Source organism: Bacillus rossius, chromosome 13 (assembly GCF_032445375.1).
Source record: "Bacillus rossius redtenbacheri isolate Brsri chromosome 13, Brsri_v3, whole genome shotgun sequence".
NCBI lineage: Eukaryota > Metazoa > Arthropoda > Insecta > Phasmatodea > Bacillidae > Bacillus > Bacillus rossius.
The window spans coordinates 27226514-27370692 of record NC_086340.1 but is presented as its reverse complement, the minus strand read 5'-3'; the positions used below and the strand labels follow the sequence as shown (position 1 = coordinate 27370692).

Below are 144179 nucleotides of genomic sequence, written 5' to 3'. Positions count from 1 at the left end.
CGATAGGATATTCACGGCGCAAATTTACTGCGAACTCCGTGTTAAATTGCGACTGCCCACAACCTCTGAGCCATTACTTACACAGGCGCAAGAAATAAAGTGCGCAATCAAAAAAATGAAGCCGCGAAAAGCTCCCGGGAATGACGGCATACAGGCTGTTGTTCTCAAACAACTCCCGAACGAAACACTCGAATATCTAGCCGAGTGCATAAATGCAATGTTTCGGTTAAATATTTTTCCCTCACAGTGGAAAGAGGCTAGAGTTATAGTCTTCCACAAGCCAGGTAAAAATAAAACAGTGCCACAGAATTACAGACCTATCAGTCTGCTAAGTACTGTGTCTAAAGTCGTGGAGAGTATTATACTACACAGACTTAATGTACACATTCACGAGAATAACATACTGCCGAATGAACAATTTGGCTTTCGCAGTACACACTCGACAGTACATCAGCTCGTACGCCTGACTGAAGAAATCACAAGCGCATTTAACGTACAGGATTACGTAGTCGCCACGTTTATAGATGTAGAGAAAGCCTTCGACAGAGTATTCCATGCGGGGCTAATCTACAAACTCTACCAAACAGGATTTCCAGACTGTTATATTAAACTAGTCGCATCCTATTTAGCAGACAGAACCTTTAGAGTAGCTACTGAAGGAGCTCTATCAGACATAAAACAAATAAGAGCAGGTGTACCGCAGGGAAGCATCTTAGGCCCTGTACTCTTTAATATATATGTCAGTGACATGCCACGCCCCGCACACCGACTAGTAAAGCTGGGCTGTTATGCAGATGACACAGTGCTGTATAGCAGGTCCCACAACCTCCAGCTAGCTACCAACAGACTGCAAGTCGCGCTCACTGAGTTCGAACAATGGTGCACGACTTGGCGTATAAAAGTAAATACAACGAAATCAGAGGTTATTGTATTTACTCGTAAAAATCTCCCGCCTGTAGACACAGGCCGCAAATACGTTTGTTTGACGAACAAATACCGCATAAGGATGTAGTGAAATATCTAGGTGTTCACATGGATAGGAAACTACTCTGGCGCAATCACATTGACACTAGGCGAGCGCAAGCGCAGGCTAGGATCAGTGCACTCTACCCAGTAATGAGTAGACGATGCGGCAGCAAGGTTAAAACCGGCCTACTGCTGTACAATGCTCTAATACGCCCAATAATTATGTATGCAGCCCCAGTCTGGGCAAGAGCTGCCCCCACACACCTAATAAAACTGCAGCGGATTCAGAATAGGTGCATTCGAATCGCCACAGACGCCCCACGATACTGCCCTGTAGAAGCATTGCATCGTGAAACCGAGTCGGAGACTTTGCAAGACTTTTACACTCGTACAACACAAACTTTTTACGATAAATGCGTAAATAGTTTAAATCCGCATATTTCCTCACTCGGAAATTATGATCCCGACGAAACACAAAAATACAAACGCCCGAAATCCATCCTGGCGCACCGACCACCGTAGTGGCCCGTGATTGGCTGGAAGCTCCGGCCAATCACAGCGCACCTGCGCTCAGCCGAGGCCCGACCCCAACAGCGTGGTTGCGGACTGGCGAGAAAATTCTGCTTAAGAATCGCGCAGTTTTTACACTCGTATTTCTGGCAGCTCCAGACTTAGTATTAAGTATTTTATTTTTTAAGACATAACTTTAAGTCCTAATATTAGCATTAAGTAATAGAATTCTGTACATGTGCCTGACCATGTCCTGCAGTGCAAATACGCAACATTGGACTAGCCAATGATTGACATGCTCAGGCTGGCAGCACATTGTGATGGAATTAAATTCTCCCGCACCACCCAGACACACCAGCAATTTGGCCCAGCGGGGCTCTAATGAATTTTTGGCCCAGCGGGGCTCTAATTAACTTTTGGCCCAGCGGGGCTCTAATAAATACACCAACACACAAATTCCCCATTCTTATAGGAATGTTTATTTCTCAATTATTAAGTGAGCAGACTCACTATCGATGAATAGGTGTCCGACCATGTGCCTGACCACGTCTTGCGGTGCAAATAATCAACATTGGACTAGCCAATGATTGACATGCCCAGGCTGGCAGCACAATGTGTCGGGCATACATGGCCGTGGTAACTGGGGCAACCTGGGTGCTGCGGCCATATAACTTATAGTTGTAAGATGTACCTTTTCTTTTCTTTCAGCTCACCTGGCTGGCTGGCAGCCTGGCGGGAAACGACGAAAGTCGCCCCCTAAAAACCAGTCATGCCCAAACCCCCAAATGCGGACAAAAATGTCCAAGTGCCCGCCCTTGCTTAGTAGATATTTTCTACTCTTCCAACTCTTCTTCCTGAGCCATCCTTCTATTCCCGTAGCCAACCCGCATGTAATTAATGCATGAAATTTTGCATCCCGCATGTAAGTGCCCAGGGTTTTCCCTGTGTCTATGCAGGTTTTACCTGGGCCCAAATTATCTAGTTTTAGTCTAGAATAGTCAGTGAAGGGAGTTAGTCATGGCGCCAATCGCTGCCATGGCTGGCCAATCCCCTCCTAGCACACGATGCATGCACCCTCTCCCGCATGGCTAACCCCTGCATGATTAGAGCGTATAGGCTTCGGCCTGAGATGCACTTAGAGTCTGTCCCTAATCCAGACCCCTCCCAAACACACTTAGTTTTAATTTAGGTTAGGAAAAAAAATCGTTTTAGTATGATAGGTTAAAATATGAGTGATTGATGTTCTAATTTTAATAGGAAGGTTGAGGCCACTTGCTGTTCTTCAGTCTTCCTGCCGTTTAGAGGTGGGTTGATCCAACCTAATGCTGATGCAGTCATGTACCTAATTAAAAGTCTCTGATACTTTTGTATCAGAGCTAGAGGTGGGTTTAGGGATGGGCAGTACGGTTCATTCCAGTGAGTGGTTCGTAACTAATTCGTTCTTCAAAGTGAACCAGTTCTTTTAAATGGTTCAGTGGTTCATTAATAAAAGTCTCGTACAACTCGAAGGAATCGCTCGTTTTCTCTTGATATTCGGCTTCGGCACTCGCCTCACCGAGTCGGTTCTTTCTAATGCTCAACGCTGAAGTCTTTCTTTTCTCATATTCCTCTGTACTATACTGACTCATCGATTCCGGCTGTTGTTTGAAAATTGAAATGACTGTCGTTATGGTTTGAATTAGTAAAATTAATTTTAATTTTATGCAAAAAACATTGCTTTCAACAGCATGGAGAAAAAGTTCACTATTTCATAAGCGAAAGATTGAGGAACGGTTTCAGAAACGTTAAAAAAAACCAAAGACTTACAACATATCGTAAGCACAGTAATTAAAAATATATATATTAGAACCATTTAAATTTAAAATGAAACTCTGAAAAAAAATTGTTGATATCAATTCTGCAGTGTTAAAATTAATTAACATTATAACTGAAATTCGCATTTGCAAAAATCATTTTGGCAATATTCATTAATTGAAACAAATTACCATAACAGTAAAATTTATAAAAATTATATTAATGTATAAGTATGTACTTAACCAGAGGAAAGCGTATTAATTATACATTACTTTGATCTGTAACACAATGCACTGAAACATGCTGAAGAAATAATACTAACGACAGAGTTATTTATCTCCACGCTCTTATGTAAAGTTGGTCACAGTTATCGCTCGAGTTGATTAATCGGTATACATCACGAGCGAGAGTCGAGAGAAGTGTAAGCAGATATCTGGGGGAAACAGAGAGAGAGAGAGAGAGAGAGAGAGAGAGAGAGAGAGAGAGAGAGAGAGAGAGAGAGAGAGAGAGAGAGAGAGAGATAGCTAAAAACAGTGAAACAGTATCCTGGCTCCTCCGTGGAGTGGGGAGGGGGGGGGGGCGGGCAAAGAATCGTGGGGAGCGAATCAGCGTCCAGCGATGACAAGAAGAAAGAAGGATGAACCAAGAACCACGAGTCCGCGCCGAACGCGATAGCCGAGAGTTGTGGAGGAGAAGGAACAAAGAACCACTAGCGAACCAGCGAACCTCTCCTTCAGTGTTCTTCCCACTGTCCGCGATTGCTGAGCTGGTGAACCACGGTTCTTTTTCTAGGAACTAGTTCCTGAGTGTTCTTGGACACGAACCGATTCATTTGAATGGTTCGTGAACCATCGGCCCATCTCTAGGTGGGTTGTTACAGCAATTTTCGGTATCTGTTCCTACCTGGTACTGATACAGTAATGAACCTAGTTACAAGTCTCTGATACTTTTGAATCAGAGCAGTAGCGGTCACAGGAAGCGACAAGGTATCAGCATTCTCGTTACAGGGTACACATACTCCGTGCCGTCATCACCAGCGTTAAAAGGTATCGGTGTTTCTGATACATTATTCATCACGCCCGGTAATTCTCTACCTCTGTTACTCTCATGCCCGCCTGATACAGCCAGTATCAATCAGTTCAACATTCACTGCAGTTTGTCCTGGCCGTGTATTAATTACCACCATGTACATTGTTGCGGGCTGTCATGCTTTGTAGTTAGTATCTTTATAGTGAAATAAGGAATGGATAAGTGCAGGAAAAAGACTTCATTTGTGTGGAATTTTTTTACGGAAAATAATGAGTTTGCTAATTGTAATTTGTGTAAACAAAAACTGAGTTATAAATCATCATCGACTAATCTGAAGAAACATTTGAAACGTAAACATTGATATAGTATGCTCACTAATGTACGTATCTGTTTTTTTTATTTTTAATTTTTGATAAAATCGTAATCTTTTAATGTATGAAAACACTAGTTACTAATTGTTTTCGAAAAAAAAAGTCCATATGTTGATTACATCTGTTATTAGTGTCAACTGAGGATTTATTTGCATTTTCATAGCTGTTAGGTGCACAAATATAAATATTATATCTTGTATTAATGTACTTTTTAATATTAAAATTTCATTAGTTTTATTATTGAACGAGACTGTGCACGCACTGCGCACTGAGCGTACTTTGATGTGGGACAATAACCAAACGACTAGTAACAATTTCGCTTTGCGCCTCTCCTTCAACGCCTTCCCCTGCGCTTCCTCCCCTACATTATTTCCCTTCTTTATCCCTTATTCGTCGTTCCTGCTCCCTCCCCTTTCACAAGCTCCGCCCAAGTGACCGTCATCTGCGATCGGGTTCTGCGCACATTCGCCGTGGTGTTGTTCCAGGCGAATTCTGACCTGATACTAAAGTACTTGATACTTTTCAAGTGTACTCGTTTGCCGTTCCTGATACAGGCGCGTATCAGTGACAAAGTATTAGGATGATACTTTTCGACCCACCTCTACTGCCTTTAGACCATTTCTTTAAAAAATAACATTTTTTATAACATATTGTTCTAATATTTGTCTTCTTATCTAAGCTGGTCATAATACATTTATATTATATTTTAGTTTTTGTATGAGTCAGTTTCTTTTATACTCTAATATGCAATATACAGGGGTGCCCACAAGGGGGTGTAACGACGCAGACTGCGTCATTAAAATTTCAGGGGAGGGGGGGTGGTCAAAAGACGAGAAAAATGTATATATTATTTACATAATTATAGCTTATAATGTGAAAATACGTTTCTGGTGCTTTGATAATTGAAAGGATCTTGTAAATCAAATTGGCAACCGCACTTTCCTCAACAAAAGCAGTTTGGCATCTGTCGGTTCAGGATGGAAATATTACCTGATATGACCAAAATTATTATTAGAAAATCAGTTTTAATTAATGCAAAATGTGATAAAATATAATCCTAAAAAAGTATAATATTATAAAATAATTGAGTAAATCATTGAGAAAATTGCATAAAAAATTTCGGGGGGGGGGGGGGGCATCATTAGGTTAGGGGGGGTGAGTCATAGTGTTTGGGGGGGTGGGTACCTCTGCAATATAAGGTATTTAACAGTACGCTTCATATGGAGGTTAATAATAAATAGAATATATAATATAAAAAAATAATACCTTCACAGAGATTATAAATTATAGACGTAGGTAAAAAATAAGTGAGTATCAAAAATGTTATACCAAAAGACCTAGTTACAAGCGTAGATAAAATACATAAGTCCTTTCAGAAGCAGAAATTATTGATACAATCATTGAAAACATGTGTCTTATTAATTAATTACATATTTTACGTAATAGAGTCTATAGTTTTTTAACATATACGTTTTTCTGAGAGACACAAACAATCAGCTGATTTCCTGTCCTATACCACAATACAACTAGGTCAAAAGCAGTGGCGTCTCGTCAGGGCAAGCAAGGCAAGCAGTGCTTGCCCAGGCAGTTTGCAGACAATGTATTTTTTAAATAAATATTTTATTCAGAATAGTATTTTACTTTGGCTCGTGCAGTTAGGTGTATGTATTTTTTACATTATCTTCTTGGGACCCAATACTGTGCGCTGTGCGCTATAAGAAAAGAACTCGTCGACACACAAAACATGCTGTTTTAGAAGCGTAGCTAGGTTTAGAAGCGCTGGTAGGACCGCTTTCAGCAGGAAGGCTGCCGCAGTAGTTTCCTTTCGGAAGGGGGGTGGCATGGTACAAAGGTTCGAGGAGGGGATTGGCTGTAAAAACACGTGGTAGAAGCTACGAAGGTAACGCTTTCTTGCCGAACTCAAGCGAACATGGCCGAAGCAGACGGTGGAATTCTTCCGCCGACTGCTTCGGCTATGTCCGCTACAGTTCGGCAGGGCAGGTGGCGAGGTGGCATTTCAGTCGGTGGTCGTCTCTCGGGGCGCGCGCATCTCTCTCGCGGGCTGTTGGCTGGGAGTTCCCTGCGCCCTATTGGGTAACCAAAGACTGGCAGTGCGTGGGGGATTTGTGGGCGTACGGGAGGCGGCCTAGCAGTGCCAACTGCTACCGACCGCGTCCCGCGGGTGGCAGATACGGGATCCCAGCTCGAGAGTTACAATCTCGCTGGAGTGACTGTGCATAACCACGTACCAGTTAACAGAGTTTCTGAATACGTATGAATATAGTTTCTTTCGTGTTGGTACAAAAAATACCAAAATTTAATTTTTACTATTCTAGTACATTTTTATGAGCTTCTCTTTATTTTAAGTACTTACTTTGCTATGTGTTGTCTGTTTATATATTTTGTACCAGATATCGATGATACTACACTCCCACTTAGTATATAAATAATGTAGAGTAGGTATTTTATTATCAGAATAATGTATGCCAAACATTATTATTTTTCAAAAATAGTTTATAATTTAAAAAAAATGTCAATTTTTCTACCTGTGGAATAGTCAATTTTCAGTTAAGAAAACTACTTAAATAGCACCCTTTTGTACCTTGAAATCAATATTTTCCCGGGGGAGGGCCCCCGGACCCCCCCCCCCCCCCTTCTGTTTTGTGGTGAACGGAGTTCTTTCCCTCATGTAAACCTCACGCCTCGCCACTGGTCAAAAGCGTCCGAGTATGCTAGACGAGCCACTGCGTAAACTTACAAGTTCATACATGCCAGCTCAGCAAAATCCATTATCCTCAGGGCTTAGCTATCACATTGTTTCTGGGTTCCTAAATAAAAGTCATATAACGAGGGGAACGTAGGCCTATTCATTGCACCTTAACGGGACGTACCACACATGTCTTCTAGTCAAATACATATATTCGTGCACGAATGTTTAAGTCTCCAAATTTGTGAATTTCAGTCAAATCCCAATTGTGTAACACTGTGGGTGGGGGCCAAATGCAAATCTACTAGTCGCCTCTTTACCTTGCCGGTGCCATCGATCCATAGTATAATCACTCCCGTTTGTCCTCAACAAACGTAGTGCTCAATGTCCCAGCACAAGTAGTGGCAGGCCGCCTCTCCATCTCCGCAGGCATTCGGTTCGCCCACCTGGCGAGACCTCGCGCGTCCACGCGGAGCCGTCCCATGACGTGTCTTCCAGCCCCGCCGGCAGTAGACCCTCCATTCTTTCGTCCAACAATCATGATGTCAGGTAGCCACCGATGACACCGCGTGCAGTGGCCGCCCGAGGAAACAGTTTCGATATTGCGTATTAGCATATAAAAGAAACTGACTTACACCAAAACAAAAAATAATATAAAAGAACTACACACATATTTAATAAAGTATGACTGGCTTAAATAAGAAGAAAAATATCAGAACAATATTTAAAACACAAAAAATAAAATATGAAAGAAATGATATAAAAAGGTGCAGGAAGACTGAAGCCCAGCAAGTGGCCTCATACAATATGTAAAGTTTTAACACGAACAAATGTAGAAAAGAATTGTATAAATATCCGGGCTAAGAAGTCTATTAAGTAAGCTGACTGCTCTGCCTAGAGGTTCATTACCTCTGACAGCATGGGAGGTGCGAGAACCATTTTGTGTACATAGCGAGCACTGAGAGGCAGCGACTAACTACAATCGAGCGCGTCCTGTCGGTGGCGAATACAGGGGTCCAGCTGTGATGAGCAGCTGGATTTGTTGGAAATATATAAATATCAACTCGTGGACCATCTGGCAGGAGGGGCAGTTGCTTTCGTGGCTTGCCGAGGACCAAGTGACAGCGGAACTTCAAGTTGTACGGCGTGCTGGGCCTGGATTGTCGGCACTGCCGGCTATGCAGTATAAAATCGACGAGGGGGGCATTACTACATACCTCAAAAGCTGCACATCGTCCGTAGGAGGGGAAGAGGAGTAGTGACTCTCGGAACCTCGCGCTGTGCATGAAAGGTTCCGGTTGCGTCGGCTGATGGAAAGAGAAACCTGAACGAGATAATCGACGAGTCACTGGAGCAACAGTCAGTTTCGGGGGCGGTGCGGTCGCGCGGGGCACTGGCAGTCTGCAGAAGCGGGCTAACAGAATCCCGCGCTGTCGCCTGCTTACTAACCTCTTTCCCACAGCGGAACTCTACACTCTTCACGATTATATGCTTCCTTGGCGACTGGCCGGGCTCATACCTGGCAAGGGGTCACTGTGCTGTCGTGTGCGGCCTTGGAGCTTAACATTACACTTACACGACGAGATAACTAGGCCACGTTTGACGCAATACTTTACAAGCCTCTAAATACAGACATCACGATGGTGAAAGGGTGACCTCCCCCCGCCTGACATCTACACTAAATAAATTAAAGCCAAGCACCATAGCGACAGCTACTTTACTATACTGTACCGAGAGCCACCATTAATTTTAAAATCGCACACTTCGCGCCCCGCTGTCGTTTCTAATGATTCGAACAAAGTGACGGTGTCGCAATCTTATATTGACTTCCATATAGCGAGTTATGGGAACATAATAGTTCCTGGTATCGCTGTCACACGCTCCCGGCCTAGCATATGAAGAAACAGTGGCATAAGTCCGACTTAGGTGCACGTAACTTGCATAGCATTACACAACCTACCAGCGCACACACGGGCCCGTGTGTCAAACCTATCCTACAAGACATGCACCCCCGCCATCGATTCAAATGATTCTTCACCAGTGTGGGGTGCACCTGAATTACTATGCACTTAGCGAGTTATAGAAACTTCGGTTTCTGGCCTCGCCCACGCTTACTGCCTAAGATGGCACTATGATGAATCGGCGGTCTAGTAAGTTACATTGAACTAGCAAATGATTAACATACCCAGGCTGGCAGCACAATGTGTTGGACATACATGGATGCGGCAGCTGGGGTAACCTGGGTGCTGTGGTCATATAATTATATTCTTTCAATTGACTTGGCTGGCTGGCAGCCTGGCGGGAAACTACGATAGTCGCCCCCTAATAACAAGTAATGCCCTAAACCACAATGCGGACAAAAATGTCCAAATGCCCGCCCTTGCTTAGTAGATGTTTTATACTCTGTCCAACTCTTCTTCTGGAACAATCCTTCTGTTTCCTGTAATGAACCTGCTTGTCAATAATGCACGAAATTTTGCATCCCGCATGTAAGTGCCCAGGGTTTTACCTGTGTCGATGCTGGTTTTACCTGGGCCCAACTTATCTAGTTTATAGTCTAGAATAGTCAATGAGGGGAGTTAGTCGTGGCGCCAATTGCTACCATGGCTGGCCAATCCCCCTCCTAGCACATGATGCATGCTCCCTCTCCTTCATGGCTTATACACTGCATGATTAGAGCATATAGGCTTCGGCCTGAGACACACTTCGAGTCTATCCCTAACCCAGACCCCTCCCAAATACACTTAGATTAGGCAGCTCTCCTCTCTCCCAGCCAATCTGGGAGAATAAATACCAATACGATATATAGCGGTATTATTGGCTTACTTCTCTCTCTCTTTCTCCTTCTCTGCTAGCAACTCCTAGTGAGAACGCGGCTTCCCTTCTCTCTCTCCCTCTCTCTTGTACCCATCTGCTAGCGACTCTTTGTGAGACCGCGGGCAATCCTTCGCTAGCGACTCTTCGTGAGACCGCGGGCATCCCTCTCTCCTACCTTCCGCTAGTGACTCCTGGTGAGACCACAGGCACCTTCCTCCTTCTACCTCCCGTGAGGTTGATGAGGAAATGTTCCAGCTGGCGCCGCACCCGGCGGAAGGCAACTCTACTCGTCGAGGTACCCACATCAGGCCCAACCCAGCCTGCTTGGGAGCCTCAGGCAGCATACCTGCGGGGATACTTCATGGCAGCAACAGGCCAGGGGGAGCCAAGCCCGGCCTACAGTCCCCTCCATTCCTACTAGTTTTCCTCTGTCCCCTACTCCCCAGATCGCCTCCCGACTGCCGAGCAACTCTTCCCTCACACCCCTGAGCCAACCTCCCTTATCAAGGCAACCTACCCCTGCCTCATTCCCCTCACCCTACCCTCGCCCCCCACCCCCCACGAAAGCCACTGACGACCTGCACCACAGGGAACCAGCTGCAGGATCCATGGCCGCAACCCATCTCTGCCCGACTGGCAGCACGCCTGCAGGAGCTCGTCGGCAGTGACGCCTAGGTGCACTGTTACCTGGGGGTTTTTCACCCCCACGTATACACTCTTAATCCAGGGCGACACCGAGCGGTGTGAGCAACCATCGTCCCCAAAGGCCCGTTCTGCGCAAGCACGTCCTCGGTCAGCTGCATTGGGCCGAACGGTCCACTCCCGCCTCAGAGTGTGAGGCTGCTCTACCCAAGAGCTGGCGCCGGGCAAACACCACGACTACCGAACGACTGAGCGACGTCCATCCCGTCTCCACATCTTCATCAGAAACGAGGCAGCGACAAGTTAACAGGGTATAAAATGTATAATCAATTGCAGAGTAAAAACATTCTTTCATATACAAAATTGAATACTCTATTTGTTTTACCATGCAAATTGTTGTGTATTTTTATTTATAAACTAAAATGATTACATGATGATTTTGTCAAAAAAAACAAACATTTATATGCATACATACTTAAAATTAGAAATAAAAACCGATCCGCTACTTGTATTTATTACACCACTATCTCAAGCATATGTTGGCATAGTACACCGATACAGAAATTGTAGTTATTATCGTCAGTAGCAAGATTTAGTTAAAGTTACTTCATATTTTCTTTCGGTAACAAGAATCCCAAATAATGGTTACGTTGATGTAGAGTGAATATAGATAGATTGCACAGAGGGCTATTTACAAAACCATTCCAAAGTATACATTGTCGTCCCCAGGCCGTGGCTCCTTCCCGATCCCCGATGTGCGACTAAGAATTTAGGTTGTAATTATTTCGGCCGACTAACTCAGTGAGAGGTGGGGGTTCGTGCCTACTGTGGCCGGGACCGGGAGCTGGGGAGATGGGGAGGTGATGAACAGGGCAGGAGTATGGGAGTGGATATCGAACCAGGAAACGTCTGCTGTTAGTCTACAAGATGTTTTATTTAATCCTTTTCCCTGAGCGCGCCTGACCCACAACGATGTTACGGGACACGTCCCCCGCCGCGCCGTGAACGAACGCAAATTGCAGGTCGTCCACGAAGGTGCACTACTCCGCGACTGAAGATGTCGAACGTGGGAGCTAACCGAAACGACGGTAGCGACGCTAGCAACGCGCGTGGCAGAGGGCCTACTGACTCGCGGAGCGCAGCGATACAGAACCTCCCTCAACGGCAGCCAAGCGGCGACTCCCGACCAGGGTCTCCACAAGGAAAAAATATTCCGTACCAACTTAGGCGAGAAAAAAGTACTAGATTAGAAAAAAAGTACTAAATTATAATTTGTTATGGTTTTTAACAATTTAGGAAGTTATTATGACATTGCAATGCTCAAACTTAAATATCACACCACACACACATACATTCCATAGTTTTTTTTAAAATAATTACGCTTAATAATAAAACATATTGGAGTTACAATAATATTATTATATTAAAGAAAAATGTACTAGATCTGTACTTGACCGCTAATAAAGTTATAAAAGTACTAGATCTAGTACGAAAGTACTAACTGTGGAGACCCTGCTCCCGACTCCCCGCCCCGCGCGGCCATAGCGCCGCGCGAGTGGTGGGGGGGGGGGGGGGGAAGGGGGGAAAGCGGCACGGAGGGTCGCGTGTCCACTGCGGGCCAGGCGCGGCCCCTGTAAAAAGCTACACGATTCAAACAAAACACATAACTACCCTATTTGAATACACAATTACAAGTTAAGTTATATTTACAAATAATTATACAAAGATGTCCGTCCTTGAGCGGTCCAGAAGCGAAGTTAGGGCGCACGCGGGTACGTCCCTAGCACGGAGCACTCACTGCACTGCACAGTGGGGTTAGGGGGGAATAGCCCCCCTCAGGTACCCGGCGGTGGGCATAAACGGCCTCTAAGTCTATGAGGGCACGACGACTGTCGTCAATATTACTATCAGATACATTTTATTGCTTTTTCGCTTGTAGGTATAATTTTTGGGGACAGATTATGAAATTGAACTTGAAGTCGTCCGACCGAAGGCCACCCTAAAGCCCGACCTGCAACCACCAGTATTCAACCCCGCTAACGGAACGCGCCCCTAGCCATGGCCCACCCGAGACAGGCGAGCCACCGGCAGACAAGGTAGAACCAGGCCCCATAATAAACAGACCGACATTACAGTCAATCACTTTGATAAAACATACACAGAATATAAACAACATTATGTATAAGTTAAACGTTCGCTTAATGAAAATGCGACGTAGGAGTGCCCGGGCACTCACATGTGAAAATGTGTCGATACGTGTGTGAGTGTTCCCCTGGCGGCCTTCTGCCTAGATTAGTTAAGTATTTCATGTGACATAAATATTACCCCCCTGTGTTTCGTTATTACCCCCCACCGGAGCAGTCTGGCAAGAGATGAACAGTCTCTGGTGTGACGTATAGTTTAAAAAACATAATTCGTAAACATACTAAATCTAAATTGTAGAAGGGATGAGTAATGTTAATTTAGCCTTAATAATTAATGTAGGAATTTAGCGCCCTTAAAATCTCTTGTTAACTTGTTAAATTGGAAAATAACGTAATGAGGTCAACCCTGGCGCGAGGGACACCGAGTCTCGGCCGGACGCCATGACACGACGGCAGTACAGCGCGACTCGCGGACCGGGGCGGACGCACGTCCCACGGAGAGACATCATCTATTGTCTGCAATGAACTCACTTCTGGTAATTATGGTCACTTCCCCGAAACCTTTTTTTATTAATCTCTCCGTGCGTACCCGGTCCAAATTTTCGGTCCAGGACTTAATCCGGCCGTGTAACTTTTAAAAACCCCTGCACCACACTTGGTCCGCGGGGTAGTTTTTCAGTATACGGCACGGGCCGCCTCCCGAATCACAGAACTTGAATTAAAACCAGTTGCCCCGGCGCTGACAACACCCCGTAAGGGAACTTGGACGAATTTAGCTGCGGTCCGCGCTCCACTACAGTGGACGCGAACACCGCCTCGAGACATAGATATACGGGATTGGCCGCCTCCAATCGTCCTCACCCCCCTTTTGTGTAGCCATGCTCAGAACCGCCTAGAGCCACGCTAATACGTAACATTTTAGTAATTTTGTGCGACGCCTTGAACCTGGAACATTCTTGAGTAAACTTGTGCAACGCGCCAACACGTAACATTTTAGTAAACTTGTGCCACGCCTTCATTACGTAACTTTCCAGAATAACTTTGTGTAATTGTGTAACTTATGTATTGTGTGACGTCACGTTCTGTACGACGTGGTGTGTAATCCACGGTATTACACCAAGCCCACAGTCGCATGAATAAACGATGTACGTCATTTGCCGCATTAATTCAGCGCCTAATCAATTAACCATACAACTCCCAACCACCACCAAGTAGGGAATCCTTCATATCCCGCACAACACCGCCGACGGTCCTAGTGGGCCACGCAGGGCAACCGACCCCACGACCCACCTATCGACTAGAAACAGAGCTAGTCTGGCGCCCACCCAGAAACACGACATCGACAATAGCCATTCCCGCTAGGAGCCGCACCGGGACTCGAGCCCGAGACCCCGGACGGCAAACTGACTAATTAAAATACTTCTTAAAGTTCTCCCTATAATTGTTTATTTTTAAATGTTCGTTTCTTACCATTGTATAATTTCGGAACAGATGATTAGTAAAAGAAACATACGTTTTTTTTTATATATAGCCACACTAAAGGAGAGCCATATAAATTAAGTACCCTGAAGCTTTTCCCACACTTGCTACCTCTATATTCACTCTACATTAAAAGCCTGGCGACAATAAAAAACATCTAAACATAAAGTAAAAGTTAGTGTAATGTCAAAAAAGTAGAGCACGAGTGTGACAACGAATTTGTATATTCAATATGATACATGCTTCCTAACAGGGATAGCCATGCATACATTACTAAATGAATAATGTGTGTAGCTACTTTTTATACAGCAAATAGTCTGTGTCATATTTGTCGGGCACCCAAAAAGAGCTGTAAAAATTCCTATATCACAATCATAAACCATTCCACTACTACCTACTATACATAGTTACATATACATATACATATACATATACATATACAACTAATTCTTAATCCATAATTCTTAGTGTTCAATCGTAAACCCAGCTTTAAAGCAAGTAATTGTTGGAAGATTACGTGAAATAGCATCTGCCCTCTTCAGTGGGCCACATCGGATTGCCAGACTGCTAGCATAGACTGCAAGACTTTGAGGAAGCGGAAGTGGCGTCAAAAATAGAACATATGTAAATGCGAGATGCAGCCACAGTGTATTTGGATGGTTGTAAAAGAATAAATAAATTAGGTACATTTGAAATAATAATAATAATGTCACCTATCTTTAAAAGTCTTAAACAATATGTTTAGGGGCATACAGATTTCGCGAAAAGATGAAAGTTAAAACACTGTATCATCGTCTGTGTTTCGTGATTGGGCGAGTTTCTCCCAGGTACATATCGATTGTAACAACACCAATCACAGTGATTCAGTGCGGAAGCAAATGCATCCTGAGTGGCTCGGTCAAATAAGGCAACAACATCTCTCACAGACGGCCGCCAATCACAAGGAAGAAACCACAGGTGCGGGTATACCTTGTTGCAGTCTAATAGGCACTCGGATCTTTTCGCGAAAAATGCCTGCCCCTAAATATGTTTAAAATGCAACACAGAGCATCCAGCTGTGATGTCACAGGGTGTGCTCCTACAGTGGCAGATTATACTGGGATCAGGGCTTCGTATACTGTCCAGAGCAGTACCATGTCAGACACTCCCATCCTCTGGACAAGCTTAGATTAAGGCCATCCTCACACTTACTCTGGGCAACAGGATCAATGTTCCCTCTCTTGTGGTGGTCGCGCAAGCTATATGTCCATCTCTTTTTTTCAGGAACACCAAGTGTGGAAGTGTCACACATGCATCTTACCTCCTGGCGCTACACAGCTGCACCTGCTTTGTAGTCTGCCAGGTGGCATGGAGCATACAGCCGGCTCTAGTGCCGCCGTGTTGCATCATCTGGCTCCTCCACCTGCAATCTGCAAACATATTGCTACCGCCTGGAATGCACAGTGGCCTCAGCTGCCCTGTTAGGGTAGGCGAAGTGGGAAGGGGGGGGGGGGCCTTCCACTGCCTCTGGCTTATCTGGCACCAACACCAGTGGGAGAACCTATGTCGACACATCCCTGTCATGTCCTTGATCTGTGTAATCACAGGTGTTACATTTCTATTTCGTCAATCACCAACTAGAGTTACATTTGATCAAGCTATGTGGCCATCTTTTTCCAACTGTCCTCAAGTCTCCAATGCGGCCAATGTTACAGACTTAAATATCCCACACTCCTCCCCCACATAACCATTTGGAAGAAGAATAGGTATATAAACCAATACTAAAAAGAAAGTACAAATACACTAGAGAACACAAACCAGTCACTCACGCCTACATTACAAAGAGTACAACAAACAAATACATCGTTGCCAACAAATGTCCTACACTGCAGATAACACACTATACTTCAGTAACCTTCTTTGGTACTCTGTCTCTCATCGGGTACCTACGATCCTTAACAGTGCTGTTGCCGAGTGAAGATGCCTCTACAGGAAATCTTTTGAATTGCTCGTCCTCCATTCTGCCTGCATATGACGTTCTGCTGTTTCCTAAAACCTGTTGGTCCGTACCGCTGTCACTGTCAAGCACACTCTTCCCCCTTCCTATTTCACGACTCTCACTGACCATTGTAGCTGGACTGAACCGCTTGAAGAAGGCACTACCATTCACACCAGTAACCATCCCTGGTGTAACACGCTTTACTTTCCCAAAAGTATCACGGACCTTGGCAGTGACTGACTCTGAGGGAGTTCTCGCACCTTGAGGCGCTACTGCAGCCCAAGTACTCGTGTCACTGTCTACGCCGTGCTGGTCGAAGGGTGGCACAAATGTCTGAAATGGGGAAAATAATCTGATCTGATCAAGATGACAATGGAAAACACCTCCTCCAATACCATTTACCCTGTAAGTGAGCGGACCCAGTTGGTCAACTATGATGCCTCGGTCCCACTTGTTCTCTCCGCGCCCATAGACTCGAAAAGTCACTGCACTGCCAGGCGCAAAAGTGTCCGACCTGCACCGAGGTGAAGAAGCAGGAGGTGGTTGGTGGGTAGCAACAGTGGCTGCTACGGAAGGCGTAACCAGGGAGAGTCTATTTCGCAATACCCTGCCAAACATCAAACTGCTGGGACACTCTCCAGTAACAGCATGAGGTGTCGTCCGGTAGCTCAGAAGGAACCTAGGTAGTGCCACCTCCATTGGCACCCCAGAGTGGAGAATGGCTTTGATCTTCTGCTTGAATGTCTTGATCATGTTCTTAGCTTGCCCGTTGGTTGCTGGGTGGTATGGTGGGGAAAATGTGTGTCTTATGGCATTCTGACGGCAGAAATGTTGATACTCTTCCGATGCAAACTGGGGGCCATTATCCGATACAAGCCGCTCCGGGAGGCTATGCGTTGCAAACCACCCATGCAATTTGTTGATAACGGCTGTGCTGCTAGTACTTGTGAGTTCACACACTTCAGGCCACTTAGAGTAGCTGTCCACTAACACCAAGAAGTTCTTTCCCAGAAAGGGACCTGCAATGTCCACATGTACTCTATGCCATGGCTTGCCAGGCCATACCCATGGCAGAAGGATAGACTTATCAGGCATAGACTTCTCCCGCAAGCATGACTCACACGATGTTGTGACCTTTTACAATGTATCATTTAACTTCGGCCACCAAACGTAAGACCGTGCTAGAGCTTTCATTTTACACACACAAAAATGGCTGGAATGCAATTCCTGCAAAATTTTACTCTGTAGAGACAACGGCACGGCCACTCTGTGGCCCACATCAGCACTCCCTGCTCAAGCGTCAATTCCAGCCTTCTTGTGTAAAATGGTTTCAAAGCCTCTTCAACCTCTGATGGCCAGCCATCACGAACGCACAACAATACTTTGCTCAAAACCTGGTCACGCTCTGTAGCAATCCTAATGGCTTGTGCCATCACTGGTAAAAACTCAGCCTTTGCAACGTGCAGATATGAAAACTCTTCTGAAACCTCTACCCGATGCAACGGCAGCCTGGAAAGGGCATCTGCATTGGAGTTTGCTGAACCTCTCACATACTGTACCTCATAGTCAAATCCTTGCAACAAAACAGCCCAGCGCTGTAGGCGATTTGCAGCCAATTGAGGAATGCCGCAATGGTTGCCAAATATGTGCGTTAGGGGCTGGTGATCGGTAACCAGGCAGAACTTCCGCCCATACACATACTGGAAGAATTTCTTGATGCCAAAAACAATTGCCAAGGCTTCCCTATCTAACTGCGAATAGTTCTTCCCGGCTTCTGACAATGTACGAGAAGCAAATGCGATTGGCTTCTCCGAGCCATCCAGATACACATGACTGATCACCGCCCCGAGGCCATATGGGGAAGCATCACACGCCATCTTGATAGGCAACTCAGGGTCATAGTGGGCCAGTACAGTAGATGAAACAATTAAATCCTTGAGCTGCTTGAAGGCAATGTCGCACTGCGAGGTCCAACTCCAACGACATCCTTTCTTCAAAAGCCCATGCAAGGGTGCGAGGATTGTAGAGAGGTTAGGTAAGAACCGAGCATAATAGTCAGTGGCGTCTCGTCAGGGCAAGCAAGGCAAGCAGTGCTTGCCCAGGGAGTTTCCAGACATTGTATTTTTTGAAATAAATATTTTATTCAGAATAGTATTTTACTTTGGCTCGTGCCGGTAGGTGAATGTATTTTTTACACTATCTTCTTGGGACCCAGTACTGTGCGCTGTACGCTATAAGAAAATAACTCGTTGACACACAAAACATGCTGTTTTAGAAGCGTTGCTAGGTTTAGAAGTGCTGGTAGGACCGCTTTCAGCAGGAAGGCTGCCGCAGTAGTTTCCTTTCGGAAGGGGGGGGTGGCATGGTACAAAGGTTCAGGGAGGGGATTGGCTGTAAAAACACGTGGTAGAAGCTACGAAGGTAGCGCTTTCTTGCCGAACAGAAGCGAACATGGCCGAAGCAGACGGTGGAATTCTTCCGCCGACTGCTTCGGCTATGTCCGCCACAGTTCGGCAGGGCAGGTGGCGAGGTCGCGTTTCAGTCGGCGGTCGTCTCTCGGGGCGCGCGCATCTCTCTCGCGGCCTGTTGGCTGGCAGTGCGTGGGGGATTTGTGGGTGTACGGGAGACGGCCTAGCAGTGCCAACTGCTACCGACCGCGTTCCGCGGGTGGCGGATACGGGAGCCCAGCTCGAGAGTTGCAATCTCGCTGGGGTGACTGTGAATAACCAATAGCAGTCCGCGGACCAATGGCCGGCCTGTGGAGTCGTTATCACGGCTATCGGGGTGAAAGGTAGCCTGAATGCAGCTCGGCGCGTGGCAGAAAGCAGTTTCGTCGGCGAAGGCACCGCAGGGGAGCTCGATGTGCCCTAGATGCGAAGTGTAGACGAACTGCGGGCTGAAAATTGCGGAGCTGTGAACTGCCGCGCGCACAATGGAACTGAACAGCATCGTAACTCTGAAGGAAGAGATGGCGGCGCCTTTAAGTTGGGGCCCTGTTGGAGCCAGTGGTAGACTGGGCGACGCGACCTTCAACCGTCCCGGGATTTTGGAGGACAAGAGGGTCCGACTCGCAAGATACTTAATTCGCTTGAACGACTTACCCCCACCCTGGCTTGAAAGGTCGTTGGCTTTTGACTGGAAGAAGGCAGATGAAGATGGCGCAATGTCAGGCTGCTTTTTTCCCCGTGCGCCCGCAGTTCGAGCTGGTTTACTGGCTCGTCTGCCCACATCTGGTTTAACTGTGGCTGCCTGGGCAGCTGGGCTGGGCTGACGAGTGAAGTCGCCCGCCCCTGGGGGCGCATGTGCCCCTGGTTAGTAATAACCCAGGAGTACCCAACATTTAAATGCGGGCCGCAAGGCCCAAGCACCCAACTCCAGCATGGTTGATTATTCAGCCCCTCCAACTCTTCTTACCTGGACCCTTCTTCCCTCTTGTACAGTAGTTACCTGCTTGCTTAATGCATGTTAATTGTTCCCCGCATGACCCGGCCCAGGGTTTTCCCTGTGTCTATGCAGGTTTTACCTGGGTCACATTAGCTAGCTTTTAAGCTAGGCGACCAATGGGGCGTCAGTCATGGCGCCAATCGCAGCCATGGCTGGCCAGTAAACCCCAATAGCACACGATGCACGCGCCCTTGTCCCGCATGGTTAAAACCCCCATGGTAGAGTGTATAGGCTTCGGCATGAGACACACTTAGGTCCTCCCCTAACCTGGACCCTCGCCTTACACACTTATAATAATTAAGGCTAGGAAAAAAATCGTGGCGTTTCAGGAATGATTGACGTGCCAGTTTCTTGGTACACGTACCAGTTAACAGAGTTTCTGATCACGTATGAAGATAATTTCTTTTGTGTTTGGTACGAAAAATACCAAGATTTAATTTTTACTATTCTAGTACATTTTTATGAGGTTCTTCTCTTTATTTTAAGTACTTACTTTGCCATGTGTTGTCTGTTTATATATTTTGTACCAGATATCGATGATACTAAACTCCCACTAAGTATATAAGTAATGTAGAGTAGGTATTTTACTATCAGAATAATGTAAGTCAAACATTATTTTTCAAAAATAATTTATTTAAAAAAATGTCAATTTTTCTACCTGTTGAATAGTCAATGTTCAGTTAAGAAAACTACTTAAATAGCACCATTTTGTACCTTGAAATCCATATTTTCCCGGGGGAGGGCCCCCGGACCCCCCCCCCCCCAATCATGTTTTGATGTGAACGGAGTTGTTGCTTCCCCTCATGTCAACCTCACGCTTCGCCACTGATAATAGTTTACCAACCCCAGCCATGCACGCAGCTGCTTAAGGTCTTGAGGAACTGGTGCACCCACAACTGCACTGACCTTATCGCTGCAAGTATGTAGCCCCTCTTTGTCAATAGTGTGACCCAAAAATGTTACTGAAGGCTGAAGGATTTTACACTTCTTCGTATTTACCTTGAGACCATATTTGTCTAGACGCTGGAATACTGTACCCAGATTTTTCCAGTGCTGCTCCCTTGTCGGACCAGTCACCAGAACGTCATCTTGAAAGAAAACCACTCCGTCTAGGCCCTAAAGGACCTGCTCCATTGTATGCTGGAAAATGGCCGGACAGGACATTATTCCGAATGGTAGTCTGCTGTATCTGAAAAGACCCCTGTGTGTATTGATTGTGCACAATTCTTGAGATGCCTCATCTAACTTTAACTGCTGGAATGCCTGAGACAAATCCACTGTAGAAAATTCCTCACCACCCTTCAACTTTGCAAACAGCTCTTCCACCCTGGGTAGTGGGTAATACTCTGCTACTAATCCAGGATTTACAGTTATTTTAAAATCAGCACATATGCATACACTGCCATCACTTTTTGCCAATGGCACAATCGGTGTAGCCCATTTACTGAATGTTACGGGGTGCAGAATGTGCAGCCCTAACAGTCTGTCTAGCTCCGTGTCCACCTTGCTTTTTAGTGCGAACGCAAGGGTCCTGGCAGGCAAAAACACAGGAGGGACATTTTCCTTTAGTCGTAAGGAGAACTGCCCACCAGTAAATGTTCCCAGGCCCTCATCAAAAACCAGTGGATATCGCCTTACCAAGCTGTTAAACAACTCCCACTTTTGCTTCTCTGATGTCTCGATATGATACAAGTGCGGTCGTGGTAAATGTAAAGCATCATACCAGTCTCTCCCTAGCAAGGGTGGACCACCATTTGGTACTATAAAAAGATCTAATTCTGCAGTCTCAGGCTGTCCCTTTACTTTCACGGGCATCCTCAACGTACCACACGGACTCATCACCTCATTTGTATAAGACTTCAATCTGACATTGGTAGGCCTCAAGGGATGGGTTGCAAACATTTGTTTGTAGGTATGTTCTGATATGGCGGATATAGCAGCACCGCTGTCCACTTCCATGTCTAATTGTACTTCCCCAACCAAAACAGGTATTACCCATGGCTTTGGTTTTGTTCCAGTTGATATACAAAACACTGATGTGAACTCACTTTCCCACCGATCTACGAGGCCAACTTGGTTCTCTGCACCATCATGTACCACAAAGTTGTGTGCTCTCGACTCACCCTTCTTTGACATCACTTGATTTGGACACATGCGCTGCAAATGACCCAGCTGTTTACAATTGTTGCACCTATAACTCTTAAATTTACAGTCTTTCACCATATGGTTAGCCCTACCACAGCAAAAGCATTTCACTGTTCCTAACCCTTTTTCATCTACCTTCCTGGGCCTAAACTTGACTACATTTCCGGCCTCGGTCACTGGAGGCGTCTGACAAGGTACCTCACTAACCTTCAAATCTGCCACACCTAAAGATGCATTATCCATAGCCGCTTCATACGCAGCTGCAAGTGCTACGGCATTCTCAAACGTGATGTCTTCTGGTTCCAAGTATAACCTATGTGTTATATGTTTATCTCTTACCCCGACCACAAATTGGTCACGCAAAGCCGAGTCTAAAAATGTCCCAAAATTACAATACCTGGTTAATTTCCGTAACCCAACCACAAAGTCAGAAATTGTTTCGCCATCTTGTTGCACACGCTTGTGGAAATTGTGCCGTTCAGCTATGACCGATGGCTTGGGAGAATAATGATCACTCACCAACTTCAAAAGTTCCCTGTAACTCACGTCCTGAGGTTTCTTTGGTTCGCACAAATTCCGTAAGACTTTGTATGTTTCTTTGCCTAATGATGATATCAAAACTGCGCGCCGCTTCGCTTGGTCCTCTTCTTTATTACTGACGCCATTGGCAATAAAACACTGTTCCAGCCGCTCAGCGTACGATTCCCACGAATCCTCGCTGCAAACAAAATTTTCCATTTTGAAACCTCCCATTTTAACAACGCTGAATAAACGGATTATTCTTTCCGGCACAACATCCCATCCTCGTCGCCACGTGTTACATTTCTATTTCGTCAATCACCAACTAGAGTTAGATTTGATCAAGCTATGTGGCCATCTTTTTCCAACTGTCCTCAAGTCTCCAATGCGGCCAATGTTACAGACTTAAATATCCCACAACAGGGCCTCCACAATGCTAGCGCTTGAAATTGGTGGTGGCAGAACTGCTCGTCGCATCCAGCATTATATGTGTCTGAAGCTAGGGGCGTAATTTCGTTTTTAGTGCCATACCCGTATCGTTCTCTGGTATTCTTTCTATTGTTGCCTCTTGTGAGACTGTTTCTTCATTGTTCGTCATGTTCAGATGGTGCGTCTTTGCTAGCCCTCCATGTCTGAGCCTTAAGAGGCCACTCCAGTGTTTCAGGGGCACTACGCAACCCGCGTTAACCTCATAAGATTTAATGCTATTTTCATTTTGCTTATAACTAATTACCTAATATAGATTTCGAAATGATGCTTGCTTTATATGTAAGACAACGATGCTCTTATCAAAGCCCCTTTCTTCAAAAACGTGCATAAATTATGGTTCAAACCTAGACAGTACACTTATTCATATTAGTAAAGATTAGCATAAAACAATAATTTATGCACGTTTTTGAAGAAAGGGGCTTTGATAAGAGCATCGTTGTCTTACATATCAAGCAAGCATCATTTCGAAATCTATATTAGTTAATTATTTATAAGCAAAATGAAAACAGCATTGAATCTTATGAGGTTAACGCGGGTTGCGTAGTGCCCCTGAAACACTGGAGTGGCCTCTTAAAGCCATTGCTGCCTATCTGTCAGCCATATGCTGAAGTTGTGTCAGCATCCTGAACTGGTAGTTGCCTCGAACAAGTTGCACATGGCTTGCGTTGACACAGCCATCTCATCTCCCAGTGGTGTACTGCCATCCTGTCTAATATTATCAAGGTTGATTTTATGCACCTGGCAGCCACCCATCGTAACAATGCAAGTACTGCGACTCAGCCGACACAAAATGACATAAGATCCTATTCACAGTGGGCTCAATCCAGCACAGCAATTTTGTTGCATGCTGGAGAGGTGGTGTGTTCTTACGCACAATTGTTTGCCAGGTTGCAGCATGATTTGTTGTGCATGTTCTCGCCGATAGTAGCGAGTAAAATCCTTGTCATCACTGTGTTAGACCTTATCTGCCTTTCCTCCAGTTCCTCATCCTCATCTGTGTGCTATCCACTCACTCGGCAAGGACAAGTGTAACCCCAAACCCTCTTCGCCAGGGTCAGGCTGGTGAGAGCATTCGTCCCATCACAGGGCCTCGGCCAGCTGTTCGTCCATTTCATTTGATGGCCTCCGAGTTGGAGTAGCATTTGGGCCTTCAGTTCTTGATTTCGACATTCCATCGGGTTAGCCCGGGAGTGGTAGGCCGGCATTGCCGGGGTTCAATGTGCCAGACCACGAACGCTCCTGTCATCTTCCCCGATGAACTGACCAGCATTGTTTGTTAAAATGTCCTGTGAGTACTCCCACCTAGGGAAGAATGTTGGAGCACATTGATGATGGTACTGGTGATGGGGTAGGTCTCCCCCAGATGTGTGTACAAGTCTGTGGAACTCGGGTAGTACCAGGTGTCTCATCCCGGCAGCATGCGCTACCTGTTTAGAGGGACACGTCCCAGTTCACGAGGCCCGGTGACAACAGCTTCCAGTCTGGCAGGATGCAGTTGCCAGCACTGTTTGTACATTCGTCACATTTCCTCTCCCTTGGGTCACGCCAATCGTCGAGATCGGGAAGTCACTCCGGTTTTGTCCAGTTACAGTTTGTGTTGCTTTGTGTTGCAAGCCACGTCACCTCACGCATCGTCAGTTCAAAGTTGACATCGTACGGCCGAAGGCCACCCCGAAGCCCGACCTGCACCCGCCAGTACTCGGCTCCGCTAACAGAAAGCACCCCTAGCAATGGCCAACCTGAGTCAAGTGAGCGGACCGCAGCCCAAGGTAGAGAATAGCGAACCATTTTTAATTATGCATGCAACGCAATCCCTGTGCCTACAAAACCCCCCACATAATAATATAGTAAGCAGAAACAAACAAAAACCCCTAATTAATAGAGTGCGACGTAGGAGTGCCCGGGTCACTCACGTGTAGCTTGCTACTAAAACAGCTGTGAGTGCAACCCTTGCGGCCTTCAGCCTAATTTCATTGGTGAAACGTGTGACGTGATTCAAACTACCCCAAATTAGCATTAGCATTCGCCACTGGAGTAGTTTTCAAGAAACAGACAGTCTCCAGCTTGACTCTAACATTCAAACTTATTTTAAGCAAACTTATTAAATGTCAATTCTAAAATATATATAGATATTAAGTTAATCATTAAGTTTTATTGTATGAATTTAGAGCATCTTGTTTTTTATTAGTAATGTAATTTTTCACGAATAACGGAACTTTAAAAACTCTGGTGCGACAGGGAGCTCACTCCTCCCCTCGCGCCAGGGCCATGTGTCAGTACAGCGCGACTCGCGGCCCGGGACGGACGCACGTCCCACGGGGAGCCAGCTTTCCTTTGTTTCACCGAACTTCCATCTGGTAATTATAGTCACAACCAAAACCTCTTTTTAAATACTCCCCGTGTGCGCCCGGTCCTTTTCCGGTGTAGGGCCTAACCCAGCTGCGTCAATTTTAACACGCCCCACACAAAGCATTACGTGGGGCCGTGCATTATACGGTACGGGCCGTCTCCCGCTACCACAGAACTTTAGTTAATTCGCCCAGTGCACAGGCACCGGCTACATACAAACTTTAATCGTGTTCTTAATTTAGTAGCGAGCCGCGGTCCACACAGGTGGGCCCGCGCGTCGCAATTCACCGCTAACGAGATTAGCCGAAGCTAATTAAACAATCTCCCTCCACTGCTACTGGCGTGAGGACTTAAGTAAACACACGTAGAGGCACGCAGGTGTCCCTCTTAGATAACGTGTGGAGTGTAATCGTGTACGTAAGAGCACCACAGGGTGTCGTTTTTTCAAGGGTAATAGTAATAACAGTGTAATCAAAACTTCTACGTGTTCCGACGCCTCATTGGCAGTTATGTACCGCCGAGTAACACTCGCGCCAATTGTAATAACCCAGTGTGAATCGTGAGCAATAAAACGTCCACCCCGCACCTCCCGTGCGTGACGTGCGACCCGTAGAACAACCAGAACAGTGTATGTAAATTAACCTAAACAACCCCACCTAATCAGAAATCAAATTCCATCACCGCCGACGGTTCTAGCGGGACACGCTGGGGCAACGAACCCACGAACACCACACGGTTAGACACCGAGCTAGCCTGGCGCCCTCCCGGAACAGAAATCGCTAAAAAAGCCAGCCACCCCGCTAGGACCTGCGCCCGACCTCGAACACGAGACCGCGGTGACGGCAAATGGCGCTCCCTGCGTGTGGCTAAATTTTGAACAAAATACGTGAAAACCGAAAAAACTGCAAGAAAACGGCCATTTTGGACGCGCGAGGGGTAGACAGGCTGACGCGCCAGAAGCAGCGGACAAAGGATCCCTCTCACCCCCTACTCCAGCGCACGACATTCCAGCAGAACGCGCGACGCAGGCGAGCGACGTCACAGCCTAGCGGACACCCCCAACCCCTCTTCACTTCCTCACCCTCCTGCTTTCTCTTTCGCGTGACGAGCCAAACACCCCCCCCCCACCGACCTCCCCATCTCTCCACCCCCTAGCAACTCTCCGCTTCGCGCGGTCATCTGAACAGCTTCCCCCTCCTTCAATCCTCCACCCGTCCGCTTTGTGCGGCTGTCCGGGCGCTCTCGGCCGTCGCCTCGCACGCCCATCCGCACCCCCGACCGCGTGGCGGCCATTCTCGGCCTCTGTTGTGTGCGGCTGTCCGGGCACCTGCCCAGCCGGCGAGCGCGATCCCGCGCGCAGACTGACCGGCGCGCACAAATGCCACGAATGAAAAGACGAATAGACACAACGGAACACGCACGATAACAGGAGCACCAAGTGCGCAGAGATGTATGCGGACGAATGCATCGGGTGTTACCACCCTTACCCATGTTGGTACTTAAACGGCAGGGTCACCGCGGGTACGAGTGTGGCTATTGCCAAGAGTATCGCCTATATGGAATGACGATGTGTGGAAACCTGTCGTGTCCCGGAGGAAGTAGCATGGGCTACCACTGCGACCAGTGTGCCGGCCTATGGCATCGTGACTGTACCAACGAGAGTGAAGGGACTTGGCGGCGCGAGTCCTTCACCTTCACATGCGCGCGATGTACCGCAGAACGAGCCACCCAGGTGCAGTATTCAGCAGCCACGCTACCGATTCTTCCCCTACGATACGCCGCGACGATTCACGACATCGAGACACCACTCACGCCGATGCATGACGTATCACGAACGCATTTCCCGACGACATTCGCACCGTCACGTACAATGTTCCCGACGCCGACGACCGTCATCCTGCCGCCAGCATTCCCACTCCCGTCGCCTCCTGTCCTGGAGCCACCAACCTCGGCATCCCTCGTAGACCTGACGCCTCCCGACCCAAGTCCGGAAACACCGTCACCAGCGAGACCACGCTTCATCAACCTGACGCCACTCACGCCGACGCACTACGTCTCACCAAGGACGCCTTCCGTCCCGACGCCGACGCTCGTCACCCTCTCGCCGCCAATCCTGCTCCCTCCGCCTCCGGGCCCAAAGCCACCAGCCTCAACAACCCTCGCAGACCTGACGCCACTCAACATGACTGTGACGACGCTTGACCCGCCGAAGCCGACCGAACGACGCACGACGCCGACCGTTCCACTGCAGTCTGTCACGATGTCCCGAACCCGCCTCGTGTCGGAGACACCTCACGACGCCGGGATGGCCTCGCCACCGCACCTGACCACTGTCACAGTGCCGCGAAGGACCATTCCGACGCAACCCGCGTCGTCTCCGACACACGCCTCATCCGGGACGCCACCAGACTCGACAACGACACGTCGCGCCACACCGTCGCCACCGCCTAGCTTCAACGTCATGCAGCCGTCGTCACACCCACATGAGTACGCGGTCTCAAAAGGGATGCTAGACAACGCAACGCCCAGGGCCACGACGCCGAGACGCCTGTGCGAGGCCCCGCCGCTGGGATTCGCCCCGCGGTGCCCGCCTGGCTTCGAGGCTCAGTTGATTCAACCTGCCAGAACGAAACTGACGTGCACGACGCCGACGCCGTTTTCGTCACCACCAGAGGCGACATCAGGAACGCCCGAAGCGCCACGACGCCACCCCTTGGCCAGCCTGCCACAGCAGCCGCCGAGGCGACGCGCACTCAAGCCGCCACAGGCGCCACGACGCCACCCCTCGGCCAGCCTGCCACAGCAGCCGCCGAGGCGACGCGCACTCAAGCCGCCACAGGCGCCACGACGCCACCCCTCGGCCAGCCTGCCACAGCAGCCGCCGAGGAGACGCGCACTCTGGCCCCCAAAGCCACCGCGCCACCACACCATGGCGTCACCGCGGCTACTGGGTCGCCTGAGCTCCCTGCATCTGCCTGACGCAATGCAGGTCGACGCCACGGCACCTGGACGGCCGACCGACCCACCATTGCACGTGACCGGCACTCAGACGATGACACCTGTCATCCGTCTGGCACGACAGGCCGCGAAACGCCCGCATGTCGGCGAGGCTGAGCCGGGCCGTGCCGAGTGCCGCCCGCGCTTGCTGCCCGCCTGCCGAGAGCCACCTGACCTTGGTCGCCGCAGCCCCTGCCAGCTGGCACCCTGGCCACCACCGCACTGCCGCACACTGCGAGACACCGCAGCCACACTCGGAACAACTGTCACTCCCCGAGAATGAGTCCGGGGAGGTGCTTAGGGCACAACCGCACAACGACCACGCCGACACCACCCTCATGGTGATGGAACTAACTGGACGACGGGGACGAGGAGGCCTCTACTCCAAACCCGCCCGGCATACCGGAACGGGAGAGGAGGCTGTACCCATCCACGCCGTACCAGGCGCCGAGGGACGACGTCAACAGGCCAGCACCCGGACGGTCGACGTGGGACGACCTGGGCCCAGGACGCAGAGCCTACCAGTTGCGGCCATCACGGACACCGCTGAAGCGGTAGGTACTGTTGCCGAAGCTAGGGGCGCCCTCACGTGGCGGAGCCACTCGCGGCGCAAGTTCGGGCTTCTCGAGGGGGAGGCGTTTGACATCGTACGGCCGAAGGCCACCCCAAAGCCCGACCTGCACCCGCCAGTACTCGGCTCCGCTAACAGAAAGCACCCCTAGCCATGGCCCACCTGAGTCAAGTGAGCGGACCGCAGCCCAAGGTAGAGAATAGCGAACCATTTTTAATTACGCATGCAACGCAATCCCCGTGCCTACAAAATCCCCCACATAATAATACAGTAAGCAGAAACAAACAAAAACCCCTAATTAATAGAGTGCGACGTAGGAGTGCCCGGGTCACTCACGTGTAGCTTGCTACTAAAACAGCTGTGAGTGCAACCCTTGCGGCCTTCAGCCTAATTTCATTGGTGAAACGTGCAGGGTGGCCACTCTTCTGGGATAATAAAATTCCTGGTTTTTTCCAGGTTTTTTCAAGGGTGGTTTTTATCAATATTTGCATACAATTTGCATTTTTGTTACACAAAGCACACACAATATGATGTTTTATTGCCGTTAAACAATAGACAACTTAACTATAGGCTTAAAAATTAAATCAATGAACTTGCTTAAAACAAAACCTACCACCAACAAAAAATTTATAATCTCACGTCACAAAAATTACTTGACACCAAACGCACGTGTTTTGCCCCTCTTGCGTGGCTGGCTAATGCTGTTCTTCCCATCCATGCTACCGATATAGATTTTAAGATTACAGAAATTGCAAATAGCGTTCGTCCCGCACTTTGGATCTTTCTCCACCCATTCAAACTCTTCCGTACATTTGTCATTGTATGTGGTGACCGAACTCGTTGACATTTTGATAGTCTGCGCCAATTACATGTTAGATTAAAAGATTCAAAACAACGTCCCGCACAACTAAACTTTTAAAAAAAACTCGAGAAAAGTATCTGTGATACCGTGACGCAACAACATGAGCGCAAAGTAAAAACAAATATACATACAAAACTAGTGCTACCAACATGCCGTGCGAGAAATTACTACCATCCTACAACGAAATTTTCAGCCAAAATGCTGTTGCTTTTGAATACAGAAACATAATAAGTATGGAAGTCTGAATTGTTAACGGTTTCTTACGTACTACAAAAGTTTTTAAATGCAATATGAACAAATTAACTTTCACAAAATATAGCACACGAGCACACTGTCGTGCTTCGACGGGTGGTGAACGTGCTCATTTAACAGCCGTATGTTATTGTGATCGTTACTTCATAAAAAAAATTCCCGGTTCTAATAAAAATTCCTGGTTGATTCCAGGTATTCCTGGTTTTTTTAAGAAATCCTGGCTATTTCCCGTATTTCCCGATTTCCCGGTTGGCTGGCCACCCTGAACGTGTGACGTAATTCAAACTACCCCAAATTAGCATTAGCATTCGCCACTGGAGTAGTTTTCAAGAAACAGACAGTCTCCAGCTTGACTCTAACATTCAAACTTATTTTAAGCAAACTTATTAAATGTCAATTCTAAAAAATATATATATATTAAGTTAATCATTAAGTTTTATTGTATGAATTTAGAGCCACTTGTTTTTTATTAGTAATGTAATTTTTCACGAATAACGGAACTTTAGAAACTCTGGCGCGACAGGGAGCTCACTCCTCCCCTCGCGCCAGGGCCATGCGTCAGTACAGCGCGACTCGCGGCATAGATAAGGGAGGGGATAGATGGATATCTTCCATAGAGCAAACATTGACAGTGCTTACAGCGCTCCTGGTGGCTGGACCTCGAACTAAACCAAAAAAACTACTGTGGCGGGCAGTTCAAAATGCACTATTGAGACTTGCATTCGAACTCCATAAATGAATTTATTTAACTGTAAGAGCCAATGAGTAATTAAATTTTACAAACAATAAATTCCATTTACAGAGTATACACCATAAATGAATGTCCTGTTTGCAAATTTTAATAAACATTGACATACATTGTTAGAAGGAAAGCAAAAAAAAAAATTATGAGTTGAATTTCAAGCCCTAACAGTGCATTTTGAACTGCCCACCACATGTGTGCATGTAAATTGTTAGTTGAGATAAAATATTGTAATAACTTTATTAAAACAAAAATAGGTAGGTATATATGATACTGGTGACTACAAAAACAAGCATTAAGATTGTACATTTGAAACAGCATAGAGCAAACATATTGCCAAATGTATAAAGCAGCAACTAGACAACTGTATACAATATAATTTATTTATTGGAATGTACATATAACTGGCAAAAAATTATTCACCATTTATTGACATTGCAGAATAGTAAAACAGTTAGTACCTACACTATAAATGATATGATGTACTGTGCCATAAAAGCACAAATTCTATCAAGAAACAGTGATTGTACTGAATTTTAATGTTTGATTTGTTATTTGGATATTGTTGCGCAAATAATTAGTAAAAAAAAATACACGAGTTCTTACTGTTCATCCTTTGTCCCAGTTTGTCAGGTCAGGTCAGTTACATTATAAATACTTTAAAACTAAACAACCATTAAAATTAATTCATATTATTTTTAATGTCCGCTTAGTTTGAAAGTATTTATAATGTAACTGACCTGACCTGACCTAATCGACCATTTTAATTAATTAGGCATTCACAAACACTCGGCAAAATAAAAAATGTCGACGGTCGAATGATTGGACAGGTCTTGTATTACAAAATAAGAACGGCAATATCTCCTAAAGTATTTAGAATTTCTTATCTCCGCCGGGTTTAATGAAAAGAGGAAGTTAAAGAGCATATAATAACATTATTTTCGGATATTTTAAATTTTATTTTCACAAATACCGCTTAACTACATATTTACTGGGAGGGTTTTCGAAAAACAGAAAAATTGCAATAACTCCCATAATATGATGAATATCACATCCGATGGAACATATAATAAATTGTTGTGAAAACACAATTCTTTTTGTCCAAACTAATTTTATTATACAACCAACCATGATTGCTAGGGGTAGAAAAACAGGGTTTCCTGGACCAAAAAAAATCATAACTCCCTCATTAGGCAACCTATCAAAACCATTCAATTTTTTGATTATTCTTATAATTTTTATCTGAAACTTTTATCAAAAACAATTTTTGATAATTATAAACATTGCAGAAAGGGGTTTAAAAAACTGGGTTTGAATATAAATAAAAATTCGTAGTTCAGAACTATGCAAGATTTTAAATACAATCTTATTTATTGTTAAACATTGAATTATTGTGTACAACTTTCGTCTGAAACAGTTTTTTTATACGACCAAATTTATTGCAAAGGGAGAAAAAAACAGGGGTTCAAAAACAAAAAAATTCATAACTCCCTCATTAGGCACACTATAAAAACCGTTCGAATTGTTTATAAATCTTATAATTTGTATCTAAAACTGTTACATGAAACAATTTTTTATAATACGAACAATTGCTGAAAGGGGTTGAAAAAACATGCCGACATGAACGAATACATTTGTAGTAATAGAAACAGATAATACTAGGGCATAAATTGATATTACGAACTTGGCAATAGGAGAGTTGGTACATAATTAACAAACTGCACTGAAGTGACTGTTGCATATCCTGTACTTTGTAAATATGCTTGTCGTCGTCCAGGCTATTCCCCGGGAAAGGTGCAGCTGCCTGACTGCTCGAGGTAGAGGGGGGTTCCGGCCTCGTGGCCCCCGGGGAAAGCTAACCTGGTGCTTATCCTCGCTGGGAAATAAACCGCGACCTCTCCACTCCCGTGACCGACCGGGCCCGTGACTCGCTCGCGACTGCCGCGTGCCGCCGTCCGCGCGGCGCTACCCCTCCTGACACGTCTCTTCCCCCCCCCCCACCTTAGCTACACTGCACCACACACGCATAACTGGCAGGAGGGGCGTTGCCACGTCATAACGGCCTGTAGGGAGCTAGGTAGGCACTTGGTTCGACGTCAAATGCCCCCCCTCCCACGAGGCCGTTATGCGCGGCATCGTCTCTCAGTTAGGCACCACTCGACGCACTTGGAGACAAGTCGAACACTGTGTGGTCAAATCTGGGGGGCCAACCTCGCGCTGCTCCCAGGAGGGTAACAGGCTCATCACGCTGCACCTGGGTCTGGGCACGTCGCGGCGCACTGGCATGGTCAGGGTGGGGCACACGTAGTCGTTCAGATACTCAGGGGCCCTGCGGGTCCTGGATGGGCGAATTGGGGTAGCGGGTTCGCTCACCACGAGTGCCGTGGGGTCTGCCTGAGGGGGGGCAGCTATGGGCGGACTCGCCTTAGGTGTGGATGCCGCCTGTGGGAATATGTCGAATAGTGTGGGGGTTGGGTCGTCCGAACAGCACTCACTCCCGGTCAACCACCTCTGTTGGCGCGGGCAGCACTCCTCCTCGTCCCCTGTGTCCGCCTCGACATCAGACCCAAGACACTCAGAGATGTTGCAACCAACCGCAGAGATCTGGCGGGGAAGGCCCTGCTCCTCACTGACCTCCCCTTCATCCTCCGAATCCGGTTCCGTGACGATTTCCCGTGACCCGTCCGCCCCCGCCCTGGGGCTCCCAGGTCGAAGAGGCGCTTGAGCTACCCGCCCCTTCTGACCCTCCCACTTCCTGTCGTTGGGCACTGCCACTGACTGCTCCCGGTACACCTGCCGTCCCGTGTCCATGGCGGGCAACCCCTTCCATCCCCTCTCCAGAGAGTCCAATGTTGTCTCCAAATACTGCCACAGCTCCCGGCTATAAGGCCACTGCTCTGCCTCCTCCCATTCGGCCCTGCCTGGTGTTCTGTCTCCCACAGCCGCGGGAGTCACGTCTTTTGCTGCGTCACCCCGGGGTGCCACGTCCTCTGTCGCGTCTGTCAGCCTCGTGTCTGTTATGTCCATGGACGTTGGTGCTGGAGTAACTTCTGTAGGTGTAGCGTCTGACACATTGCCCCTTGCTTCCCCTGGGGCCTGTGGGCGTACTGGACCACGTGGCTCTGACGTCCGGGATGCTCCTGGGGGCGTAGTCGCCGGATATGCTGGCGGCCCATCTCGACTCCTGTGCTGCCCTGTGTCCGTCTCCACGTCCGTTGCACGTCTGAGGTCATCCCTGTGAATTTTGGCTAGTCCTCCATTGGGCGTCTGTACTATGTAAGACGTTGGTCCAGCCTGATGCAGAATTAGCCGGGGCCCTGCCCATTTCGGCGCTAGCCCAGCGCAGAACTTCTTGGCTCCGGATGACAGGTGATGTTGGCGCACAAACACCTGCTCTCCGGGTGCCAGCGGCGGTCTGTCCGTCTGTGGCGTGTGCTTGCGGAGGTAGGTTTCTTGATGTTGCCTGGCCTGCTCCCGCTTCTCTGATAACTCCGCCCGCAGCGACTCGCCCCACTCACCCGCCGTAGCGGCCACCACCACGCGACACTCGCCTGGCAGCGCCAAGTTCTGCCCCTGGACTAGTTCTGCTGGTGTGTACCCCGTCACCGCGCTTGTCCTTCGTCTCAGACTGTACAGGAGGGCCGGAATATGCATGTCCCACTTGCTATGGTCCTCGCCCAACCGGAGACGGAGCTGCGCCTTGATTTCCTGGTTCCGTCTCTCGGTTGGGTTGCCTTGGGTGGTATGTGGGGGTAGTATGATGGTCCACCCCCCACCTCCGACACGCCTGCTTCCACCTGGCCCCCGTGAACTGGCATCCATTATCACTTAAGACCACTGCCGGGTATCCAAATCGGGGAAAAACCTCCCCGTCCAACAGGGCGACTAGTGTACCCGCACGGACATTGGAGACAGGGTAGGCCTCCACCCACCTGGTGAACAGGTCCGTTACTACCACGAGAAACCTTTTCCCCCTGCTGCTCCGGGGATAAGGGCCCATGATGTCCAGCGCTATGGTGTGGAAAGGGTACTGGGGCCGCCTGGGTCGCTGCTGCTCCTCGCCATCTGCCCTCCTCGCCTTGCAGTGTTGACAGCGGAGACAACTCCTCACATATTCCTGGACGTCCCTGGTCACCCCCGGCCAGTGAAATGTGGTGCGCAGCGCCTCCGCCGTCTGCTCTGCGCCGGGGTGGCCCGCGAGCTGGTGGTCATGGAAGTAGGCGAGGATGGCGGCTCGAGCTCCCTCCGGGGCGTAGATTCGCCATGAAGCCATATCCCCAGGTGCCCTACCCTGCAGGACTCCATCTACCACCCTCTGGTACGGTGTTACCTGGGTGCCACAGGCCTCAACAACAGCCCTGGTGGCGGCGTCTCCCAGCTGTACCTGCTTGACAGCACTGATGAGGTCGGCTAGAGTGTCTACCGACTCGGGACTGGTGCTCTGGGGCTGGTGGGTCACAGTGTACAGGGCGGCACGCCTGGATGACTCCCCTATGGCAGAGGAGTGGCCTTGTGGAGGAACCAGGTCCTCCCAGGATCCTCCGTCCTCGTAGACGTTTGTCGGGTCAGGGTGCCAGGAAATCTCGTCCGCGAGCTGGTTCACCTTCCCCTGCACATGCTCGACTTGGAAGGCATAGTTCTGGAGCGTCATGGCCCACCTGGTAAACTTAGACTTGCGGCCCTACATCGTGTTTAGCCATTTGAGGCATTGACTATCTGTCCTCAGGGTGAATTCTTTGCCCTCAAGGTAGTGCCGGTAGCGACTGACCGCCCACACTACCGCCAAGCACTCCTGCTCATTTACGTCATAGTTCCTCGCGGCTGGCCCGAATTTGGAGCTAGCATACTCCAACACTCTCCGCTCGCCGTCAGGGCCGACTTGGTATAGCACCGCCCCCATACCCACCTTGCTGGCATCCGTCTGGAGGTACAGAGGCTCCCCTGGTGCCATGCGGGCGAGAACATGACTTCTCCGGAACAGGCGCTTGACGGCAGCCAGGGCGCCGTCTGCCTCGGCTGTCCACCTATACTTCGTCTTGGGCGAGAGCAAGTCTGTGATAGGAGCAGTCACCGTCGCGAAATCCGGGATGAAGGAGCGTAACCAATTCAAGAGGCCCATTAGGCGCTGCAACTCCTTCCTCGTGCGTGGTGCTGGCTTGGTTTCAATCAAGTCTAAGTGCTTTGGCAGCGGTCGGCAGCCCTCGGCATCAACAATATGCCCCAGGTATTCGAGCTCCGCCGCCCCGATGTGACACTTACGTGGCGCACATGTGAGGCCGTGCCTGGCCACCCGTTCGAGGACCAAGGCAAGGTGTTGTGCATGGTCCTCCCACGACCTGGACCAGACGATCACGTCGTCCAGATAGGCCGTGACGAATTCGCCCACGATCCCATCCAGGACGCGGACCATCATTGTCTGAAACGTCGTGGGGGCGTCCATCAGCCCGAACGGCATGGCGCAGAACTGGAATCGGCGGCCATCCGGGGCGGTGAAGGCTGTCTTGGGGCGGTCCTCAGGTTTAACAGGGACCTGCCAGTACCCGCTCTTTAGGTATAGTGATGTGAATATAGTGGCGTCCCCCAGCCCTGCGAGGGAATCTGCAATGTTTATGAGGGGTGGGGGTGCAGGGATTGTTACTGAGTTCACCGGCTTAAAATTCACACAAAAACGAAGAGACCCATCCTTCTTGGTTGCCATAACCACTTGGCTGTTGTAAGGGGACTCGCTTGGCTCGATCACCCCGTCCCTGAGCATCTCTGTAATCTGCTCCTGTATGGCCACCCACTCGACTGGTCCAAAACCATGGGGCTTTACAAAAATGGGTTGGTGGGGCCGGGTAGGTATAGAATGCTCCGCCATTGTCGTGCGTCTTAGCATGTCTGTGGCTGCGAAGACTTGAGGGTGCTGTGACAACACGTCCTCGAACAGGGTGACATACTCAGGGGGCACGTCATTGGTAATGTCCGCCAGTCGGACTGGGTTGGCTGGAGGGGCGGGAACTGCTCGACCCACGCCGTACACCGTGCGACGGCCCCGTTGACCCACGTGCAGCCTACCTTGTCTGATGTCGATGGTGGCGTCCTCCTGGACCAACCAGGGTAGGCCCAGGATCAGGTCATCTCGGAGTCCTTGGACGACCAGGGCGCTCGTCTGACTAGACTGGTCACGTATGCCGATGGTTACCTGGGCGCGCCCACAGGTGGGCGCGCTGGTCCCCTCGGTGGCCAGTAGGACGGTCCCCTCATACTGCTCCAGGTCCCCCTCTGGCACCAGGTGGGCAGCGACGTACGAGTGGCTCGCCGCCGTGTCCACCAGAGCATGGACGGGGTGCCCATTCAGGAGCACCGGGACTCGGAGCAGAGTAGCCTCGTCGTCCCCCAGCCGTCCTAGGCAGGCAGGTGCGGCCCAGCCCGCTGCAGGGGCTGCCGGTGCGCCTGACGGCCGGGTGGGTTCGGCCGTGCTGGCCAGTGACGTGATGCCGGCGGCTGCTGGTACCGGTACGTCGCTGACGTCCTCTGGTGGTGCCAGCTGTGCTGGTACACCCTGATGTGCTGCGGATGACGTCGCGACCTCTGATGACGTTTGCCCGTTTGTCCTGTTCCCCGTGAATCTGGCTGAAGATTCCTGTCGGCGACACCTCTCTCTGTCCGCCGGCAGTGACTGATTCGTGATCGTCGGGCGGGTGCGTTGGGGACAGTGGCCGACTAAATCGCTGCCCCCTACTGGAAGTTTCCCGGCCGGCGTCCCTCGGCCTCCATCTTCCGCCACACTTGTTCCCGTGTCGGACAGTCCACGTGCCAGTGGTATTGCTCAGAGGTGCAATATTGACACCGCGGTGGCCTGCTGTCACTCGCCCTTCTGTCCGCATACCGCCCTTCCCGCCTGGCTGCTTGTTTCGGTCTAGCCTCGAGTTGCGGTCTTGAGTGACGTGGGGGAGGCTGGGCCCCATAGGGCACCAAGGCCATAGCGTCCCCTGGCGCCACCTGTCCCTGAACACGAGTCTCGCGCCTCGGGCGCAACGGCGTCCTCTCCTCCCGGTTGGCACGCAAGTCGCCTTCCACCTCCCTTGCCCGCTCGACAAACTCGGACAGCTCCAAATCGGTTGCGCCCCGCATGAATGGTCTCAAGTCCGGTGACAGCTGCTCGCAGATGAGTGGGAGGATCTCGCTCGTCGGCCTCCCAGTGTCCAAACGGCGATAGAGTCGCATTTTCATGTGCAAAAATGCCTCGACGCTTTCACTGTCCGCCTGCGTCGTGCAGTATAGCTGCCGATGACAGCTGGCCCGCGCCTGTGGCCCGTTGAAGCGCCTCTCGAATGTCCGCACAAACTCCTCCCATCCTGTGAGGTAATCGCCGGTGTCCGTCCACCAGGTTCGTGCACGGCCCCGTAGCTGCCTGCTGACCTTGGGCACCCAACTGTCCCTCGGCACACTCGCCAATCTGTCCCGGCATGCGGCTAGGAAGGCCCGCGGACATTCGTGTAATTCTCCCGAAAACTCCGGCAACACGACGGCGACCTCTGTCACTCGCATCACTATAGGTGAATGTCCGTGATTCTGTCCGTCACTCTCCCGCGTCACTCCCGGATTCCCTGTCTTGTTCCACGGACAGGTGCACACTTCACTGTCCTCCGTTTTTACGCCGCCCAGTTTCGCGGTAAAAACTAGCCCGCACCACGCGCACCTATCTCCCCCTTCCATCTTTGTTGCGTCGGAGTCCATGCCGCCACTGCGTCCCTCCGACCCGGCTGAACCGGCAGGCCCGTCCATTACCGCTCGCACGATAAGCTTTGTAAGCGAATACGCGCCGACACTCAACACCGCCGTGCGACACTATACTCGCAGCTCGCTATCTCGCCGCGCGATCTGATCCCGGCGTGAGACGCGACGTGCTTTCGCCCGCTGTCGCACCGCACTGGCGCGCCTGCTTCCGCTCCCCGTGTCTCTTGCTTCCCTGCGTACTTTCACGGCCCGTCCTACGACTCTGCACGTCACTGAAATTACTCACTACTGTTCGTTGCCCTGTGTAAAGTTCGTAGCCACACAAGTTGAGCGCCACTTGTCGTCGTCCAGGCTATTCCCCGGGAAAGGTGCAGCTGCCCGACTGCTCGAGGTAGAGGGGGGTTCCGGCCTCGTGGCCTCCGGGGAAAGCTAACCTGGTGCTTATCCTCGCTGGGAAATAAACCGCGACCTCTCCACTCCCGTATCCGACCGGGCCCGTGACTCGCTCGCGACTGCCGCGTGCCGCCGTCCGCGCGCGCGGCGCTACCCCTCCTGACACGTCTCCCCCCCCCCCCCCACCTTAGCTACACTGCACCACACACGCATAACTGGCAGGAGGGGCGTTGCCACGTCATAACGGCCTGTAGGGAGCTAGGTAGGCACTTGGTTCGACGTCATGCTCATTACTAATGAGAGCTAATTTCGGCGAAGGAATCACACGTTTCCAGTGCTGAAATATTTCCACGTCACAAACACGAGGAAATCTGCGACGGATTTCAGTCCTGTTATGACAACCTGGCACACAACAGTTTTTAGTGTAGTACATATTGACATAACGAAAGTACGACAAAAACACTAAATATAAATTACACGATCAACAGGAATAAGCTAACCTAAACTGTGCACAGTTCATAAGCATTTAAGCGGGAAAAAATGTCAGTCAACATAAACAAAACAGACTACTAGCGCTCAAATGCACTCACGTGGGTGTACCTCGAACTAATTACACTGTAAGCGGTTTTCCCATAAAAGATAGCCCGCCATGAATCGCGGACCGGGACGGACGCACATCCCACGGGGAGCCAGCATTCCTTTGTTTCACCGAACTTCCATCTGGTAATTATAGTCACAACCAAAACCTCTTTTTAAATACTCCCCGTGTGCGCCCGGTCCTTTTCCGGTGTATGGCCTAACCCAGCCGCGTCAATTTTAACACGCCCCACACAAAGCATTACGTGGGGCCGTGCATTATACGGTACGGGCCGTCTCCCGCTACCACAGAACTTTAGTTAATTCGCCCAGTGCATAGGCACCGGCTACATACAAACTTTAATCGTGTTCTTAATTTAGTAGCGAGCCGCGGTCCACACAGGTGGGCCCGCGCGTCGCAATTCACCGCTAACGAGATTAGCCGAAGCTAATTAAACAAACTTCCTTCACTGCTACTGGCGTGAGGACTTAAGTAAACACACGTAGAGGCACGCAGGTGTCCCTCTTAGATAACGTGTGGAGTGTAATCGTGTACGTAAGAGCACCACAGGGTGTCGTTTTTTCAAGGGTAATAGTAATAACAGTGTAATCAAAACTTCTACGTGTTCCGACGCCTCATTGGCAGTTATGTACCGCCGAGTAACACTCGCGCCAATTGTAATAACCCAGTGTGAATCGTGAGCAATAAAACGTCCACCCCGCACCTCCCGTGCGTGACGTGCGACCCGTAGAACAACCAGAACAGTGTATGTAAATTAACCTAAACAACCCCACCTAATCAGAAATCAAGCTCCATCACCGCCGACGGTTCTAGCGGGACACGCTGGGGCAACGAACCCACGACCACCACACGGTTAGACACCGAGCTAGCCTGGCGCCCTCCCGGAACAGAAATCGCTAAAAAAGCCAGCCACCCCGCTAGGACCTGCGCCCGACCTCGAACACGAGACCGCGGTGACGGCAAAGTCTCGCACCAGAACTCCTTCTATCAAGTATGGCAGGTGGTAATTTTACTTGTGGGAGCCAGTTGCTCTCAGGTATAACAAGTCATGCCGTCGATTCACTTATCACAAGGAAGAGTTGTAGGGGCAAGTCATCTGCCATGATATTCTACTTCAGTATTGTTTGTAATGATTTGTGTATTGTGATTGAAGACAATGAATAGCTGGTTTATCATGTTAAAATTAGCAATGAACATTGTGTATGTACTTAACTTTTTCAATAATTGTCGAATTAAATATTTTTGTGTATTTATTTTATTACAACATGTTACGTAAAGCATATACTTTTTATGATATTATGTTTAAAATAAACAGCTCTTATCATTTGTGGCTGTTAATTGGTATTGCCACAACAGCTGCGTGCCTGAAGTAAGCTCCGGGGATAAACTAGCAAATGATTTAGAGTGACTATAAACAGAAGCATAAAGATCAGTTAAGACAAAGGTTGAAGTTTCCGAGTGCGAAGAGCGGAGATCGTCCTATCTCGGGTGACAATGCAAAGTGACTGCGGCGAAGGATGGCTGCTGAGGTGGTTCATTAGCGCAAAGGCACCAAACTGTAAGAACTATTAGGCGATTCCGAGTCGTGCCACTGATGTGAGTAAATTTAAAAAAATGGGTATGTGTACTTATATACGCGCATGAGAAGTTATACTTCTTTGGCATCATTAAAAAATAGTTTTTAATTGCATGCAAATAATTAATAACAATAAAATAATAAAAGGGCTGGAAAGTCAACAAAATCAATAAAGTTCAGTTTAAATTTGAAAAATTGAATAAAATTTAGAGAATAATAAATATATGACATAATTTGTTATAAATATTATAAGATTCTTAATTTTAAATATTTATTATTGATAATTTAATATTTTAAAAGAAAATAAATACATTTAATAAATTAAAATTTTTTATTTAAGTTAATTCATTTTTTAAATATTTATTATTTTCTTAATTTAATATTTACTTTTCATTTTTATCAAAAAGTTTTCATTAAATTTTTTAATTTATTTTTATAAATATTTATTATTTATTCAATTTAATAATACATATTAGAAATAAATATTTTAATTTAATGTTCGATTTTAAGTATACCACAAATTTTTTATTAATTTTTTTTATTTTGTAAATATTAAATAATCAATAATAAATATTTAACATTAATAATTCAATAATATTTAGTATTAATTATATTAAATAATATTTTAATTTATATCAATAAATAATAGTACATATGGATAGTTAACCTCAATTATATTGGAGCACTTGAAAAAGTATTTCAGCACAATTTTTTTTTACTAATATTTACGGATAGTAAATAATATTTATCAAAATATTCAATTTAAATCACTACTAAATATAATTTATTAGCACATATATAATTCGCACTTGTATGAAACTAAAACATGTGTTGTGAATGTAGAAACTAGAAACATGTGGATAAATATTATAAATATGAAAACAGTGATCAGAGGCGACGAGCGTGCCAACATGCGCGCAGGGATGTAACTAGACATTTTTCCACCCGGGGCAACATCTCATCTTAGCGCCCCCCCCCCCCCCCCCCCGTTTCCCCAAACCAACAAAGAAAAATTTACCGACAACACGTCATCATATTACCACTACATATAAATTCCACAATTCCGAATATCTTTTATTAATTAGGTAACAAAAAAATGTATTTATTTACAGCAATTTCATTTTTACTACAAGATAAAATACCCACTTATGTCTAAGCTACTTCATTGACATGTAATCTAAGAGTAGCATGTTTGATATATACTTTCACAATATTTACATAAATGCTGCAAATTAAATGAAAAGTTTATCATCAAATGACAGAACAATATGTGTGGACTGAATCGACAAAAAGAACAGGATATTTGATTATGATAAATAGAGTTAATATTATGAATAAAAGATTTCACTCAAGTTATCATCTTGAGAATCATAATTATACATTTGACACAATATCATAATCTACTGGCTAATTGTGATAAAAAAAAATTAATTCACACACAGAAAGCTCGAACTAAAACTTAACTTTACGGGCTCTTTTGGCAGCAAATGTTTTTACAATGCCCTCAAAAGACAGCTTTGAAACTAACTTGTGCTCTATTGATATGATGCTCAGGTTGGTTAGTCGTTGCTGACCTGTTAAATTTCTAAGGTAATTTTTTATGATTTTTAGTTTGCTAAAACTCCTTTCATTAGAGGCGGTTGAGACTGGTATTGTGCAAAAAATTCTCAATGCTGTCGTTATGTTGGGGTATGCGTCTTCAAGCCCATTCTTATATATTAATGGCAGAAGATCTGCTGGTGAAGCTGTTTTCATATTAGGGCTTAAATCCAAGGCATGATACTTAAAACTTTCAACTTCTATCGCCAGCTCGTCCCTGTTTAAGTCTTCTTTATATGTGGTAGCTAAATCAAGTGCCTGTTTCTTCAATTCTTCTCCATTTAGTGTTTCAAACAGAGCTCCATTGAGGAAACCAAATAAACTATTCATGTTTTGAATAGCTTGAAACCTTTGTCTCAGTTCACTCAGAATCCGATCTATTATTTGTATAATCAACAGTCTGAACCTTTTTTCTTCTGAGAATTCATAGCTTTCATCTTCACCCTTTTCATCAACCATCCGCTTTTTCTTTCTTCCCCTTACTTGTTTGAAATGAGGATCTAGGTTAAGCTTTTCTGCTATTTCTTTCGCTTCTCTGATTGAGTTTGTGGAACTATTTAACCTTTCTGATCCTAATTCTGATATCAGACGGTTAATATGTTTTTCTGATAGATTGATGGTGATGTTATCTCTTTGTAATAATTTGTTGACAATATCAATACGGCTTAGTTCCCTATACCAAAAACAGGAGAAGATATGAATTCAAACTTTCTGACATTTCTTAGAAAAGAAGTTGCTTCTGTTTTTGTTTCAGCTGTTATTATTGGGCTGGTCACGAGATCATTCAAAGCATCTATAATCTTGTCTAGATGCTTATATATTACAGCTACAGCTTCTCTCTTAGTCGACCATCCGGTATTGCTTTGCAGTTTGAGAGATAAGGGAACATGTTGCACTAGAACCTCCCATCTATTGGTGGAGGAAGCAAAGAAATTGTAGAGACAATTAAGTTGGCCAAAGTAGGACTCTGCCTCTGGTGATAAGCTAGCAGCATTCGCACCAACTAAATTTAGCGAATGTGCTGCACATGGCACAAAATATGCCAAACTATTTACTTCTTTGATTCGAGATTGAACTCCTTTGTACACACCAGCCATGTTTGACCCATTATCATATGACTGCCCTCTGCAGTTCTTAATATTTAATCCATCATTTCTGAGTTTTTCTAAAATCTCTTCTAAAAGAGCCAATCCAGTTTTATCACTAACTATTATGAAATCAAGAAAACTTTCCACTATCTCAGGACCATTTTCGGTGATCTTCACGTAACGAAGAACTTCAGACACTTGTTCAAGATGGCTTAGATCGGGCGTGCAGTCAAACATAATGGAAAAGTATTTAGAATCTTTGATGTCATTAACTATATGTTCTCTTATTTTTCCAGCGATAATTTCTAAAAATTCATTTTGGATATAAGGAGAAAAGTAGCTGACCTGGCCCTTTTTATGGCGGAGAATGTGCTCTCTCAGTTGGGGATGATAATGAGATACCAGCTCTATTGTGTTTAAAAACTTGCCACATCTAGGGTCACCAAAGTCTAGGGATTCATCAGAACCTCTTAATGGACTACCTTGTTTTGCTAAATGTATAATAACATCAATTATTACCTACAAAACTCCTCTCCAGTGTGTTTCCTCCTGTGCTATTTGATCCTGCAGCGCTTTATCAATACCAGAGCATTTATTTAAGGATGATTCCAATGTTTTCCACGAGCAAAAACACTTTTTGTGGTTAAGTGAATTTTCATGCTCAGGAATCCTTTCACTCAACTTTTTCCACTGAGTGAAACCTTCCTCCTTGGCCAAAACAGATACTTTTTGTTCAGAGAAGATGTAGGAAAAAAGTTTGCATGGTACACAAAACAAGGCATTTTTTGATTGACTGTATGTTAGCCATGTTCGGCGTACCTTTAGACCACCAGCCAATGTTTTGGTGAACCAGTCTTTGGTTAAATTTCTTCCATCTCTTGAGGTGTTACTTAGATCAGGTTATACCTTCCCCTCGTTCAATAATCCTGATACTATAAAGCATCTTTCTGAATCCGAAAAGGCTGCAGGCCACTTTCCGGGGTCTCTGAAATCAAAATCAATAGCAGGCTCACCCTGGACGAGGTCCTTTGTCGGAATTGTAGAATCCGGAAAAAATGCCTTTGATGTTCCAACAGTAGTCGTAAAATGCTGCTCAGATACAGTGCATGGTTGGAACTCATCTTCATTGATGACTTGTGTTACTGGAATTTGAAGTTCTTCTTGATGGCTTCTTGCCTGCTCACTCCTTGTTCCAGTTACACATACCTCTTGAATGGAATGTTCTTCAGGATCCTTACTGCTACTGCTACCACCTACAAAACAAAACCAAAGTAATTAGACTTGTTTGATCAATGAGTAAGTCTAGATATGTGATTTCTGTGTAAGCTATTGCTAGGTATACTATTTTGAAATTCTAATTTGAGCTGGTAAATCCTATACTCTTTGTCTGAAACAATTTTTATAAGACTAATCATTGCTGAAAAGGGTTGAAAAAATAGGGGTGAAATTAAAAAAAAGAATAAAATTCGTACCATTAACACTATTAAATTCATTACTTTTGTAAAACCTAAAAATATTTCTACAAGCTTTGTCTAAAATTATTTTTTATATGCCCAGCCATTACTGCAAGGGGCAGAAAATAACAGGGGTTGAAAAACAAAACAAAACAAAAAATCATTACTCCCTTAGTAGGCACACTATTAAATCGGTACAAATTGTTTGAAAATCATCATTTTTATCTAAAACATTTGTATTAAAATTATTGCAAGGAGTTGAAAAACTTGGGTTTGGAGTAAGAAAATAAATAACATTTTTCAACCATGTACACTACAAATCCATTCCTATTATATTTTTTTTTATTTCTAAATATTGTCTAAAACTATTATTAAAATAATTTTTTATCTGACCAAGTATTACTGCAAGTAACATGGTTTGAAATTAAAAAAAGAGGCATTATATTTTTTAAATATACCTATATACTATCAAATCCGTAATAATTTATTTATAAATTCTTAACTTCATCGAAAACTTTGGCTGAAACAATTTTTGACGAAACGAATTACTACCGCTTACACAGGTTTTGAAATTTTAAAAAATTCAAACATCCTTAGTAAGTATCAAATTTGTTCGTATTTATTTTAAACTGTCAATATTATTATAATCCTTGGTGCAAAGAAAATTTTTATATGACCACGTTTTTAGTGCAAGGAATGAAAAAAAAAAAGTGTTAGAAGGTCAAAAAAAATTAAATAATTACATACCATAGCTGACACATAATATGAAAATCATTCTATGCTCTTTAATGCTGGATACATTGAGTTAGAAATGAACAAATATTCAATCGATCATTTTGTAATATTGGAGAACATAAATAATTTAAGTACATTAAGTAATTAAAATGTTTCGCAAGTTTATAGGAGTCTTCAAAATACTTCCAGAGAAAATATGTATTACTTCAAAATCTACATACGCCTGTAGGCTGTGCCGAAAGGGATTGTTTTTATAATTTTTATTTCAAAGGTCTATTTGATCCAATTTCCATAAAAATATTTTTATATCCTGGCTACCGAACTGGTATCTTAAGATTATTGCTAATCCATCAAGTATTTTTGAGTTTTTATAGTGAACATTGCTCTCTCAAAATGCAGTCTGCTAAATCATTGATATAAAAAATATGATTAGAAAATATTTAAATTACCGCTTTTCCAAGGATGTTATTATTATAAATTACCCAAAAACCTATAAAATAGTGAAATAATTTTATACTGATAAATATCAAGTTTAATCATACATAATTTTGCTTTACAAAGCGTTGAATTAAACATATATTACCGGCAAATAGGCAGATAGACAGACATGCGCGTACATGTTCGCGTACGGACTTAAAAAATGTTGTTCAAAATTATGTATTATATCTAACGGTGGCCCTATTTAAGTTCTAATGCAATACTTTTCTATTACAAAAAATAAAATAAGAAAGTAACATTTAAAAAAAATTATTGTTAGGGTACCTTATTTTTTTCAAGTAAAGTTAATAACGTACCTTCTTCATTAACGTCTTTGACATTAAGCCAAGATGATAAAACGGACGAAGACTGGCGAGCTTCTTTTTCTCGTTCTTTAGCTCTTCTTTTGAATTCTGCACCAGACGGTTTTTTTGAAATGTTTTGAGATTAAACACGATTGTCAAACACAATTGAAACAGTTTACGAAATTGTGTATTCACAAATAGCAAAAGTGACGTAACTGAGAGAACAGAAATGCTACACACATGAAAAGATACTCCCGGGCGAATGACCCTACTGGGTTGTGGTTGTGAACAACTGAAGCTATTTCAGACACCCGATGCCTGACCTGGCCTGGGCGGGGCGGTGGGGGTGAGAAATGTCGCGACTTTCCAAGGTCGGGTGGGGATTTCCCTCCATGGTTTCCACAGGGCCACGGCAGAGTTGCCAGACGTAAAATCTAGAAGGTATTTGTACCTACCAAAATTCAGTGGTATGTACCTACCAGTCACCACCGTACCATCGCAAGTTAGAATGTACACGAATAATATCATTTTTATTAGCTTATATATTATATATCTTCCAATATGAATTATTCTGTTAAACTGCCCTCGACTTTTTTTGTTCTAACACTACAATATTGAAGTCAATATATGTAGTATAAATTACTCTGCCAGTTCAGCGCCCCTCCAAATGCGGCGCCCGGGGCACAAGCCCCGTCTGCCCCCCCCCCTAGTTTCGTCCCTGCATGCGCGACTAATAGAGGTTCTATTTCTATTTTGTTGGTAGATTTTTTTCGAGACTTAATGAGCGGTTTAGCGGGCAGCTTCAACCTGTTAATTTTGTGTTACAGTGATGCGCACGCATCTTAAAATTTCACTCACATAATTTTTTCATAATGCGCCTAAAGAAGTATAACTTAAAAAACATAATATTACCCACAAAATTTTAACAAAATTATTCCTGCTCACAACCCTTTGCAAAAAGTATAATTAACATATGAGTTTGATTTAACGTTCTATTTAGCCTTCGGCACGTTCAGGTCCATTACGGGGGGAAATATAAATTAAGGTACCGCAATTGTAGCAGATTTAAGGAGTTACTGAAATAACATAACAATTCTGATCACAAGACAAGGTTTACAATATTAATTTCTTTTTATTGCACTGACTGGACCGCACCCTCTTGCGTTAGTTCATGGTTTACTAACACACAAACACACAGCACACAAGTGCTTGCGTGTATCGCTGGCGGGGAAATTAAAATGCCTGGAGGGCAGGGGATAGAAGAAGGGACTCGAAGGGGCACAGCCCTGGATGACATTCATGTGAATTAAAAAGAATTAGAATTGATAGTAAGCACATATTTTTTTCATATTTTTTCCAGTAAACACAAAACATAGCAATTTAATTCAATATGTGTATTAAAATGGTTGAAACTGCTTTAGAACTCGTTATTTTATTTTTTTTCATTTAATAACCAGAAAATATATACAAACAAACCCAACATCAATAATATAAGTGGTATAAACCTGGGATATACTGAACTTCTGATGCTGGGGAATGAAATTCACTACAGTGACAAACATCTTTACATGGTTAGCAGCACCCGAAACTCAATTATATTATACATATATATGTATATACATAGAGAGAAAAGAGAGAGAGAGAGAGAGAGAGAGAAATTCTACTTGCTGAAATGCAGTAACTCTTTGCCTTTACCGAGAACCAATGGGAGAAAGACCAGCGCTCTCTAAGCCTAGCCTGGTTCCCGGTAGAGCCGAGCAGTACAGCTACAGAGTGCCGATCTATGATGGAGGATCACGAACACAAAAGAGACTGCAGCACCGTGCAGCTAAGGCAGGTGGGTCGATACACAACGCGACCCTCAAGTGCTGCCGGAGTCGTCGGTATCGCCAGGAGGTCGGCGCTGCTCGCAGACAACCCGGGGTGTGTCGACATCGGTTGGCAGTGGCCATACCCGCTGGCCCGATGGTGTCAGTGAGGCGGGATGATGAGTGCGACGCTCGCTGGTGCTTCTAGCTTCTCGTCGTGCTTAGGGAAACATTTTACGGCAGAGTAATGAAGATAAAAGTGTAACGAAAGTCCCTTGAGTGCTTACAAAAATCTTCACTGAGATTTTCATGCCTTAATATTACTCTGAAAACCTGCATTTCAGCCATTTTCGCTCTTCTGACAACACAGATTAAAAACATAATCTGGAAACAGACCTACTCATCCACCCTCAGCATATTCTTAAATGCTTTTTGTAAACAGACACCACTCGGATATCTAGAGAAGTTTTCAAATTGCATGGTTTATTTCCCTGAGGCTCTGCACACAGTGTGTTCAGGTACGTGATAAACGTTCAGCATCCTTCAAACCTTCAACCATAAGCCTGAACAGTACTTCCACAAGATCAATAACCAGTAGGATCGTGTCGAGCAAGGTAAACCTGGAACATTGTTGGAAATATAAAAAAAGTTTCCATCACACTAAAACTGATCCTCATGTGCCTCAAAGAAAATAAACCAATTCTAGCATATATACCAGAGCAAGGGCCTATCCAAGTCGAAATGGAAATTCACCCTCCTTTATTAGGAAGGAGACACTTACCCCCGCAACACTTACCAGAATTTAAAAAAAACTGTAGAGATATCAACAAATAATTGTCTTCATATATTTGATTACAAATTTTGAATATGTTAGAAATGTGTTAAATAGCCTTTTAATGAGGCTGTTATTTTTCAATGTATTTTTTTTTTGACGTGACAACGTCTAATAAATCGATGAACACCGGCTGCACGCACGAAAAAGTGTTCCACTACGGATGTATCCTGTTTGCTCATTGTACGCATGCGTGGCATCTCTCTTCATGCTCATTGTACGCATGCATGGCATCTCTCTTCCACTTGTTTGAATTATTAATATTATGTAATTTAACGATCGTCCACCGATTTTCAGCACAATCGGTAGGGTTATTTAAAAGTAATGTTGAAAATTCAAATACGTTTTGAACCAACAATGGTGTTTTACAGTTACACATAATAATTAAAATTACACCCGGCATCTTTTGCACAATGTTTTAAAAAAATATTGTAACACATTATAAATTAGTTTGGTGTATTTGGGATGCGTATTTGTTATAAAATCGTGTTAATATTATTCCCCTACCATGAACAAAATTTTTATAAACATATATATATAACATCTGAAACTACATTACTTTAGGATGGCCTTGTGGGCATGTGGTTAACGTACCTAACTCTTGAACTAAAGGTAGTCGGTTCGAAACTCGGCTGCTGCGAAATTTTTTTTTGTACTTGTAAAAATAAATACGGCGCACACAACATTTCAAAAGTAATAAATATATTTGAATTAATGAATGCAAATAAAAGTAAATCTATTAATTCAACTGCACATATCATTTCACTCCTTTGTATCCATAAAAATAGTGATAATTCAATAAAAATGATTCAATTATATTCATAAAAGTATGCAGAGGTAGATTTTATTTTATCATGCAAAAGATAGAAAAATTTAAAAAAAATTCTTCCTCAAAGAATATATATTTTTAATGCCTAAATGGTTTGGTTGCAAAAACCTATTACGGCTCAGTCTCAGACCGAATATGATACGTATTTCCTTTTCTTCTGGATCAATCATTTCATCAATGTTTTGTTATGACGTCACGTTAAACTATCGTCCGTAAACCGACTTTACAGACAACCAATTTTTTTTAATTCCCATTAAACTGGAAGGTATCAAAAACCAACCAAAAAAATCAATCATTCCCCCATCCCAAGACTCTGAGAGGAGCAATCCTGGTATCACACAACTATAACAACTTTGATAGGTGTTTGGGAGGGGGGGAAGTAGGTGGAGGGCAATTGATCTTCTTGCTCCCCATCCCTGGATTCGCCCTTGAACCGTAGCATTTGGCTGGAGAAGTTTCAGAAAAAAACCATGGAAAACCTAAATACAGATTATTGAACCAGTATTTAAACCTGGATTCTCCCAAAACACAAATCTAACAATTTGCTGTTGTACCACCTCGCTTGGACCCGAAAGGTAAATTCAAAATACATACGTAGTTAATGCTGACATAAAATTAAGATAATAAAAAAAGATATATATATGTGTGTGTGTTGAGCATAAAGTGCACTGTTCCTAAACTAATTGAAATAATTTTTAATGATAATATTTTTTTTATAGAATTAAGTGCAGGGGAAACTGACCACACTGCTCTTGCTGTGCTGACATCTGTATGAAATTTAAAAATTCAGTAACTTAGTTTTTAGTCATTAAGATGTCAAATCGGTATTGAGGATAATTGACAATGATATTAAATAGACATAAATTATTCCCAAAATAAATAGTCTTTATTATATCCAAGGTATACAAATCCATTTAAAAAAGTTTAAACTAAGTATGTATAACTTTGTCTGAACAGAAGAAAGCATTGAATAAGCAACAGTATGATTTCTTGTCAGTCAATCACTCTGCTTCAACAGTCTGTCTGCTGTCTCTCAGTTTGAGAAGATATTTTGGACCCAAAAACTTAAAAAGCCTGAAACAACGACAACAAAAAAAATAATGGCTAGGACCTTGAAAAATTAGCATATATAATTGTACAAATTTTCTGATATTACTGTGAAATTATGAAATGTATTTCAAACTTAGCACTCACAAGTTTTATACAAAGAAACATTTCATTAATAATTTTCTAGATAAAAACACAAAACTCTTTTTTTTTTTGCTTCAAAATTTGGTACAGCAATATGCTATTTAAGTTATATGTTAAGTTTATAGCAATTCACAAATATATTGGATTAACTGGGTTGGAGGAATATTTTTAAGTCATATTGGATGCATTATAGTGACATGGCAAAATCACAAAGCACGCTAGTCACATAAACTACTGTACAGAATGGTAACTGGAAAATAGCAACATGGAATAAATGCTAACATATTACACATTAAAGGGAATCTCCAATCTGCAGCACTACTGTTATTTATTTCGCACCATTACCTCATGCGAAGCGCCCAGAAATCTAGCAGTCCCTGACCACCACCATATTTGCAACAGTACATGCGCTATGGGCGTGTCTAAATTATGAGTGAATGTGCTGTGTTCGATAATTAACTCATGTGCTATAAGACTTACGTTACTACATATAGATATGCAAGTGTGTCAGATAAATTGCAAAGTATGAAATACGTAAATGGCAACAGACTTGAGGAACCAGCCCTGTAACGACACGGTGTCACGTGACACACGAGAAGAGCAGAGGAACTGTGGGACAAAAAGCAGCCGCTACCTAATGCATTTCTCAAAAAAAAAAAAAAAAAAAAAAAAAAAAAAAAAAAAAAAAAAAAAAAAAAAGGTTTACAGGGACGATTGCACAATACCAATTCTCAGCACAAATGAACGTGTGCTCAAAACATTTCGTTACTGGAGATTAAAGAAAAAATGATTGCGGTGGTAAATTTTTAGGGAAGAATACAGTAGCCAGTAGTTTTACATTCACGATGCCTACGAAACATACAACCCCCCCCCCTCCTTTCCCAAGTAGAAAACTTCGTTACAGATAAAATGTAAGTAGACCTAGAAAATGAAAAGAAAATGATCGTGTCCAAGAACTATTCACCGAACAAAGACAATTTAATGTTTTTATGAGATACGTATTAACATTTAGATCAATGAAAATTAAACACTACAAGTAAGATTAAAACCATGTATTTAAACGGGCAGCAAAAAGGGCCTGCCACATTTGCGCAGTCATTTCTGTGCCAATTCAGTAAACAATAGTGATCAGTCCGAAAAAGGTGATTCTGATTTTAATGTTACAACAATTTTAATTATTATTTTCTATGCAATATTATTCTTGTTTTTATTACTGTTACCTCACCATTTCCCTGGACTTTACTGCCCTCCCAACTATTAAGTATTTCAGAATTCAGCAGTAATTTCGAAAAGCTAGTTTTTGGAGGAATCAAAGAACATTAGAAGAACTCAAATATTTCCTCTTTTTTTACATGCTTTATATTAGCTTCACCTGTATGTTTGTTTGTCTGTCCGTCTGTAACTCTTTCGACTAAGAGTGAGGGCTCATCACTGTAAAATGTCCCACCAATTTCATTACGTTCGTTAGTCGAGCGGTCTAAGGCGCGCGACTTCTGTGACGTCAGCTTTCGGATTAAGCGATCGTGGGTTCTACTCCCGGCCACGCCGAAAAAAAAAATTTTTTTTTTCCCCGGTAAATTCTAAGATTATATCCATACATCTAACTGTAAATGAATCGGAGAGACTTTACCATTTCTTTGTGACGTTGCAAATCCAAATAGTTATCTCAGATGGTAATAGGTAGGGGATCGTCCATTAATCACGTGAGGCTCGAAAAGGGAGGGGGGGGGGGGGGTCGGGAAATATCACAAGGGGGGAGGGGGGGGGGTGTAGAGAGATATCACGTGTATTTATTTTTTCGCGCGATTTATACTAAACCGAAAAGTGACGCGTGACCTTGACTCGCCGTAGCCAGGCAACAATATCCCCGCCCGGCTCGGCTTGCCAGTCGCCAGTAAGACTGTGATTTTGGCGCCGAATACATACTGTACTTAATTTTCCAGAATTAAATTAGATTATACCTATATTTAAAGATAATATTCTGAAATTTTTAAAAATATTTTGTATCAAAAAAATACACGTGATTTATTGAGGGGGAAGGGGGGGGGGGTAGTCTGAAACCTCACCACAAATCACTAGGGGGGAGGGGGGGTTAAAAATTTGCTAAAAAAACCATCACGTGATTAATGGACGACCCCTAGTGTCGGTAACTCATTTCCCTATGATAATTATACATAAATATAGTTTAAAAAACTAAAAAAGCATGCTTTTAAAGATTATCAAACTAAAAAGTAAAAAATAATTTTAAAATTTAATTTATGACAATAGTATATAAGCAATACTAGTATAAATGAGAAAAAAGCATGGGGCGCTTAATATACAAAAAATATGGCACAAAGCGCCTCAAGCTTTTTTTCTCATTTATACTACATAGTATTGCTTATATACTATTGTCATAAATTAAATTTTAAAATTATTTTTTACTTTTTAGTTTGATAATCTTTAAAAGCATGTTTCTTTAGTTTTTTAAACTATATTTATTGTATTTTTTTTTTCCATGGAAAGGCTGTTACTCTTTTGAAATACCTTTATCAAATATGCGTGTGCCTTCAAATGCTCAATGAATAGGAGGTAAAAAAAATTTGTAATTTGTAGTAAAATGTGCTTATCAGGAAACAAAAGAGGATCTGGCAACATTTTTGAGTAATCAGAAGTTTACTCTGTAGAACTGAAGAAGGATATACCTACCTATATCCAAGATATGAGTTAAAACTGCGCTCAAAAGTCTATGAGGGACACGACTTCTTCAAGCCATTATAAATCAATTTCAACTTTAATAATATGTACTTTAAAATAAAACAAAATATATTTTAGTTTTAAGGCTAACTTTGGTAGAAGGCATACTGGTTTTCTGGGTTATTTACTGGTGATTTATTTCGCAGTAAACTATTCTTTTTAGTAATCAGCCAACAGTTGTCATGAGCATAAACAGAGTAACATTTTCACAAAAGACGTAAATAATAACTATGTGCCCTCCTTTAACGCATAGTATGCGTGAGGAATTTCAAAACCATTAGGTTTTCCTCTCCATGAAAATAAATAAATTGACCTTTTAAAATTCTTTGCAATGGATAGCAATAGGCTTTCACCAACACGTCCTTACCCTATGTCACTGTCCACACACATCGTTATAATACGAAAGAAGTGTGAAAACCAAACTCTTTTTTCAAAGTCTCTTGCTACCCAAGTCCTCGACAAAGCTAAATCCACATTAAACTTCAAAAGAATTCTAGTTAATAAGCATTTTTTCCAAGACAACTTTTTCAACATAGCCTTTTCCATTATCAGCTAATGTTCATTTACATTCTGTGTCCCACACTTGACAGTGACGCTTCCACAGGCCATTACTTGAAGTGCTTGGCTCCGTCCCATTTCAAGTCGTCCATTACTGGGATTTTTTTTATTGGAAAGGTGATTCTGGTTATAGAAAGTGTACAAAACACTGTTATTTATTTCTATGGCTCAACCAATAATTTGTAACTGAATTTATATATATATATATATATATAAAAAACTGTAGCAGTTTTATGTCATTTTATGAAATTTTTTTTACGAATCAAGAACTTTTTTAAACTAATTAAAATTTTTTTTAAAGGCATATGTAGACAATTCTGTAACTCAGAAGCAAATTAGCCTAAGTCACAATATGGCAATTTTACAGCAGAGTAAAAAAACTGCGCTTTCAATGATCCTGTTTTCCATCAACCTCTACAAGCACGTAGCTGGCAAGATGGAACTATAATTAATTTATTCCAAATGAGTGACACTTTCCAACAGCGACAGGTACATACAGTTATTTAACCGAAAATAATGCGATGGAATACAATGCAACCCCAAACTTACTGATTATGAGTTTATGAAAAAGACTTTTATGAGTTGGAAGTAAATTACAATTCAAGTACATAACTTGTTAAATTATTTATTATCATTAAATTTATTCCATATACGTATACAACACCCTTTTGGTGCTAGTTTCAATAGAGTGATTTAAATCGTCTTCTGTGAAACAACAAGCTGCAGTTAGTAGAATTTTTTTTTTTCGATTGCAGTTCAAAAGAAGTCCAGAAGGTAAAGAATGCAGAGGTAGCCTGGGAGGGTGAAAGAGGACAGAAAGTGTCTTCCCCAGCAGCCTCAGTGAAGAGTAGCAGAGCGAACCCAGGGACACTCCATTTGCACCCTCCCCCTCATCCTGCATCTCTCATCCGTCACGCCTGTGCTGAGTCCAGGAAGCCCCGGACTAGAGTGGCATTAAGGAGGCAGTTTACAGGCAGTGTGTAGTATTTCACCTAAGCTGTTCCCAATGGCAAGATACAAGTTGCGATTACAATGCGACCCCCACTTTTAGTTTCAACGGTTTTGGTAAAAACCATAGCATTATATTCGGGTAGATGAAGTAATTTTAACTGGAATTATGTTTACCAGGTCCAACTCAAGCTTTGGACCCAGGCTTTTAAATATCTAGCTAAATTATTAGAACAATTAACAGTTTTGACAGAAAATTTTTTTTATTAAGAAATAACATTCAATTAAAAAAAAACAGCAAATTTGGACTTGAACTTGTTTTGCTATGGCTACAGAATTATCAAGAATAGCAGTTGTGTGGGAAATCAGAACTTAGCAAGTAAACTGGATCTGTAACAGGTTACTAACTTCACTGACACCTAGTGGTCTTGGATCGTAGTTTTCTCTAAAACAAAATATGAAGTGATACAACAACGGCTATCACGAGAACTTACGCCCTGCCGATGGTGGGGTAGTAGCGAAATAAGTAAATCAACGGCAGGATTGGTCGAGGTGCCATCCAGACCTCGTCCAGTTTGTTGGCCAGGGCTACTGCGCAAAGATGCGCACATCTCTCGGCAGACATGCGCTTGTCTGTGGGTCTCGCGCTCTCTCCGAATTTCTGGAACAAGACAGTGCGTTTCAGACTGCATGCACGCTGCTCAGTTCGTTAGCTGTCCAAAAATCAACCAAACAAGAAATTTAAAATTTATAAAACCATTAAATTGACAATGACAATGCCGAAAATATATCTCACTCTATCCCTACATACATACATCTCTATCTCTCTCCTCTATATACCAATCTCTATGCTCTCTAAATATGCCTCTATATAGCTATCTCTCTCTATTTCACTCTATATCTATCACTCTATCTCTCTCTGGCTCTCTTTTATATTTAATTAAATTCAATTGTGATATGTGTGTGCATTCATGCAACGAAAACAGATGAACTGCCATTATACAATATGAAATAAACACATTTGTTGAAATTACTCTCAGGCTACCTATTGTTTATATCACACATGAACTTAAATTTCACTGTTTGTATTTTATTCAATTCAATTATGTAATGTATGTAAACTCATACTGCTGCTAAACTATATGAAATACACACATTTATTGAAACAATTTGTGCACCACCTATTGTAAAATAGTTAAAATAGTTGTACTGTATATACATACAGTAGAATCCCGCCGATGCGACCCCCCTCTGATGCGTCCATTCCGTTTATACAACCGTTTTTTGAGAAACCGTGAAAAATTTGAGCAGAGAGAGTCGAAAATTTGAGTAAAATCGGCTGAAAAACAAGTCTGTTACACTTTGTTGGGCGCTAAGTGTTCACGTTTATCTTGGCGAGCGCTGTACTGTAAGCAGGCAGGCATACAAAAGACTGCTAAAAATAGATACCACCCCTCTAGACTGTCCACGCTAGCCAATACTGGTAATCTGCGCGCATCACCTGATAGCATCTACGCGCTCGTCTATTGCCGTCCCGGTCCCGTGCCTTTGTCTTGCGACTGGTTAGTGTGATCTTGCCAGCTGCATCTCAGGTGTCACTTCCCACACAAAGCTGTGTTCACTGTGTTAACGACGTCGCCAGGTGTTTGGTTCTCGGCTATTTTTCTATAACATCGCTGACTTCGCACATGCGCAGATAAACATAAAAAAATGTGTGGAATTATGCTATACACCTCGGACTCGCATACCCTGAACAATGGGTTCCGATAAATACTAGCGCTACATGAATTCGCGTCACGCGAGTTCGGCTATGCTAGCAGGATGGTGGTTATTTTCGTTCAAAACGTGGCGAAGGAACTTGTGTGGATCAGGTAGAAAACATTCGGCTATAAACGAAAGATATAAGAACAATGCTATCCTGAAATGCTGTGTCATGTTTTTGGAGTAGATAATCACAGCGACAGACCGACAGGATGCGCTCGCGCCCTTGCCGTCAGCGATGTTTATTTTGACAGCTCAAGCAATTATCTTTTACTCGTCCCTTCACAGCGTAAAAAAAGAAGAAGAAAAAAAACACGTTAGAATGCAGATGGAAAAGTAACTGTGCAGTAAAATAAATATATTTACGGCCCTGCTAAATTTTTCTATTCAATAAAATTCGAGGTATTAGTGATTTTTCAGCAGAAACTGCTGTGTGACTAATAAACAAATTGAATCATAATAACTTATAAAGTATTTATTAACGGCGAAGGACAGTCGTATAAGGCTAAGCCCATAAAAATATTTATTTTACCGAGAATGGACTGTACAACCTGGCTTTTGCCGCACGCCGTGTGGGAGGGGAGGATGATGCTGACAGTTTCTCACGCAGAAGGTTGAAATAAGGGAGGGAATGTGTTGAAATGTTAGTTTGAAAAAAGAGTTGGGGAGGGGGGGTTGTTTTTACATGGTTTGTGGCTCTGGGAGGGATGAGCCTTGAAGAATTAGCAGGGGATGGGAGAGGTAAGGTCGCGTCGCGTCACGTAATGACATCAAGCCGCCGCTGCCGCCAGCCTTGCCGGACGAGTTTCTTATGCTCTCTCAGAAGCTACCACAGTGGATTTTCGTGCGGGCGGGTTAAGATAACATGACAGCTGAGACGGCTTTTCGTGCGATAGTGGACGCGCCGAGCTCGGCTAGACACTGCCCGAGCGGCATTCACACGATGTATCCGACGATGCGGTGACACCCCGAATTCTCTATTGCGACCATTCCGTTTATAAGTCCGTTTTTCTGGAAACCGTGAGGGGTCGCATCAGTGGGATTCTACTGTACATTACAGAAACCTTCGCGAGCACACACATAACAACTCACCAAATTTTATCGCATTTGGATGACTAGTATAAGAATGTATATGGGACAAATGAAAGAAAATTGGAGACGTGATGGACACCTCAAATGATAGCGCGTTTAAAATTCAAGGCAACGCCATCTATTGATGAAGTTCAGAACTGAACTGTTATTAGCACTATTAGTTCGCTAGCCACCACAAGCTCTCTAAGCAGTTGGATCTCATCAAGGAGAAGGATAGGTAGTTGCCAGACCTTACTATGCGTATGATTGTGTGACGGACATAGAGAAATGACACACACTCACTGTTTGTGTGTCTATGACGTATGATTTTCTGTCACAAAAAATGAATTTATCCTTTTTTTACTCCATTAGTGATGGAATTTCATAGTAATACGTGGACCAAGTGTTAATTTAGATTATGAGCTAGCTGTATGCCAAATCTCAAAACAAATCCGTTCAGTGGTTTGGGCGTCAAAGAGTAACTAACATTCACAGAAATGTTTGCTTTTATAATATTAGTAGGATGAAGAATGTTGGTTTTCAATTACACATGATAATTTTGTAATCAAAAGAGACAGGTTTTAAGAAATTGATGGAACGCACTAGTATTCAAAATTATTAATTATATAATATATATAATATAATTATATAATAAATTTGTAAATTTCACTGCATTTTCCAAGTTTTCAAGACACCTTTCAATTCCCTTAGGTTGCACTGGGTTTTTTTCCCCCATGTCTGCGAGAACACTAGATAATAATCATTAACAGGCTTCAGCATGTAATCACAACAAAAATTATAAATTATTTCGCTGAGTGTATGTTGTTGATGAGATAGTTAACACTCAGTCACAAATGTTAATGGTGTTTGTCCCGTTCCAGGTCACTACTCTATATTTAACATGGTTAAACTTGAAGAGATTTTGAGTGGCTGAACTTTTACAAAATGAAAAAATAAATATGCATACATTTTGCATAATTAGCTGGCAAAGAAGCATTTTTAACATTTTGTGTAATATGGAAAAGGAGAATGAAATTTAATATTAAAATGGAACTTTTTAGGTTAAAAATCAATTTTACTGACTACTATGTGGTTTACCTAATTTCTTTTATAAAAAAAATATTTAATTCAACCTGGCCTTTAAATATCCTTATGAATATTTAAGATTTCAAAAGGCTAAAAATAATTAAATATTTTTCAGAAGGAATTTTAAACCATACCAAGCAGTAGCCATCACAGCATTGCCTTTCAACCCAAAATGTTTTAGTTATTTATTCCTTTTGATTTTCTTTATCCAAACTGTGCAAAAATGTAAAAAAATTCAACTTTGCCAGCTAATAATGCAAAAAGTATGCATTATATATATATATATATATATATATATATATATATATATATATATATATATATATATATATATATATATATATTTTGTTTTTTCATTTTGTCGAAGTTTCGCCATTCAAAAAATCTACATGCTTAACCGTATTAAACATAAAAATAAAATAAGGATCTGGAATGTTACATACAACCTTAACTTTAAAAAAGTTGCAGTTCGTCGAGCCACAAAATAAAAAATATGTCCGTACTGTAAGCTGTGGCAGATATTAATAAAAATATCCCATGCACCTTAAAAGGGCCGACTACCTCACAAAGCCAAACTCCTTACCTGGTCCACTTTCCCGGTGAAGCTCTCCGAGAGGAAGTTGGTGAACACAGGGCCGGGACACAAGATGGTCACCGTCAGGTTGCTGCCCATTTTCTCATTCCTGAGACTGTTGAAGTAGCCCTGAAACCACACACAGTTGAAGTTATGTGTTATGAACAAGTTAGGAACAGCAACATGTCATTATTCAATTCAGGGTGTCCTACAAATATCCCATGAACCAACTTCTGTATTTTATTCAGTACCTTTTAATACCATTTTCTTACTAAACTCTATATCACAGAGGATCCTTTTCTTTTTTATGCATAACAAGAACAATCAATGTTAAAACATATTACCAAACAGATCTACTATTCACCAGAGGATGTTGATTTTTATGTTAAAATACAAAAACAGAGATAATTCCTACACTATATAAGTATAAAATGTCAAAAAATTTATATTTTTGTGCGAGGTGCCAAAAAAAAAAATGAACGTTAGTGAAAACTGCTGGAAATCAAAGCTTAATGTCTTTTAGCACAGTAACCGTTTATTTCAAGACTTTTGTGATCTGCAAACATCTTGATACACATAACTAAAAATTTCACTTAATTACACAAATAAAAATTTTTTTTGCATAATCCAAAGAGCTTATGACAATATCTTCATTTATTTATTTTTATTTTGATAATTAACTAATTAGAATACTTTATTTTATTGTTTTATCAGTAGAGCTCTACTAATGACTACATTTTATTTTTATTTTTACATTTACGTGTTTCCCCCCCCCCCCCCCAAAGTAATCTTATTTTAAAAACTTAATGTTGAATTTGTGAGTAAAAAATATATTGATTTTATCTCTTTTTTTTTTATTGTCTTAAAATTTCCAGTAGATGCAGAGAAAATGTATGTGGTGGCTCTGTAAAAACTTGGAGACTCTGGCCGGTCTCAGTGGAAAGTCTGGCGACACGAGTGGACTTGATGTAAGTTTTTGGACATACGCCTTAGCAATGGCGTATGTCCAAAAGCTAACACCAAGTCATGCACTCCCAAAGACGAGCGGACTCACGTGCAGGGCGTGCTTGGAGCCGGTGTAGCTGCAGGAGAAGGGCACGCCCTCGACGCCGGCCAGGCTGGAGGTGACGGCCACGTGGCCGCCGCCCCTCCGCAGGAAGTAGCGCAGGGCGACGCGGGTCAGCGACACCACCGCCAGCACGTTCAGCTCCAGCACCCGCCGGTCCACCTCCAGCTCTGCCTCCTCCCAGGCGCAGCGCTGCGAGCGCCCCGCGTTGCTCACCAGCACGTCCAGCTGCCGGCACATCGGGGTCGCTGGTGCTCTGTGACGTCTCAGCCATCACCGTAACATTATATATCGCACCCTGAGTACATGACTATCGCAACTCAAAAATCAGTGCAATACTATCACAACTCAGATGCCACAGTCTCGCACGCATCCTTATACAACGTTTTCCAGAGTGCAACACTGCATTATTTGCCACAAGTCCCGTAAAAGTAAATATAATATTGTGATAGTCTCGCAGTGCCTAGATAATGGTATTTTCCTGCTTGTGGTAAAAATATCTCAAAAAACTCAATTTTTTGAGTTACGGTAGTCTCGTACTCAGGGTGCGATATGACGGAGACATGAAGATGAAGGTGTAATGCAAGTCCCGCAAGTGCGTCGTTCACGAATCTGTACCTGTTGCTTTACGCCTAAAAATTACTCTGAAAACACGTATTTTAGCAATTTTAACTGTTCTAAAAATGCAGTTTAAAAACTTTATCCGGAAACGAAAACTACTTATCGGCCCCCGGCGAACTCTTAAACGCTTTCGTAAACACACCCCACTTGGATATCTTGAGTAGTTTTCAAATTGCGTTGTTTTTCCTGGAGCTCTGTGCACCGTATGTGTGTCTGGGTAGATGGGGCCCTCAAGACACAGCTCAGCCAAGACAACGAGCGTGTCGGGAACATGTCGCAACGGAACGAACACAAAGCAAACAGAAAGGGAAAGCAGCTGAGTACGCTCTTGTGAGCGTACATTGCCATAACCACTTCTGCACAACCCTCTGCCCCCTTTTTTTTTTTTACCTTACTTATTCTAAAGTTAATCTGATCCTTAGGTTACAGTGTGCAGTGTGATCAACATTTACTCCCATTTTCTGATAAACGATTTCTGCCACTACACACTGTACTTTTACAAAATATTCCTTTGGAAACCAGTTGGCAAAAATTAGTTTGTAATACTACGAGAAAGATATTGTAAATTTTACATGTCTAGGGTTATTTTTGCTAATATGAAATACGCTTGAAGCATAATTTTTTCAAACCATGGAAAAGATAATTAAACATAAAATTTGACTTTATTTTGCTGTATCATGGTTATTACGAGCACAGTTAATACCGGAAAGCTAATACTCAAACACACCTGAAGAGACATGACTTGCTCCTTTTCTTGTGTCCTGCTTCAGACATAAGTAGTGGTTTGGAAGATGCACGAACATGAGTTATGAGGAAGTAAATATTAAGCTAAGGTAATCAAATTTCCATGTCTCTTGTTCCCTCAGTAGTGGTACAACCTTCTGATGAAGTTCTCGCTATGTCTCTCGATTCATTCGATAGAAACTATGAAATTTGAACAAATCACGAGTTAGGATATGTGCCCCATTAAGCTCACAGGATACGTTGAATTTTGTGAACTATTATTTTTTATTGTTATTATATCACATGTAAAAAAATTTATCCTTTTTTTAGTGTTACAATAACTAGTCATGTGAAATACCCATATAAAACTTTATATTTCATCAAAATTACATTTCATATTAAATAGAGGCCTTTTTATGAAACAAAAACTGTTCAAATTTAGACTGCTCCCTTTTCTAATAACTTTTAAATACCAGTAAATAATTTCAGTTTTTATTAAAAATCAAAAGAGATGAGGTGGCGGCCACATGAGCTGCTGTCTTGTGGCAACTGCATCAAACATTTTTTTCACTGTCTCACAATTGACTGTAGTGACTTCATATTGTTCCAGTCCACCACCAATAGAAATGCACCTAACATTTCTTTGACTCTGCTGAAGCCGGTTGCCACAGATTGAAAATGTATAAAAATCGGTTCACGTAAGCGAAGATTGTCTAGTCCCCGTATGTGTTGGCGCAACATTTAGAGGAACGATCCAAAAATCATTGGATCATGGATCGAAGAGCGGAATGTTGAAACTGGCCATTAGCGTGTCAACAAGCTGAAGTGTCCAAGTGTGGTCGCGTCTCGTGCACTGTCTCATGTTCCAACCCGCAAGTTGTCTAATGCCTCGACCATTCGGCTCGCATTATGTCGTTACCGACGTGCAAATCATCCCCATCAGGCCTGCCAGCTCATGGCTACGCAATCATCACAAGAGCATTGTGTGTCGACAACACACTGTTTTCAAACAGCGAGCTTTGTTGTTTCAAATGAGCCGATACATGACTCGTGATTTATGAGGTCACAATCTCAAAGGAATGTTGGATTTGCTGTGAGTACTGAAACATACTTCAGAAAAATATTTGCAAACACATTTTACGCATTTACTAATAAATGAGCATAAGATATGGCTCAGTAATGTGTCAGCGTCTCAGCAAATTCCTGTTGAACCATACTCAGGACTTTATTAGAAGTTTTACAATAAAACTTTCTTGTATCTTTTTATATCACAGAATATTTTTGCTATACATAGTAAGTAAAATTAAACATAATACAAACTATAGTGCATCTGAACCTTGGATTGCAGTGTGCATTTAAATGAGCATTTACTCTCTCTTTCCAATGCCCGGTTTCTGTCATTAGCACTGATCTTGTTTTGGCGTGCTCTGTTGCTAGATAAACATCACTGAGAAAAAAGTTTCAGACACAACTTTTGTAATGTAATGAAAAATTTTTTAATACGTATCTGAAACATATGCAATATAAAACTTGTAGGAGTATTTTGGAAACCCATTTTCCTGTTTTATTTCATTAAAAGAATCATCTAATCATATTAATTATTTATTTCTAAGGGGTAGTAATTGAAAGAAGCCATATTGTTTTCAACAATTATTCTATACAATATAAATTTTTTTTTGTTGTTCTTTTGAGCATAGTGCATAATTGTATGGAATGCATCAGTAAGCACTGTTAAAACACTAAAATCATTATATTTATTACTTTATGTTCGTAATGTTTCTGTATAGGCTTTACCCATGTCAGTATGATATCAGCTATAGAGTGATTTTATTAACTTTGAATAAACTATAAATAGAAATTATAATTCTTTTTACTTAGTACATAACATTTAGCATTTTTAAATAAAAACTAAATATAGATTTATGACATCAACTTCATAATTTAATATGTTAAATGAGGTAATGTAAATGACGTAATTGAGGTGAATTTTGCTGCATATTAGGTGTTATTGACTTCCATTTGGTGCATGGTGCTTGGCTGTTTATTGACTTAGTTTGGCGGTTATTTTGGTTTCATCACTATTCACCAAATAATCTTGCCTCTATTAATGTAACGTGAGAATTCAAACTGAAAAGACGCATCTAAAAATAAATGTAAGTCAGTAAAAGGCAGCTGAATACTTTCATTTAGTTACTTTTTTATGAAATTCATGACCTATAACCACGTAGTACCAGCTAATAGGTGTCTAATAGGTAGGGGCAAGAATACATAGTGAATTGTGATAAAACCAAAATAACACTGAAATGCAAGTTTGTACACCATAAAGCACCAAAATGCATCTGAAATCACAAAATAATTAGCAATTTAAATAAAAAAATGTAACTCAAATCGCAAAAACAGATTTCTTTTAATATATTAAACTTGAAGAATATATCATATTTAACATGGAGGTTGTACTAAATTGATGTACTAAAAAGATTATTTCATTTTACTTTCTGACGTGACAACTTCTAATAAACCGATGAACGACGGCTGCACACACGAAAAAGTGTCCCGTTATACTCATTGTACGCTTGCGCCGCATATATCTCTATTCCATTCGATTGGAACAACCATAAATTTGACTTTTTCGAGGCACATTAAACTTGAAACACTCCCATTCATTTACTACTTTTCCTATCATCGTCCTATCCTTAACAGAATAACACAGATTGGAAGAAGTTAAATAGCAAACATGTATAAAAGTTATAGTTAAAATAATCTCTTCATTAAAGTAATAAACATATTTGAATTAATGAGTGCAAATAAAAGTAAATTTATCAATTAAATTGTAGATTTAATTTCACTCCTTCTTTGTATCCATACAAAATAGTGATAATTCAATAAAAATGATTCAATTTTATTCATAAAAAGTATGCAATTATTTCATCAATGTTTTGTTATGACGTCACGTTAAAAAATCGTCCGTAAACCGAATGTACAGACAACCAATTTTTTTTATTTTTCAAATGTTATTAATCACTTATTTCTATATGAAGACATTGGTAAATTTTTCAAACAAGCAATTACTTGTAGATTGATTTTTATTGTTCCATGTAAGTATAAATGCTTATTACTAATTATTATATCGTAAAAGAGCAATACGTAGTAGTCACAATTGACTGTTTTGGTGAATTAAGTATTATGAAACATTTAAGTGTCGTATTTGTTTACTAATATCCTATATTTATGAATTAACAGTTTATAAAAAAATAAAAACAATAACATTGAAACCTCCTGTTTTAAAAACGAAATTAACCTAAAAACAAAACCACAAAATCTTGTCACTACTAACAGATGAAGTCACTGGCTACAGTATTACATAAAATGAGAACTTTCAAGAGAATGTAAGCTACATACACTGATCAACATAGGTAGCAGGAGTTTCTTGCCAATTTCATGCTGGCACTATTTATTTCCCAGCTATCTTACAGTTAAATAATTAGCCATGCAGTACTCACACAACCAAAATGGTTGATGACTTTGTCGAATGCTGCCTGGTGAGTGTCAAATTTTGTCACGTCCAACGGGAGAACGAGAACGTCTTCTGAGCGGAGAACTGGGCTTCCTTCTGCGACACAACATAAAAAAAATAGACTTGCAGATTTTATGATATTTTGTGACATCAGGTAAGACTGCACAATGAAGCCATTGGTTTTTTGTGCATTGGTGGCTTTACCACTTTACCTTCCGTCCAGATGACACGGTTATTGTGTCGTATGAATTCTGTAATTTTGGTTTTTGCATATTTGTTAATTAAAAGCACAATATTTTATGGTTTATGGTTTACTAGCTTTTACCCGCGGCTTCGCTCGCGTTGATATCCTTAAATAAGTATCAAAGATCATTGCAAAGAAAATAAAATACATAATATGGTAATTATTTTTTTAATGCGTGACTGGGATCATCAGTATTTAAAAATTCTAACATACTATTTAGCTTAAAATCTGAAAACACGCTTTATTGAAATATGTTTCACTATTACAAAAAATAATTTTAAATAATAACATTTTAAAAAGTTCAAAGTATTAACATATAATAAATTACTTTTTTCTTTAAGAGCTTAAATCAGAATATTATTCTAGGATGCTCCTGTATACTATGTTATAAGTTTTTCTGTCCGGTGCAAACATGTGTAGATTTTGGGCATTGGACACACGCAAACAGGCTACATATAGTTGGCCATGGGAAAAGCACGGCTTTTCCAAATGCACCCCTGCTACCTGCATTGTTTGCCCTTGCGCTTTGTTGATGGTAACAGCAAAACTAAGCCTGACGGGAAACTGAAATCTTTTGAATTGGAACTGTAGATCACTGGGGATAACTGGAATTAGAGGTATGATAACACTTTCCCCTTTACCGACACCTCTTAAAATGGTGGCACCAAGTATATTCTGCCACAATGTATGATCCGAAGTCTCGTTCCATTACATAGTCGACGAGCATCTAGATTTCGCATAAGCATGACTTGTAGATTTAGTTTCATTTGAAGTTTATGTGAGGGTACACCCGAAGTTCAAGTGATGATTGATTGTATCTATTGACAAATACTCCATTTCCCCTTGCACCTCTTTTAAAATATAAGTGTTGATTTTACTAGCAATATAATTTTTTGGCGCCAATATTGCTCTTGCGCACAACCACGGATCACTATTCAAATTTTGTTGCAAGTCCGGGAAAACTTGGTTAATAAGATCCACATCATTTTCTACTAAATTACAAAATTCTCTTAAAAGTAAAATATTACCTTTAGCATCAACGTCCAAACAACCATCACCAAAGAAAATAAACAGACACCTAACCTCAAAAATTAAAAAAGTTTAAGTATTGCTTGGCAGTGACAGAAAAATAAAATTGAATAGTGAATTAACCGCTGGTATTACAGTATTAGATTGGTGAATTATTTAATTTACTTATTGAAAGCCAGATGGCGTTAAATTTCATTCAACTTACTCAAACTCCCAGTCGGACGATCATACACCAATATCAAATTTTTTGCCCTTCAAAATTTTTTGCCCTTCAAATTTTTTTTTTAATTTATAAAAAGTGTTCTATGTCCTTTACTATACCCTTGAAAATATGCGCATAAAATTTCACGATGATCGGTTGAGTAGTTTCCGTGTGAATGGCAAACAAACAAACAAACAAACTCACATTCACATTTATAATACTAGTAAGGATGGTTTTATGGATTAATTTTAATTGTGTTAGTTTTTTATTTTTATAAAAGCTGTTTTGTAATACTTACTCCACCAAAATAGAGGAAAAATTCTACATGCTACATTTTTTGATAAATTAATATGTAATAAATTGTTCTAAAGCAGATACATTCAGAACATTAATAAAATTATATTTTGAAAAACTAGAAAACATGCTTTCTATGTTATATAAACTAAAAAGTATAAAATAATCTTTAAATTTAAGTAATTTGTTCAACAGTAACAGAATGAACTACAACTCTCTATAACGTAATTTTTTTTAAGAAGCTTAAAATAAGAATCCAATAATAAAACAAACCATTATTTTTAATTAAAAAAAATATATATGTGGGTTAAATTTTCAATCACTAATGTCTATTTATTAGGATAGAGTCATTATGAAAATGAAAGCAGAGAGCAACACAAGCTTGATATCAGATGTCTTAACATTTCTACCACTGATATCTATTCTTTAGTGCAGAGTCACTATGACAATGAAAGAAGAGAGCACCCCATGCTTTTATTTCATTAAATTTAATTGTTTTATTACTTGAATCTTAATTTAAGCTTATTAAAAAAATTATGTTATACAGAGTTTAAGTTCATTCTTTCGCTGCTGAAATAATTACTTAAATTTAAAGATTATTTCATACTTTTTAGTTCATACAACAAAGAAAGTGTATTTTTAGTTTTTACAATAACAATTTTATTTTCTGCTTTGAAGTTCACATTGAATTAAATGTTTATAAATCCCTTGAAATGCACCACAAGATGTGCCGATGGCGCCCGAAGGCCTTGGAAGGACGTCAAAATCAACCTACTTCCATTTTACCGGCTTTAAAAAAATTGGGGGCAAATGAATTCAGGCCCCTGAATGGCTCGGTACCACCGCATGTGAAAGAGAATAAATTTTTGAAATTTTTGACATTTTGTGGCTTGAGCAACCCCCCCCCCCTCCCCCCCCTCCGGAGAGGAGACAGTTAACTTGGAGAACATTTTTCACCATGCCCCGGCCTCACGAATACACACACAAAAAAAAAAAAAATTGGTTATCGCACAGAGCATTACAGTGGTGTTTTTTTGTCCCTCTGACAAACCACCCCCCCCCCCCCCCTCTTTTCAACAAATATTCATGAAATTGTAGTATTGTCATCGGTTCTACAATAAAAGTACGAGAACTTTATTGAGAGTCGGAACATGATTCTCTTCAATGCTCACAATACCCCACATAGCACATGTTAGACATAGCGTGTGACACAAACATAAGGTATCACAATGGTCAACACAACACATTCGCCAAAAACCTTTTTGTGTGGTCAGGTGAACTAAAGCACATGTTAGACTTAAAGAGTGAAATGGTAAACACTTAAAAAAAAAAAAAAAATGAACATTCTGTTGAAAAGGGCCAGGAACCAAATGCGAGGCCCCACCCAAGGGCGTCCGATGGTGCCCAAAGACCTTGGGAGCACATCAAAATCAACGTACTTTAATTGTCATGACTTTCAAAAAATTGGGGGAAAAATACCTCTTTCCTGAGGGGTGGGTGAAGTTAAGGACCTCGAATAGCCAGGAAACACTTCAAATTAAAAAAGAATGTATTTTCAAAATTTTGTGGTTTTGATCTTCTCCCCTCGCCTTAAGGGGGGCAGTCGACTTTGGGCAAATTCACCACTATGCCATGGACTCATGGATATACAAAAGTATATTTATTGCCCATAGAATGAAAGTAGTGGTCTTTTGCTATGGCCCTCCCACCCCTTCTCTCATCGGGTAATAGTCATCAAATTATTGTATTGTAATCAGGATTACATATTCTCGCAAATTTTCGAATCAATAAGACAATTAGAAGTAGGTTAAAATCAACTTACAAGATTTGATTACTTACATAGTTATTTACAAGTGAAGCTAATAAGTGTTAAAATAAATAAGAGAACATTTGTAATTTAAAAGTGATTCAATAAGAGATGTACAATAAAAGAAATTAAAATGATTTTTCTGATCCATGCACTTTGGTACAATATTTTTTTCCGGAAATGACATTCCTTAAATTTCAATCATTAAAAGATTTTTTTTTTTATAATTTGCATTAAGTTTAGGTTAAATTACACTTAATTCCATTATATAACTTGCATTTTGGTATTATAACATGCTTTCGAGGAGTGTCGAATTACCCAAGATCCAATGCTTGTTGGTAAAATTTTTAGCCTGTCTCAAAACAAAGTGAATTTCATAAGACCTTACATAAAATATAATAAACAAATATTGAACAACTTAACAAACTAAACCTATTTTGACAAGAAGTGTTATGATTCAAGAACTATATCATCTAGGATTAAGTGTTAATATAGATAGCTTTCACTGTCCACCATTCATACAGTAGTGACTCAATTAACTAAGTTAATACGGACAGTGGCAACCTTGGTTAAACAAACTCTCAGAATACACGGTTACGAAAACCGTCTTGAACTTCTGTTGGCCTAATGGTATCATTTTTTGGGGTGACGTTTTCCCGGCTTCTCTTTAGTGTAGACACTTCCACGTCACTCCATGATTTGTCCAAACAGTCTGAGGTTAGTTATCTTTACATGGTTTGTAACCTCCTGTAAAAACCAAAATTAAGGAGTTTTTATGGATCTTTTTACTTTGTTGCCTTCAACACTATCATAAAATACCTACAAAAAATCCAATGTTAAATAGTTAGCGCAGAAAAACAATTTAGTTGATTACTTCAATTCTTACAGGTACACCCATTATTATCCAGAATTACCTCTGGTATACATATCTAACCCAAGCACACTATCTGAAACTTACAAACCTAACATTTAATTTGATCACTAATTACTTTTACTTTATAAGTCCAAAGTAATACAGTAAAATACACCTTTTGAGATTAAAGGTGAAATGCTAGTTATTAAAAATGAATTCAAAATGTTTCTTATACATAAAATCTAATCATGTGGCCTGAAATTCACACAGCGTTGTTCACCGCCAAGTCTGAAAAAAAAGATCATTATAATAGCCGCACCCATTACTTGCATGCTATCAGTCTTTATTAAGGAGTTTTTAAGGATTATTAGTGAAATTTAAGAACTTTTAAGGGCCCTCATTCAATTAACTAGATAGAGCTTATTTTAAGGATATTAAGGAGGCGTACGAACCCTGCTTTACGCTTTCGTAAACAGTTAAATAATTTTTTAGCTCCTCGAACACATGTTTCAAAAGTCTTTACTGGTGATGGCGCTTTAGGTCGGCTCAGATAATACAGAATCTTGGTTAATTGAAGTTCGGTTAAACGAGACTTTACTGTATTTCATAATTGGCATGCATATTTTAGTCACCGATTCGTGTGGCCTCAATAAAAATTCATTTTGCTAGACTGATTCAGGAATTTCCGCCAGGGGGATACAAATTGTTATGTTTTGTCGCTCCCTTTACTGTTGCCAGAAAACCCTGTGGTATTGCACGCAAAATGCTGCGCAATATACAGCTTTCTCTGTTTCATGTTCGCGTTGTCTCTCGCTTTGAGTTAGCTTATCCAATCGACCTTGTAACTGTGTGCACAAAGATTGTCCCTGTTGACTAATTTTTTTCCCCAACCTGCATTGTTCCTAGCAGCAGAGAATAGCAGCTTATCACAGCCCTCAAATAATTACCAGTTACAATGTATTTCTTTGGAATTAAGTGTTTGCCCATTTGTCTTGAGCATAGCCCATGAAACAAAGCCCTTGGTAACATGCTCTCAGAATTAGATCTAACTATTTACTTGCAATATCCTGGAAACTTTTTAACAAAGCTGATGTCAAGGTTACTGTAACTTCTCGCCTGCTGTCACAGATATAAAAAAATTTATCTCAAAAAATTCTTTTTAATATATTATATATGCAAGACATAACATAACTTGTTTGCTTACACTGAAGGGTTCCGACATAAAAATAAATATACCTAATAGGCTAAATTTTTTTCTGTAACTTGATTTTGCTTCTTATTAGCATCAAATTTCCAGTCCGATTATGACTGTTAACATGTTCAAAGTAATACATAGTGCAGACAAGCTAATATGAAAACTTTTGTATTCCCACAGTTGACTTCTTTAGCCAGGAACCCTTTTAAGATAGGAAACTACTGTTATGATTATGTTGTCAGTAAGAATTGCTGTACAACAGAAAATATCTGTCTGAAATAGATTATGAAGTGTTTAGCTTAGGTATGCTGCATGTGAACTGCAGGTAAACATTGAATGTTTTAAAATTATGTCAAACCTTTTACTTTAACTTAAACTAGTGAATTTTTTTTGTGAGAAACAGTTTCTTTTAAAGTAAGTTAAAAGTTAGTTTAATATTGCATTTTAATTTAAATATGGAATGCTTTCGAAAAACGTCACTTTTTCGTTTGTACTTTCATCTTTAAAATAACTATTTTTCCGTCCTTAAATTGCATGCTTAATGTGTACAGTGAAGTTTCAATTCTTTAACACCATTTCAACACAGTTTAGCATTAATATCCCTGAGAATCAAGTAACTTAACTATCATTTATTTTTGTTAACTGCTAACTTTTAATCTGTTGCTTTTCTCCTACCAACTTTATATCAGTATCTTTTTTCAGGCACTACCTTTTTACCTCACAACTTAAAGTCTACTTGAGTTAGTTTTAAAATTAACTTACAGTTGTCTAACTGCACACAATGCATCATGCATGACTACAACATGTAAGTGTGGTAAGACTTATAACCTTTTGAGGCCCATTACAATTGTGGCATTTGAATTGGGTGTTTTTTAACTGAAATTTGCAAACCAGAAAAAATTTAAATACATAAAATTTATTTTGGCTATCGAATCTAGGCACTTTACCTTTATCCTGAGTGTCTCAATAAACAGCAGCTTTTCCAAAACACAAGCAAATGTTAGTGTTAGGAACTTGAGGTTAGCAAATAAATAAACAAATAAGCTGCAATTTCCGAAAATTATGATTATGCGGGAATAATGTATTCACCAGAAAATGGAAAAGTACAATTGACTGCACTTGGCCTTACAAAAATATTACCTTAAAAAAAACTACAAATTTACATACTATAAAACATATTAAACATAATATAAAATCATTCTTATTAAACAGTTGGTCCGATAAAAGTAATTAATATAAAGCTATACAAAATTTACAAACAGCTGCACAAACAATCAATTCTTTTTTGACGTGATAACGTCTTATAAATCGATGAATGCCTGCAGCAAGCACGAAAAAGCATGACTCATTGTAACGTTCCGCCTGAGCCGAGTGTGCAAGAATCGGCCAACCACCGTGCAAGAAAATCTTCTATAATATCAAACCGGTTAAGGTGGGCTTTTCAACTAATTGTTCGTGATTATATTTAAACAAATTATTTGAATCAAAATTAAAAAAAAAAACTGTAAATAATATTTGAAAATTAAAAAGTATGTAATTTTTTTATCAATGTTTTCTTATGACGTTATCACGTAAAATTATCGTCCATAAACCGACTTTACAGACAAACACCCCCCCCCCCAAATACTTAAGGGTGCTTAAGGGGCCTCCCTAGTAAAAATGTTTAGCGCGGTGGGCCACTGGCCACGTGCTACTGCCAGTGGTTGGGCGGGGCGATATACCTGAGACTGTCGCCTGCGCCGAGGTGGAGGGGGGAGAGGGCGTTTCAGCGAGGGGGGCGGAAAAATGGGAGGGTTGTCATTGTGTGGAGTCCATTTACTACTTATACCTGCGTTATCTGCGAACAAGATCGTGGCAAGAAAGGTGACTGTTTTTCCCTTTCGCTACATTCAACCAAAAGGATAATGTTCTCGCATTGCCTTGCTTGCTTCCTGACAGTGTTTATTAACTTGAAACATTAAATTAGTGTTGCGATCCAGTCCATATCCATGAAATGCACACAATCGTCAATTCTGTTTAAAACATGTATTTTTATTTTTTAATTAACGTTCTACATAATTAAGAGATTTACATACATTACAAAAAATGCTGTCACCAACAATCGATGTGTTAGCTTGTGTTTTCAGGGGGGAAAAAATGCAAAAATTATATCATTAAAAAAATTTCCAACATTATACTTTCGAACTGACATTTGTGTGATGAATGGTTTTGCACGAACAGTTATGCTTTCATTCATAAAAGTATTCCGCACCGCGACGAGAAATCACGTCCTACTAATAATTGAGTAATAAAACTGGGAATAAAATGATGAAAATAATATTAATTATTTTTACTCTTAGACACAAATCAACTTTTTAAATCGCAATAACGACAAATAAATTTTTAACTTACTTCCTGAATAAAAAGTGCATGTCAAACTTACTTTTAAATTCTGTAAAGAAAAAAAATGTCAGGAACAAACAAGTGTTCCCACCAACGACACATCGTCAACTTTGTATTCTAGGGTTCACGTCGTATTTAGTTACACTAAATATTACTGCATATTATTATTTTCTGGCTCTTATTACATGTTTAGCATTTTATTTTATTTTTGCATATTTTTTTAATGACTTTAACGTTGCATAATATGATGAATAAGTATACACGAATGAACTGGAATCCCGTTTCGAGTTACATACAGACTGTTCACTACGAGCAGTGTAAATTTCTTAGCTGTTGCAATAGCGGCCTACAGGTGGATTCAGACTGCAGGCTTAGTCAGTCACGCTGAATCCACCTGAGTTCAGATTTTATCGAAGACAAGTGCGGGTGGTATGGAAGAACTCAGTGTGCACTGACTGTTGTGCTCAAGGTGTCAGTGAAATGTATAGCTGGAATCACGGGCGAAAATTTGTAGGATTCCCATGAGGGCCACGGGATAACGTGAAGATTTTGCAAATGCAAGCGGGCCCCCTCAGACGGACTTTTTTATTTCAGGGAGGTTCGGGCCACCCTGAGATTCTCCCCTCCTCCCGGAATCTACGCATGCAGCTGGAATTAATTTTTAGCCAAGTACGTCATTTGGTGCTGTATTTAGGCTGTCAAAGAAGATACGAAATATGGCTGCTTTGATAATTGACGATAACTCCTTTTTATTGTGGAATAGTACCCATCTACAAAGAAATCTCTAAATATACCACCACTACTGTTGGGGATTTTCTATACAAACTATCAAAATAATTTTGGTTTCGTCACTGTCACTAGCTATTATTGTATCATATGAAAACATGTATGTTTTGTGTATTAATTTACGGTATTCATCTCTGTCAAAAAAAAAATATTTTTCGATAATAGAGTGTAAGCAATGTAGAATACAATGGCTAATTTTAAAATAAAAATGGAATAAAGTATTTTTTGCTTGCAGTAGTTCAAATTTTTGAATTAATTTAGTTGTTTGTTCAAAAAACCCTTCTAAAATCAAAGAAACTACCTACTTCCTAAATAGATAAATAGTGCTTTAAGATCACACGCTTTCATAAATATTTAAACGCCATTTAAAATGTATATTTCACATAATGATAAAATCTTATCAATTTTCATGGTCACGCCTAATGGAAATAATACACAACAATTCGTCATATATGTTTTTTATGCTTTTAATAACTACTCTACACATGAGCAAATTTCAATATACATAAAACTGAGGAACTAGGCATTACATTTTTAATCTGTGTACGACACTAACAGAAATTGAAGCATAAAACAACATTTTAATTTTTTTATTAATAAGTATTTCATCAACGTGAGCTTTGCTTTTATCTCAATGAAGCCACTCTACATAGAGGAAGTGCACATGTATTCAGTCTTAACATTAGACCCTCCGGATCACAGAGTAAACGAATGAATGGAATTCATAACATTACGCAGGGTTTTAAGACATATTTTCCCTTCTACTCAATCGCAACATCTCACTTAGCGCGTAAAATGGTTTCAGTAGACATAACATAAAAAATATTCGCCCCATGTACAGTAGAGGAAACTAAAATGTTTGGAACACTGTAAACTAATTGTATTGTCATTTCTGTAGTCGCTCGAAGTGGCAAACTATGCATCTTTGTTCAATAAAACGAAATATTAAAACAAACAAACAATAACATTACGTTCAGACAATTCGTTACGTGAAGTGAATGTAATAAAATACACAAGACAGTTACACACACCATTACCAAAACACAATCCCATAAAAATCATAATATTACATGTCGACTTAAAATTATTATTATTCACCATGATAATTTCTTGCGGGTAGCCAGCAACAAAGGGACACAATTTTTATTCATTTAATTAACTTTGACAAAACTTGTAAAACCTGGCATGAGCAAAGTAAGCTGATCCACAATTTTATTTTGCGTCAAAATATTAAACATCAACTAGTAATGAATTAAGAGTATGCTTCGCTTGGTAGAACACCGAATATAGTCATCTCCAGGTATTAAACTGAATTTTGAAAGAGGGACTCAAGTTTCTGAAGAAGTTGTTAACTTTCCTGATGATCCATCGACAGTTCGTAAACGGTCTCATCGTCGGGATGTCGAGCTTGGGACCTTTATCCTCACCATAGTCCCGTGGTCTGTTCTACCATTCGCACAGCTATCCCAACCTATACAAATAGCCGAGTGCTACTACTCCCGTTGCTTCTATCATGGAGCTCGCCCGCAGTCGTACTTCCCTATCCAGCCTGCGTAATACACGCGTCCTACCTGCTAGCCGCCAAGAACGCGTCCATTTGTGAAAAAGCCTCACCCGCCAACAATACTAACTCATTAATTATAATATGCAAAACATAAAAACATTACATATGCGATAAAACAAAATTTGCTGCTGTCATAAGCCGAAGAAAAAGAATCAATTTGAAATATAACATAGACAGATAAATCTAAAATGGAGTTATCGATAGTAATGTTTTAATAAACAGAATAATATATGTCGTATTACACTAAATACGTGTTCTTACTGACAACCGAATTTAAAAATAAATTAAATTACTTTTTTTTTCTTTTTAAACCATAACCGCATAGAAGAAACAATACTTTTGATACAATTTTTTGTATAACTATACGACAGGACTAAAAGTACATTGTACGTAATAAGTATTTGCTTATAGGAATTAATGCTGCAGAATATACGAATGGATTCAAATGCATAGAATTTAATATATTGTCAAATTTATTTGGAAATATGCATGTAACAAAAGATTGAATTTGAAATGAATTATCTGTTTTTAACTACAAATATAATTTTATCATATCTCACTTTCATTCAAACTTAAGAGTGTCATTTTCAACAACAAAATAGCCACAACTACACTTAAAAATATTTTAACTTGATACTTATATTGTATAACTTTTGATGAAATTAAATGTTAAGAGGTTCATTTAAGTTTGTAAGGAAACATAAATACAACGTTCAAAATAAATAACAAAAATTTTGTGTAGTTAGGAGCTCCGCGTCATGCAAATAAAGGAAAGTTAAACTTTTCAGTATACAGCTGCAATAATTATAGAAGAAAATGTTATTTATTCTTTACTTTTAATTCCCATTTGGAGAAAATAAATCGAAAAGTGCTATACCGAAAGTATAAAGTTGAAGTTCAATATCGCTTGTCAAGTAAGTTCAAGAACAAAAAAAAAAAAAGAAAATTTGTTTTCTTGAATCTACTTTTTTCAGAAAAGTATACATACATACAATATTATTATATTATAAAAATAAAATTTTTTAGTCCTTAAGTATAAATTACTGAAATATTTTTTAGTTAATTAATTTTTTCATGCGAAGAAATATTTAATTGTTAAAATCACGAGAACATAATTTATTATATTTATATATTCCAAAAGCTTATGTTAAAGATCGACTATATGTTATTCAATTTGCCCAAAAATTTTACTGAAATAGGAGAGCATTACAAAAACACAATTTAACTAATGTAGGTATTATAACAATGAGTTATGTTCATAAACTATATTAATGGGAAACAAATATTTATCATTTAATGATATGCAACTATTTTCCTTTGAGGTAAAAATTGAGGTATATTTAATGTAATAAGTAAATCCTCTCATAAAATTTACTGAAACTAATATTCTTCATTGTCCGTCATATTATGATTCCAAACAGTTTAAATCAACTGAAACATGAAATAAAATAGTAAGGTTAACCATGAGGTGTGGAAGAAATTAGAGATTACTTTGTAAAATGTTTTAAAAATTTCTCATGAAATATTGTGATTATTATGTTCGTACATAATGTAAAAAAAAAAATCAATACATGAAATTCAACACATACTTTGTATTGCAAGTTATTAAACATATATTTTAAAAACACATGTGCGTATCTAAGTCGAATTGTTATGTAATACATGATGAACATTACCGATACAACTTCCCTTACAAATAACTTTCACCCAAAGATAAGGCCGCGGACAAATTAGGTATACACACTGGTCGCACGAGGAGCTGAAATAAGTCGTATAAGAAAGCCGGCCGGATTAATTCTTTTCAAGCCAAAGCTAAAAGTAATGGATGTTGTGTGTCTAAAGCAGGCAGTGAAATTACATACAAGTTTACAGAATAGCCATATAAGATCTTTGACGCTTCTTATCCCGTCAGTGGACTGTACGCGAAGAACCAACTGCATCATGGCCCGCCGCCAGTTTTATACTTACGTATGAATACACTTGTAAACGTTGGTTTGTATACTTATGTATGTTGCCGACATCGATAGGTATTCTTTGGCAGCTCGATGTGGATTCATTCGAACACGTTTGCGCTAAACACGACATATTTTTACATGAGAGTGACATCGCGCACTGAAAAAAGTTGCAGGTCTGTAACGCAACAGTGATACAAATATTACATAGTTCGAACATTTTCTGGAGCACGACATTCACTTTGGGTAATGCTAAGCTACTTGATAGGTACCCTTTACCCGCTTTAAAAGTGATAACTTAAAAAAAAAGTGTACATGAAAGCAGACTCAGCCATATGTTTATTGCTGTTGTATTTGTCATAAACCTACCCTACGTTCAATACGGCCTGTAAGTAGAACCATGTTTTTTTTACTTGTGTACAAGCTGTGGTTGTAAAGCGAATTTATATTCTTAGTTAACTAACGTCTATCATAACATATTTGGAATAAGGCTACCTTAATTTTTTTCTAGATTGCTATATTGTTATATATATATATATATATATATATATATATATATATATAAGTATTACTTAAACGGAAATATCTGGTAATAAAAACAAATGAAAAAAAGCATGAAAGGTTAAGGATTATTTTTTTTCTACAACAAATAATTTATGGTTTAACTGCTTTGTGTACTATATAAAAACAGAAAAACTTTCAAAATTTCAAAATTTCTTTGATTATCCGTTATAGTTATGTTTGGTTTTAACTCATAAATATTTAAGTTGATTGCCAACGTCACGAATGTACAATAATTTATTTCACACCGCTCCGGGTTGCAGGTAAAGTAACAGGCGTGCAATTTGATCAGAAACGCGCTCTACTTATTCAGGCCCTTTAATTGGGCGTGACGGACCATGTGCCAAATATGTAACAATTATAAGTAGGTGAAGTATAAAAAAATAAAGAACTTGAATGCAAAATAATGCATCTAACAAAAATAATTTGCAAGGTTCTTTCGTGGATGTTGTAATGTGTGGGCAATATTTACTTAATTTTGGTTTTTGGATAAATTAATTGTGGTTTAAAATTTTTTAATAATTTTGTATAATTGCTGTAAAAAATTTATTTCCTGCCCTTATTAATTAATTGAGCTGTAGAAATAAGTTTATCTGAAAATTTACGTCATCTTTATTAAACATTGCCACTAATTATACTTTTAAACTTCAAAATGGTTTTTGAATTTTGTAATTAATAACGTACCATCCATAACTACATATGTGAGCGATCGGTCACTGACCTCATCTTCAATCCTCCTCGTGATTCCTACGCCAGGAGGAACATTTACATAATTCTGACTAGCTTATTTAATATAGAAATTCCCTAGTTTTTATTTTTTATTTATCATTCCATGAACATTTTTAAAACAGTGCAGACAATCAGATATCTATCTAACCAAAAAGCAAAGCAAAATGACATTTAGTTTTCAAAATACGATTTTTCTTTTAATTTAAGATACATTTTATATAAAACCTACATTTTTAAGTATCAAAACTTTTGTAAATAGTTAACCATTTGGTTAATACCAGTATAAAATTTTTCCCCGGCGTTGTAGGATGTGTAAAATCATTTTGGAAAACTAAAATAATTTTAAAAAATATTGGGTAGTATAATAATTGTTTCTTGATTTTTTATTAAAAATAAAAGGAAAAACAATGAAGTGTATTTTCATGTTAAAAATTAAATATAAATTTTGTCGAATTAGCTAGCGAGACTGTAAAGCCACCAATAAATAGTTTGTAGGACAACTTTCAATGTGTTGATTGATTAGTTTCAATACTTTATTTCGTAATACATGATCTAGTATGGTAAGCTTTAGGATATTTGTAGTTTAAACAAAAGCAATGTTTTAGAGATACACGAATATAGTCACAGAGTAAGTCGAGCATGTGGTACTGTGGCGAGGCACACTAAAAGCAATTCTGAGAATTTCTTTCGGTCACGGGATTATCTTTTACCGGTGCCGGTTGTGGGTTGTCTCCCTCTCACGCACGCACGCACACACAGGTAGCCTGACTCCCCTCCGGGAACGGGTTCCTCCACCACGCTACCTGAGCTGTGTGGCCTGCGAGCTGGCTTCGCCGAGCGGCAGCACGAGACGGTGGAAAACTTTCAGGATTTGCAGAAATTGTGGAAAAGATATCTCGGAATTCAAAGCGATGACTATATGTTTTAAATACATGAATTTCTTCAGAAAAAAATTATCTTTTTTTCTAGACTTGTACTTTTTTTCTGTCATTCTCCTAAGCAGTATAAAATGGCCCTAAAGTTGGATAAGTTGGTGATTTTTTATTTCATATTTTGATAGAAAAAAACAAAAATGTAAAAGTATACAGACAATTCGTGTATTATCTTCTCGTGGGTGAAAAATTTTCAGATTCGTAGTGTCGATTAATAAAGTCCCATCATTATTTTAAACACATAGTGTTCCGCTAACTTCTGATGCTACTAGGGAGGCCCCTTAAGAAAAGACTGTAACTATTCTCAGCTGTTGCTTGTTGTTTACTAGTTCAAATGCGTAGTTTGTTGACCTTGCTTCATCAGTCATAGATTGCAAACAAAAAAGAAGTTAATTCTATGCTATGAAAATACACAACTCGCAAAGTTACCATCGCCACAGGAGCCCCCTTACGACTCGTAACTCTCGCTGCAATTTCCGTTACACCAGCTCTACCAAACTACTAAATTTCCGTGCAGCAGTTTGAACTCGCTACCAAATATGCAAATTTATCACTGCAAAGTTTCATACCGCATACCTCTATAAACTTCACTTTTAGGCTTAAAAAAACACACAAGCCTATAAAATGAGCTGTGTCTAAAATTGAAAGCTACATGCTGATGTCAGTTATCATGCCAAGACGACAGCAGCAAACTCACAAAGTTTCCTTTTGGTCGGGGGGAATTGACGTTGTAGGGACTGGGTCACTATTAATTATTATTATTTTTTTTTTTTTTAAATTCTGGATGATCTCGGGAGCAAACATGGGTGCAAAAAGCTTTTCCACCCAGACGTGGCTCGCTGGAACAGGGCACGTGAATATTCTGACCGGCACTCTGTTCCGATTCGACTTGTTCGCTCGTCCAGCACGAGAATCCGGCGCCCGGCCTCATGCACCCACCCACGCACACACTTCGTCCACTCCACGACTCGCTATCAACTGCAACCAACTTCCCTCCCCTCCAGGAGGAAAAAGCCAAGAAAAAAAACAGGTTTCTGGAATCATTAGGTGTTACTGATTTCCCACACAGTATTAAAGTTAAAAAAAACCACTATTAAAAATTAAATAAAAAAACTAAACAAAGCATTACTCATCAAAATTGCTACCATTAAACACAACTTAACAACTGTTTACAATAATTGTTATTAAGGGCTCCGCCTACCTGGTCACACAGACGGTGCGCATAGCTTCAGGAAAAACAATGCGATTTCAAAACTACTCAAGATATCCGAGTGGGGTCTGTTTACGAAAAGCATTTAAGAGTTCGCTGAGGCCCGAAAAGTACTTTTAATTTTGGATCATGTTTTTAAACTGTATTTCTAGAAGAGTTAAAATGGCTAAAACGCATGTTTTCAGAGTAATTTTTAAGCGTAAAACAACCAGTACAGATTATTAAAAGTACTTAAGGGACTTGCATTACACCTTTATCTTCATTTATCGGCCATATAATGTTGCGGTCACCGCTAAAATTTCACAGTTATCCTGTGACGACGAGAAGACTACACGTCAATTCAGAGCCTTGCGCTTAGAGGCGATACCGCGCTAGAAATACCATCGAGCGTCGCACTTATCATCCCGCCTCACTAACACAGATACACCCCTGACGAGGCGGGCCCCTTAAGCTATGCTCACATCAGGACTTAGTTTTAAATAATCCAAATTACTTTTAAAAATATAATACCAAAGTTGCCAACCTTGCAAAGATCACACTAAAAGCAAAAAAAAAAAAAAAAATTACCACGTAAAAAGACTAAGGAATGATGATGTATCATTCTGCCACGTAAGACAAAAACTTATTTTTATTCAGAATGCAGTGTTATATTATATATTTTTTACTACTGAGTTTTTTGTGAAAAGAAGTTTAAGTATACAGTGTTTAATTACAACTTAATCATATGTACTTCTTGACTAGTATTGGTTACGTGACTAAAAATGTAAAATAAAAGAAATAAATTAACCTAAGCAACATTTATTTATTTTACACACACTTCTTTCGTCTGGTGGCACCCGCACAAATGAAACTATACTTCACCAAGTATCTTATACAGGACTGTGTAAACAATGCAGTTAATAGTGAAAATGCTAGAATAGAAAGTGGCCTTTGCAACTAAGGACAAACATTAAAATATGAAGCGACTGAGCCAATGCATCCAGATGACCAAAAACATCAATTCATTTTCATGCCTGAAGGTTAAATCTTTTCCCAGTTGGCTGCCTGACAACTGAGTGTTGAACTACAGTGGAAAGGCAAAAATAGGCTGGTGCATAATTTGGAGCTGCTATGGGGGCTTCGAAGCTAGACAGACAGGGGTTGTCAAAGGGCCTGTCTAGTCAGGGGTGTTTCTGTGTTAGAGACGGGATGATACGTGTAATGCTCGCTGATGCTTCTAGTGCAGTATCGTCTCTAAGTGCATAGGGAAAATATGAGTTTTGAGCTTTGACAATAAAATTATGTGATGGAGATATGAAGATAAAGGTGAAACAAAATAACCTAAAGCGCTTTCAAGAATCTGTAACGGGAGTTTCATGCCAAAAATTGTCTAAAAACAAGTGCTTTAGCCATTATCACTGTGCTCAAAATAAAGTTTAAAAAAGGTACGGAAACAAAACTTCTCATCAAACCTCAACATAGTCTTCAAAAACTTAGTGAGAGAGGGATACAGCTGTACTCTCACCAGAGCCAATATTTTAAAATAATAACGCATCTCATTCCCCAGCTTAAAATGACTGAAGTATGGCTCAAAATATGGCGATTCGATATGCAAAACTAGACAGAAGTTCAATTCTTGAACACATATCAGTACCATATATAATCACAAGCAGTGGTGACATAAGAATCAAACTTTTAGGCCTGTGTGAATACTAGTTTTTCTGAGGCGAAGTGAAATATCAAATTGAATGCTTAAAATATTCACGATGTTGAATCCAATTGCGAATATTGTTCTCAGCAAAGCTGTATTACACTTATTTTTTTTTTTTTTTTATAAAATACAAGACTGAATTTAAAAAACAAAATGTTTGATGTATTTAAGGTTTGAACTGATTAAGTGACTAACCAATTGGACCCCATGTATAGCATATTCAATTAAAGTTATAAAAATAAACATGCTTATTATTAATATTGAGCATACATAAAAGCAAACAGAGTGCCACCTTTTAATTTTTTTTAAGTAACCATCTTTATTCAAACAAAATATATACAACACAATAAAAAACATAATATTTTCTTCAGCAAAGCTTAGGCTTCCACTGTTTTAAAGCTTTGTAACAAATGCGAAGCTTCAGTTCAGACGCTAAGCTTTGCATCTCAACCGTAACTTCAAATAAAACAAATATAAAATTTCCAGGCGAAGTCAAATCAAATATTAAAAAGAGCTTTGATTGATTTGCTTAGTCAAAGCTTCACACAGGACTACCAACTTTTATAAAGGTTTATATTTATCTAAGAATTCCAGGTTTTTAAAAAGTACTTAAAAGATGCTCTTAAATGGTTTTCATAAAAGTACACCACTTACATATGTTAATCAGTTTTTAAATTGTGTTTTTTTTCTCTCAGAAGTTTGGCACTAAGTATCTGTGGCCCTTATGCTGTGATTCCATACAAATATACATTACTATGATATTCATATCGCAATAAAGATTCAGCTTTGAACTATGAAATATTTTTAAATATCTGAGAAACCATCACAATTCATGTGAAATATGTATGTTGAAAAAAATTACATCTTTTGTACGTAAGGGACTCGAACCCTTGATGTACAGAGTTCCCCCACGAGCCATTTGACACAAGAGTTGCGCAAGTAACATGTCTACGTGGTTTATTTCCAGTCCCTTCCCCGCTGTTTGTTTAAAGTCACCTTTGCTGCAATGAGTCACGGAGATAAGCGAGGCAAAGGTCAGAAATAAAGCTCTGCAGTGCATGGTGCAATGCAACAGCTGCAAAATGTTTGTTAGTTAAGGCTTTATAAAAAAAAATTGCAGGAAATATTTAAAAGTTCAAAAATTTAATAATAAAAACAACAAAAATAAATTTGAAGCAGTATTTATAAAAATAATATATAAACGACTTATAAAAATATACAACCATACTTAACATTATTTTATTTATTGACAACATAACTTAATATATGTAATTATTGTACTAACATAAAAAATGCTTTATTAGTAAAACGTAATTTTCATTCCTTTCTGGATGATTAATTCATACTATAAAAAAATACCACCATTTAATTTGGAATTTTAATACAAATATTTTTTTGTTCCGAAATTCACCTCTCAAAACACTTTTATCATATAAAATTATTCTAGTAAAAAAATGTGTAAAAAAGAAACATCATTGTTATCATTGAAAAAATCTACCATGCAGAATTAATTTTCAATTCTATAAATTAACTAAATTATATTTTAAAAATGGACAAATATTGGTGTGTATATATTATTTCTGTGTGTGTATACGTTAGTAAACAACATTAAAAAAAGTGCACTAATGCACACAGAAAAATGTGTAAAAAATAAACTATGTATTCATCATCATCGTTATCATTGAAAAAAATCTACTATGCAGAATTAATTTTCTATTCTATTAATTAACTAAATTGTATTTTAAAAAATGTATAAATATTGGTGTGCTATATATATATCTGTGTTTGTGAGTATACATTTGTATACAACATAAACAAATGTGCACAAATGCACGCATTAATGCATACATTAACACAACCAAACACACCAACTGTTCTCAATACAATTTAAATTGTTTACAGACTACACTGGATGTTTGTGTTTCATATTTTTTTTAAGCTATGCATGTTTTGAAGCAAATAACCTCATCTCCACGATATAACTTGCACAAGCACACAGGATGTAACATAATGCTGCTCATCGAAGCAACATGATATCACCTGTTAAGACTCTGGTGTCACCCAACAGGTTATTTGTTTCATTTTCTTGTCATTATCATTATTTAAGGGCAATTTCTAAAAATTTAAACCATGTAGTTCTCTAGTATTTCCAGTTTGGTCAATGATTTCAAAACCAGATATTTATGCCATTTTTTTTTCTTGATCAGTGCAATGTCATGCAAGTAAAAGTAATCATAATTAGTTGATTACCATTCCAGTTGGGTGAATTTGGGAGTGAGATGGACAGTAATGTTCATCTATTTAAATAAAAATGTAAATGTTCTTTGGTTCAAAATCTTAAATCTCCTTGCTTTGAAATTTTGACACAACATTGCATTCAAATACATGCGTGTTTTATATACCTATGTCAAACCTGAACCAGGTAAAATGATAGATAAAAATATAGTTAAAAAAAAGATTTTTAATATGTTTTTTATTGCTTAGCTCAGGGCCAATATTTAAAATTGTGCGGTTAAGATCTAGACATTAATTGCTTCTCACATGGACAGTTATATGTTGCATTTTCTACAGGTCGGTAAACCAGACAATCTCTACATCTACACAGACAATGGAACAACAAAAAATATTGTATAACCCACAAGCACTGAGAAATTAAACACATAAGAAATGTGCTTTCTCTTTTCTTTCTTTTCCATTTAACCAAACTGAGCCACAGCAACGCATGGCCGGTACAGCTAGTGTGTAATAAAACAGCTTTTTAGAACTTTAGATTTTTTTTTGTATTCCCGTTAAAAATATACATGATTTACGGTACTCCAGCAAATTCGAAAATCTAAAAGGCTATGTAGTAATTTTGACTGAAAAAAAAATTAAATTCTAAACACAAATTAATATTTCACAGGAGAAACTATTTGTAACAGCCAGTCACTATTAATAACAAGGCATTCAAAGAAAGTAAGTGCAATGCTGTAAAAAGCCAAAACTTTAAAAAAATACGATATAAACAAAATGTTAACAAAAACTTTCAATTACATCATTTCAGGAATAAAAAAATAGAAATTATCAGATGATGCTCTTGATGAAATACACCATGAAAATGTGTTCATACAATTTTCATTCCAAATTTTGTTTTACGCTTAGCAAATATTCATTAAATTACCAAGTTGTGTCTGAAACTTCTGGGCTTTACAGCGGCATTTGACAACAAAGCACGCCGAAACTAGGACAGTGCTAATAGCAGAATTCGTGCTTTAGAAAGAGAGAGTGAATGCACATTTAAATGTACACTACAATCTAAGGATGAGATGCGCTACAGTTACGGACAAGATTTTGTGGTTTTATTTTTAAGTCAATTTCGTTTCAAAAACACTATATTTCTGTGTTACTGTTTTTATTCTCAAATATTTAGCTTATTCATAAAAATGTTGTATATTGAACAACTATTAAACTACAATATTTCTTAGTACAGTAAACTCTCGCAAATCCGGACCACGAGAATCCGTAGTACTCAGAAATCCGTGGTGTTTTGTAACTGAAAAATAAATGTTTTTTTTTTATAAGCGTTCTGCAGTGTTGTGGTGCGCTGTGTTCCCACGGTAAAAAAGTGTGTGTGCCGCACCGTGTAACTACGATACACGCACTCGCATCTCTGTTATTTTTTTCTGCCTGTCAAAACGCGTGACATCTGACACGAACAAAATAAAAGACGTGCTGAGAGTGTAGGATATTTAGATAGGGGGAAAATAAATGTCTCACGATAGAGAGCAACTGCTTAGTGGAGCATTTACGGTAGCTCAGAGTAGAAGTGCACAGCAGTTGATTGTACATATTTAAAGGTTTTACTGAGTGTGGAGAATTATGAAGGTGAAAAGAAAACACGTAACACTGACATTTAAACAAAAGCTTGAAATATGTGACAAGTTGAATCGTGGTGTACGTGTTGCAGCAATCGCGCTTGAGTATGGTATTGACGAGTCAACCGTGTATGACATAAAAATACAAAAGGAAAAACTCAAAGCTTTCGTAGCAGAGAGTGAGTCGGAAAAGAACTGTTTGAAACGAAAAACTCTTCACACGCCCAAACACGCACTCGCATCTCTGTAAACAAAAGATTACATCACTGGTTACAGCCAGCTGGTTGGCGCAGCGCCGCGTGTCTGCCGTCCGTGCGGCCGGCTGGCTGTAAACAGTGCAGTGGGAGATGCTTTAGTACACAGTGTCAAAGAGATGTGGCGTTATTTTAATTTTAAGTAATTTTGAATATTTTTTAGCAATGTATTCTGTTTTATGTAATTCCATTAGATAACTGCTAACGTGTCATTTACCTACACGAGGGAAGAGAAAAAACATGTTTTTTAACAGTAAAAAAAAATAAACAATTTTTTTACCTCTCAAAAATCCGGAGTATTCACAAATCCGTGGTCTGTAAATCCCCAAGAACCCCGGACTGGAGAGAGTTTACTGTACTTATTTCATCAAAATAGTTTAATTTTGACTGACACATGACGTTCTTATACAATACAATAATTTTTAATAAGAATGTCTCAAAAAAGCCTACTCAGAAAAATAAAAATAAACAGTGTTTCAAAGATGTGCCAATTTAATTATGTAAAATATGTAACTAAAAAGAGATGCAAGATCAAAAAACACGATATTAATATTTTTTCCCAATCTATTTAGTATTTGTGGTACGGAATTTATGCTAAACATCCTGATTACTTTCAATGAATTCAGGACAGTACAAGATAAAAAATTTTTCGTGGTTTTGTCAAATTGCTGATTGATTTCATGCTTCTAGTTACATTTCGGTGCTGAACTGTGTATTAACTCACATTTTGGCGTTGTGTGTTGATCGACACGCTTCGCGACGTTATTTCACCGGATCATCTTGTCCCTAGTTGTACCCACATGTAACTAAATAATTAAAATGAAGTAAAAAAAAAATCAAAAAGCATCAAATGAACCCATTTATAACGAAATAAGTGTACTTTAATAGAAACGAATTTCAATAATGAAATGCATGAGTTGTAATGAGAGGACTGGAACGTGTGGGAAGGACCGCCGGCCGGCTCACCCAGGCACTTGTCCTTGACCCGGTCGAGCTGGTCCTCGCGGCGGGCCGACAGCACCAGCTTGGCCCCGTGGCGGGCCAGGTCCACCGCCAGATGCTCCCCGATGCCACTCGAGGCCCCGGTCACCCACACCACCTGGCCCCGCATCACGCCTGCAACCAGCTGCCACCGTCTCTACTACATCCTTCCCGTTCCTAACATAATTCCTGAGAGAGAGAGAGAGAGAGAGAGAGAGAGAGAGAGAGAGAAGCTTATATTTTCCCGATATTTACCAACATAATTTAAGATAGGTTCATAAACATTACACAAAAATCTTTTTCCCTGCATACTGGCAGATACTGCAGATACTGTTCAAAAAGCTATTTTTTTGTTCCCATCAGTTGGTGAACCATCGGTCCTACCCCAACTCTCAAATGTTAGGTGAGTTATATTACATTGTAAAGTAAGACCAAATGTATGTTTTATTTTTTGTTATGTTTGAATGTTGACAATATTTAATTGTTTGTTCGTGTGAAAGTGTAACATGGAATATTTGCCCCAGATAATTTTCTGGTAAACTGACATTTCTATTCACAATTATCCGTTTGTGTCCTACTGTTTTCCACCCGTCCGCCAATCTCGGGACCTGAAGCCAATCAGAAGGCCCAAAAAAATCAGTCTGTCAAAAGCTCAAACTTTTAACTAACAAACGGATGAAATTATAAACTCCAAAAAGAAACAAGTTGTTACCTGCAACCTTTACTTTCTAAAAAGGTTTTGAGGTTTGTTTGTTTATTTGTTCAGCTGCTTCCACCAAAAGCTTTTAACTTATGTTTGAAGACATTTTACAGTTTGATGTTAGATTCAAAAATTGACAGAGACGTAGAAGTGTAATTCATTACAATATGGTAAAACTGAAAATATATTAATGAAAGTCAGAGCAAAAAAAAAGTTTTAATGATTTATGTGCTTAATTTTCATAGTCAATTTAATCTACCTATAAAAGAACAATTTTAACCACTATTTTAGCCATCTAGCATGTTGGCAGCACTAAATTGAAAGTGCTATAAAGGATGTGTGGAGTGTTGTGAATCGCTCAGCTAGTTGACGGACGGACATATCATCAAGAGTCCACTATTAAGGTTCCGTCTTACCCGCATTGTTGGCTATCCGCTCTTGAATTTTATATTTTGTCTCAAATTTTGTCAACACATATTTAATAAATAGTATCTACTAGCGGCAAAAACTCAAGTATTTATAATTACGCTCACTTGTATGAACTTTTACAGCTCTAAAATAACATTTAACTCAGTAAACATATGGTGAAAAAATTTGTGAGCCAATAACACATGCAAGTGCGCTATCAGAATAAATTGACAGGGAAATTCTTTAATTAATGATAACACAATTATTAAAAACATAACCAATTCGGCCGCGTGACACTGTGCCTTAACCCTTTGAAATTCAACATCGAGGCAAGTTCGCCATCTTTAATTATCTATTCCAACCCTTTGCCGAATACATAAGTGTGGAGGAGAAAATGTATTTCAGACAAAAAAAGGGTCAGGTGGTCAAATCGCTCGCCTATCACTAAGTGATCTTTGTTCGATTCCCGGTGGAGTCAAACTTAAGAATTTTCACAAGAGGGTAGTGTGGCTGACGTTGCAGTGAGCTGGTGCTTTTTTTCCAGGGTTTTTTCCAGGCTTTTTTTCTTTACCCCACCACTGGATTCTATAAATCCTTATATTCTCTAATGACCTCAATGTTGAAAACATATTAAGCACATTCATTCATTCATTAATTCATTCGAAAAAGATTGTAAATACCAATATTATAATTTTACTGCTGTATTTAATTTATAATCCTTACCACTAAATGCAATGACAAAACATATTAAAATCTATGCCTGATTAAAAATATATATTTTCCTTATTACACCAAAGTAAAGATTTCCAAACACACATTAAATAACATAGTAATAATTTCACCTTAGACAAAAAACATCATAATACCTGTAGGCCTATGCAGGTAAATATTAAAAATTTCTTACTTTGACAGTAATTCAGTAGATATCTAGAAAATAACACCACATCAAGACAAGAATACTACATTTAACATTAGCTAGAAAAAAAGGTAACATTTCAGATTAAAGTGTTAGCCATATCCGACTCTCAAAATCTTTTGATGAAGTAATAATATTACTTATACTATTGTGTATTATCAGTCTTAGTAAGGTAGTTGTACCCATAGCTGACAGTGATCCAAAGGCTGACAGGCTACCCTTTAAATCTATACAATAAGTTCCAAAGTCATGATACGACACTTATCTGAAATCACCCTGGCAGTGTAATCTATAGTCCATCTACAGCTATGATCAGTTTTTTGAAAGCACCCAATGGAAAGAAAATGGCTGCCGAATACCAACAGTGTGCAGCATCATTCTTCATTTAGCTTAATTCTGCTAAGTGTTCAGGTAAGGAAAAACCAAAATTAATAACTTTATATCATTTAAATCTTGTACTTAGTTTATAGAAAATACAAATCAGGAAGTTAATTGCAGATATATTTAATGTAATATTACTCTGATTTAATGCATTGATATGTTTTTTGAGCTCAGTAGTGTGTGTCAGGTATAGGAGCATTATTATGGATGAAGATCGCATAGTTGACACTACATGTCAGGCATTGGTGCATGGCTGAAAACTTAATTTATTAATATTTTACATTCAAACTATAACAGAGAATCCAATTAAAGTAGTACATTCAATTTTTGAAGTAAACACCTCAGTACCAAAGTCTGACGGGGGTGTCAGGCTTAGGAGCATGTATGTCAGGTTTAGGGGTATGTCAGGTAAACAGCCTATAAATGTTTTTTAAAACCCATAGAAAATTGATATGATTAGCAATTATTGTCCAACATTTCATTTTAAAACTGTTATTTTGATAAAATATGTATTAATACCTTTTTTCTTCAATTATTGTTGCATTTTTTGTTGATTTTCTACTCATCAGTATGCCTTTGCCCAAGGAGAAGAAGATTCTTAAGTATACTCCACAACAAATGAGAGATGCCATTATTGATGTTCAAAGAGGGACACCTGTTGCTACAGCAGCTAGAGCTTTTCAAGTACCAAGAATCACTTGGCTTTACAAAACAAATGGCAAATATCCTCAGGAATGCAAAATAGGCCCTACAACTAATTCGACACAAGCAGAAGAAAACTTACTTGTTTAGTGGATGTTTCATTTAGCGAAGACAGGATTTCCATGTACCAAAGTTCAATTGCTAGATAGTGTAGAGATTCTCATTAAAGAATTGAAACGACCTAACAATTTTAGTAATAATCGGCCAGGTCGCAAATGGTATGACGGTTTTTTGAAACGCCACCCTGAGGTTGCAGAAATAATTTCACAAAACTTAACTTCTATTAGACACACTATAAAGGAAAAAAAAACATAAGGGACTGGTTTTCAGAAGTATGGTCTTTTCTTGTTTCTGAAAATAAAAGACATAATCAAGGGTCCAACAAGAGTATTTAATGCTGATGAGACAGCATTTTTCTTATGTCCAAAATGCAACAAAGTGCTTGTACGACGTGGAGACCAGTCTGTTTATAGTTTTGTTAATAACAATGAAAAAGAGTGATTGAAACAATAATTACGGGTAATGCTGACGGAAAATTAGCACCCCCAATGGTCATTTACTCCTATCAACGTATTCCTTCTGGAATCGCTACAAGTATGCCACCAACCTGGTGTATTGGTCGGTCTGATTCGGGGTGGATGACTGGTGAAAAATTTTTTTTAATATGAGAGTAACATATTTCATCCCTGCTTGTTGATGGTCACTCTTCACATTTAACAATGAGTTTAAGTAATTTTTGTTCTGAGAATGGAATTGTGCTTGTAGCTTTATATTCTAATGTGACCCACATCCTGCAGCCAATGGATGTAGCTGTATTTCATCCTCTCAAAATAGGTTGAAAAAAAGGTGCCATGTGCAACAATGGAGAATGGATCACAATGGTCAAAAATTAAAGCCAGAAGATTTTGCTCCTCTCCTCAACAAAGTAATAAGAGAATCCGTCTCAGTAAAAAACCGTTCAGAATGGTTTCAAAGCCTGTGGATTGTAACCATTTGATCCTGAAGCAGTGGATTAAGTAATAGTTATAAGACACAAATCAAATTCACAAAATATTGATCAGGATACAGCCTATAAGCCAAGTGTTGAAATGCTACAAAAACACTTAACTTTCATTGAGGACAAATTGGACCATGCAAATTGGCATTATTCAATGAAACAGGGAAAATTTGGTCAGGTGACATTGAAGATAAGAATCTATTTCAGTTCTGGCTCTCGGTGAAGATTGAAGTAGATGGTGCGCAGATAGCAGCAGATCCCCAAATTGCAAACATGTGTTTACACCAAGCTGAGGAAAATACATCAGATGGACCCACTGCAATACACCAGTCTGATGAACAGTCAAATAGAAAATAAGATACATCAACTGAAGCTAGTACATCACAACTACCAGATGAACTGCTAAACCGAAACAAGCATGAAACACCAGATAAAATTAAATGCACACCATTGAAGCCAATTGCAAAGCCACTGCAAGCAAGCAATGACGAATGTATTCCAGCAGCACTAAGTGTACCTTCACCTTTTAAAAGAGCGCTGTTTAGGCCGGACATGCCAAAGTCAACAAAACCAAGGCGAACAAAAGAAAAAATTCCATCTGTTGCCACTTTAGAACAATGGAGAAACTATCATGAGAAAAAGCAAGAACAGAAAGCATTTAAATAAAAGGATAAGGATGAAAGAAAATGTGAGACGAGAAAAAATAAATTAAAAGTGTCACAGAAAAGGCGGAAACATATAATTTTGGAGTCTAGTGAGTCTTCACAATCATCCAATGATGATTCCCTAGAACCTGGAACTGGTGATGAGTTAGGTCAGCCAACAAAAACTGCACTGAAAACCATTGACTATGTTATTGTTCGATATGAAGGAGAATAATACCCAGGTATTATACTGGATACGACACCAATAGCAGCACATGTCAGAGTTATGAAAATGAGTGGACCAAATGGTTGGAAGTGGCCTGACAAGGAAGATAAACTGTGGTATCATCTGGATGATGTGGTGGAACACATCAAACCACCAGTGCCGAGCAACAGCAGAGGTGTATATATTTGCACAGAAATGTCAAGACACAGAATGTCTGTGTAGACAGTAAAATCATTTTTAAGGCTTTGTTTAATGTATTAATTATTCATATTTTGGTCAGAATTGTTTTTAATCATGTGTGAAGACTTGCTTTATGATATTTTAAAATATGCACGCTCTCTCAATAATTTTATGGCAGTGGACATGAAAAGTCAGCCATTGGTACATTTGTGTGTCAGGCTATGGAGCATATTTGAATTTGCCATGTCAGCTAATGGAACATAAGGTGACATGTAAAGGAGATCATAAGATAAAAACTTTGGTGATAGTAATGTTTGTGATAATTTTCCCTGCTATAAAAACAACCTGTACCTATGTAAATAAAACATGGATATTTTCATATAATGTTATCAGCAATTTCAAATTTTAAAAATTTGACAAAACATGTCTAATACTGTCAGCTACTGGTACACCTACCTTATGTATAATATATGCAGAATAAGTTGTCAGCAGACACTGTTAAGAAGCCACCATATATTCTCTCATAAATATTTTTAAAAAAACCATTTACATTTTTGTAAATTATATATTTTTATTTAACCTATTCATTGATTATACTCCATTATAATAAGACATAAAAAAAAGTGAGTGAGTCTTTCAGTACCTACTCACCAATAATATGTAAACTTCTAACCTTGGTAACGAGCAAATTCATATGTTGTTCATGTTGCAAATAAACTTATAATACGAAACTCTGACACAAAATTTAAAGTAGAATTATTTACAATAATTCAGAGCATTATAAATACACTGATAAGTGAAATATTTTCTTTTCAAGTACACGCCAACATTTATAGATGCGAATCACACACTTACTTCCTGCGCCCGCCGCTAGAGTTCGCTGTCTGAATCATAAACTTTGCTTGTCATATTACTCGCAGATGGCAGCACAACATGAAAGTAAATTTTAAACTATATGAAACAGCTCCAATAAAAGCGAATAAGATTTGGAAAAATCCTAAAACCCTGGCTTTGGCCCTGATTTTCAACAAGGAATTTTATGAAATTCCTGTCCATCTTGTAAAAATTCATTAACAGTTAAAACTTGAAAGTTTCCACACATGTTATAAGTTATACTACTATGGCATTACTAAAATATTAAAATTGAATATTCTGAAACACATATTATAACACTAAATATATGTTTGTATATTTGTTTTTGCTCAAACTGCAATCAGTCTGTAAATAATTACTACAAACAAACCTTAACCTTCTTGTGCTGATTCAAAATTATTATGCTATAATGTTATTAAAAAAGTGTGTGTGTGTGTGTGTGTATATATAGGTATATATATATATATATATATATATATATATATATATATATATATATATATATATATATATATATATATATATATATAAATATTCCAGTGACGAGATTCGAACCACATCCCTTGAGGTTAACAAGTGTGTATTCTAGCGCTGTGCTACCAAGCCAGTTGACATATTACAAGAAGGATATGCATTATACTCATTGGAATGCTATTTTTATTTAAAACTTGAGATTATTCTTTACTATGACTATTTTAGTTTACCTAATATATTCCAGGGTAGAGTCACTATCATAAAGTTTAATTTGGCACACCAATATGTTTGGTATGTAACCTGATGTTTACGAAAGTAACTATATAGTACATGCTTATGTCCGCCATCTTTGTGTCACATTTCCGTGCATCAACTTATGCTCCATTCTCATGAAATTACTTCTGAGATATTTACACATAACATAATCTTGTAAAAAATTTAATATAAATTTACGTGTGTCTGGCCCTCAGATTAGTTTAAAAAATGATATCTGTCCCAAGAGAAGAGCGAATTTGGCTATCAATGACCTAGACTAGTAAATTTATCACACACATATTATACTTTAATTTTGTGAAGTTGATTTACTCACCTACTGGAAGCCTAAACCTCTCGGTGTAAGCCAACTCCAAGTTGCAATCCCAAAACAGGAAACCAATTAAAAGGGTAATGTAGTACAGAACTACAATGATACCAATAAAACTGAAGAAATCCATTGTTTAACACGCCTGAAAGCAAGAAAACACCAATAGAGTAAGCATGTGTGCTGCCAAATGGGCACATATGGAATGTCTTAAGGCCCATTCTAAAATGACACAGAAATGGAGAAGGATCTCATGTAAACAGACACAAATCTCACGGAACAGAGTTTCAACAATAGCACGCAGACAGAGATGGACCCGTACGGATTAGCTCGGCAATGCTGAGCTCTTCCATCTAAGTTGCTCTGTGCGACTAATAAAAGTTGAGTAGGTACTTGGCTACTTGGCTACTTGGCATGGTGGTAGCCATGTTTGTTTATGTTCTAAATATGTTAAAAATTGTTTCCAGTACAATAACATCTAGTTTTCTATTTGTTGTTTATTTTTATTATATATTGCTATAATCTGAAAGCAAAGTATTTTTTAAAATTAATTCATATTTCGTAACCTTGAAAAAAAAAATATAGGTAATTGTTTGCCATTTGTTACGTGTCCGTGCATTGTGGAAGTAGTAGACACGCGATAGTGAAATGTTCCAGAAAGATCCGCCTCCCTTTACGTGATCCGTCTCTTGTTTCTGTGCCACTGTAGAATGGGTCTTACTCTGGCACATTCACGACCACAACCATGACATATTAGGAATTTTGTCTGATCATAGAACACCAATACAGTTTTAACGAGAATACAAAATGAGGAATGTAACCCTCTAGAAAACAGGAAGTACTGTACTAAAATGAACGCAAGCACTGCACTTAAATGAAAACCAACCCTAAGGCCTGTTCTACAACGGACAGGAGCACGTAAACGGAGACAAATCTCACGGAACAGAGTTTCTACAATGGCATGCAGACGGAGATGGACCCAAGAGGATTAGCTCCGCAGTGCTGAGCTGTTACATTTACGTTGCTCCGTGCGACCAATAGAAGAATTTGATTCCCAGGGCTTCTTACCCAACTACCTGCAGCAGTATTAACATAATTATTAGTATTTATTTGCTATAGCTGTTTAATATAATATAATAAATAATTTTTGTTCATTTGTGAATTTCATTCCAAATCCACGACACTCCTCCCTGAAGCACGAGCGACGAACATCGGCACACCTGCTATAATATCTCTCCCATAGCAAAAACGTGCGCTAGTTCAGGTGAAGGCCCATAAAAGAGCTGGTGGTCTGCAGTGTCGGCCGTCTGCTATGGTGAACTGGCGAACAGATGGCTAAGCTGCTTGTCACACGACTGCAGGTCTAGAGCAGATAGACGGGGCAGGGCCGTGCCAACCGATATGGTTGATTTTAACTTGGTCGGCATGGCCGACCGGCACTCAGATCAGCACCTTGCACGTTATGTACTGGCCGTTACAAACGACCTGAACCAATCAAAGGCATGACAGATATGCGCTGACACAGTAACTAGCGGAAATTATTCCACATTTATTCGTACATAAATTAAGCTGTTGATAATTTGATCATATTAACATTTAAAATTAAAAATTAAATAATGGCAGAAAATGAGATATTTCTCCAGAAAGCAGTGTCATAGATGGGCAATAAATATTTATGTTTAAAAAAAAATTCTTGTTAAAATATGGCTTGAAAGCAATGTTTGCTGTGCTATTCAGCAGAGATAAGATGCATATTCAAATCAAATCCATTTTTATTAACTTATTTAATTTAAAAACAAACTAGCAACTCTTTTAAGTACAATTATCATTTTTTAAAAGCAATATTATTATTTAAAAACTAACTTAGTATTTATCACCTAAGTTTTACAGCAGTGGTGCGGGTGATCGCATAACTGCCCTCAGTGATTTCAAGAACAAGCACTTTAACTAAACGACTTAAAAAGCCACAGCTTCTCGATAAAACAAAAAAACCACAAGCTGTTGTACTCATGATTACCTGCCAAGCACAAACATTCAAGCTTCCTTATCACCTCTCAATTCTGCCTCCGCCCCAAATTCAATCCATCCAAGTCCAGCCCAACTGCCACACACGAATGGGTTACCGTATAGTTCATAGACTAATGACGTGTAAAGACCGATTATTGTCAACTGCGCACGGGCCAAACCATGGCTTACAGTGTTATACCAGAACTGCCATTTCAGTGAAAGTAAACAAAACCACATGCGTTTGTTTACAAACAGTAATCCTGCAGACAATAATTTTTGTTAAATATTCTAAAATTCTGCTGAGCATCAAAATACAAAGTCGTGATTTGTTACAGAATGTATTTAAATGCACTAGTGATGAAATACCAAACATTTAATGAAACACACAAGGTTGTAAGGGAATTTTTAAAACCTCAACAAAATGTAACTGCACTACTCATAACCATAGATAACCATTAATTATCTGGATTTAAACGTAGACGTAGAGTAATAAAGATATAGAGCAAGAATAAAACTATGCAAAGTGAATAAACAAAACTTTGCCTACAAATATATAACACTGTCATTTGATTAATCAACATTATAAATATGTAACTTTTAAGAAAACTACGGGAAACCTGGGGATAGTATACTGGACGTAGTAGAAGTAACAATTTTAAATTACCATCACCATTTTGTACGCTCAAAATATTACTTATGTGGTGTTTGACTATGGGTGATGTTGGTTAGTAAGTATGAATTATAATCTCCACCGTTATACACAAACACTTCAATAAAAAAAAAATACAATTTTCTCACAATGCAAACACTACATTTTAGCGAATGATTGGGCGACTAACAAACATAATGTGGACTTTGAACTGAAAAAAAAGAAGCATAATCCAGTTATTGTGTAGGTTAATCGTGCAGAAAAGGCCACCCCCTATTGAAGTATATTTGTGTATTTTTCTCCACCATAACCCTATTGTAAAACCCAAAACAATTTTAAAAATAGTGTTTAACCACACCCAATGATGGATATTAAGTGTGAATTACAATTCCCATCATTAACCTGCCTTCGTCCGGGTTCTTGTGTTCGAGGTCCGGCGTGGTTCCTAGCGGGAAGGCTGGTTTTTAATGAAATCGTATCCGGGAGGGCGCCAGACTAGCTCTGTGGCTAACCACGAGTTGGGTCTTTAGGTGTGAATGCCCCTGCGTGGCCTGCTAGGACTGGCGGCGGTGGTCGTGGTTGGAAGGATCCCTGGCTATTGATACGTTACTGGCCATACACAGCATAGCTCGCTGATTCCTGGCTGGATTAGGGAAAATAACACAATAACATACACAGGTTCGGTTTTGCACTGTCGTATACACGTCGCACACGGAGTGTGCGGAGTGGACGTTTAATTGAAATCGACAGGTACACTTGCAGTTACAGTTACACTGTGCACATTGATTTTCACACACAAATTACACTAGGTTGACACTGGGCGCTCTGACGCACCGTCACTAATATTAAATCCTCACGCCAGTCGAGGTTGAGGGGGGGAGTTCGATTGGAGGTGGCCAATCCCGAAAATTGCAAACGGCGATGCCTGGGCCCACCTGTGTGGACCGCAGCTCGCTATGAAATTTATTACAACTCTTTACGTCGTTGTTGCCGGTGCCTGTGCACTCGGTGATTATCCAAAAGTCTTTGGTGGCGGGAGTCAGCCCGTGCCATATGCTGCACTGCCCTGCGTAAAGCTTTGTGTGGGGAGTTTACATTTAAGCGGCTGGGATAGGCCCTACACTGTAAAAGGACCGGGTGCAAATAAGGAGTTAAATACAAAAAGGTTTTGTAGAGTGACTATAATTACCAGTAGTGAATTTCAGTGAAGACAAAGGCTGAAGACACCCCATGGGACGCACGTCCGTCCCGGTCCGCGCGTCGCTCGGTACTCGCGTTGCCCTCGGCACTAGGGGAGGCCTCAGCGTCCTGTCGCGCCAAAGTTTCTAAAGTCCCGTTATTCGGAAATTATTAAATTAATAAGAGATTGAAAGTGGCTCTAAATTCATACAATAAATAATAAAAATTAACTTAATACACAGATACTTTTTAGGAATTGGATTTAACAAGTTTACATTTGACGTCGTCCGACCGAAGGCCACCCTAAAGCCCGACCTGCAACCGCCAGTATCCGACCCCGCTAACGGAACGCACCCGTAGCCATGGCCCACCCGAGTCAGGCGAGCACCGCGGAACAAATGTAGAATTAAAGCCCATGCCCTAATCCACCAGACAACACGATTATAGTACATTATAAATTCAATGTTCATTAATGATCACATCACTTTTAATTAACAACCCCGTGCAAAGGAAGTGCGATGTAGGAGTGCCCGGGTCACTCACATGTGGATGTTTATTAATACATTTGTGAGTGCTCCCGTTGCGGCCTTCAGCCTAATAAATAAAGAAGTGTGTGACTTAATTAAAACCGCCCCAAATTTTCATGTATCATTCGCCACTGGAGCAGTCATCAAGCGACGAACAGTCTCCAGTGTGACTCACATTATTCAAACTTATTTAATGTAAACTTGTTAAATCCAATTTCCAAAACATATCCATGTAGTAGGTTAATTGTTAATTTTTAATTGGTGAATTTAGAGCCACTTACAATCTTTTATTAATATAATATTTTACGAACAACGAAACTTTAGAAACCTTGGCGCGAGAGGACGCTGAGCCCTCCCCTCGCGCCAGGGCCAGACGCCAGTACCGAGCGACTCACGGACCGGGACGGACGTGGGTCCCACGGGGAGCCATCAACCATTGTCTGCATCGATTTCATTCCTGGTAATTATAGTCACTCTCCAAAACCTTTTTATAATTAACTCCCCGTGTGCGCCCGGTCCTTTTACGGTGTAGGGCCTAACCCAGCCGCTTAAACGTAAACTCCCCGCTCAACGCATTACGCGGGGCAGTGCAGCATACGGCACGGGCCGACTCCCGCAATCACAGACGTTTAATTGCCGAAGTGCACAGGTACCGGCCACATCGAGTTAAAGACTTTTAACGAATTTCATAGCGAGCTGCGGTTCACACAGGTGGGCCCGAGCATCGCCGTTCACAATTTACGGGATTGGCCGACTCCAATCGAACTCTCCCCCTCAACCTCGACTGGTGTGAGGGCTTTATAATAGTGACGACGCGTCAGAGCGCCCAGTGTAAACATAGTGTAATTTGTGTAGGGAAAAATAGTGTAACTGTAACTGCTAACCCAATTAAACGTCCACTCCGCACACTCCGTGCGCGACGTGTATACAACAGTGCAAACCGGACTCGTGTATGTTATTTGTGAATTTCCCCAACCCAGTTAGAGATCAGTGTGCTATGCTGTGTAGGGCCAGTAGTGTATCAGCAATCAGGGATCCTTAACACCACGACCACCACCGCCGTTCCTAGTGGGCCACGCAGGGGCATTCATACCCAACGACCCACCTCGTGGTTAACCGCCGAGTTAGCCTGGCGCCCTCCCGGACACGTTTCACGTAATAAACCAGCCTTCTCGCTAGGAAATACGCCGGATCTCGAACACGAGAACCCGGGCGACGGCACATTAAGTTTGAATAATGTGAGTCACACTGGAGACTGTTCGTCACTTGTTGACTGCTCCAGTGGCGAGTTATACACACAAATTGGGGTGGTCATAATTACATCACACACTACACTAATTAATTTAGGCTGAAGGCTGCAAGGGGAGCACTCACAAATGTATCAACATAAATCCACACGTGAGTGACTCGGGTACTCCTACGTCGCACTTCCTTTGGACAGGGTTTTTAATTAAAAGTGATGTTATCATTAAATTATGTTTAATTTCTAATGCACAGGGATCGTGGTGGCTGGTTAATTATGGCATGGACTTTCATTCTACCTGTTGTTCCGGCACTCTCCTGACTCGGGTGGGCCATGGCTAGGGGTGCGTTCCATTAGCGGGTTCGGATACTGGCGGTTGCAGGTCGGTATTTAGGGTGGCCTTCGGTCAGACGACGTCAAACCATAGCTATTTCTATAAAATGAAGTACCTTGAAACTTGTTTAAACTATGTAAACACCACAAGTCAGCAAATTTTTTAAATGTTACAATAGGTTTATTGGACAAAAGCTGCTGCATACAGTATCTATGTAGTAATACATACACAGTCTTCCCTCAAACCAGAGGTATGTGAAAATACCAATGGCTTTTAAAGCTAAATCATTTCTAAATATTCTGTTGGTTACAATAATATACTAAATTTGGACAGTTATAATACCTACTGAAAATATTTTTAATAATTTTACAAAATGAAATAACACTAGAATAAAACATTAGGTACTACAGTATATTTTGTCCAAACTATGTGTTAATTTCGATGAATTACAATTTGACAAGAGCCTGTCTCATGCGAAGTGAGTTGACATGGTGTAGGCCTCTAAAGTGTTGTTGTTAGATGTTGTTTCCTGGTGCCAGCTCTCTCAGGAAGAGAACCTCACCCAGGGAAATGAGTCGTGGACTGTTCGGACTGAATGGCTTACCGACGGACATGACCTGTGTTGGAGAAACGAGGCTAAGCAGCCTAGCCTGAATTCTCACTTGCCCATGTGTTGCGGGCCTGTAAGTATGCCCCTAGCTAGGCTAACACTATCTCCCGAGGACATGCACCAGGAAAGGACAGTTCTCACACATCAGGTAGAAGCCACACCTAGCTTTAATGCAGCACCCACATGTACTTATAAGCATAAACACATCTCACATTGGAATAATTACATTGGCACTTGCTCTTAGTCCGAAAAGTTGTGGCCAGCATGCATTCATGCCAGTTGTTTTCTAGAAAGGAAATGTTGGAGTTAGCCAGTCCCGTAAGCATGATGCCTGACCACATGCCCTATGGTGCGAGGAGAATTATGGAAAAGGGGGGGGGGGAGGTGTTTAGACCACCTGCTTAAAAAACACACAGTGAGATGCTCGTGGAGCTCCAAGAAAAGAGGTTAAGAACAATTATCAAAGTATAGGTTCAGTGGCATTTACTGATCAGTTTACATGAACAAATGTTGGGAGCACTTTGAGACATATAACCTCACTGGTGGGTCGTATAGTACTGAAGCAAGAGTTACAAGGACGTAGGAGTGGAAATCGTGTCAACAGTACAACTAATTTAAATTTTTTATGCTGTCAGTCTGGATCTGGATGGGTGTTTAGGAACACATAAATTACACTTGAATAATAATTTTGTCCATATTGCTAATTATAGTTTTAAACCAATATCTTTAAAAACACAAGACTGATGGTGGTTGGCTGTGATGTCAAAGAGCGCTCCCTCAGTTGCAGATTGAACTGGGGCCCAGGGTTTGCAGATTGCACCAGACAGTACCACATAAAAAGCTCAGTTAGCAATCATCATAATTTTTTAGATGGATGTGTATTTATTTGGACTTTAACATGTTTACAAATTTAGTATTCTATACTGTATGTAAAACTTAAGATAATGAGACGAAAATGATGGAAGAATAGGTCAGGTGAGATTAATCGATTGATTGTTTGATCGATCCTGTAACATATTTGACAAGCATCATATGTTGTCCATATTTTATAAAAAATAAAAATGCAGCAAGTAACATTAATCATGATGGCAAAACTTAAAACGGATAATTAAAAAATTTAAGCTGTATTATACAAGAAATTTATCAAATGTTAAAAAAGTTTTAATAGCAAACCAATTAAACATTTTTAAAATGTTTGTAGCTTGAGTTTAGAAAACACATTGTTTGCTGATGAACGTCATTGATCTAGAATTTGTCGATAGCATGTTGACTCGCCATACCTAACAAGATAACGAGTGGGCCAATCCAGGCGTTAAGGAGGGTACAGGAAAAGCCAGGAGGAACAGTTTTCCCCCTCCAAAATGGGACAAAGAGTAAAACAAGGAGCAAGTAGCTGTATTTAGAGAACATTCGTCACTAATACTCATTTATTCATTAAATGTTTTTCTTCCTTTTGTTATTATGTACTTATTATTATATTGTACCATGATAAGGGTTGGGTTCCAAAATATGTCCTCCCTTCTGACGAATTTTGACAAATGTTTTGTTTTAAGATGTATACACCTCGTAGCGACTATTACACTTCTCAAAACATAAATACGAACCAAAAATATTCAATTAAAATTTTATTGTAGTAAAATAATATGTTTATTTATTGCAGATAATAATATTATTTATATTCCTAAATGTGAGATGTATATAAGTAACATTCTTGATTTCAGGGTTTTCTATGCTAGTTATATTTTAAAAAAATTATAGATATAATAAAAAAACTTTCACTTTTATGTTTATAAAATACTAATTTTTATTAAGATAAATACAAATTGCTATTATTTTGAAATTTAAACCAAGTAAGATTGCTACTGAAATCCATTTATTATACCCGAATGAATAAAAAGTTCCTATTCTCCTCATTTCTCCTAATGAGTGAACACTTGTTGCGTTTGGTTAAATACACGAATACAGGACAGTGTCAATTCGTCAAGTATAATGATATCAGCTCTTAAATTTGACGCCGTCCCCGCTGCCTGTCTTAAAATTATTATATTTAAATTACGTGAAGGGGAATTTTGACTCGAGGGCGGGGTTCTTTGCCTCGTGGCTGCAGGCAGGGACGCGTCTACAAAGGGCCCCACGGGCTGTTTTGGCCACACAGGACGCCGTAACTATTGAAAAACACAAGTAAACGTAACTGGTTTTATTGCTGCGTCGCACGATACAGTACTTCACCTTGTACAGTACATATTCACGTGACTGGCCGTATCATCGTCGACCTTCTCATCTCCGCTCACACGGCCCTCGATTGGCGGAACTGATTAGCGTCTAGCGGAATTCCGGGAGACTACCACACCGAGGGACGCAGGCTATCCTGAGAGTGACGGTGACGACGATTAAGGCACGTGGAGAATTTAGTCGGTAGGAGGTGGTAGCCTGGACGGTGAGTTACAAAGATAGTTCATTAGTCACTGATTAATGAATTAAACAGAACACTGTAATTAACGTTTACACATGGCTGATTGCGAAAACTAACACTAACACTTAAACCCGGTAATAAAGACTACCATAAGAATGTCCCGGAGCTCGGGATGATACTGGCCTCTCCCGTTCAAGGAAATTACGTGATAAACGAGGCTCGTCCTCGTGGTGGCGCTGGGTACGGGCGCGGTGGTACCTGACGTGGTTACTCACCCGCGACCGCGGCACGTCCCAGGGATTGATGCGTTATAAAGTCAATGTCCGCTTTAGGCGCAATGCCGCCCCGCGTGGGCAAAGTTCAGTTTCTGCGGATGGAGTGATTAAGGCGTGAAGCGCAGGCACCTCGGCGGGCTGCCTAAAAACACTATAAATTACGTAGAACAGTAAAACGACTCGTAGTCGAGTCAAACATAATTACTGACGGACCGTACGACACGTCATACGTCCGATTTAGGGCCGGCCGTGGAGCAGATGAAACGGATTTGGAAATATTACCTATTGCTATTACCTACATGCTGTTTCTGGCGCGAGAAGTGAAGGCTCCACGTGCGCGGAGCTGCCGGCCCTGGTGAGTGCTGGAAGGCTACTGACTTCCCTTCCTGGCAACTCGGCCATGGAGGGGAAGAAAATCCACGGGAAGCTACGGAGCGCGGGAAGATGATGCCGGCCAGTTTTGTGAACCAAAAGTGTTTACAATTACATTAATTAATTATTAAGAAATATTTGATATATAAAAAGTTTTAGTTAATGTTTGTAATTTAAGTTGCATATGCACTGTGCCCCCGTTGCGCATTGCCACACCCGGCCGGGCGCTTCGTACACACAGCCGGCCGTGACTTACGTCACGCCGTTCGAGGCACTGCTCCCCCCTACTCTGTGTTGCACGCGCGGGCGTGTTCGTAGCACCCTAATTCAGGTGTTGAGGACAAATAACGGCCTGTGCTCTCAGAGGACTGACGGCGGCGTCAAATTTCTTTCACTTCTTTATTATATACGCATTTGAAGTTGCAGTTCAACCAGATGTTTATTGAAATAATTAAATGATGTATTTAATATATAATGCCAAACTTCTGGATATTGTCAAGTTTAACAAATTTATAAAAACACTGGACATTATGTAGCTGGACTAAAATTATTTAATTGAAATAATCTAGGGTAACACCCTTATTTCCCACAAATTTTTGTGACGCTGAGGAATGAGGTGGTTTCAAAGGCTGATTATTAATCTACATGTGAAAATAACGATAACGGTCTCATGTTGTACTACCCTTATCCCTGTCGTTTTCAAGAAAAACTAGTATAAAAATTTGTATGAAAAAACTTTGACGCCTCGCACGTTTGCAACACTCACAGCACTCAGTTTAAAACAAGTGCCTAAAATCAGGGGCACTGCTTATTTAGTGATGTACATGCCAATAAAAGACACTTCGAAGAAAACATTGAACTAATAAATAATCTAAAACAATTATAGATGCAACTTAAAGCACATAAACAAATGCTGAACAAACCAGTTATTCAGGTCTAACCTGAAAGGCATTTGAAAGAACTTTAGAACATAATTCGTTTAAATGTTCTCATATTATTATTAATTTTTTTTCGTGATGAGCCAGCAGCATTAGTTTGTTGATCCAACTTGGAATCATCTTGTATAGATTATTATTATTATGTGTAAACATCTTAGCTCTTGGTATAAGTATTTGGTAGGAGTAATTTGGTGAAAATGTAACGGAAGTCGATGAACGGAAATGTGACAGATGGCGGACCCTAGTATAGCAACATAAACTCTTCTACAGTCCTTTCGTAATAATTAGGTCACATGCGAAACGTATTGGTGTGCCAAATTAAACTTTATGATAGTGAAACTATACCCAGAATATATTTTGTAAACTAAAATAGTCATAGTAAAAAGTAATATTCAATTTTGAACTACATAAGAAAACTGGCGTTACAATGATTATAATATGTACATATTCTGTCCCTAAATTTCCGATTGGTTTAGTAGCACAGTCGTAGAACGAGCGCAAATATACATTAAGGGACGAGGTTCGAACCTCGTGACTGGATTGTTTTAAAAATTTTTTAATAACATTATTATATTGTAATATTACTATATAATAATGTTCAATCAGCTTAATAAGGTTATGATTTGTTTGTAGTAATTATTTATAGACTGATTTAAGTCATTTAAGCAAAAGCTTAAATACAAACATATTTTAGTCTTTAAATATGTGTTTCAAAATGACCTATAAGTATAACTTATATCGTGTGTGGAAACTTTATAATATTAACTGTTAAAGGAATTTTAACAAGATCGACGGTATTTTAATGAAATTCTTGTGGAAAATCATGTCCACAGCCGTAGTTGCTAATTGCTATCTGCGTTTGATGGTGGCAAGCAACGTTAATGATTCAGGAAGCGAATTATAGCAGCGGGAGCAGAAGGTATGTGTGTGATTCTTCATCCAGAAATGTTGGTATTTGAATAGCGACTATATCATTTGTCATTTTATTTATCACGCTCGGTATTATTTTAGAGAATACTACGTTAAATTTCGTGTCCGAGTTTCGTATTATACAAACAACATGACAACTCGTTAGTTTTCTCATTACCGAGGTTAGATGTTTTTAATATGAAACTTCTCTGCTGAGCGGGCTACAATTTTCGAGCGTTACGAAAATTCCGACCGCATGAGGGGAATAGTTAGGTATGTGGTGGGGGAACCGATAGAGGAGGAGACGGCAGGGGAGAGGTAGAAATGACACAGCATTCTGGCATACTTGCACACTTTCACACTTGCATACTTGCATACTTGTACACTTGACAATTTACATACTTACACAATTTTATAATTGCAATTTTTTTTACTTGCACACTAGCATACTTGCATACATTTACAGTTGCATATTTGCGCAACAGCATAATATAGTGCTCGCATACTTGCATATATATTTTTTGATCTGCGACCTCAGTCAAAGAGAAATATGATTCCTATACTTAATAATATAATAAGCTAGAAGTTCCACTTCTGTGTGGACTCCAAGCACACACGCTATTTTTTTTTTTTTTTTTTTTTTTTTTTAAACTTTCGAAGTTTCTATTCTTTCTACATCCAAAATAAAGATCCTTGGCCAGTGTCATTACGAACGGTATAAGGCAAGGACCAGATTCTCACCACGATCTGATTGCGTATCTCCCCGCCTTCCAGAATTGTCCCTCCAGCAACATTCAGGGACACTTCAGATCACGGTTGATCACTCCGCCTGTGTGCATGAGTTGCATCTCTGTGCATCGCTCTCTCAAAGGCCCGGTTTATAAACTACGCAAGCAACGCAAGAACGCAAGCAACGCAAAACGCAAAATAAATAAACAGTAGGTATATATAGTTCATATGGGGGCAGGGGAGGAGGGAGGGGGATTCGGGGATTACGTCACTTCCTGCGACCATCTAGTAGATGGAAAATACCGATTCAAGGACAGGCGCAGGATCCAGGATCCGGCGGCCATCTTGGATAACGTCATATAGTCCATGCAAATCCGTATGCTAAACCATGCTAATCCGTATGCCAATCCATGCTAATCCGTATGCCAATCTATGCTAATCTGTATGCCAATCCGTATGACAATCAATGGTAATCCATGCTAATCCGTATGCCAATCTATGCTAATCCATATGCTAATCAGTATGCCAATCTATGCTAATTCCTATGCCAATCCATGCCAATGTATGCTAATCCATATGCCAATCTATGCTAATCCATCCGCCATTTTGTATTTCTAGAAATTTCCACCAACTTCGAACCGTGACGTCACAGTTGCACTTTTCGTCGCGGCCGCCATCTTGGATTCGAATTTTTTTTTGTAACTTCAACTTTTCGAAATTCGATGTAAATTCAGCCGCCATATTGTTTCGTCTGCTGGTGGGCCGCCATCTTGTTTTGTCTGCTGGTGGTCACCATCTTGTTTTCGTCTGCTGGAGGCAGCCATCTTGTGACGTCATATAGTTCTGTTGGTCGCCACCAGGTAGCAGCAGGGATTATTTTATTTTTTTCTTTAACTAAATTTTCAGTGCCGTGGCTGGGATTCGATCCATGGCAAGTGAAAACGTCCAGGATGTCGAAATTATAAAGCAGGCACCTTACCAACCAGACCACGAGACCAGTTGGGATATAGAGGAATAAATAATCTATATATGCTACGTACTGATGGCAAGTTTATGATAAATGGGGGGGAGGGTGTTTTTGCCTTCCTTAATGCATACCTGAGGCGCCACATTTGAATTTAAAATTATTATACAGCCGCCATCTTTAATTCCAGCACAGACTACCAGATGGCACCAAATTCAAAAATTAGTTGCCATAGGCGCCGCCATCTTGGTTCTCAAGTTGGCTGGTAGATGTCGCTAGTATCGCGCGCCAAATTCAAAAATTAGTTGCCATAGGTGCCGCCATCTTGGTTCTCAAGTTGGCTGGTAGATGTCACTAGTATAGCGCGCCAAATTCAAAAATTAGTTATCAGAGGCGCCGCCATCTTGGTTCTCAAGTTGGCTGGTAAATGTCGCTAGTATCGCGCGCCAAATTCAAAAATTAGTTGTCAGAGGCGCCGCCATCTTGGTTCTCAAGTTGGCTGGTAGATGGCACCAACGTGCCATCTTTTAGTTCATATAATCGATACCAGATGGCCACACCATCGCCATATTTAGTTCCTAGTATTGCTACAAGAGCATGCCAAAATCGCCATCTTTAATTCCTAGGGTTGCTACCAGAGCGTGCCACCGCCGCCATCTTTTAGTTCATATAATCGATACCAGATGACACCACCGTCGCCATCTTTAGTTCCTAGTGTTGCTACCAGAGCGCACCACCGTCGCCATCTTTAATTCTTAAAGTTACCAACGGAGCGCGCCAAATTCAAATTCAAAAACCTAGTTGGTAGATAGCGTCACTAGCAACCATCGTGACCGGAGAGGTGTGGCATGATGCGTCAAAATATACGTACCCTTATGCGCATCAGACTCACACACGAAAATTTCATTGTCAAAGTCCCTGAATGTATGCTTATAGGGGATTACTCGTTTAACTGCATATACCTATTGAATAAATAACCTACAAGTGTTATGTAATCAGTCGAGACAAGTCGGGAACGAGTCAAGACAAGTCTAGACGGAGTGAGTCTAGACAAGTCGGTAGCCTGTACTCACCAAGTTCACCATTGCCGTCACTGCCACCCGGGTATCTGACGAGTCTAATAAATATACTCGTACATATCCTACCTCTATGACTTCTACAAACAGACTGACCATACCTACTCCAAAATGACATATATATATATATATTACACCCACATGAAAACATTTGATAACCATCAAGAATTCCAACATACAACAATAAATTAACCATCGCTGAAACAAATTTCCCAACATTAATTACAATAAAAGTGTTATGCAACGTGTAACCAGTCGAGACAAGTCGGTAGCCATGTTGGAACAAGACGGGTCAAGTCTAGACAGTCGGGGGTCACCCCAAATCGACTAGAAAAAAAATCCCTTTACCTGTATTCACCAAGTTCTCCGTTGCCGTCACTGCCACCCGGGTATCTGACGAGTCCTAATTAATATACTCGTACACATCCTACCTCTATGACTTCTACAAACAGACTGACCGTACCTACTCCTAAAGGACATATATATATATATTTATTACACCCACATGAAAACAGTTTATGTTCAATGTCAGGCGTATAGGCCAATCGTCTCCGAGCCATGATGTCATTAAAGGCTAACTACACACACATGAAACGAAACAACACACACACCTACACGCATGACACTAGAAGAGTAATGCAAGGGAATGGCTTTTCATTTATATTTGCGACAAACAAACCAACCATCCGATTACGCAAACTCAAATCATCATCATCATCATTAACATCAACATCATCACTACCACTGCTGAGTAGGAGAATGGCAGTTCGAGCTGCATCATTTTCAGCCTCTGTCCAGGGAAGTAATTAGACTAGGTCCTGAAGAAGGAAGTGTCCTTCGATGCAGAGGGCTGCGGGATCGCTCCCTACTATCATCCATTTCGCTGTCGCTGGATGAAGTCATGGTGACAGGAGCGCGGGTAGAGACTAGTCGAACTAAACCATAATTCTGTGAAATACAGGCTGCCAGTCGCAACCCTGTAGCTGGTGCGGTGGTCATGGAAATAAATCCTAGGAACATCCCAAACAACGTTCCATTAGCCCAGGAATGTCACAAACAACATTTACAAATACCCTGAGTGGCTAATAAGCCAACTTTCGAAGGAAATTGAAGAGGATGGTCCACTCAAGTATTACATCGTGCTTGAGTGTAATTGTGAAAAGCCAATGGGTACGTGTGAAGACAAGAGGGCCTTCAAAACCACGAATGTTCCACTCTTTGCAGTTTTTGAAGTGGAGGATGTCATTACTGAATACATCTTTAAGATATGTAAAGAGGAAGAATACTAATTATGAAAGGGGTCCGGATGGTCTTTGTCTGGTGTTAAGCGACTACAACTACACATTAACAAGCTTGATCCACTTCGAGCTAGCTCCTACAACGAAATATCTACCTGCATCAAAGAAAAATATGCGGTGGTCAATCTGTAAATACTTAGATGAGCACATACGTTTTAAGTGTGCAATTCTAGTTAAATTAGATGCGGGTGAGCATCTGAGCATGTTAATCAGTGCTACAATGACTTGGAGGGAAGGTTCAACTTCACTAACAACGAGTTTCCCAATCCACTTCGGCAGATCCCTCTGTTCGAGAAACAGAATCATCGTGCCTGCATAGACATCTATAACATCCATGACAACATTTATCCTGGAATATTGATTTATGTTTTGTATACTTAACGTACTATTCATCCAGTGTGTGTACTTTAAACCTGTGTGTCATTTGCGTATCTACATGATTTTGAAGCTAGAGTCTGATATTAACGCAGCAGATACATAAGTTGTCTCCTGACCGTACCAATACTGTTAGCTAGCATTAGTTCTTGTTTTTCGAGGCGTTTAATATAGTGGATTTAATATTATTCAAGCAGGAATCGTACTTGATGAATTCATATTTTTTCTTACTGCGATGTTCTTTGTAGAATATATTCTATGCTTTGGAAGAGGCTTTCACTACAGTGCGTGTTAGGGCAGGAGTAATCGCCGTTGAGGGGGTTCACATCTCGCCAAGCCACTCAGGGTATTTGTAAATGTTGTTTGTGACATTCCTGGGATAATGGAACGTTGTTTGGGATGTTCCTAGGATTTATTTCCATGACCACCGCACCAGCTACAGGGTTGCGACTGGCAGCCTGTATTTCACAGAATTATGGTTTAGTTCGACTAGTCTCTACCCGCGCTCCTGTCACCATGACTTCATCCAGCGACAGCGAAATGGATGATAGTAGGGAGCGATCCCGCAGCCCTCTGCATCGAAGGACACTTCCTTCTTCAGGACCTAGTCTAATTACTTCCCTGGACAGAGGCTGAAAATGATGCAGCTCGAACTGCCATTCTCCTACTCAGAAGTGGTAGTGATGATGTTGATGATTTGAGTTTGCGTAATCGGATGGTTGGTTTGTTTGTCGCAAATATAAATGAAAAGCCATTCCCTTGCATTACTCTTCTAGTGTCATGCGTGTAGGTGTGTGTGTTGTTTCGTTTCATGTGTGTGTAGTTAGCCTTTAATGACATCATGGCTCGGAGACGATTGGCCTATACGCCTGACATTGAACATAAACTGTTTTCATGTGGGTGTAATATATATATATATATATATATATATATATATATATATATATATATATATATGTGTCCTTTAGGAGTAGGTACGGTCAGTCTGTTTGTAGAAGTCATAGAGGTAGGATGTGTACGAGTATATTAATTAGGACTCGTCAGATACCCGGGTGGCAGTGACGGCAACGGAGAACTTGGTGAATACAGGTAAAGGGATTTTTTTTTCTAGTCGATTTGGGGTGACCCCCGACTGTCTAGACTTGACCCGTCTTGTTCCAACATGGCTACCGACTTGTCTCGACTGGTTACACATTGCATAACACTTTTATTGTAATTAATGTTGGGAAATTTGTTTCAGCGATGGTTAATTTATTGTTGTATGTTGGAATTCTTGATGGTTATCAAATGTTTTCATGTCCTTTTGGAGTAGGTACGGTCAGTCTGTTTGTAGAAGTCATAGAGGTAGGATGTGTACGAGTATATTAATTAGACTCGTCAGATACCCGGGTGGCAGTGACGGCAATGGTGAACTTGGTGAGTACAGGCTACCGACTTGTCTAGACTCACTCCGTCTAGACTTGTCTCGACTCATTCCCGACTTGTCTCGACTGACTACATAACACTTGTAGGTTATTTATTCAATAGGTATATACAGTTAAACGAGTAATCCCCTATAAGCATACATTCAGGGACTTTGACAATGAAAATTTTCGTGTGTGAGTCTGATGCGCATAAGGGTACGTATACTTTGACGCATCATGCCACACCTCTCCGGTCGCGATGGTTGCTAGTGACGCTATCTACCAACTAGGTTTTTGAATTTGAATTTGGCGCGATCTGGTGGTAACTTTAAGAATTAAAGATGGCGACGGTGGTGCGCTCTGGTAGCAACACTAGGAACTAAATATGGCGACGGTGGCGTCATCTGGTATCGATTATATGAACTAAAAGATGGCGGCGGTGGTACACTCTGGTAGCAACCCTAGGAATTAAAGATGGCGATGGTGGCGCGCTCTTGTAGCAACACTAGGTACTAAATATGGCGATGGTGGCGCCATATGGTATCGATTATATGAACTAAAAGATGGCACGTTGGTGCCATCTACCAGCCAAATTGAGAACCAAGATGGTGGCGCCTCTGACAACTAATTTTTGAATTTGGCGCGCGATACTAGCGAAATCTACCATCTACCAGCCAACTTGAGAACCAAGATGGCGGCGCCTCTGGCAACTAATTTTTGAATTTGGCGCGCGATACTAGCGACATCTACCAGCCAACTTGAGAACCAAGATGGCGGCACCTATGGCAACTAATTTTTGAATTTGGCGCGCGATACTAGCGACATCTACCAGCCAACTTGAGAACCAAGATGGCGGCGCCTATGGCAACTAATTTTTGAATTTGGTGCCATCTGGTAGTCTGTGCTGGAATTAAAGATGGCGGCTGTATAATAATTTTAAATTCAAATGTGGCGCCTCAGGTATGCATTAAGGAAGGCAAAAACACCCTCCCCCCCATTTATCATAAACTTGCCATCAGTACGTAGCATATATAGATTATTTATTCCTCTATATCCCAACTGGTCTCGTGGTCTGGTTGGTAAGGTGCCTGCTTTATAATTTCGACATCCTGGACGTTTTCACTTGCCATGGATCGAATCCCAGCCACGGCACTGAAAATTTAGTTAAAGAAAAAAATAAAATAATCCCTGCTGCTACCTGGTGGCGACAAACGGAAATATATGTCGTCACAAGATGGCTGCCTCTCCAGATGAAAACAAGATGGCGGCCACCAGCAGACGAAACAAGATGGCGGCTGATGTTTACATCGAATTTCGAAAATTTGAAATCCCAAAAAAAAATCGAATCCAAAATGGTGGCCGTGACGAAAAGTGCAACTGTGACGTCACGATTCGAAGTTGGTGGAAATTTCTAGAAATACAAAATGGCGGATGGATTTGCATAGATTGGCATACGAATCAGCATAGATTGGCATACGGATTAACATAGATTGGCATGGATTGGCATACGGATTAGCATTGATTGGCATACGTATTAGCATGGATTGGCATACGGATTAGCATGGATTAGCATACGGATTAGCATGGATTAGATGATATCATCCAAGATGGCCGCCGGATCCTGAATCCTGCGCCTGTCCTTGAATCGGTATTTTCTATCTACTAGATGATCGCAGGAAGTGACGTAATCCCCGAATCCCCTCCCTCCTCCCCTGCCCCCATATGAACTATATATACCTACTATAAACCAACTACGTTTTCAAATACCCGTTTATAAAATACGCGAAATTTTGCGTTTCGGTTTCGTATCCGCCTTCCATATATTTGAAGTGAAGTGTTCCGAAAACTTTTAAAAACGCCTACATCCTACATCGCGTGCATAGGAGACTATGTTATTGATGCGTATACAACTTAGTTCTCGGTATACAGAAGATGGTAGGAATAAAGTAATCTCGTGAATGGAACGGAAGTGTGTAACCACGGTGCTGCCATCTGTGACGGATGGCGCGAAACAAAGTTCATAGAGACAAAGGGAAACGTTATATTATCAACAATTGTTTTTAACAAGGTGGGCAGTATTTTAAACAAATTCTCTGTAGAAAATCAGGTTCAAAGTCTTCTTCTTTACTTTTATCGGAGCCGTTTAATTTCTTCTCTTTCGTTCTGCAAATCGAATGATTCTATAGTCCATGTATAGCCCAGTAAATGAAGGCAAAAAATCGCCTGTTGTCGCAACTAATTCCGGGAAAGTTGAATTTTTGTTGGATGTTAGACCCTTATAAGACACGTATTACCTCAAAAGTCCCCGCTTCTCCCCCTTGTGCTTTCCCCTTCACCCCTCTCGGAAGTTCTAAAATGTTGACCTTTACAGAATCGCTTGTGAATACGTAAATAATTGTGTAAAGTAGTAAATATATAGCGTATTTTGTTCTCAAAAGTCGGTTTTTTAATTTTGTTTCTGACAATATTTTCTTTAATGTTGATAGTTAAGGCGTTATAAAATCACAAACATAAAAAAAAAAAACGGGTTTTTAATGTCAAAAGCGCAGTTCTCGTTCTGGATGTTTTTAAATATTGGAAATACACAAAAAATCTTCAAGTACATTTTGTAGCACACACTTCCAGCTTTAAAATGATGTAGAGTTTATATCGGGGAATTCATTAGTTACTGCTGGGGAGGGGGGGGGGGGGAGTGAGCGCATGCGTATGGCTAGCACGCTCCGACCTGCTACATTCATCTACCCGGCTTCCCTACAATCTACTCTTTTCATGAGATTGTTATTTTTAATATTTCTCTGTTACATGCAGGATTTAATACTTTAAAATTTAAATAGGAACCTAAATCTTATAGTAGGCTAATTATTAATATATTGATGTATTCATTCGCAATACAAAATGGAATCAAAAATAATTGTTCATGGTGTTTATTTTTAAATATTACGAGCGGAAGGAACGGGAGCTCTCCGATGAAACAGTTTGGCCTGCGTCATAGTCTCGGCTCGATTCCTGTTGACGAAAATCTGGGAGTTCCTGCTTGGTTTCGAACCCGAATCGCCTTTGACAAAGGCAAGAACTGGATCACTGCAACCCCGTTTCGAAATTATTTAGATAATGGTAAATTTGCCATAAAACGTATGAGGGTCAAGTGGCTTTTAGGGTTAATATGTTTGAGCTTTGGCAGCAAGAACTGGGTTAAGTGGCAGGCACACCACGTATGCATATTCTTATTGAGTCTCGTTTATTAAGTCTTCGCGATGACGGAGCAGGAGTGGGCTACACGTTCTTGTCTTATCTCGGCAATAGCGTGAAGAGTGGTTTAGTGGTTAGGGTCGAGGCGGGCGGGCTGCAGGGCAGCTATGAAAAAAATGAAGGGACAGTCTTTCGGAGAACTGAAATTACATGGGAAGGATATGGTACTGACTCAATCTAGTCACAAATCTGTGGCTGTTCGATCAAAGCGAGTGACTGTGAATCTTCAACAGTTATTCAATAGAATACTCTGTGTGATTAAAAGTTTACCTTTCGTACGAACTGGCTTCTCAACCACCATCCTTATTCGATTATGTTTCTTTACGTAAAGGAGCGAAGTCATCATTCCTGAAGGTATTTTCTGAGGGCATTTCTGATGAAATTAAACCCCAACAAGATACAGGTACTGTTATAATTATTGATGGAGGCTCTCTCCTCCATAGTGCAACATGGCCAATTGAAGAGACTTTTGGAGAAATCATTGAAACTTACTGCATATATATCGTCACAAAATATGGACTGAACTCAACTGTTTTTTTGATGGGTACCCTTCAGAGCCAACAACTAAGGGAGAAGAGCAGTCAAGAAGATCTGCTAAAAACTCATAATGTAACATAGAATTTGAGACAAATACAAAATGTATCACGAAAAAGGAAGCTTTTCTATCTAATACGAATAACAAAAAAAAATTAATTATACAACTGTCTGAATCATTAAATAGAAGAGGAATTAGTTCATTCATAGCCGAGGGAGATGCTGACTTAGACATCGTAAAAACAGGAATTGAACATCTCAATAAATTCAATGTAGTCATAGTTGTGGGATCAGACACAGATCTTCTGGCACTGCTTTTAGCACTTGCGCCTGTATATAACTCTGTATTCTTTCGAAAATAAATATGTGGCAAAAATCCTTCCGTTGTTTATTATGACATACAAACACTAGTAAATGTGCACAAGAGCATCATAAAACTTCTTTTATTTGCATATGCAATTACAGGCTGTGACACCACGTCGTCATTTTTTGGTTTGGGAAAGACAAAATCTGTTGATGTGATCAAAGTTGTACCACAAAGCCACACTTCAAGCAGAGTTATTTTTGGCAAAAGATGTATCTCGCGATGAATTACTCGAAAAGGGAGAGGCATTCATACTTGAAATGTACAGGCTTAGGAGATATTCTAATTTGAATGAAGCTCGCTACTACAAATTTACATCCATGACAAGTAAATATGCTTTAAAATCTAACTTTGGTTTATCAAAATTGCCCTCCACATCAGAAGCAGCTCACCAACATCTATTACGAGTTTACCTCCAGGTGCAATACAGATTTGGGTTGGAGGCATGACTATGTAAAGAAAAATTGCAGGAAAAATAAAGTTTTAAAACCTGTTCCCAGTACCAAAGCCTTTGCCCCTGATGAACTTCTTTGTCTTATTTCCTGCAGCTGTAATACTTCATGCGGTAACAATTGCAAATGCAGAAAATCCGGTCTAAGCTGTTCTTCTATGTGTGGAAACTGTAATGGATTATCATGCCTTAACTCTCCAAATTTCGACGAATAAATTGAACTTACTTAAGACGACTAGTGTCATAGTAAAGTTTGTAAATGCCAATGACTGATGCAGATGAAGGTCAACATGTATTGATTAAGGACAATTAGTTAAAAATTAAGGATACATTACTTTTACGAGGTTTTTTTTTCAACCTCCGATCGGCTGTAATAAAAAAACGGGAATGAATTGGGAAATTATTTTAATGTCAAAAGAAACGTACATCTTTACTCTATTTTTCCACATAGTCACCGTGCAGATTGAGGCATTTGTCGTACCGATGCACCAGCTTTCCAATACCCTCTGCATAAAATTATGCCTCCTGCCTATTCAGCCACGTTTTAACAGTGCCCTGCAGTGTGATTACAGTTTCATTTCTCCATGGCATGCCCATTAATCGATACCCTAATCGCTCGTACACGAATCGACACGTCTCGTAGTGTTTACCCTCTTCCACCAACCATGTAGAGCGGCCAACCCACACCTCAGTTGAAGCTTGGTTATGGGAATGTCAACATGGCTGCAACGATAAACTGTACGGCGAAATGCGAGCTGCGTGGAGTCATCCGTTTCTTACAGGCAGAAGGGCACACTGCTTCAACACCAATGATGAACTGCAGAGCACTGTTAAAACGTGGCTGAATAGGCAGGAGGCATCATTTTATGCAGAGGGTATTGGAAAGCTGGTGCATCGGTACGACAAATGCCTCAATTTGCACGGTGATTATGTGGAAAAATAGAGTAAAGATGTACGTTTCTTTTGACATTAAAATAATTTCCCAATTCATTCCCGTTTTTTTTATTACAGCCGATCGGAGGTTGAAAAAAAAATAACCCTAGTATATTAGAGGCGGGTGGGCGGTCCGTAATGCTGTCATCTAAAGTACAATTTAATATTTAAAACATTTTTAACTTGTTTAAAGTTATTCATAATCATGGCAGCTACCGGTTTTAGCCAGTCCGGGACACGGCGGGTCCATAGGTGGATAATGGAAGGCCCTTAATTGGGTAGGGGTATCTTTCCCCCCGAACCAAATATGGCTATGCGTATTTAAGTAAAGAATTTATGTACACAGAATTGCTTTAAGTATTCGGTAATATTATATAAATATTATTGTTAACATAAAGTGAAAAAAAGAAAAATGTATGTTAGTTTTTTATGAATTATTTTATATAAAAATGAATACTGTTTAAAACTAGATATATTATTCCTCAAATAATTATGAAGACTACGCGAACGGACTGCGAATACAAAAGGATGCACATAGTAGGTCGGTGCACGCTAGCCATACGCATGCGCTCACTTCCCCCCCTCCCCAGCAGTAACTAATGAATTCCCCGATATAAACTATACATCATTTTAAAGCTGGAAGTGTGTGCTACAAAATTTACTTGAAGATTTTTTGTGTATTTCCAATATTTAAAAACATCCAGATCGAGAACTGCGTATTTTGACATTAAAAACCCGTTTTTTTTATGTTTGTGATTTTATAACGCCTTAATGATCAACATTAAAGAAAATATTGTCAGAAACAAAATTAAAAACCCGACTTTTGAGAACAAAATCATCTGACAAAAATTCAGCTTTCCCGGAATTAGTTGCGACAAAAAACCTTTATTTACTGGGCTCGTAGCTGCTCCAGCAGCGAATTCTAGCGGCGGGAGCGGAAACTACGTGTGATTCGCGTCCAGAAATGTACTTGGAAACATAACTTGCGTATATTTATCACTCTCAGCATTATTTTACAGATATTCTACGTTAAATTTCATGTTCGAGTTTAATATTATAAGTTTGTTTGCAACATGAGAACACATGAATCTGTTCGTTACATAGGTTAGATGTTCACACTTCACTGGCGAGTACTGAAAGACTCACTCACATTTCTTTTTATTATATACCTACATGTCATTTTCACTACTTAAACGTTCACACAATGAAAGAAAATAACTTTTTTAAAACTGATTATTTCTAAACTAGCTTTTACCCGCGGCTTCGCTCGCATTGAAGCCATTAAATAAGTATCAGAGATCATTACAATAGAATTGAACCAATGAAATATATTTCTCTGTAACAAAAATAAAAAAAAAATTGAATTTTGAATTTTGACCGTCGATAATACAGTACAACGGTATTACAGTACTCAGGGTTGGAACTTCATAACTTGAATGCTAGATGGCGTTAAAGTAGCTAGATTTTGAGATTTTTTGACAAACATTTTTTTATCTTTCGTAAAAAATTATTATTTTTTCAATAAAAAGTATCCTATGTTACTTCTAATACCTCCAAGAAAATGTGTACAAAGTTTCATGATGATCGGTTAAGTAGTTTTCGCGTGAAAGCGTAACAAACAAACTTACATTCACATTTATAATATTATATATATATATATATATATATATATATATATATATATATATATATAAGTAGGGAAGTAGGGATGTCATATGTTTGCATTATAAACATGAATTAGCAAAATGAGCCCCGGGGAGAAAAAAAATAACTTTTTTTACTGTTTTAAAATTCAAAGTTGTAGGGTTGGTGACGTATTTGGACTTTCGTGTTTTACAAAAGACCACGATATTCTTGCGTTTTTTTTGCATGTTTTGTTTATGTATCGTTTTGTTCCTTGCGTAGCCTACGTATTAATCCAGCCTAATGCTCATGCTGTTGAATACACGGCGAATCCGAATAAAATAAACATAGGTATATGAATCTTGGCTGAAGTTGTAATTTCTGGCTAAAACCACCACGAATTCATTGCCACGTGACTTTCCTGTGCCAACTCTTGAATAACATTTTGGAATACAAAATAGAGCACCCATGGTTTTATTTTTATTTTTACCTTTATGAGTCTGGTGTTCAAACGGTGATAAACTGCATTTTCGTATTATTTTAAGCTTTAATTTAAAATCTTATTATTTTTTAATTTGGTACTAACGTAAGTCCTTGGTTGTCAGCTGATGATCCCATACAAGCTTCATGGTTAATTCTGGCACAAAGTGGCACAGTTAGCTTTATTTCCCCTTCCGTGAATATCTGATAGTAAAAGTCTTTAATTATGCCCGTTCTGGATTTTTCTCGGACTATCGAACTTCAATATTATTTTAAGAGAATGCCAAATAAAAGTAAATAAAGTAAAATTACATCTGAAAACGTTGTAATAAGCGGTTCTACAGAATTAAAATGTACACACGAGGATTGCTATTTTAAAAAAGTGTCTGATATCACGTTTCTTCCTTTGGTCAACAAAAGCCTGAATCCTCCCGGAAATCCCCCCCTCCCCGAACCATAGTGACTCAATTGGTGCCGGATCACTGAATGTGCCGAACATAGAAAAATGCTGAAACAAAGAGCGCTGACTTGCCAATTTTTTCTAACTATGATGTGAGCTATAACGTACACAAACATCATCAGGTATTTTCCACAGGTTTAATAATGTACAGCGGAAGTTTTATTGGTTCTGTATGTACAGAATGTTGGCGAATCTCGGAGGCATAAATTTAATGGGTAGCAGATAATGCAATTTTTTTTTTTTATATTTTAGAACATTATGTCCGGAAACGAAAACCTGTGAATTTTCCGGCGCGCGCATTTTGAATTTCACGCGCATCAGGGCGCTACTCCACTGGCTGGGATCGCAGCCAATGGCGTTCGAACCCCGCTGTCGGCAGCAGGCGACGAGATGGGCGCAGGCGTTTAGTTTGGAACTCGTCATCCTTCGTGGCATGAACCTCCCGTTTTCAGGCAGTCGCCGGTGTAAGTCGTATTCGGTGCAAACATGTTGTGAAAACGCTCTTGGTAAAAGCGCACTGTTGAAGATGCATTCGGTTACCAAATTATATATGTTTCGATTAAAATTCTTGGCATTGTCTTGGAGCAATGTTTTTTTCTAGATAATATGATAAAACGGAATTTTATTATTAAAATGGTTGTGAGAGATATTTAAGGTGGCGAATTTGAAACGAATTTAAAATAAATAATTAAGTTAAATAAGTAAAATAAATAAAATAAGTTGCTGGAGAGTTCAGTTACACGTCATCACTTTAAATTCTTTTAAAAATAAATTTATACGTGTTTTATTAATTATTTTTGTTTTGAATATAATTATATATGTATACTATTTTTTAGACAGTTTGCAAAAAAAATACTGGAAATTTTTATTTATTGAAGTTATACTTCTTTAGGCGCGTTATGAAAAAATGATGAGAGTGAAATTTTAAGATGCGTGCGCATCACTGTAACACAAAATTAATAGGTTGAAGCTGCCCGCTAAACCACTCATTAAGTCTCGAAAAAAAGTTACCAACAAAATAGAAATAGAACCTCTATTAGTCGCGCATGTTGGCACGCTCGTCGCTTCTGATCACTGTTTTCATATTTATAATATTTATCCACATTTTCTAGTTTATACATTCACAACACGTGTTTTAGTTTCATACAAGTGCGAAGTATATATGTGCTAATAAATTATATACAGTAGTGATTTAAATGGAATATTTTGATTAATATTATTTACTATTCGTAAATTTTAGTAAAAAAAAATTGTGCCTATATACTTTTTCAAGTGCTCCAATATAATTGAGGTTAACTATCCGTATGTATTATTTATTGATATAAATAAAAATATTATTTAATATAATTAATATTTAATATTATTAAATTATTAATGTTAAATATTTATTATTTGTTATTTAATATTAATAAATAAAGAAATAAATTTAATAAAACATTTAATAAAAAATTTGTGAAAAAAATTAAAATCGAACATCAAATGAAAATATTAATTTGTAATATTTATTATTAAATTGAATAAATAATAAATATTTATAAAAATAAATGAACAAATTTAATGAAAAGTTTTTGATAAAAATGAAAAGTGAATATTAAATTAAGAAAATAATAAAAATTAAAAAATATATAATTAAATAAAATTTTTAAATTTATTATTAAAGTTATTTATTTTTTTTTAAAATATTATATAATCTATAATAAATATTTAAAATTAAGTATCTTATAATATTTAGTACAAATTATGTCATATATATTTATTATTCTCTAAATTTTATTTATTTTATTTTTCAAATTTAAACTGAACTTTATTGACTGTGTTGACTATCTTTTTCCGGCTCTTTTATTATTTTATTGTAATCAATTATTTGTATTCAATTAAAAACTATTTTTTAATGATGCCAAAGAAGTATAACTTCTCACGCGCGTACATAAGTAGGCTACACGCACCCATTTTTTTTTTTTTTTCGCTTTCCCGTACACTCTTAATATGTCGGCCATATCTGCGAAAGTAAAGTCAGTCTGCCAAGCTGTTGCTGTTTGTCGAATCTGTGAACCCAGCACCGTACTCATTAGCAGTCGAAACTGCTCTAATCGCCCCAAGCCAAACGCATAAACGCAACACAACCAAACATTCACTGAACTGTGCACCAGACTGCTAGTTGCTGGCGCGTGTGGCTAGCTCTAAACAGGCGCAAGCAGTAGCGTTTCCAAACATTTGTTCATTAAAATAATGGCTTGTTTTGCCACTTATTAAATTTGTTCCCCTGAAATTTCCGAACAACCTGTATACAAACTGTATGATCCAAACCGATTTTAAAATGATTTACGAAATAAATTAGCCATGATCAAATACTGCTTCTGAAGATCTGCACACCATTTGACGTAACATTTTAAATTGTATGTAACAGTAAATATAGTAATAATAACGAAGTATTCATTTTTTCGTCCAAGTCTTTAGCTCTCACCATTATGACTGAAATATCTCAGTGTTCCCGCGACTATAGTTCTTGTCATGCAGATCGTTTCAAATCATCCAAGTTCTCGAAATTAGCCCCAGTGGTCTAATCTTGTTTTCGTATCCTCAGTTCAACAGCGTTAGTAAACAACGTCGCTTGGACTGTCAGTGTTCAGCGCAAACATCGTAGGTAGCTCTGCAAGTTTACAACCAATGCCAGGCTTGCGTTGCAATGCGTCTATAATGGGTTTTTTTTTTGCAATTTTTTTTGAAGTTGATACACATATACCTTTATCTCTCTCTAGTTCTCGATCTCTCTATCAATATCTCTCCACATCTCTATCATCTATATACCTATATATATATATATCACTATACCGCGAAAATATTAAAAATCCATGTTTTTACCTATATATATTTTCTCCTATCTTTTTACCTGTCACAGGTGTGACATAAGTATATAAAAACACGCGTGTATTCGAATACAACGTTGTGTCAAAATTTGAAAATAATTTGTGAAGAACTTTAGGAGATTTTAAGATTTTGAACGTGATTTATGTAGTTATTTATGTAGTTAATGTGAAAAGAAAAAGAAATCATGTAAGCAGAATAATTCAGGATTGCACCCCGTCAACTGGGAGTGTGCATGAGCGTGGATCCCCCCCACTACCGAGACTCGAATGTGGGTCCGCCAGCGACGCCTCGCGCCCCGGACGCCGGCTCCGCACAGTCTAGCGCCGCGACGCCCGGCGCCGGTCGATACGGCCCTCCCGCCATCGATCCCCGCGGCCAGAGAGAGGCGCGCGAATGCGGCAGGAGAGGCGCGGCGCGCGCATCCCGCCCCGGCCCGCGGCCCGCGCACCATAACTACGGTGCCCACGCCGTAACTACGGTACCCGCGCCGTAACTACGGTACCCGCGCCACAACTACGGTACCCGCGCCGCAACTGCGGCACACGTACCATCATCGTGGCATCGCCGAGCCTCGCGTGCCATGTGCCGCGGTTATGTTGTGTACCAGTGAAGAAGTGTAAAACCTAGTTAAATGTCTTTTCATAAATACTAACATAAACTTTATTTGAAGAAGATATATGGGTTTGAGGCCAGGTCTGTGACACAATGTTTTCACAGACGTGGTGGCCTAAACCGAGAATCCAGTAAGAATTATCAGTGGCGGCTCTATTTGCGGTGCCTTGGAACATTTACTTTTGTTGCCGAGAGGGACCTTATCGAGGGAGAGGGGGGGGGGGAGTTAATGAAACATCCCCTACGGAAAAATAAGAAATTCTGGAGTCAACGTTTTTAAGCGAGCATGGAGTTAGAATTTTGATGGTTTAACTAATTTTTCTTTTGATATTTTTAATGTTCTTATTAGAATATTAGAATAAATTACGTTCGCGTCATCGAGGATTTCATATGACGTACCGTAATTTTCGGTCTCGTACCATTATTTCGGTAGCGTGCCGTAACTATCGTCGGCGTGCCGTTATTTCGGGACGGGCGCGATTTTTCGGCGAGCGCCGTACCGTGGTCTCGGGGCGGGAGGCCAGTCGTCCCGCGGCGGAGCGAGTGCGCGCGTCGTCTCACATGGCGTTCTGACGCCGCGCGCCCATGTCGTCCATGTCCGCGCAGGGGGTGGTGGAGCGCGCCAGCGCAGAGCTGTCCAAGAGGATCAATGGGCTGGGACTGCGCGCGGGCAAGCACCACCGGGCCGCCGCCGCCGCAGCCGCCGCCGCCAACGGCGACCCCGGGGGCGGCAAGGCGAGCGTCATGGAGCGGGTGACCAACGTGCTGTGCGGCGGGCCGGCGGCGGCGCCCGAGAAGCCGTCGCGGCGCGGCAAGCCGGCGTCGTCGGCGGTGAACGGCGCGAGCGTGGCGGTCACGCCGCAGGTGGGGCGGCGCGGCGTGGGGCGGCCGCCGCCCCCGGCCTCGTGGGAGCAGCTGGCGGCGGACGAGCGCTTCCTGCAGCGGTTCTTCCTGTACTTCAGCGCGGCGGAGCGGCGGGCGCTGGCGCAGGTGCGGAGGTCTCTCTCACTCCCCCGCTCGCCGCTTTCATACTGCCGAGCTGGCATTCGCTCACGTCAGGGGCGGGGGGCAATACACCTTTTCATAATGAATCATCGATCCCCCGAATTGGAGCGGGCCCCCCCCCCCCCCCCGGGAAAATTTGTATTTCAAGGTGGATAAATGGTGCTATTTAAGCAGTTTTACTATCTAAAAATTGATTACACAGCATTTTCTTTGCCCCCGTTTGCCCCCACTTCAAGGTTTCAGAAGGTAGGGGACGGACAAAATACCCTTGCCCAGCCCCCCTTGCTGTTGTGCCCCTGGCTGACGTCGACTATACAATAAAACGGCTCAAATAATAGCAAACAAGAAAAAAATATGAAAAAAAATATACCCCGGATTTGGACCTGATTTTCGAAAAGGAATTTTATTTAAAAAAAAAACTAACATCTTGTTATGATTCATTTAAACAGTTGATGCTATAATTTATTGAACTTTGGTTCGCGACATCCGCCATTGACGGCAGCACCGTGGCTACACATTTCCGTTCCATTTACGAAATCACGCCGTGTACCGAGAGCTGAGATGGTCACATATATATATAAAAAAAATGTCTTTTCTAACCAGATTTTGACGTTAAATAATAATAACATAGCGTATTTTTTTGCACCCACCCACTCCCTATCTTCTTGCCTCCATGGCAGCCTCTTTGCGTTTCACGGCTAGCATTAATAAGTTCGTATATTAATTTTACTTCTTAACACTTTTGTTTTCACTTCAGTGGTTTCGCTACCGGGCAGTTACAGAAAGACGTGCTGTTCGTGCAATCTCAGGAAGTCAATAATTTTTAATTTTTAAAATATTGATTAATTTGTTTACATCTTGTAGCAGACGGGAACCCGATGAAAACAAATTACATAGTTTACGTAACACGTAAAAATTTTATTTGCAGGGCATAACTTTTTTAAAAATAATATTTTTAATTTTGAAGATGCATTCGGTTACCAAATTATAGATGATTCGATTAAAATAATTAACATTGTCTCCGAGCATTTTTTATAGATTGTATTGTTAAAATGTTTGTGAGTGATAGTTTAGGTGGCCATATAACTCAGGCGAATTCTAAACGAATTTAAAACAATTTGGTGGAGAATTAATTTATATTTCATCACTTTAAGTTCTTTTAAAATTAATTTATAAGATTTTGATTAATTATTTTTGTTTTGAATATAATTATATACGTATACTGTTTTTAGACAGTTTGCAAAAAAATATTGGAAATTGTTACAATATATATAACATTTTCTTTCTAAGTAAAAAAAAAAAGTGTTTAGTTGGAAAACAAATATTTTAAACCAATGGTTTAGGTTTAACGTTCAAAATTACGTTTTTAAAAACTCGTCCAGAGAAGGCTCTACTGTATCCAATTTTTGTTTTGGAGGCACCAAAAACTTTTCTTTATATCGGTAGCTAATTTAATCGTCAATAAAATTGTTGCACTGGTTTAAATGACTATGCAAGCTTACTTCGTCTGTAAATATGCATACAAAAAATATTGTTAGCAGAAACATGTTTTTCAGTGGCCCATATTCAAAGAAAACGTTTTTTTTACTGTCGCAACAAACCATTTGATGTGACTATATAGCGGTTTTATTGTGAAGTCAATCTGAGACAGATTAAAATATATATATATATATATATATATATATATATATATTAGGGGGAGGGAGTTATGGGAATAAAATGACTTTGATGTTGAAATGTTTTGTCACGATATAACTTACACACAAAAATACAATTCCACCTCTCTGCTAGACAGGACAGTGTATATAATAGGTCGCGTGATAGCGTAATCGTACTAATATATAAATGTGAAAGTTTGAATCTCTAGATGTTTGTTCGGAAATGAGGTAACCGATGTACGGAAAATCCATTTACAAAGATAACACGTAAGGTGACATGGGCTGTAATAGCTATATCAATAGTGATCAGCCTACTTCATGTGTTTAAAGTTGTAATAAACATTTAATTTTCATTGACATTTATTTAAAAAAATCATAATAAAAGAGATTTATGCAAAATTGTCTTTTCTTCCAACTGTTTGTTGATGATATTGCGTGTAGTAGCTTTAAGGCGATACATGTAAATACGAAACAGAGCTTATAAGGAGTCTTTGCGACTAAAAGGGAATCGAAGCCTTCAACTACGGATACCACAGTTGCATTACTGTTATGGAATCGCCTTCTTCTGATGCAAAACGCCAAAAATGAACCCGCACGTAATGCATAGCGGGTGTAGCTCCAACCCACGTTCAGTTGCTTGCATCGATCAATAAGATCTGCAGACAGAATGCAGCTCTGTAAGTATTTCGGTTCTCCTGCGGTCAAATCCTCCGTGATCTCTGAAGCGTCTCTCTCTCGTGTGCCGAGGGTCTTGAGTTCGATACAAACCCTTCCGACGTAACCTTAATTACCGAGCACAGAAACGGTACCTTAGTGGTACCTCTTCAATATTTTGGGCCAAGTTGCCTTTACTCTCTGTGCACAATCGTGCGACATTAAACTATGCCCTCTCCAAAAAATAAATTAAAATAAAAACATCCCCACTTAGACATGCCTAAAGATATACCCTTGAAATAAAAAAAAAATATTTAAAGTGTAACATCCCAACTCTCGATATACGGCATTTGGTAGGAGTTATTTCGTGAATGGAACGAAATTTGCATGAAACGGAAACGTGTAACAACGGTACTGTCATCTGTGGCGGATGGCGCGAACCAAAGTTCACAAAGCCAAAGAGAAATTTATATTATTAACTATTTAGTGAATTCTAACAAGATGAGCAGTGTTTAAAAAAAAGGTCAGAAATCAGGTCAAAAACCGGGATTCAGTATTTTTTTTCCCCCAAGTCTTTTTCGCATTTTTCAGAGCCGTTTCATTATATAGTTTGAAACTCAGTTCAGCCAATGGAATGATTCGATAGTCAACGTAGCTGCTACGGCAGCGAATTCTAGCGGCGGGAGCGGAAACCAGGTGTAATTCGCGTCCAAAAATGCAGTTGAAAACACATTTTGCGTGTATATTACTTAGCACGCTCGGCATTATTTTAAATAATTCTGCTTTAAATTTCGTGCGCGAGTTTCGTACTATAAGTGTATTTGCAACACGAGAACACATGAGTAGGGGCATGCAGATTCCGCGAAAAGATTTCTAGACCAGATGAAAGTTAAAACACTGTAGCACCGTCTGTGTTTCGTGATTGGGTTAGTTTCTCCCAGGTACATATCGATTCTAAAAACACTAATCAGTAGAGACCTGCAAAATTCGCGGATTCATTGACCTCTAGGATAGACTCCACATTCCTTTAAATACTCGCGGAAATGACACCTGTTCATTGGCTACTGACGCGTGAGACGTCTCAACTAGGCTGTCCGTAATTCGGCACTTTCTTGGTTTAGTGTTTCCCATTGGCTCACATTTCCCCGGAGAAAATGTGGGCCAATCGCAGAAGCGGTACGAAGGTATAGTTGTTTTGATGCTAGCCTATCCCGAAATGAATCCGCGAATTTTGCATGTCTCTACTAATCAGAGTGATTTAGTGCATAAGTAAACGCGTCCTGAGTGGCACGGTAAAATAAGTCAACGATTTCTCTCGCAGACGGCCGCCAATCACAAGGAAGAAACCACAGGTGCGGATAAACCTTGTTGCAGTCTAATAAGTGTTCAGATCTTTTCGCGAAAAATGCCTGCCCCTACACATGAGCTTGCTTTTTACCGAGGTTAGATGTTTACTTATCGCTGGAGAGTACCGAAATACTCGCACACATTTTTTTTTTTTTTAATTAGTGAATCATGGCTTAACGTCTAGTGGACGTGACGGCCTTGGACAACGACGTGAGTCGACGAGGTAAGAACGAAGCCTTGTCGGAATGAATGGACGGGAGAAATGGAAGCTCCCCGAGAAAAAAGAAAATTGGTTGTCTGTAAAGTCGGTTTACGGACGATAGTTTAACGTGACAACGTCATAACAAAACATTGATGAAATTATTGCATACTTTTATGAATAAAATTGAATCATTTTTATTGAATTATCACTATTTTGTATGGATACAAAAAAGGAGTGAAATCAAATCTACAATTTAATTGATAAATTTACTTTTATTTGCACTCATTAATTCAAATATGTTTATTACTTTAACGAACAGATTATTTTAACTATAACTTTTATACATGTTTGCTATTTAATTTCTTCCAATCTGTGTTATTCTGTTAAGGATAGGACGATGATAGGAAAAGTAGGAAACGAATGGGAGTGTTTCAAGTTTAATGTGCCTCGAAAAAGTCAAATCGATGGTTGTTCCAATCGAGTGGAAGAGAGATAGATGCGGCGCAAGCGTACAATGAGCGTAACGGGACACAGCGTAACGGGACACAGCGTAACGGGACAATGTGCGTAACGGGACGCTTTTTCGTGCGTGCAGCCGGCGTTCTTCGATTTATTAGACGTTGTCACGTCAATAACCGCAACAACCACCACGTTTCCCGCTCGGGATGACATTCCTGGTTCGACACCGTCGGTAATCAAACCCTGATTCTTCTCGGGGGGAAAGCGTGATCAGAACACTCGACAACACCCAGGGGAAAAAAAAAACAGTCATGGGGACTGTCGACAGAAGTGAAAACTTAAAACGTTTTTTTAAATGTGTAAATATGACATCATTTATTACGTCAAATTTACGTAAGAAAATTATTTTGGTATTATATCACTAGTATTTCGGTGTCGCGAACCCATAAGTTTTGCCTCTACCAATAATTACTTTAAAATTAGAATAAATGAAGTTTTATCGTTCAAAAAAAAAAAAGAACTTCAATCGACAAATAATAAACATTACCTCTCATAAATCAATAACCTGACATTTGAAGGAATTCACTACGTAAATAAACAAACAAAATAAAAACATAACCTCAACTTTAACTACCTACTAAAATATAGCCATTACACGCAATACGTACCACACAATAACGTTACAATTTCCTTGGAAAATAACAATAAAATGAACAAACTTATAACTTTAAAATTAGAATAAATGAAGTTTTATCCTTGAAAACTAAAAAAGTATGAATTTAATTCCACAAACAATCAATATTCACTACGTCAATAAACAAACAAAAGAAAATCGCTCAACGCGGTTAATTTAACTTAACTTAATGCTACTGCAGCATGTCGGTGACACGAACTCACAAGATTTTACCCATGCAAAAAGAGCCCAACAATCACATGATAAAGTCGAGTATATACAATTTATTAGTGTATATATGCGTATATATTTACACAGGCCGCTGCGCGTCTCCAGTCTGGCGCAACACGTCACGAGCATGTCGGTGACGCGAACCCATAAGTTTTCCCCTACCAAAAATCGCTCAACGCGGCTAAAGAAGTTTTCACTTCAAAAATATTTATCTGTACTTTTGCTAAAGAATACCCTGGAAACCAGTTGCCAAGAAATAGTTTGTAACACTACAAGAAAGATACTGTAACTTTGTACAACACATGGCTATGGTTATTTTTGCATTATATGAAATATGAATTGTGTTTCATACAAGCCTAAAATTTTTAAACCTCGGAAACAATAATAAACTATCCAACAATTTGACTCTATTTGGTTTTATTATGCTTATTAATGCACAGGCAATACTGGAAAGCTATTCAGGGAACGGTATACAAATAACTTTATTGGAGGTACTGGAACAACACAAAGCATAAATACCCGGGTAAGAATCCGAGCCCAGTATCACCCCGAACACTATTTTAAAGTGATACAGTTGTTTTAATGTAAATGGCGAATTTAAAATTGTCTGTAAGTTTACATGGATATTCCTGTTCCATTTGCAAAAAGAAATTATAGTGTAATGTCTCCCTTTCCCCCCTGGAGTGGTATTATAAATACAATTGGTAAAGTATAGTTCCAATCAAATAAAAAAAATAAATACTCAGTATAAAATTTTAATATAAATATATGTATAAAATAATTTTTTAATGTAATAAATTAATCGAGATAAATTTTAATTAATAATAAACATATATAAATATGATGAATGTTTATTATAATCTATTAATTTTAATTATTTATAAAAATATTGTAATAATTTATAATGCAAATAAATCACACATACGGGAACATAGCCTCACAAAAACTCCCATGACAACGGCCAGGAAACTATTTAACGTTCCACGGACACTCCCTAACAGCGAAAATGGAAGCTTACAAGCAATCTGACATCGTTATACACACGGGAACATAACCTTATTTGAAATCCACTTGAAAAAGTTAAAAAAAACACGATTTCTATCACTAAAATTTACATTAAATAAAATATTTTTAATTATACGTGCCGATATTCGATAATAATCACTAAAGTATATGATTTAAAAGCACCATCCTGTGAAAATCTAGTAGCACGGCACGCACATCGTAAACGCGCCTGAAGAAGTATAAGCAGGGGCAGGCATTTTTCCGCGAATAAACCTGAACGCCTATTAGACTGCGACAAGGTATACCCGCAGCAGAGGTTTTCCTTCCTTGTGATTGGCGGCCGTCTGCAAGAGAAGCTGTTGCCTTGTTCGAACGGGCCACTCAGGACGCGTTACTGTGATTGGTAGAGACCGGAAAAATTCTTGTGTTCATTGACCTCTAGGATACACTCCACAGTCCTTTACACACCCGGGAAAATGACATCTGTTTATTGGCTGCTGACTCGTGAGACGTCTCAACTAGGTTGTGGTTGTCAGTTTTTCGATTTATTTTTTTCCCGTTGGCTCACGGTTCTCCAGATAAAATGTGGGCTAATCGCAGAAACGGTACGAAGGTATACTTGTTTGGATGATAGCCTATCGCTAGGGCCATGCATAGATCGCGAAAAAGATTCCGATACTAGCTGAAAGTTAAAACACGGTAGCATCTTGTGTTTTGTGATTGGGTGAGTTTATTTAAGGTTGAATGGCGATTGTTAAAACACCAATCACAGTAATTAAATTGCGGAAGCAAATGCGTCCTGAGTGGCTCAGCCAAACAAGACAACGACGAATCTCGCAGACGGCCGCCAACCACAAGGAAGAAACCGCTGTTGCGGGTGTATACCTTGTTGCAGTTTAATAGGCGTTCAGCTTTATTCGCGAAAAAAAATGCCTGCCCCTACCTATCGCGAAAGGAATCAGCGAAATTTTCTGGTCTCCAGTGATTGGTGTTGTAAAATAAACTCACCCAATCCAAGAAACACAGATGATACACAGTATTTTAACTTGTAACTAGGCTGCAGGCATTTTTTCGCGAATAAATCCGAAAACGCCTATTAAACTGCAAAAAGTATATACCCTGACCAGCGGTTTCTTCCTTGTGATTGGCGGCCGTCTGGGAGAGAAGTCGTTGCCTTGTTTGACCGTGCCACACAGGACGCGTTTGCTTCCCCGCTGGATTACTGTGATTGGTGCAGTAACAATCGACATGTATCTGGAAGAAATTCACCCAATCACGAAACACAGACGATGCTACAGTGTTTTAACTTTCAGCTAGTCTCGGAAACCTTTTTCGCGAAATATGCATTCCCCTAGTGATTGGTGTTGTAAATATCTACATGTACCTGAAAGAAACTCACCCAATCCATGAAATACAGACGATGGTACAGTGTTATAACTCGTGACTAGTCTCGTAGGTGTGGGAGCTAAAAGGTGGCGAGGGGTTGCAAGATGGTGGGGGGTTGCAAGATGGTGGGAGGTTGCAAGATGGTGGGGGGTTGCAAGATAGCGGGGAGTTGTAAGATGGTGGGGGTTTTTAAGATGGTGGGGAGTTGCAAGATGGTGGGGGGTTGCAAGATGGCGGGGGGTTGCAAGATGGCGGGGGGTTGCAAGATGGCAGGGGGTTGCAAGATGGCAGGGGGTTGCAATATGGCGGGGGTTGCAAGATGGCGGGGGGTTGCAAGATGGCAGGGGGTTGCAAGATGGCAGGGGGTTGCAATATGGCGGGGGTTGCAAGATGGCAGGGAGTTGCAAGATGGCGGGGGGTTGCAAGATGGCGGGGGGTTGCAAGATGGCAGGGGGTTGCAAGATGGCAGGGGGTTGCAATATGGCGGGGGTTGCAAGATGGCGGGGAGTTGCAAGATGGCGGGGGTTGCAAGATGGCGGGGGGTTTAAGATGGCGGGGAGTTGCAAGATGGCGGGGGGGTGCAAGATGGAGGGGGGTTGTAATATGGCAGGGGGTTGCAAGATGGTAGGGAGTAGCAAGATGGCGGGGGTTGCAAGATGGCGGGGGTTGCTAGATGGTGGGGGGTTACAAGATGGCGGGGGGTTGCAAGATGGCGGGGGGTTTAAGATGGCGGGGGGTTGCAAGATGGCGGGGGTTGCAAGATGGCGGGGGGCTGCAAGATGGCGGGGGGTTGCAAGATGGCGGGGGCTGCAAGATGGCGGGGGTTGCAAGATGGCGGGGGGCTGCAAGATGGCGGGGGGTTACAAGATGGCGGGGGGTTGCAAGATGGCGGGGGGTTTAAGATGGCGGGGGGTTGCAAGATGGCGGGGGTTGCAAGATGGCGGGGGTTGCAAGATGGCGGGGGGCTGCAAGATGGCGGGGGGTTGCAAGATGGCGGGGGGTTGCAAGATGGCGGGGGTTGCAAGATGGCGGGGGTTGCAAGATGGCGGGGGGCTGCAAGATGGCGGGGGGTTGCAAGATGGCCGGGGGTTGCAAGATGGCGGGGGTTGCAAGATGGCGGGGGTTGCAAGATGGTGGGGGGTAGCAAGATGGCGGGGACTTGCAAGATGGCGGGGGTTGCAAGATGGCGGTGTGGTCGGCAGGTGTGCACGCGGTGGCGGGACGTGCTGTACCGCAGCCCGCGCTTCTGGGCGGGGCTGGTGCCGGTGCTGCGCTGCCGCGAGCTGCGCGCCGCCTCCTGCCACGAGCGCGCGCGCCTCTACGCGTCGCTGCTGCGGCGCGGCTTCCACGCCATCGCGCTGCTCGGCGCCGGAGACGAGGACGCCCTAGACCTCGTGCACTCGTTCCCGCTCGCCTCCAAGCACGTGCACTCGCTCAGCCTGCGCTGCTCCAGCGTCAGCGACCGCGGCCTAGAGGCGCTGCTCGACCACCTGCAGGCGAGTGCTGGTCACGTCTATCTGTAGTCTTGCTCTGTGGCATGCTCGGACACCTGCAGGCGAGTGCTGGTCACTTCTATCGGTAGTCTTGCTCTGTGGCATGCTCGGACACCTGCAGGCGAGTGCTGGTTACTTCTATCCGTAGTCTTGCTCTGTGGCATGCTCGGACACCTGCAGGCGAGTGCTGGTTACTTCTATCGGTAGTCTCGCTCTGTGGCATGCTCGGACACCTGCAGGCGAGTGCTGGTTACTTCTATCGGTAGTCTTGCTCTGTGGCATGCTCGGACACCTGCACGCGAGTGCTGGTTACTTCTATCGGTAGTCTCGCTCTGTGGCATGCTCGGACACCTGCAGGCGAGTGCTGGTTACTTCTATCGGTAGTCTTGCTCTGTGGCATGCTCGGACACCTGCAGGCGAGTGCTGGTCACGTCTATCTGTAGTCTTGCTCTGTAGCATGCTCGACCACCTTCAGGCGAGTGCTGGTCACGTCTACCTGTAGTATTACTCTATGGCATGCTCGACCACCTTCAGGCGAGTGCTGGTCACGTCTACCTGTAGTATTACTCTATGACATGCTTGACCACCTTCAGGCGAGTGCTGGTCACGTCTACCTGTAGTATTACTCTATGGCATGTTCGGACACCTGCAGGCGAGTGCTGGTTACTTCTATCGGTAGTCTTGCTCTGTGGCATGCTCGGACACCTGCAGGCGAGTGCTGGTCACGTCTATCCGTAATCTTACTCTGTGGCATGCTCGGACACCTGCAGGCGAGTGCTGGTCGCGTCTATCTGTAGTCTTGCTTTGTAGCATGCTCGACCACCTTCAGGCGAGTGCTGGTCACGTCTACCTGTAGTATTACTCTATGGCATGCTCGACCACCTTCAGGCGAGTGCTGGTCACGTCTACCTGTAGTATTACTCTATGGCATGTTCGGACACCTGCAGGCGAGTGCTGGTCACTTCTATCGGTAGTCTTGCTCTGTGGCATGCTCGGACACCTGCAGGTGAGTGCTGGTCACGTCTATCCGTATTCTTACTCTGTGGCATGCTCGGACACCTGCAGGCGAGTGCTGGTCACTTCTATCGGTAGTCTTGCTCTATGGCATGCTCGGACACCTGCAGGCGAGTGCTGGTCACGTCTATCTGTAGTCTTGCTCTGTGGCATGCTCGGACACCTGCAGGCTAGTGCTGGTCACGTCTATCCGTAGTCTTACTCTGTGGCATGCTCGGACACCTGCAGGCGAGTGCTGGTCACGTCTATCTGTAGTCTTGCTCTGTGGCATGCTCGACCACCTACAGGCGAGTGCTGGTCACGTCTATCCGTAGTCTTCCTCTGTGGCATGCTCGGACACCTGCAGGCTAGTGCTGGTCACGTCTATCCGTAGTCTTACTCTGTGGCATGCTCGGACACCTGCAGGCGAGTGCTGGTCACGTCTATCCGTAGTCTTACTCTGTGGCATGCTCGACCACCTGCAGGCGAGTGCTGGTCACGTCTACCTGTAGTATTACTCTATGGCGTGCTCGACCACCTTCAGGCGAGTGCTGGTCACGTCTACCTGTAGTATTACTCTATGGCATGCTCGGACACCTGCAGGCTAGTGCTGGTCACGTCTATCCGTAGTCTTACTCTGTGACATGCTCGGACACCTGCAGGCGAGTGCTGGTCACGTATATCTGTAGTCTTACTCTGTGGCATGCTCGACCACCTGCAGGCGAATGCTGGTCACGTCTATCTGTAGTCTTGCTCTGTGGCATGCTCGGACACCTGCAGGCTAGTGCTGGTCACGTCTATCTGTAGTCTTACTCTGTGGCATGCTCGGACACCTGCAGGCTAGTGCTGGTCACGTATATCTGTAGTATTACTCTATGGCATGCTCGACCACCTTCAGGCGAGTGCTGGTCACGTTTACCTGTAGTATTACTCTATGGCATGCTCGGACACCTGCAGGCTAGTGCTGGTCACGTCTATCCGTAGTCTTACTCTGTGGCATGCTCGACCACCTTCAGGCGAGTGCTGGTCACGTCTACCTGTAGTATTACTCTATGGCATGCTCGGACACCTGCAGGCTAGTGCTGGTCACGTCTATCTGTAGTCTTACTCTGTGGCATGCTCGACCACCTTCAGGCGAGTGCTGGTCACGTCTACCTGTAGTATTACTCTATGGCATGCTCGGACACCTGCAGGCTAGTGCTGGTCACGTCTATCCGTAGTCTTACTCTGGGCATGCTCGGACACCTGCAGGTGAGTGCTGGTCACGTCTATCCGTAGTCTTACTCTGTGGCATGCTCGGACACCTGCAGGCGAGTGCTGGTCACTTCTATCGGTAGTCTTGCTCTATGGCATGCTCGGACACCTGCAGGCGAGTGCTGGTCACGTCTATCTGTAGTCTTGCTCTGTGGCATGCTCGGACACCTGCAGGCTAGTGCTGGTCACGTCTATCCGTAGTCTTACTCTGTGGCATGCTCGGACACCTGCAGGCGAGTGCTGGTCACGTCTATCTGTAGTCTTGCTCTGTGGCATGCTCGACCACCTACAGGCGAGTGCTGGTCACGTCTATCCGTAGTCTTCCTCTGTGGCATGCTCGGACACCTGCAGGCTAGTGCTGGTCACGTCTATCCGTAGTCTTACTCTGTGGCATGCTCGGACACCTGCAGGCGAGTGCTGGTCACGTCTATCCGTAGTCTTACTCTGTGGCATGCTCGACCACCTGCAGGCGAGTGCTGGTCACGTCTACCTGTAGTATTACTCTATGGCGTGCTCGACCACCTTCAGGCGAGTGCTGGTCACGTCTACCTGTAGTATTACTCTATGGCATGCTCGGACACCTGCAGGCTAGTGCTGGTCACGTCTATCCGTAGTCTTACTCTGTGACATGCTCGGACACCTGCAGGCGAGTGCTGGTCACGTATATCTGTAGTCTTACTCTGTGGCATGCTCGACCACCTGCAGGCGAATGCTGGTCACGTCTATCTGTAGTCTTGCTCTGTGGCATGCTCGGACACCTGCAGGCTAGTGCTGGTCACGTCTATCTGTAGTCTTACTCTGTGGCATGCTCGGACACCTGCAGGCTAGTGCTGGTCACGTATATCTGTAGTATTACTCTATGGCATGCTCGACCACCTTCAGGCGAGTGCTGGTCACGTTTACCTGTAGTATTACTCTATGGCATGCTCGGACACCTGCAGGCTAGTGCTGGTCACGTCTATCCGTAGTCTTACTCTGTGGCATGCTCGACCACCTTCAGGCGAGTGCTGGTCACGTCTACCTGTAGTATTACTCTATGGCATGCTCGGACACCTGCAGGCTAGTGCTGGTCACGTCTATCTGTAGTCTTACTCTGTGGCATGCTCGACCACCTTCAGGCGAGTGCTGGTCACGTCTACCTGTAGTATTACTCTATGGCATGCTCGGACACCTGCAGGCTAGTGCTGGTCACGTCTATCCGTAGTCTTACTCTGGGCATGCTCGACCACCTTCAGGCGAGTGCTGGTCACGTCTACCTGTAGTATTACTCTATGGCATGCTCGGACACCTGCAGGCTAGTGCTGGTCACGTCTATCTGTAGTCTTGCTCTGTGGCATGCTCGACCACCTTCAGGCGAGTGCTGGTCACGTCTACCTGTAGTATTACTCTATGGCATGCTCGACCACCTTCAGGCGAGTGCTGGTCACGTCTACCTGTAGTATTACTCTATGGCATGCTCGGACACCTGCAGGCTAGTGCTGGTCACGTCTATCCGTAGTCTTACTCTGTGGCATGCTCGACCACCTTCAGGCGAGTGCTGGTCACGTCTATCCGTAGTCTTACTCTGTGGCATGCTCGGACACCTGCAGGCGATTGCTGGTCACGTCTATCTGTAGTCTTGCTCTGTGGCATGCTCGACCACCTGCAGGCGAGTGCTGGTAACTTCTATCTGTAGTCTTACTCTATGGCCATCTATATATATAGAGTTATTGTATGGCAATTTAAAACCACCTGCAGGCGAGTAGGTACTAGTCACGTCTATCGGTAGCTTTAGTGTATGGCATGATCGTACCAGCAGCAGGCCTCTACTATGCGAGACTGTCTGTAGTTTTACTCTATGGCATGCAACATTAGCAGGTAATGGAATGTCGACCTCGTGTGCATGAGAACGGGATGCTGGCGCTCTCTAGCTGAACCAAAGATGACGTAATCCAAGATGGCGGCCTCCAGCAGAACAGTATAAAAAATGGTGGCATCTAACAGACGACAAAAATGACGGCTGTGTCGTCATAATCCAAAAAGTGGTATACATCAGATCCAAGATGGCGGCCGTAACTAAAATTGGAATGCTCGATTACAAGTTGGCGGAATCCAAGATGGCGACTGAGTACGTATGTCAGGGTCAATTTCAAGGTCAAATTTTAGGGTAAATGTTAAAGGTCAAAGTAAGAGGTCAAGGTCAACTAAGATGGCCGCCGCTACATCATAATTCAAGATGGTGGAGAGACACTCATTCTTCACTCCTACTCCTGTGCCCTGAACCCTTTTTATATACTACTGATGATCGAACACTTGCAGGCTAGTACCAGGCATGGCTAACGGCAGCATTACTATATGGCATCGTTGTACCAGCAGCAGGCATGCACTAGACGAAGACTATCGGTAGATTTACTATATGGCATGTTCAACCACCAGCAGGCGTGTACCTGGAGTGGCTATCTGTAGTGTTATTGTATGGTATGCGACTATCTTTAGTGTTACTGTATTGGATGCTCGCCCACTTGCAGGCTAGTACCAGGTACTGCTATCTGTAGCTCTGCTGTAGGGCATGGTCGACCCCCCTGCAGGCGAGAACCGAGCGCAGCTATCTGCAGTGTTACTGTTTTGTTTGCTAGACCACCTGCAAACAAGTACCAGGCATGGTTATTCGCGGCGTTACTTTGTTTACTTTGTTTCTGCTGTATCACCTTATTCGTGACCATTGCAGGCTATCTGTGCAGTGGCTCAGGAGCGTAATCAGAACTTTATTTTGTGGAAAAGGGGACGGACATACAACCGCTTTCCACGTTTTTGTTTTGTTTTTACTTTCTACCCTTTTGTTGGTGGAAATGTTTTGGGGAAGGGAAATGTATATACCCCATTTTTTCCTCTCCCCTGCTCCCATTTCCGGAGTGCTGATCGTTTGCCTTTATCATTTCATGCTTGTACACCTATAGGACAGTACCTTGATACCACGTTCAGCACGGCCAACTGTAACATTAACGTAGGTTGTGTAAAAATATAACAGAGAAACAATAAATGGGGGCTGTCCATGTATGTTTTGACGTCAGCGTGCCTGACGTGTATCTGCAAGGTGATTCACGTTACGTCGTTCAACTGTATTCTCGTTGGACCCATCATCTCGTGTCATCACGATTTGCTCTAAAGTCTAATACACTGAAATCCTCGTTTTAAGATTTTGGTGAGCTGTTAAACAGACTGCAAGTTCCACATATTTTGTTTAGCCACTTCAGTGCCACGCGTCACTTCTCCTCGTTACTTAGGCGAGTGTGTTCCTTGAGACTCGAGGTAAAGTGTACGCATACGATCGTGATTGGCGTTTTGAAAAGCCAGTGCAAACTCGTGGCACCACAGAGTAAGTAAAGAGAGACAGAGACGTCATTTCCATGTTGGCGACAGTTTCTTATTGTAGGGGCAGGGAATTTTCGCGAAAAGATCCGAACATTTATTACACTGCAACAAGGTATACCCGCACCTGTGGTCTCTTCCTTGTGATTGGCGGCCGTCTGCGAGAGAAGTCGTTGCCTTATTTGGCCGAGCCACTCAGGACGCTTTTGCTTCCGCACTGAATCACTGTGATTGGTGTTGTAACACTCGATATGTACCTGGGAGAAACTCACCCAATCACGAAACACAGACGATGCTATAGTGTTTTAACTTTCATCTAGTCTCGAAATCTTTTCGCGAAATTTGCATGCTCCTACTTATTGGATAGTATCTTTTGGGGAAGGTTAGTATGTAGTAGGTGTCTGTTTACATTCCAACCTCGTTAAACAAATAATTTTTCCCGACAAACCAAAATGTACTTCTTTTGTATCTTTAAATAGTTAACGGTTATATAGCTAATTAATTTCAGTGAAAATAAATTATCACATTTGTTATAGACATATATGAAACTATTCAAAAACAGGTTGTAACTCTGTTATACTTTATTTCGTTTTTGTGGAAGATTCTATAGTCTTACACACGTGTAGGTATACTTTGGTGATTTTTGTAGCCTTAAACCATAAAATATTATGTAAGCAAAGAAGCATTTTGATATGTAGTAGAGCCTAAATCCTGTACACTCAATCCAATAATAATATATTCGTGTTAAATGTTTGATGTCTTAATTTTTTCAAAATACGTTTTATTTATGTATCATTTATCACATGCCCACCAACGGCCGAGAGCTTCAGCAGTGGGCACGACACATGCAGACAAGAACAAACAAGGAGAAAAAAACATAAAAAGATTGTCAGTGTAAATATGAAGACAAACACACCTCCCCCCCACCCCCCCTCCCGGGACGGTAACAATAGCACTACCTGAGGGGAATCCACGACAGGTAGGCACATCCGCAAATGGCCAACACACGTAACGGTGATTGAGTCCCACACTTGCAGCGACCAAAAAAAAAAAAAAAAAAAACAACAACAAACAAACACAAATATCAGATACATAAAACACAAATACACAAAATAAACAAAAAACTAATATGACACAATGACAAGAGTTTCAACAATAATTTACAGTAAAACAAAGAGAAAGAGTAAGACTAAGGGCGGGATTCATAGTCGAAGGCTTGTTTGGCGAATAAGTAATACTTTATAAAGTAGTGCTTATTCTTCAAGTAGTACTTATTCCAGCAATGAATTCATAAACCTATACTTGAAGAAGTAATACTTGAACAAGCACTACTTATATTGGCCATGCTGTACTTGATGAAGTATCTTAAAAAGTAAAGGACGAATTTTGTGCCAACGTAACGCAAGCTAATATACTGCTGTAAATACATAGTTTACCTGTTTGAAAATAAAATGCCCACGTTTCAAACCATATATGCGATTAAAATAATGAAATTAATACGTAAGATGATAATTTAAATACTTTATTTGATAGTGAACTTGAATAACATAAATATGAACATGTATTAAAAACGAATTTACAACTACATAAATATGTTTTTAATGTTTGGTTTGTTAAATTATGTTGGCCATCTTGTGTATGTGACCTATATAGAGATTTAAAAGTAACGAAAAAAAGCGTACCCGTATGTATTCGTTACTATAACAATTTATACTCGTTATTATCGTATCGTTACGTTACTCGTTACTTCTGATACCGCATATGCTATGTTATGTTGCAGCAACGAATCGAGTCGTATTGCGTACGCGTACTGTACGCTGCGTACAGTATGACGTCGCGTAAATAATAATAAATAGAATATAAACAATTAACAATATTTGATAATTAATTGTTTTTGTTAACCAAGAAACAATAAAATCTCATTAGAGCGGCTTTTTTATATTATCTCTTTTACGATAAGAACAAAAAAAACGTGAAAATACGCGATAATAAAAACAAAAACATACATATTTCTAATTAGTAAAAAATACGTTCTTACGTTGTTTCTGTTCCAATCTCAAACTTTGTCTACACACACAATACCTTTAATAAACATGAAAAAAATCTTGGACGACGAATTTCCAAATTATACTTTACTTATTAAACAAACATCGTTCTTTGTAACGTACGTTTTTTAATTCATCGAATAAACACGTGCATGCGTAAAACATACGAAAAATGCGAGTAACGAAATGCATTCGTGTGTAACGTTTCGTTACTCGGTACTAGATGGCGCACCCGTTACTCAGTACCGAATACCTACGGTTTGCTACAGCTCTAGATCTATAAGCGGGTGAAGTTAACCACGTGGTAGCGAAACAACACACTAGCTGCAGAAGAGGTTATGTACGTAGTCTGCATTGTTTACAAATCTAAGCGGCAACTATTTGTTTCGTTTCTTTTCCCCAAATTGAATTTGTTTACTCTCTCAATTTTAATTTAATATATGGCAAAATTAACGGGAATTAATACCTAGTAATAACCTATTCCTTACAACAAACAAATCCGTACCGGTACTTGAGTCACCTAGATAGCCGACTTCATGAAGTATTACTTATATCAATGAATAAGCATGGCTTATTTGATTATGAATACTTGCGAAACAAGGCAAACTTATTTTATGACTGTGAATTCGTATTGAGCAGTACTTATTTGACGCAGTGCTTCGTGAAGTATTACTTTAAGTAGTCCTAATAAGCAGTGCTCTTTTTGTTCACTATTAATTTAATGCCATACTTAAGCATGCATATAAGCAGTACTTTTTTCAAGTATTGCTTATATCACCACTATGAATTCCGCCCTAAGAATGTCCGTTTCGCTTGCGGCAGAAAAAAATACCGGCCGGCATCTCCAGTCCCTACAGTTTGGCTGTGTTTGGACGTCAGAGTGGGACCCCTGTACACAAGGGCGTCGCCAGCCGATGGCCAGCCGATGGCCTGGGGGGGGGGGGGGGGGAGGGGCAAGTTTTTTTTTGCATTTGGCTAAATTTTTTTTAATCTCTAGGGCTCTAGGGGGGGGGGCAACTTCCCCCTACCCCCCCCTGGCGTGCCCTTGCCTGCACATGATTGTGTGATTCTTGCAACGAGAAACTTTACTTTGGATAGGCCATTGCTGGTTTACAATCCTTAAGAATGGACAAAGAAAAAAAAATTAATGTACGAACACACCACAGTCAGCCGACGACAACTGTTTAATGTTGTATAGACAGCACAGATAATTACGTGTAAGTTATTAGTCAGAAAAATAGCACAGCACAGACAAACATAGTGGGATGACAACGATGAGAGAGTTGGAACAATAACAGTAACTACAGAAAATCATCAACCTCGGATAACACAGCGACAAACAGAAGAAACCTGACGATGATGCTAAACAGTTATTCTGGCAACACAACAACGACAATACAGGCGAACACAGCAGGCTTCATAATATAAAACAAATTCTACCTATATGTTCAAAATTATTATAATTTTTTTTACCATTTAAGGCGGAATTTTCGTTGTTTTTTTTTTCACAGGCTAGTTTTTTTTTTCAATAGTTTCTCATTTCGGGGAGGTTTTCGTTTATAACTCGCACCCATTATCTATTCCAGCTCATTTGCAATTTTCTAAACAAGTTCAGTTACACTTTTAAGGTTACCTAGCAACAAAAACCACGAGAGTATACCTTCACGTGTGTAAGACTTTGAACATTTGCCACAAAAACAAAATAAAGATAATGTTACCACATGTTTTTGAATAATTTTATATATTATGTCTACAACAAAGGTAATAATTTCCATTCACTGAAATTAATTGGCTATATTACCATTAAATATTTTAAGATACAAAATAAGGATATTTGGGTTGTCGGAAAATAATTATTTTTGCTCGACTGCAAAACATA

The 144179-nt window shown here is 40.7% G+C and overlaps 2 protein-coding genes across 5 annotated transcripts in view; one reads left to right on the top strand and one right to left on the bottom strand.

Moving 5' to 3' along the window:
* Nucleotides 1-51087: 51087 nt before the first annotated feature.
* Nucleotides 51088-98142, bottom strand: LOC134538399 (dehydrogenase/reductase SDR family member 7). Of its 4 annotated transcripts, none has more exons than XM_063379694.1 (8): nt 97690-98142; nt 95682-95817; nt 88577-88726; nt 66059-66168; nt 61203-61442; nt 60158-60277; nt 56151-56317; nt 51088-51297 (listed from the first exon to the last, which is right to left on the bottom strand). In XM_063379694.1, exons 2-8 carry the CDS (start codon nt 95803-95805, stop codon nt 51225-51227), a joined length of 984 nt encoding a protein of 327 aa, XP_063235764.1. In that variant the 5' UTR covers nt 95806-95817; nt 97690-98142; the 3' UTR covers nt 51088-51224. The 4 variants fall into 4 exon arrangements, with proteins under 4 accessions (XP_063235764.1, XP_063235765.1, XP_063235763.1 ...); XM_063379695.1 differs by having other exon boundaries at nt 97724-98140; XM_063379693.1 differs by having other exon boundaries at nt 97550-98041.
* A 26948-nt stretch (nt 98143-125090) lies between these two features.
* The window catches only part of LOC134538610 (F-box/LRR-repeat protein 16), a 182561-nt gene continuing 163472 nt past the window's right edge, over nt 125091-144179 (top strand). Inside the window, exons 1-2 of the mRNA XM_063380040.1 lie at nt 125091-125537; nt 134370-134663. Coding sequence (XP_063236110.1) covers nt 125133-125537; nt 134370-134663 — 699 coding nt within the window. The 5' untranslated portion in view covers nt 125091-125132. The remainder of the gene's footprint in view (nt 125538-134369; nt 134664-144179) is intronic.

Excerpts from the sequence above, each read along its gene's own strand:
- LOC134538399 (XM_063379694.1), bottom strand. The coding sequence starts at position 95,805 with ATGGATTTCTTCAGTTTTATTGGTATCATTGTAGTTCTGTACTACATT. Across the intron at positions 88,727-95,681 it reads GAGGTTTAGGCTTCCAGTAG|GCGTGATGCGGGGCCAGGTG; the intron begins GTGAGTAAATCA and ends AGCTGGTTGCAG. Across the intron at positions 56,318-60,157 it reads TCACCGGGAAAGTGGACCAG|AAATTCGGAGAGAGCGCGAG; the intron begins GTAAGGAGTTTG and ends GTCTTGTTCCAG.